Source organism: Dicentrarchus labrax, unplaced genomic scaffold, assembly GCF_905237075.1.
Source record: "Dicentrarchus labrax unplaced genomic scaffold, dlabrax2021, whole genome shotgun sequence".
NCBI classification, from domain to species: Eukaryota; Metazoa; Chordata; class Actinopteri; family Moronidae; genus Dicentrarchus; species Dicentrarchus labrax.
This window is the reverse complement of record NW_026136709.1, coordinates 14,707,009-14,851,187: the sequence shown is the minus strand read 5'-3', so window position 1 is coordinate 14,851,187 and position 144,179 is coordinate 14,707,009. Positions and strand designations below refer to the sequence as shown.

At 41.1% G+C, this 144,179-nt stretch overlaps 9 protein-coding genes across 15 annotated transcripts; 5 read left to right on the top strand and 4 right to left on the bottom strand.

Annotated features, from left to right (window-relative positions):
- Positions 1-24,001: 24,001 nt before the first annotated feature.
- Positions 24,002-30,647, top strand: agtr1b (angiotensin II receptor, type 1b). The gene is made up of 2 exons (XM_051410599.1): positions 24,002-24,296; positions 28,561-30,647. The coding sequence occupies exon 2, from the start codon at positions 28,667-28,669 to the stop codon at positions 29,756-29,758; it is 1,092 nt and encodes a 363-aa protein (XP_051266559.1). The 5' UTR covers positions 24,002-24,296; positions 28,561-28,666; the 3' UTR covers positions 29,759-30,647.
- Positions 30,648-30,905: 258 nt separating this feature from the next.
- On the top strand, positions 30,906-36,399 carry cpb1 (carboxypeptidase B1 (tissue)). The gene is made up of 11 exons (XM_051410593.1): positions 30,906-31,065; positions 31,746-31,821; positions 32,165-32,289; positions 32,442-32,541; positions 32,630-32,731; positions 32,842-32,946; positions 33,035-33,145; positions 33,267-33,357; positions 34,031-34,233; positions 35,627-35,711; positions 36,031-36,399. The coding sequence occupies exons 1-11, from the start codon at positions 31,001-31,003 to the stop codon at positions 36,216-36,218; spliced, it is 1,251 nt and encodes a 416-aa protein (XP_051266553.1). The 5' UTR covers positions 30,906-31,000; the 3' UTR covers positions 36,219-36,399.
- A 1,327-nt stretch (positions 36,400-37,726) lies between these two features.
- gyg1b (glycogenin 1b) lies at positions 37,727-49,925 on the top strand. Of its 6 annotated transcripts, none has more exons than XM_051410589.1 (8): positions 37,727-37,885; positions 40,121-40,256; positions 40,360-40,534; positions 40,630-40,792; positions 46,504-46,630; positions 47,860-48,076; positions 48,549-48,587; positions 48,940-49,925. In XM_051410589.1, exons 1-8 carry the CDS (start codon positions 37,879-37,881, stop codon positions 49,087-49,089), a joined length of 1,014 nt encoding a protein of 337 aa, XP_051266549.1. In that variant the 5' UTR covers positions 37,727-37,878; the 3' UTR covers positions 49,090-49,925. The 6 variants fall into 6 exon arrangements, with proteins under 6 accessions (XP_051266549.1, XP_051266547.1, XP_051266548.1 ...); XM_051410587.1 differs by having other exon boundaries at positions 48,510-48,587; XM_051410588.1 differs by having other exon boundaries at positions 46,477-46,630.
- Positions 49,926-50,327: 402 nt separating this feature from the next.
- bdh1 (3-hydroxybutyrate dehydrogenase, type 1) lies at positions 50,328-54,618 on the top strand. The gene is made up of 5 exons (XM_051410600.1): positions 50,328-51,000; positions 51,435-51,545; positions 51,722-51,863; positions 51,969-52,121; positions 53,341-54,618. Exons 1-5 carry the CDS (start codon positions 50,788-50,790, stop codon positions 53,805-53,807), a joined length of 1,086 nt encoding a protein of 361 aa, XP_051266560.1. The 5' UTR covers positions 50,328-50,787; the 3' UTR covers positions 53,808-54,618.
- Positions 54,619-55,004: 386 nt separating this feature from the next.
- On the bottom strand, positions 55,005-81,397 carry nck1b (NCK adaptor protein 1b). 2 transcript variants are annotated; one of them, XM_051410597.1, is made up of 5 exons: positions 81,144-81,397; positions 70,817-70,869; positions 70,094-70,334; positions 59,504-60,258; positions 55,005-59,241 (listed from the first exon to the last, which is right to left on the bottom strand). In XM_051410597.1, the coding sequence occupies exons 3-5, from the start codon at positions 70,317-70,319 to the stop codon at positions 59,041-59,043; spliced, it is 1,182 nt and encodes a 393-aa protein (XP_051266557.1). In that variant the 5' UTR covers positions 70,320-70,334; positions 70,817-70,869; positions 81,144-81,397; the 3' UTR covers positions 55,005-59,040. The 2 variants fall into 2 exon arrangements, with proteins under 2 accessions (XP_051266557.1, XP_051266558.1); XM_051410598.1 differs by lacking the exons at positions 70,094-70,334; positions 70,817-70,869; positions 81,144-81,397 and adding an exon at positions 67,708-67,859.
- Positions 81,398-83,502: 2,105 nt separating this feature from the next.
- Positions 83,503-86,914, bottom strand: slc35g2b (solute carrier family 35 member G2b). Its single transcript, XM_051410594.1, has 2 exons — positions 86,492-86,914; positions 83,503-85,255 (listed from the first exon to the last, which is right to left on the bottom strand). Exon 2 carries the CDS (start codon positions 85,226-85,228, stop codon positions 83,978-83,980), a length of 1,251 nt encoding a protein of 416 aa, XP_051266554.1. The 5' UTR covers positions 85,229-85,255; positions 86,492-86,914; the 3' UTR covers positions 83,503-83,977.
- Positions 86,915-110,727: 23,813 nt separating this feature from the next.
- LOC127369336 (Golgi reassembly-stacking protein 1) lies at positions 110,728-115,124 on the bottom strand. The gene is made up of 9 exons (XM_051410596.1): positions 114,899-115,124; positions 114,335-114,415; positions 113,424-113,627; positions 113,022-113,108; positions 112,790-112,920; positions 112,507-112,645; positions 112,305-112,422; positions 112,094-112,216; positions 110,728-111,763 (listed from the first exon to the last, which is right to left on the bottom strand). The coding sequence occupies exons 1-9, from the start codon at positions 114,962-114,964 to the stop codon at positions 111,495-111,497; spliced, it is 1,218 nt and encodes a 405-aa protein (XP_051266556.1). The 5' UTR covers positions 114,965-115,124; the 3' UTR covers positions 110,728-111,494.
- A 915-nt stretch (positions 115,125-116,039) lies between these two features.
- Positions 116,040-118,188, top strand: LOC127369341 (elastase-1-like). The gene is made up of 8 exons (XM_051410602.1): positions 116,040-116,182; positions 116,300-116,394; positions 116,620-116,726; positions 116,862-116,990; positions 117,088-117,224; positions 117,329-117,474; positions 117,868-118,017; positions 118,120-118,188. Exons 1-8 carry the CDS (start codon positions 116,149-116,151, stop codon positions 118,126-118,128), a joined length of 807 nt encoding a protein of 268 aa, XP_051266562.1. The 5' UTR covers positions 116,040-116,148; the 3' UTR covers positions 118,129-118,188.
- Positions 118,189-119,103: 915 nt separating this feature from the next.
- csrnp1b (cysteine-serine-rich nuclear protein 1b) lies at positions 119,104-132,150 on the bottom strand. Its single transcript, XM_051410575.1, has 5 exons — positions 131,927-132,150; positions 125,054-125,246; positions 122,877-123,136; positions 122,472-122,768; positions 119,104-122,363 (listed from the first exon to the last, which is right to left on the bottom strand). The coding sequence occupies exons 2-5, from the start codon at positions 125,226-125,228 to the stop codon at positions 121,380-121,382; spliced, it is 1,716 nt and encodes a 571-aa protein (XP_051266535.1). The 5' UTR covers positions 125,229-125,246; positions 131,927-132,150; the 3' UTR covers positions 119,104-121,379.
- Positions 132,151-144,179: the final 12,029 nt, after the last annotated feature.

Sequence of the window (144,179 nt, the reverse complement as noted above, 5' to 3'; positions counted from 1 at the left end):
GTTTGGGAATGCCTTGGGATCCCCCAGGAGGAGCTGGAAAACATTGCAGGGGAGTGGGACGGCTGAACTACCTTGCTTAGCCTTCAAATGGAATGATGAACGAATGTAGAGACTAACTGCATGCAAATTTAAAAGTAATTTGTTTCCATATCATTTTTTGACCAAGCCACAGGGAGTTACAACCTAGTCTGTGCAATATTTTAGACAGTATGTCAGGCGATGAAACCCATTAGGGCTGGATATTGTTAAGAACCTCACGATTCGATTAAATTTTGATTCTTTAGGTCACAATTGGATTCGATATCGATTCGATTCGATATCGATTCAGTAATAAGTAGAATTACACAAATAATTTATTAGAGTACGTTGTTGTTACGTGGTTCGAGTGAGTATACCATCTTCTTAAAACCCCAATTTTACACGAAACTGTACGGTTGTAGGTCCTTACATATGAAGACGGCCACACACTCTGTTATCTTCTGTGCGCGGGCAGAGTCTGGCGGCAGTTTGCAAAGGAAGGATCTATTGAGGTGCGTCTGTTTTGAATCCACAGGTTTAGCAGAGGGTTGCTGCAGAGCATCTGCATGGTGTCGGCTTAAGTGGTTGCGCAAATTTGTTGTGTTATTGCAGTATTTTAGTACTGCCTGGAACAGCTTACACACTACCTGACTTTTGTCTATTTCCTGTGTTCTGGGTTTACACTGGAATCCAAAATGACTCCAAACGTCTGCTTTTAAAGTTGAAGGCGCTGGTTTAACACTGCTGCTACCTGCTTCGGTTGCCATGTTGTTGTTGTGTGGTCGTGTGCGGCCTCTGTCCGTACAACGCTAATCACGTGTTGCTCACCACGCCCCCACTGGCCAGGGGCTTGAATCGATTCAGAGGATTTAATTAATCGATATTGAATTGGGAAAAATTATATTGCAATGCATTGATGAATCGATATTTTTACCCACCCCAAAACACATACATGCATAATCACACCTGGGTAGGCTGCTATTCAGAGTTTAAACACTGTGGACATGAAGGCAGAAGGGCCTGATTAAGATTAAGAATCATTAAAATGGGAAGCTACTAAGGGTTGACACCACTAAACCAACATCACTTGGACCAAAAAGGTCCGGAAGCAGTCTTCTTCAAGGGAGGTGCAATCTTGGATAGACTCTGCCTTTATTCCAGGAGGAAGAACCACTGAGGGTTTTCCAAGACTGGAAGAGTGGTGATTACTCAGCAGCCATATCCTTGCCCTTCCACAAGCTGTAGGTGACTAACCTTTCCAGATATTAATAAGAGGACTCCTTTAGGCTAAAGTGATGTCTGTCTGCTGTAGAGACAAAGTGTGGCTACACTGTCATCCAGTTGTGGGATACATGGATGCCAAAGGGCCAATTATCCCCACCACTGTGGTGAATTCCAAGAAGGCTAAAACTTTACAAGGACAGCTGCATGGTGCACAAATGACTGATTCCATACAACTCATCTGCTGTACGTGTAAATGCAAGTAACTTTATGCTTTCAAAATTAACTTGAAAAGAGAACTTGTGAGAAAAACAGTTTTTGTTAGCTTCATCCTTATGACACCTCCACCATTTCTTTGTGTGTTTCTGTGTGTACTGAGCTAGAAGGAGGAAAGCATTTAATTCTTTGTGCACTCCATGCAACCTTCTAAGAAGCATGAAGAATTAATTCATTGCTACTTTTATACGTTGCTAATAAATTTGCACTGCTATGTTTATTACATCTCACACTGAGGAGAGGGTATCACATTTCATTTGGCAGAACTGTTTGTTAAAATGTTTTATTTCACTACAAACTCTCTAATTCTCTGGCTTTAGTTTCCAAGCCACCCTGCCTGCTTTCGCTTCCCTCTCCCCCCTTTTTTTTTTTTTCTTCTCACTTCACTAAATGTATCCAGACTGGCTGTGATGGCGTGTGCTGGAAGTTTTCCATGCATCATAATTGTTTCGCTAATTTACTATGCTAATTGAGTAATTAATTCAGGAACAGGAGATTAGAAGGGGGCAAAAATACAGAAATAAATAAACAAGTAAAGCGTTGAGTGTTACCGCCGGGGCTACCGTTTTGTTCTGACATTAGGGATGCAAACTCACTCAAACACTCCAGCATGTTTGCTTCCTTTGCCCAAGGCTAGCTAGTTGATGTGCTTGGTGTGCAGGCACAGAGTTAGTATCCCTAAATTCTCACCACGGGACTTGCAAACATTCAGCCCGCTAACTGCATGTTACAACGCATCAATTGAACTCCAGTGGTGTGGTCAAACGTAATAGTTATCACCGAGTACACTTCCAGTGATTTAGCTGCTATTTTAAATCGCTGAGCACCTTAAATCTGAGCACATAAAGGAAGAGGTCATTTAAGTGTTACTGTAATTTCAAGAATCCAAGTTGCGGAGAAATTTCATGAAGCAGAAAAGTAGAAAAGGAGTTTAAACGTGAAGGGGAAAACTCTGCACGAACATGAGGGAGAGAAGAAAATACTCTTAGCCTGTGTTTCACTGCTGTCAAACTGTATGATAATTCTTATAAATAACAGGTAAAAGGCCATATATATTGATTATAACTTAAGGTCAGAGAGAGTCTGAACTACATATAACAATAACCTCAATATGACACAACATTCTGGGCAGTGTTAAGGGTGTCCTGGTGGTTCAGAGGCTATCCATACTTTCATCATTGGGTTTACCTCTGAGTGGGACATTGCATGTCTCCCAACTTTTTCTATACTCTTTCCAAATAAAAGCTACATACACCTAAACATTAAGAAACTTGGGAATAAAAAATTACAACTACATTTTTTGCTAAAAGGAAGTATATTCTGTGTCTTCCTGTCACTGAATTGACAGTCATCTTTTTTTGTGTAATTGAGACAAGAAACCACAAGATGGCAGCCATCCAATTCACATCTTAAATTCAATGTCTGCTTTGCTGCACACTGAATAACATCTGCTGTGATGTCTTCATTTCTGATAAAAGATATTGATCCCCTTGAGAGAACTTGTGTTTTTATTGATATTTTCAGACTTACTGTGGTTTACTTACACCAAATGTAATGTGTACCAGTCACTGCTGCTAACTCCTAATATGTTAAGTAGTAACCTGAAGTGATTACCATTCTGTATAAAGCTGCAACTATTAGTTGATTAATTGATTAGTTTTCAACTTTTAAATTAATTATCAACTGTTTTGATGATAATTTTTTAGAAATAAAAATGTCTTTAAAAAAGTTTCTTTACACATCTATGACAGTAAACTGAATATCTCTGGGTTGTGGATAAAATAAGACATTTGAGGACGTCACTTTGGGCTTTGGGAAAGTGATCAAAATTTTCACAATTGTCTGACATTTTATGGACCAAATTGCAAAAATGGACAAACAACCAAAGAGAGGTTCTCATTCAGCTGTTAATTTATGCGTCCACCATGGGGCAGAGTTGAGACATGGGAAAGTCTTCAGGAGTAGAACTTCTTCATTTTACTTCACCGTTAAATATCACCGTGCTGACAATCAAAAACTAATCCCTTAATACACCGCAAACATGTATAAACAAATAAAAATACATATTCTAAAAGATATACAAGGTGCATGTTTCAAATACTCCACACAGGAGGCAATGAGAAGATATAGACCATAAAAGTTTCTCACAGTAGAAAACACACAAGACATCCACACAGAACTGGGCACATTGCAGAGAGTGTATGGAAAATTACAAATCTAATCAGTGGAAACAGGTACAACTAAGTGCCAGCTGTGACTGGAAGAGATCTAGTGGCCTACTGCCCACCTATCAAACAGTACAGAACCTCCTTTGTCTAGGAACGGTGTTTTTGTGTCCATGAGCTGTAGTATACATCCTCTGCAGTGACATCAGCGCAGCCGGTTACGCACAGTTAACAACCTGTGTGGTGACACCTTTGTTTCTCTGTGCTCCAGCGGGCTCCAGATGAGTGCGTGTGTCCTTAATGGATGTAAAGCTGAAAAATGGTACAGCTAGGTCCTTTCATGTGCCTGACTTTGAAGGCCTTCAGATGACGTCAGCAGAGTCCTCTTTATTGTTGTGTGCATGGTCTGAGCAGATGGCCTCCCTGGTGCTATACTAATGCTATACATCATGGCTAAGGTATGGTAGTGTTTGACAGTTTTTGACGGCATCTTTTAAATATTTAGCCGAGCTGTGAAAAAGTAACTCCAAAATAGCACAAGAATAACCTAGACTAATTCAGTGCACTGAAACAGCCCTTTTAAAAAATATATATACTATCAGTGTATTGGGAAATGGCCTTTCAATAAATAAAAACAAGGTATAAAGACGGAAAGGAGGATAATGAAGGGAGACATGGTTGCACACTTTTTTTTAAATCCTTTAATTCCTCCCTAGTTCCTTCTTTCTCTAATTCCTCATTTTGTTAATTTATTGATTCTTTAAGTACTCCTTTACCTAATTCCCTAATTCTTTCAACCGTTCATTTGTTCCTTAATGCCCTCTTTCCTCAGTTGCTTTCTTACTTAATTAATTCCTTATTTAATTCGTAATTCCCTTCGTTTCTTCTTCCATAATTTCTTAATTCATGTCTTTTCCAGACATAATTCAAGACACAAGACACAAGTCTTCAATATATAAGAGGACTCAAATTCTGACCATCTCAAAAGCTTCAGATACATATCACATACATTTAAAGCAACTGACTTTTTCCAATGATGTTCATCTCTGCTATGATTATACTCTCAGATTGTCCTAAAATCCAACAGGTTTCCTTTTTATCTGACTGTCTAAGACACACTTCGGGATAATGTGTGCAACTGTGCATGGTGACCCTCCTCATTTTTTTACAGAACAGTACAGACTGGCCAGACTCTTGTTAATCAGTGACGATCATCAGCCTTTATATTGTGCAATGTGTTTTTGACTTTCGGCAGTAAGATGTGTGCCTAATAAGAGATACCTAAAACACAATATTTAAAAATCGCGTTTAATCTGTAAACTCGCATCTCATCTTGAAACATACAGTCTTGAATTTCTGACAAATTGCTGTTTGTCATGCAACCTGCTGGAAGCATGAGAAGTACATCTCCAGACCCCCCCACGTTTCCTCTGTACAAATTGTGTTGCACAACCTACATGGGAAACAGGCATGGGAAACTGCCTCTCTCAAAACAGGCAGAACCTTGCAAACCGATGGCCAGGGAGCCCAACTTTACTGCGTAGGGAAACCGTTTCTCCTGAATGTTTAACATATGTCCTTGACTAAACGCAGAGGTCATGATAAGAAAACCTAAAGGTCAGTTGCTGAGAGGAATATGGGAAGATGTCCCTCAAATGTCACTCGAACACAATTATTGAGGGTTCCCTCAAAGTAATTTCCCCTGGGGAGTGTAACTTATGCTATGCATAATATGGAACAGATGTACAGTAAAGGAAATGACCCATGAAAAGGAAGAATAACAGAGTTTGTTTTAAATTTGTTTGAATGTAAAGAATATATTGAGTTTTGCTGTTCTGGAAAATGTGAATGAGACATTAATGGAGTTTGATACATAGCCGACCATGGTTTACACTCATATTACATATACATACTTACATATTTATTGAACTGATTAACTCTTGTCTCGGTCCAACAGGTTGCCTCTGGACAAAGCAGATCATGTATAATGACAATGAGTGACTAGTCATCAATCAAAGAATTATATAACAGTGTAAAAAAAGGCTATGAAGCATCACTCTGTGAAACTCGTTGGATGAAGATGTTGTTATGAAACCAGCTCTTTGGGAAGTAAACGGGTTGACATGATGAAATGTGTAAATCCATGCCAAAGGAAAAAAAAGTGTTGGCTTTCTACCTGCCTAGAGCTGGAACTACAGAAAGTAATAACATTTCATGCAGGAAATCAGTAACTCCACGCTAGTTTCGTGGCCGCTGTAGTTTCTCCTACAGGCTTGGGTGAGGGAGGGTGAAGCAAGGGCATTGTAAACAGCAACTACACCACCAGATGCCATTGAATCCTACACACTGGTCCTTTAAAATCAACATGTAGGACGATCAACAATGCCGAGCCAAACTCCAGACAATACAATACAATTTATGCTGTTATCTGTGGCCTTACTTTCCATTGTCTGCCTTGTTATTGCTCTTAATGGGTCTGAGTCACTGTAAATGATCATGGTGTTAGCGCTATTGTCCTTTCTCTGATGTAATTAAGCAGGCGACAGAGACAGAAGGTTAATGAGCATCGTCTGTTGTGAGGAAGATCAGAGACAAACTAGACCCTGATATGAGGAAAAAGTGAGAAGGAGTGTGTGAAAGGCAAAGGTGTGTCTGTATATGTGTGTGTGTGTGTGTGTGTGTGTGTGTGTGTGTGTGTGTGTGAGACGATCTGAACAATAAGGCAGATGCACTTGGGGGACTGATGTACCACAGTGTCTCATGTCCAAATCTATATGGCCCTTTTAATCCAATGAAAAATGAGAAGTGTGCTGTAACTTTGTTAGAAGTGGATAATGCAGCCAGGGGAAATGGAACAGGGGCCAGGTTCCCAGGCCTCTTCCACATTCAGTGAAGGAGCTAACCTGATTTGCACTGCGCTAGCTCTGAGACCAATATCTGCCTGCATCACCCAAAGCCCATCAGGAGTGATTAAATAAACATGATGGACAGTTTTCTAAGAACGTATTAACTGTGACATCTGTTTAGCATGTGCTTGTATATACAAGTGTGGCCCATTACTACCAAATTTGGCGTTTCACACTCTGAAGGTGTGACCCTCGCTCGCACCTTTCCATGGGTTACTTACGTAGTCTTGAAATATGAACTACAGACACTAGTGTTGCACGGTGCACCGATACTTCAAAAGAATTGCGATTCTCGGAAATCAAAAATGTCACGATTCCTAAATTTATTAGTATCGATACTTTTAAGAATGACCGCGTTCCAGATTTGTAAGAGACGTATTTAATGTTGGTGTGTGCAACGCATGCTTCCAGTGCCTCCCTATGGACGTCTGTGTTCTTTCTTTCACGCACGCAGCAAAGAAGCTGCAGCTGTCATGTGACAAACACTGTAACGACATGGCTGCATGTGCGAGCACAAGTGATACTGTGGACGCTGGTCCACGACTGGTAGAAAAAGATGACGCGAGGAGTGAAATATGGAAGTACTTTGCCTACCTTGCTGACAGTGAGGCCAAAGCTACCAATAAGTCGAGACCTGTTTGTCGTCAGTGCTACAAACAAATGCAAACAAAGGCAGCCAACACCTCGAACCTGGAGAAACACTTGGCCGACAAGCACGCCGAGTAGTAGGAGGAGTTTAAAGACCGACAGGTTAGTATGTGAAAGATAACACGACCACGTTCATGCCCTTAAATAAGTCAAATGAGAAGGTTATGGTTTATTTTGTGAGAAGTCTCTATTTTGCACCACCGTAGTTTGACGAGGCTATCTAGAGAAATAGTAGGCTAACTATGGGCATTATCCTCATGGCTAACCAATAGCCTGCCTACGGCTAATTCAACATCTCTGAAAACGCAACTTTCACAGATAACGTTAATAATTTGCAAGCTGCTAAAATAAAGCATACAAACCATCAGCTAAAATAATCTGTAGGCTATATAATTATAATCAGAGTATGTGCATGTTTGTCAGTGATTTATTTATATTAGGTTATTATTATTATTATTATTACAGCATTTAAAGAGCACAGACCAACGCAAAGGAGGTGTATTTGTGAAACGCCTTGTAAGAAATGATGGACTCAAATATAAAGTTAATCATCAAAATCTATATTAATCCATATATCACAGCTTAAATAACATTAGGTTAACTCATTATTTCCTATTATTAATTATGGTAATGTTATGGTTAAGTAAATGTTAGCAGTTATCACTATAACCACTGCATATAGAGATGCTAAGTTAGTAACAAGTTATTGTTACTATCACACATAAACTATTTAGGTCCTCTGTTATGACAAATTTATTACCATCATATTTTAAATATTTCCATTTTCTTCTGCTACAGAAGTCTGGAGCCACGGGCTCAATGGCTGAGTTTTCTCCTCTGAAAGGAAAGGTTGCACAACTCACAGAATAAGTTACAATATCTGAGATATTGCTGCTAAATTTTATTTGCTTTTTTTCAAAGTTCAGAATCAAGATAAAGTTATGTTTTCTCTTATGTTTCTTATGATAACTGAGATAATGCTGCTAAATTTATTATTTTTTTACCTTGAATGTTGAATGTTCATTGCTCTTATTTATTTTTTATATTTTGATATTTCATATTTTGTTCAAATTTTTAATATATCTGCTGTTCATATGTTCATTCATTAGTGTGCTATATGATTAAAATCTTGTCCCGGTTTTAAAATAAAGCACAGCAATGATATTTGAGTGTTTCTCCCTTTTCAGGAAAAGTATCGAAAAAGTATCTAAATCGCAATTCTTGACTTGGTATCGGTATCGAAACAATAATTTTGGTATCGTGACAACACTAACAGACACTATTCATGAGCTAAATCATTTCAGATAAAGATAAAGAGAGATAGGCTACACATTTGATTCTATATAGAATATAGAAAAGGCTGGAAAATATTAAAATAAGATGAGCGGTTTCTGTCAGGTACGATGACAACACACATGGCATCCATCTGTGGTTTGGCTAACTCCGAGTAACCAACGAGAGGCTCGCGTGGAAACTCATCTTCATCAATCAGTATTACTGCCATCAGTAAGTAATGCTTTTCAAATTACCAGGATGACTGAAGAAGTGTATTCTCTGCAGAAGTTTGGAAGAAAGACAGATTCAACAGTTTCCTCAGCGTGACTGGTGCATCTCGCCTGTCAGGGATGGATTACGTGAGCGAGTGTGTGTATTTATACGATGTGCAGAGAGACGAGTGCAAGTATCCGTAACAAAGTCACTGTATCATTTCAATTAGGAGTGCAATGATTCATCCTCTGCAATAAAAAAAAAATCTGGAAATAGTTCAGTTTCAGTGTGTAGTTTTATAATATTTTTCTTAAGTCTGCCATATCCCCAACTGCAGATTAATCTTTATTAAAGAAAACAGCACCATCTTGTAAAAGAGAGTAGTATTTCCCCTATGTGAGGCTATCAGCAGCAATTACATTTTATAAATACCTGTTTGGGAAAGAAACTAAAACACGATTTCGAATCTCATAGCAGCATGTGCTTAATGAATAGTCACTGCAAGACATATAATAACCTGATTGGGTGTGAAAAAGACGAGGAGTGAGAGATATGAATATATATATTATGAGATGACAGAAATTTGGCAACCGTAAAGTGGTTGCTCTCTACAGTTTATACTGAAGCAGCTATATTGTTTTCACCTTGTGAGTCTGTGTGTGTCTGTGTGTTTTATCATGGCAAAATGTGGTCCGAGAGACAGCTACTGTAACTGCTTTAAGTACCTTGTGGCAGGGTCCAAAACTAACACCCGCCAAGTGCCAAACACAGGTAAATTTGGGGTTTGGCACAAAAATACATTGGGGTCACTGGCCAGGTGACCAGTATATAATGTGGAACCACAGAGCATGGCCAGGTTTACATCGCTGTGCATTTTATGCATACCGGCTGAGACTAACGTCACCCTCACTGCCCACCGTACCTATTGTGATGTCAGCAAATCAAGTCAAAGCAGCTTACTACCATTTGGCGCTTTCTACACAATGTCTGTCTGTTTTTGCTGTAAGAAACATCTGCGTTATTAGAGATGTGAAGAGACATATCCGGTGTAAGGCCACCAAAAAGAAAACACGAGTCACAGTGGTCTGTGTTTTTGCCAGAGGTGGCGTCTAAGTGATGCAGGAGCACCGAGATCCTGGCTAAAATATAAAGCACATTATTTTTATTCAAATAATGTATATATCACATGTTATACATCACAATCATTGCCAATTCATTTTCAGCTGATTTTCAGCACTATTTATAAAACTAGAAAATGAATTTCCTGCAGAAAGTGTGTGAGATTGATGAAATAAATTCCAAAGCACTACTGAAAAACCCTGGAAGATGAAATTTAACTTTCACCAGTAACGTCTGAATACATACGAAGGGCTATTTTTACCTGCCTGTGCACACGTGTTTACATGTGCATGTTATTCAAGGACAGGATGGGGTTGCATACTGGGTGTTGATACGGACAGTTTCCAACAACAGTCGTGTGACCACTTTTCAAGTTCCTCCCGTCTCAGTCTCTCCACTCCTCAGTGATTAATTAGGAAAGTGAGTGGAATTAGTCTATCAGCACGCTGAGGGAGAAGATGAAAATATTTACAGAGCTCCCAGGAAGGGATTTCATTAGGAGTTGACTTGTGGTGAGTCGCCTCCTCTCTCTTCATGCCGATACAGAGTGGGAGTACTCTAAAACTTGACCCTCGATGTCAAGTCATGTGGTAACCGAGTTAAATGCCATAATGACAGCAGCAATACAGACATCAGGCAGAAAATAAGGTGCTCATTTACTTATAGATTTAATCCTGACAAATACAAGACGAGTCAAGCGAAGCACATATAGTAATGGGACTTTAACTGCCTCGGAACATAAAAGGCTAAATTTATGGCATAAAATATCCGAGGAACCAAAGCATAATCCCACTGAGACATGATTCAAGCTATAGTACGGACATTAACCACGCTCTCCTCTCAAGGGTAAAAACATCAACCCACACAGTCTTGGGAAATCGGTAAGCATCAGCCTTTTGGCTAATGTTTCTTACTTTGCTGTATGTTGATTGGCATGAGATACCCCGCTGCTGTGTTATTTCCTCTAGCTGTACTCCTCCTCCCATCCACTCCAGCTCTCTCAGCAGGGGTTAACTGACCTCAGAAACACACAGTTCGAGCACCCATGGGGCAGCTGAATGCCTCTGTAATTATCGGGGGGGGGAAAGGGAAGTACATGCATGTTGTGACCAATTTAGGAGCCTTGGACTCCAATACTTTATAATAACGGTATAAAAAATATGAAAGGAAAATTTACCTTTTTGAACTCTTGTGCTAGCACCTACGGTTATTGGTTAGCTCTAAGTCAAACAGTTTACACAGATAATACCATAGTTTGATGAGCTGATGTTTAATAAACCAGTGAAACACTGAAATGCAAGGATGTACAAGGACACTTTTGTGTCCCCAATTTGCTAGTAAAATACTTTTAATGTCACATATTCAAAAAGTTTATATATTTTCCATGTTTTCCTGGGTTTATATTAGTTCTGTGAAGTCTGTCGCCATGATGTACAGTCATTAGTCAAAATGGTCGTTGCCACTGAAAACATGCTGGGCCATTTTGGCTCGAGTTGGGAAATTCCTTGGCTTAGCTTCCAAACCTTTGATAAAGTTGTTCATGGAAAGGAGGGGACACAATCCAATATGCTCAGCAACCGAGGGGCTTTACTGACTCTTAGCAAATAACTTGTGTGAAATGTGCCATTTGGAGTCCATTATTTTATTCTTTCGTGGCTGGATGTTTTGTGTGTGTGGATCTTTTTACAGACTGTTGAGTGTGCTATGGTCCATTATTACTGCTACACTGAAAGACAGTTGTTCATATCCTGCTAATATCACAGCTAACCAATTCCATTATATAGAAGGACACTTAAGTTAAGAATGGTGTATGCAAGAAACAAACTGGGTCAAAGTGTTGAAGTGTATCTCAAAGCACGTCTAAAGGCAAAAGTATTTATAGCTGCTTCAAACAGCCACACCAGGAGAAGGGGTGAAAAATAGTCAGAGAGGGTAAATTCATACACTGCTGACTTTCTCACCTCACACCTGGCGAACGGCTGACTGAAGTGGTCGTGATTGTCAGATTGTCAATTTAATTACAAATATTTTCTGAATCCCTGTGGTTCTCCAGAGACTCGTGTTCCCTGTGCCATGCCAAATTTCAAGCATCCAAATGAAATTCCTGAACGATATGGTTACATCCCTCCTAAAATGATCCCATGACCAAATATTCCACTTCATTTGGAACTAGAAGCTAAATAAAAAAAAGCTCCAACTGTCTTTATTTATGCGTCTTCGAGTATCCAAATACAAACAACAGGGCAGAACACAGTATGAGCTCCTCCTTCCCAGGGACTATGTGCTGATTATAAGACCTTAGTGCCATCCACTAACTGGCACTCCTCTAACAGGGCCAAGACCAACTCCCTAAGCAAGGCCACCTCAGCAGAAAATGTGGGAAATTGGCAAAAGTTTTCTATAATGTTCAAAACGTCTGGTCTTCAGTAGAATAAATAGACATGTCAGGGAATACTGCCGCCTGTCCATCAATAGAATTGAGATGAATTTACTAGTCACATGACGAAACATAAACACAAGTACTGGATTTTCTAACGTGCCTGTTCTCGTGTAGCCCTTCACAGGGCTACAGGGGATAGACAGAAGACTGCTCAAGTTGGCTGGAACAAAGTTCTTGACCTGTTGATTACTTTAGGTCAAGTGAACTCCGTGTCCCAGAGTACGCAGCAAATGCAGGAACCTGATGACGAAGAGAGAGATGACTAAAATATGCAAGTTAAGGCCATTTGGATTCTGGTTTCCAGATTATAAATTGTTGTTTGCACTTAATGTCACCAGTAGAGCTCGGCTAAGAATAATGTTACAGGAATACAGTATGTTCTTGTAAAAGGTTAATGCTTCCATTTACTGAGTCATGTCCCCTATAACACTCAGGGGATAAAGATCTAAAGAGGACTTATAGAAAAATATACCAGTAGCAGTTCTACAGAAGTCATTACAGTACAAAGAGAATTAAAGCAAAGAGTAAAGTGGAATCATAGGTTTCCTTTTAAGGCAATAATCATCGCTTCTCACTTGTGTATTTGGAATTTCTCATGGCTTCCCATCCTCTCTTCACCTCGGTTTCTCTAACACTGACAAAAACAAAGTCCATCACTGGATGGTAATAATAGACATTATGATATCGCTCATTGTCTCATGAGGCTGTTTCTTATCTCTTTTTGCCTCTAAAAGTTAACCATGATGGGTCATCAATAACCCAACTTTGCACAGTTACTACCATCTTGACCAGTAAGCTGACAGTAAGAGCTGTAAGAGCCGTAGCATAATGACAGAACATGCAGCATCAAAAATAATTGCCTGCTATGTGAGATAATTAAAACGTTTCAATAGGTCATTACAGCAATTTATTAAGTTTTTAAGTAGACTCTTTCAGATTTGTCTGTTTTGTGACATGATGTAAGAAGAGTCACATTATTCTAAATATGACACCTGAACACGGCGCCACAATTTAGGATTAAACATCAATAACTCATTATAAAATGACTGATGATAGGTTGCCATAATTACTGTGAACAAATTGTGTGCAAACCTTTCTCAAAATGAAGATTTCCCAAACCCACTACACATATTTTAAATTGTAAAAAAAAAAAAAAAAAAAAAAAGGAGGTTTTGTCAGCAGTCATACTGTGTAGGAATATCAACTGTTAACCATAAATCAGTTAACCACAGAGAATATTTTTAACCGGTCCATCTGGTTAATTTGCATACACACTCCGCTGACGGCCTTGCTAGCCAGCAGTCTGAAGTAAAAGATGAGGCGCACTAAATGAAACTCAGTGTGGAGCCATCTCCTCCAGAAATGGCAACACTCATTATGTGATGCTTCAGTTTAGTAGTGGTGCTAGCACTATGCGGTACAACATTAAGAACAAGCACTCACTGGCCTTGTCCGAGGATGGCTCACAGCCAAAGATCACATTGAGAGTGATGCATGCTGGTCTGCTGTGCTGCCAATCAGTGCGGTAGAGGGCGAGGGATTCAAAGAGCTAAGGTTAGTTCAATATCTCGACTATGTTATATCACTGAGAGCCACTGTGACTAACTTGGAGAAACATCTGAGGGGAACAAAGATGAGCTAACAGTCAAACTAGACAAAGCAGACAAGCTGGCCCTGACCTCCAACTGCTGGACAGCAACAGTGCTCACAAAAGAAAGCTACATCACAACTAACTTAACTTGTGTCTTTCACTCCAACAGTGCTGACTTGGACATACAGCCCTGCGTTCAAATCCTCTCTTCTCATGTAAATGTTACCTAACAGTCTCCTTCGGTAGTTAATCGTGGCTCCATCATGGATCTAGTGTGCTCCTCACCCCCTCACCTCTCCATCCATCCCGGCTAGAACACAACAGACAACCTCACAGAGAAGTTGACTAGTGCAGTGGAGACATGGAGACATTTTTTTTCAAATTAACCGGATAGTTACCATTTCACGAGCCAAAAAGTAAAATTTGGACCCTGGTCTGTGGAGACATTTTGTCATCACAATAGCGTCGCAAACATGCAAATGTGACAAAACTGTACAGGTGTGTAGTTGAAAGATTGGATTGGGCCTAATTTTCTAAAATTCAGACACACAAAAAAAAAACCCAAGAGCCAGAGCAGTTCTCCTGACCAATGGAAGAGCAGAAGACCTACTGACAGAAGCTATTTTGCAACATTTTGGAGAAAATTTAGCATATGGGTGGAGGACAAAGAAGCAGATTTTCCATATGTATTTATGCTTTCTTTTCTCCACACAGTCCTCTAAGAAAACTACAATCTTTGACCCACACGTGTGACATAAAAATTGTATTTTTTGGACCGGATCATCTTATGTTTTCATATATCAGCGCCATAATCTGCTCTATTCACAGTAAGTAATAAAGTTTACCATGATTTGTTTTAACTGCATTATATACTGCTCCAATTAAAAACCGCATTATAACAAATGAAAGCCTGTTTATTTGTGATGCGACAGAGCCTTCAAAGACTGAACCGTTTCCCTCCAAACACATCTGTCACAGAACTAATCTGTTTGTTACTACAGAGATGAGGACATGACAAAACATCGCCAGCGTGGCGCGAGTCACCCTCTTCCCGGAGGACGGGGATGTTTATGCGGTCTGGAGGGGCTCAGGGCTATTGACTCAGCTGAGCCTAAACTCTGCAGCAGCCCCGGATAGCATGGCCACAGGGGTTTTTTTAAAAAGGGAAGTAGGCACAAGCTGAGATACTGTACAAACCCTCTTGGATACAGTCACACAAAATGCATCTGAAAAGCGCAATTTATTATCCGGATGTGATTTAACAGATGTTTATTATTAATATTTGTTTGATTTCTTTAGCATTTAACTGGACTTTACTTCAAAACTCCCTTTCGTAATGTCTCCTTGCCTGGTTACAGCTCTTTTACAAGCAAGGGTCATGGGTGAGAAAGAAAACTCAATGCCGTTCACATGCTGTTTACTTAAGGAAAGCCTGGCTGGGGATAAGAACAGGTTCCAGACCATTAGTACGACAGTGTGTGTGTGTGCGTGAAACTTTTCTTACTCACACAAGTTCACATGCAGACAGGCAGACACTCGCTGAATTTTACCGCAGGAGCGAGTATACCACCGTATCCCCACATACACGCGCACAAACAGCCTATATTTACTTCCTCTTATTCAAAAAGGTGAGAGACAATGACGGTGTAAGAGCTCATACTGACTGCTCACTGCTACCACATAAAAAGATTAGAAAATATGAAACTATTGTGGAAGAACATGGAGGCAAACTTATTTGTTTACGCTCTTACAAGCTGTGCCTGAGATGTCTGAATGTAATGACAAATATCTTTAATAAACAGACCTAAACCTTCAGAGCAACATACTCACTTCCTTGCTTGAGGGCGACATTACCTCTTCCTCCATTATCTTAGTCTATAATGCTCCTTTGGCTGAGCCGATAGTACCTTAAGGAAGCAAAATACATCTGCATGACAGCTCACTGTTTTATCGAATTCAAATGTCATCCTATACAGATAAAGGTTACAAGACTGGAAAGAAGCAGTACAAATGTCTTTTTTTTTAATCCTCCATAGATCTAATAAAGAGCTTAAAATATTCATGGGAGAGGTTACACTAAAGGAGAAGTAGCAAGCCTCCCTCAGCATCCCCCCTCGGTATTTTCCCATCCCTCCCTGTGTGTAAATGTAAAAAGGCAACCTTGGGGAGCCCAGACCTAAACAATGTGACTCTAAGAGGCCCGCTACAGGCCTTCCCACCACTTTCCTCCCAATCTCTTGGATGCTTCCTGTTTGTGTAAAAGATTTGTTGTCTTTGACATATCTGTTCTTTCGCTCCGATCAAGAGGAGTGTGGCGGCCACATAATTTTACATCGCCAGGGTTAACTCCCTGGGTCAGCGATTTCCATGACATTAAGCAGGAATTGAAGCTCGGGTGCAAAGGTCAATCCAAAACCAGTGTGCGTACAGGTTGTTCTCCTGACTCCATAGTAACAACTAAAAGAACATATGTGACAAAACACACTTTCTGCTCCGTTACTCTTTGTCTGCATCCCTCTTGTCTTCCCACACAAACAGTTTTTTGAGTCAGGCTCATGTGGGTAACAGCGTTAACAAGGCAGGTCCATTCAGTGTGAGAAATGCAGTAAATATTTTCTGAGCCTTGACTGCCCCAGAGGGATGGTGCTAGAGCTGTCCTTGACACCTACGCAGCACACTGAGAAAATAAAAGCCTTGTTAAAGTCGCATTGGACGGGTCCCCTGTGGGCCATCCAAGGGTGATATATGTAGTCCTGGATGTTTAGGACTGTCAGGAGCAGCCCAGAAATTAGTTCTGTACAGATGAATGTTTGTTATGTCTATATAAAGCATGAGAGCATTGAGTGTCCATTAGATAAAAGACATCTTATCAGACTTTCTGGTGGCATACCGGAGTCCAGCCTTCCTTGTCACATCTTCTACACTGCAAGCGAAAACACCACAAAACATAATTGTAAGAGAATAAAATGTATAGCCTTTAACATCCCCGACCAGATGTAAATCAAAGTATTTGCCATTGAACCACTAGGCTCCCCTCGATGAACATCAGTCTTAAACACGAGGCTCATATATTCTATTTATTATAACACTATAATCACTGCAATATTTTAAACATAGCTCTTTATGTTAATTAGGTGGCTAATTAAGTAGATAAATGTCTGAATTAACATATATTTCCATGTCAGCATGTTTATCTACTATGCTTTTTAAAGTACAGTATTAGTTTAAAAAAAATTTTTTTCTAAATAACATCGATGTATAGGAAGTGTTTGTGTTTCAAATTGTAATCCTTTGTGTGCAAGAACCGACATCAGACAGACAGCACAACATAATGTCCTGCAAACTACAGTTTGCAGATATGGTTGGTTCAGTGAGCCAACTGACATGACAAGAATTTATGATGTGAATACAGAGTTGATATTTGGCTTTTAGACTCTGATGTCATCTCTCCCCGCGAGCATTAACCAAGTTCAGCACAGCAGGAATTGGGGAGCAAGGATAATAAACTTTTCTCCTTAAAGGAGAACTTATTCTCAACTTAGACTCATTCTGAGGTGGAGCCTCCTAAGATATACAGCTGCAACAGCTGCCACCTTTGTATTTTTGCAGTAGTTTGAAAGCAGAATTTGCAAATAAGCAGCACAAGCAGAGCAAAACAGTGGCTTGGAAACGGAACACACAAAAAACATTTTAAAAATTTTTATCAGGACATGTATAGTAGCAGCCGTGGAAACCACAAAACAGGACTTCAGCAGTACAAATTATGATAAGCAGGATATGAGAAGAAAAAAAAGATAGGAATAAAGCAAGCAGTCACATCATAGAGTTCAAATATTGCTCCAATTCTGAGATGAACTTGGAGTGCATGGGATAAAGGACAACATTACAAGACAATACCTATGTGCAAAGGCTTTCTGCGAGAACAGTTACATCCCAAGGATAATACACGTTTGCATCAGTAAGGTCCAAACATAGAGTGAGACATGCAGTAAGAAACCATCCCAAAACAACACCCAAGGAAGGATGATGCAATACTAATTCAGCTAATAACAACACACAAGTATTCATCAAAGCACCATAATTCACATGCAAAACTAAACGCTCACCAAAAATAACTAACTGAATCACAACTAGTATCTATGAAAACCCTGCGTGTGAGTGGACGTCAGCATGCAGCAGCAAACGCCGAGACACAGGTCACAAACAGATTCACAGGCGAGCACATAAAACGCCCAACAGAGCCAAGACATCTGCTCACAGTATGAGCACAAGCTGCAAGTTCTTACCTTAATGAAGCAAAGCGGTGTGTTTGATAAGAGTCGCATCAGAACCAAACAGCACCAAGAGGCAGAGTTAGCATTAGTGATGTGAGAATCATGAGTTATGAGAACATTTGAAACCCAAGACTTTTTTTTTTTTTTTTTTTTTAACTGATATAAGTCACAAGTCTTTATCTCGACTAACCCCATTTTATATTAACTGTATTTGTGGAACTGTATCAAGTCAGTTACTGTATAAGCGTAGCCCTGTGCCGCTTTTTTCAACTCAGTAGTCGGTCCGCCAGCCTGGAATTTGATCCATTAGGTCTGATTTGGCAAGTCTAGAAGATTAAAATATTTTATCCTATTCAAGTTAGCAGAGACAAAGGGAGTTAGTAGGAAATCTCTGGTGTGCATGCTCTATGGGGTGTACGGCTGCGCTAGTAGTCAAAGTAGTAGTAAAATGTGCCACTGTTCAAACCCGTAAATGTAGCAACTTTTATTAAAAAAAACTTCGGTGAATAGTTTTCTTACTCTTGTGATCAAAACATTGCTCTAAAGCTCACATTTGACGCTGTTCTGTAAATAGTTATATAACAAATAAATGCAAATTCTGATCAACCCATATCAATTTCAGGCTTAAATGAACAACTTCCTGTATTATGAGCACACCACATGTCATGTTTAAGCCCCACCCATTCCAAGTACGGATACGAATACTGATAATTTAGTTGGTTCAAGGGATACAGTTGCAGTTAATGGTGTACTGGCTCCAAGTGACTTGAAACTCCAGCTCTCTTTAAAAAGTCGAGTCAGAAGAAGAGAAGAGAAGAGTCGAACGTCCCGTCTCTAGTTAGCATCTTCACATTACTGCCACAGCAGTGGGAGTCTACGTCGCCTTCACCCTTTTATGCTTATTGGTCGCTACAGAGGGCAGCTATATTAATATAAAGCTGTCTTCTCATATATGTATAGGTTTTGATGGTATAGTTGCACATCAGCCACTAAAATGGATGCTGGTGCATCAACCCATGCCGTAAGTGCAACAAACATTTCTCAAAACCAAGATGCCTGACGGAAGGCCAGAAATGCTGAGCAGCTTAGGGAAGTCTTGTCAACCCTTCTATCACAGGAGACTCTTGCAGGTAAATAACATTTGGTAATATCAAGTAATAAAGGAGAAATAAGGAGCAATTGTTCTCTGTCCACTAAACTAGACATCATGCATTGCTGGCTATATTTCAACAGAACTGATATTATTACACACTTTTTTGGCTGTAAATCAATAGAAGGATTGCACACACAGTCCAGGGTTTAAGAAATGTTATGCAGCTCTGATAAGCAGCACAACACCATTAGGACACAGATGTGAGATTAAGGAAGTGATAAATGGAGCAGAGTATCAGCAGTGGCAACCACAAAACAGAAAAGAAATATATATGAGGAGAAAATAAGATAAGAATAAAGCAAGCTGTCACATTATAGAGATTAAATATTTATCTTGAATTCTGCATATGAAGTGAAGTGCATATGAGAAGGAACATTACAAGGGGATACCTAAAGCTTGCAAAGGCTGCTTGCAAAACAGTTACATCCCAAGCACAATACACATTAGCATCCCCTGGAAAACCAAGCTTGCAGGGAGATATGCAGGAAAAAACCATCCCAAAACAGCACCAAAGACTTGATGATAATGCGAAACCAATTCAGCTGTCACATGAGCCAACACAAGAGTATTCATTCATGTCTTACCATTATGCAAATCAATAATGAGTGCATCATAATTCACATACAAAAGCCAAGCATTGATAACTAATTAAATCACAATTAATATGTATGCAAACCCTGCCTATAGCTGGATGGCATCAGCAGCAGCAAAGGCCAAGACAAAGGCCACAAACACATCTGTCAGGGAGCAATCAAACAGCACAGAAACACCGACTAAACAGAGTTCCTACCTTTTATGTAGCGCAGCAGCAAGGTGGACCAGAGTCGCAGCAGAACCGGACATTGAGGTTCGAGGCCGACCCAGGATTAGATTGTCTTGGTGGGCCAGAAGCAGCAGGATGGAGCAGATCTCCTGAGGTAACGTTGATAGGATGCCGGTGAGTCAGCTCATGAAATGCTACATTAGCAAGAGTAACAGGTAGCTGGTAGTAATTGTTTGTGGCATTTTTTCCGGGGGCAGAATCGGTATGATCACGGTACTGCCACAGCAATAGGGGGCACAGTAGGCTGCTCATACACCGGGGTGCGTTCAAGGTGTTCTTTCATGCTACTATCTACTTCTACTCCGCGTTTCAGAGGGAAATATTGTACTTTTTACTCCACTCTAATTATTTGGAAGCTTAAGTTTACTTTACTTTACAAATTAAAATATACAGAAAATTATGAAGAGCCTATAACATCTGATGCTTTGCTATAAATTCAACTGCCTAAATGATTAACTGATTAGTCCACTGACAAAGAATTAAGTGGGAACTATTTTCATAAGCAGAAACATTTGATGGTTGATTTTTTTTAAATCTTTAATTCTTTAATTTATTTTTAATAACTTGGAATTTTGTGCTGTTGGTTGGATGGAACAAGCATTGCGAAGGTGTCACTTTAATGGCATTTTGCACTATTTTAATTATTTTTTACAAATCAATCAATCAATCAATCAATGGATTAATGGAGAATTTAAAAATGTGTTACAGTCCTATACAAAAGAGTAAAAACCTCAACCAACTAACAAGTATGAGTATGAGTAATGTAACAGTCACAGGGGACATTGAGTACTTTTAATTTTAATACTTTAAGTACATTTTCCTGATTATACATACTTTTACCTATCATTTTCAATACAGAACTTTTCATTGTGTATTTTCACAGTGTGGTATTAGCACTTAACTTAAGTAAAGGATCTGAATATTTCCTTCACCACTGGCAATACCTTAAAAGGTAAAGTTGAACCAATCCTTTTGCTGCATACATTTTGACCTGTCAAACACAGGTGTATCTAATAACATTACTGATTTCATTGCAGTGATTACTGGAACATAGACATCCGTAGTGTTATTAGTTCCACCTGTGCTGTTCCTGATACGACAAGTCAAAATATCCGCTGTTGTGAAACAGGTCTATGAATACTATTCATTTGGGAACAATGAGGTAAAGAGTTTCATAGCAAGATTTAAAACATAGGCCAGTACAAGACTGACAGTTTTTTGAAGATTTGTTGCTCATTAAGACAACATGTCAGTCAAATCCACAAAATAAGGTCTGTCTTGTTCTGAAAACTCTGGTTTGGCAAACTCTAACTTGCATTTTTCAGTAGAAATGGATTAGAAACGTGTGACGAAACATTCTTGTCACTTGTTAAAAATGCAAATTCACAGTTCACACATGGATTTTGATGGGAAACTATGTAGCACTCACATGTAAACATGTTAAAATATATTTATAGCGGTTTCAGATGACTCGGCTACTCAGTACTGGTCAGCTGTTTACAGTTCAGGCTCAGTCTTCAGACCTCACAGGGTATTGTCTTTCTTCAGCAGGTGGCTATGTGATGGTTTGGCATTTTAGTGCCTGTGTTGTTCTGGTGTAAAAGGTCCGTTGTTCCCCGCAGTGCTCTGGGCTACCAGTAATTACCCCAGTCATCAATTCATTCTACTACAGCTTAAGTGCTAACACAGCTAATCTTGTTAGAGTGATTTGATTAGCAGGAACATCGCCCACTATCACACCTCCAGGGTATGAGCACTTGAGATGAGGCCTTGTCCTGTTCTCTGGCCTTACTCACCCAGAAATGATGTATTACCCTGAAGAAGATAAATTACCATGTTCCTTGGATTTTACTGTAGTTACATCAGATTCCTAATTGTTGCACAACATAAATTTAGAAAGAATCTTGGAATGACCATTTATGTGTTGTTTTAGAGTGAATTATGGAGTTCATTTTCAGGACATGGAGTTTTACTTTGTAAATTCACCAACCACTAACTGAAATAAATACCACCCATCTATTCTAAAAAAGGTACAGTCCCACAGGAAATCTCATTTCCCACCTAATATATTCCCCACAGATCTCCATTTTTAAAAAAAACATCTGTTTCTACTTGTACTTGAGGAGTGTAAATCAATGCTGTAGTGCAGTGTCTTGCAACAACATCCTGTCCCTACTGGGAATTATTTGTTTTGAGGAAAATACAGTGCAGATTCAGAGCTTGATGCATAACTCTCTCTTCACTTCCTGAGGGTTCTTGTGGGTCAGATTCAGATTGCTGATAATTCTTGTGGCAGCAAGACCAAGACCACGCAGGCGATTTGATACCGTACGGGTGCTCATTGCTGTGACAGGATACGCAACAAGATAGCATTCGCCTAATGGATGATTCTTATCATTCACAGTAATTGAAGAGATAATGGAGCCTGATCATAATCCCCTGGAGGTGTAAATGGCTCTGTTGCTGTGTTTCAGACAAAGTGACATACTGTCATCCTCTCTGCAACCTAGCCCTGACTGAAGAGCACTCTGGTACATGTCATATATTTTCAAAAAGTTTTCTAGATCTTTGTACCTATTGCCTTTTGACCCTGTGTGACCTCTAAGAAGCAGCGAGCTATAGAAAGCTCGGTAAATGCGATCATTCTCAATTGACTGGGTCACACATGAGCGAGCAAAAGTCACCAAACAGGACCTCCACTTAGCCCAAAGTGTTTGTTTTTCCTTTCTTTCCTTGTTTGTCTTTAGCCCAGGTGATGGCTTTCTTTACCGTCAACACTGCAGACACTGAAACTGAGGGGATTTAGGGGATGACAGCCACGCCGCCTCATTCATCACTATCTATCTCCATAACTGTTGCAATAGCTGCTTTGGGCTGAGGCAGAGAGGTGAGGATGTGACCCACTTCTCAACACCTGTCAAGACCTTAAGAAAGAGAAGAATAGTGAGAGACAAATATCTTTGGTGGCAAGGTGTGTCTGATGGATGTTTGCTAAAAATAGAGTCCCTTCTTAATACAGCTGGATTACACAAGCGTAAAGTGTGCAGGCTTCAGATTCCAATCAAATTCCTTTAGCGCACATGAAATTATTCTTTGTAGTACAGTTTTAGTGGCTCAGTCATACTTAAATAGCATCAACAAAGCCAGCTTGACCACGGGGAGTTGTCAGCTCGGTCACCCTGACACACACGCACGTACGTTCACACACTCACAACAATACATCCACCGCTTTTCAAAAAAAAAAAAAAAGTTTGACAAATGAGTGACAGCTGAATGACACTGGAAAACGGGAAATGTTCTTAGGAAGCCCAGCAAGGAGTAAAAGAAAAGCAGTAACCCAACTCTCAAGCTACACCCTGCAAAGTTCCCCCTCTCTCCCAGCCCCTGATACACCCTGATCCAAGCCAAGGGCGAACTTGTGGCAGCTATTAATACAGTGTGTCGACAGGTCCAATCACAGTCAGAGCCTGGCCATTCCTTTCATGCTGAGTAGAGGGACAGGGGACTGTCATATGATAAAAGATGGTCGCTAGTGGAGGAAGAGAAGTGGTCGAGACATTAAAGTAAGATTAACCACAGTGCTGTCAATGCTTGTGTGTGTGTTTCTGGTTAATAAAACTGTGACGTCAAATTGAAACACCCTCAAAAGATTGTGCAACAGGCCCCAGATTTGGCGCTTTAATCGGCCACACCTGTCAAAATTAGCAGTAAATTTCACACGAAGGAGAAAATGAGTGATTAAAAGCAGACATTAAGAGAGAGGTAAGAGAGATGGTGGTTGGGATGTAGGGTGAAAAGAGGAGGAGGAGGAGAGAAGGGAGCAGGAGGCGGAGGAGAGGTGCTGTTGTGTAAGATCTTGTGTGTGTTTGTGTGTGCGCAGACTGTTGGCCACAGAAAGAGATGGGCTAGGACAATACGTAGCTGGCTGGCTCCAATATAATTCATTCATCATTGTAGTGTGTGTGTGTGTGTGTGTGTGTGTGTGTGTGTGTGGAGAGTAGTAGGGGTGGGGGGTGTGTGTTAGTGTGTTTGTGTGTCAGACGGTATTCCTGCTCGTCTCGCTCCACCAGTTAAGTTAAATCAGAGGCAGTCACTGGCACACTGCGGTGGTCTCTCTATGTCTCTGTCTGTCCTGCTCTGAAAGCATCAACAGCCTCCTGGTTCAGCACCACAGGTAAGGGCTCACGTTACCTCATTCTCAGGAAGATGTTTTTACCAACTTTAAAAATAAATACATTTGCCAGTCTTTGTAAGTCTTTAAACTCTTTAAATGTAACTTTCTGTAATAGCCTCTCTCATTGGATTAATACATTTTAACCTGTTGCTTTTAGTTGTTCCATCAGCAGCACCAAGAGGTTTCAGTTTATGTAAATATTTATCTCATAAGGCCTGTGTTGAAAATCAGTGATATAACCATGGGAACCCACACAATATAGCCAATGGAAAGATGTTAGAGGCATTCACAGATTTAATTGGCGCTACCTATTGTTGCTGTTTGTTCAAGTTGTTCAGGTGAAAGTCCTGTGTGTACAGAGCCTTTCAAACAACCTCTGTGGCTGTGCGGTAGGCATGGGAAGAATCCAGAACTGCATTATGCAAACTATACGAAGAGAAGGATGGAGTCTATAGTAAAGTTTACATAGTCTCATATTCCCATAGAGAATTAGATCCACTTCCTGATAAACAGTAGCTGTGCTCTCCCTAAAAATCCTCACTTATGAAGAATCTAATCCTCAAACAAGCTGGGGATATAGGGGATGGTGAATAGCAGGGAAATGTAATTGAATAAAAACAGGTGAAATTTAATTTGAGAGAGACTGGTATTAAACTGTTGAAGAAAAGAGAAATAGAGTGATGACACTTGAGAATGAACATGTCGAGGAAGAGAAGTAAAGAAGTCATGGCTTCCCTCCGAGGTTAATCAGAGTGAAGGCTGCTCAGCATCATGCTTTTAAACCAAGAGATTTGTAGGGGTTTCACTTTTGTAGGCGCTTACTTTCCCCCCTAAGGTTTGAATGTTTTGAGACAAAAGATATTCTGAGAGCCAGTAAAAGTGTGTTATTTAATATAATCTGAAAATATTATATATTTAGTTTTGTTACTGTACAAGATGCCGGTGGCATATTTAATAAAATACCGTACAGGAAATGAAGCAAAGCTTTACAGGCTGTAGTTTGTGCTGTTTAATTGTGTCACATAAAAGCACAGTTTTATAAACAGAAAAATGCAGACATGGTTTCTGAAGCCAATATTTCCATTAGCCCCTTTCCTGCAAGCAGAAGTCAAGTCCTCATTTAGTCCATGGACACTGTCACTCTGTGACACACACCCACACACGCTTAATCAAAACCTTCTGTTCTTTCTCTTTTTGAACATTTATGCATGAAATGCATGTATTTTAAATGATGACGTGTGTTGATTTGGTGCATCAAAAAAAATTGCACTTAACTTCATTGCATGGCACCACCATACTTCAATGAGTTCCTTTAGACATCAGTAAGTTTACTCTTGGTCAAGTTTCCTACTTCAAAAGCTCTTCAGCTGAAGTGACACCCATGTAAGTTGAGACAGAGACAAAGGAGGCTGCGGTTGAGGTGCGCTACTCTTTAAGACACCCATATTTTTACTCTACAAGGAGTAATGGTGAGAAATTAAGCTGTAATACTGTTTAAAGACTACCATTTGGTCATGGTGGGTAGCTGGGTATTACATTTGTATTCCTGTAACATGTTAGAAGATACAGGAAAAGGTGAGTGTACAACAACAGGAAGCACGCGTCGCAATGTTCTGTTCAAACAGGCCTGAAACGAGGCCTAAACGAGAGGATCATAATGAGGTGGTGTGCCGCTTGTAAGATTAACCTTACTTCATAATGGGCTGATATAAATCATTAACTCCATCAACCAGACATTTTAGTGGCTCTCTCTATGGGCAGCCAGATGGTGGTGCTCATGTCAGAGCAGCCGGGCGCTCAGGCCGGGGGCAGCCTCAGATAGCTCTGTTGATGGGAACCACGATTCGATCCAAGCCAAGTCTAACTCGGCTAGCCAGGACCGGGAACTTTTCTGGGTTTAACTTTTTAGGAAATTCCCATGATCCTAAGAAAGAGGCTGCATTTAAATACCCCAGAATAGGATTAGAAATGGAATGTTGCTACTGTGCACTGTGAGGCAAAAATGTCCCCAAACTTCCTCCTAATCATGATTTTATCATTCATTGTAAGCAGCTGTGTGTTTGCAAACAGTCCATTGTTGTGTCCGAGAGGATGCAGCTTGCTCTTGGACCCTGTGAAGTGGTTGTTTACCTTCCTGTCTGTGGTCACCCAGGGTTTATGGCTGTCATTCAGTAATGTGCCATCTCCCTCCGAGCTATAGCTCACTGGACACAGCTTCACTAAATCACCTGCTTCCGAGTCGCCTTCTGCCTCTGCCATCTCACCTTTATTATGGGGCTCACTTACATATATAGGCAGCAATAACTTTCAGCCTTGTTTATAGTTACTGCCCACAAATGTCCCCTCGCCTTGAGCATCTCCCTCATGGAAAAATACTGGTTGAAATGCCACTGGGACCAATAGTGGTAAAAGGCACGTATTGTCGGTTTTCTCCCATATTTCCATTTGCGGTCATCAGAAATCTTCTTCTCATCAAGAGATTGTCGTAAACGGTTTTAAATCCCTAAACTATGAAACCGATACTTGTTTTGTTGCTCTCTTCTGCGTAGTTTAAATTTACGGCCCCCCACTGTTATAATCATTAAAGAAAGACAACACATGTACAGTAAATCCAAGCAATGACATCTGTGTTGGTGCTTTACCCTACCTACTGCACCACGGCCTGTGCGGGAAACTCGCAGAGATATTTCATTATTCTGTTGCCCTTGGCACCCACACATCTTCCACACTCAATAATCCCCCCACATCTGCAACCGATACAGTTGTTGCTTTAGTGCACTGAGAGTCTTTCAAAGAATCCATCCACTGAAACCTGGTGGAAAATGAGGAGATCTTTGACTTGGAGATAAAATAGTTCTACTGGAAGGGCTCAGACTGTCTTAATGCCAACCAGAGGGCAGTAGGAATGCAGATAGGGAATGTTTTTTAAAGTGCATTCAATAAGTAGTCCACAGTAGCTGTAAGAGCAACAGCAGCTGGATTTCTGCAAAAGCAAAAGGCAGTTTTAAATATTTTTTGAACAGATATATATGTGGGCTAGCTGAGGTGAAACTATATTTATTAATATATTTTCTATCGTATATCATTGTACACTGTCAGTTGTGAGATGGAAAGAGAGTAAAATCTTGAAGCTAGAATGCCATCTTGTGGCAAGACACCTGCTTAGTCAAAATGCTAATCAGAGTATTTCCATTTCTATTATGGCAGCTTATACAGCAGACTACATTTTATACAAAATATTCAACCTTATATTCCAACACATAAATATTGTTGTTTCATTATCTGTATATGTTATTTGCCCACTTTTGAGCTCCAAATTCAGAGCATGTTTTTCCCCTGGCAACTGATTTTGATGTAGCCACAAACATGTTGTCATTTTCATGTAATTAGCAGCAGAAACTATCTTTGCAGCTATAGTAATAGCATACATCAGGCTTATGCTAATATTATTACATCAGCTCCACTAATGGTGCTCACTAAGCCTTTCTATTAAACATAAAGACTATCAACAAAGGGGAGAATTTGTTTTTTACTCCCATTTCACATTCTGCTTGTACAAATGAAGCAAAAACTAGCCCTGAGGCAAATTTTCCGCAGCACGCAGGTTTGATTTTCTCACAGAGCAAAGTTTCCACAGAGCCGAATCCCTGCTGTCCTGTTTGTTTAGGTGTGTGCTGATTAGAAGTTCTCATGCTGGGTACAATGTATCTCAGCACACCAAGGGTTTGAAACGTGACATGTCTTTTACAGTGACTGGAGCCTCAACCGTCTCTTTCTCCCCCCACCCCCTCTCCCTCAGTACCTCAGTGTTTAATGGTGTTGTTACCCAAGCTCGCACTTTGCCATGCAGTCTTCATTAACACAGGTCATAACACAAGGCATAAATGTTCTCCTTCCGGGTGCTGACAGTCCACCCAGATGGACGGACCATTTGATAAACACTGTACAGTTTTACTGTTGCCATTCATTAGCCGAGAGACGATTTAAATGAGAAGGGAGAATGCAGAATGTCTGAATAATGATGTTTCAAAGGGCATTTTTGGAATATTGAATAACATACAACATCTGTTTTTCATGGCTTCTTATTTTACAGAAATAACATAAAGCGTCAGGATGGCTTTAATGTGCAGGTCTTTAATGAGCTGGTGTAGGGTGAGCACTTTCATGGGTGCTCGTGTGGATTAGCGTTTATGGGCCATGCCAGCGGTAATGATGGCTCTTCCCCTAGACTGCCTGTGACATTTTTGTTGTGTTTCTTTTATAGGACTCGCTGAGGCCCTCGCCCAAGGCCTGTATCAGTCACCACAGACGCACCCCGCCGACAGGGCCCCCTGTTTAAAAGTCCCAGGAACTGGCACTAAAAAGGGAAAATGCAGAATATAACGGCAGGAGCGACAGAAGGGATAGCTCTGACATGCGGCATGTCTGGAAGCCATGAATTCATCTTCACCCTGGTACCCATCGTCTACGGCTGTATCTTTGTCATCGGCATTGTCGGAAACAGTATGGTAGTGGCTGTCATCTACTGCTACATGAAGCTCAAGACTGTGGCCAACATCTTTGTGCTCAATCTTGCTGTTTCTGACCTTACCTTTCTTATTACTCTACCCATGTGGGCCACCTTCACCGCCACAGGCTATCACTGGCCCTTTGGAGGATTCCTGTGCAAAGCCAGTGCAGGGCTGGTGATTTTTAACCTTTACACCAGCATCTTCTTCCTGACAGCACTCAGCATCGACCGTTACCTTGCCATCGTCCACCCAGTAAGATCGCGCAGGTTCCGCACTGTGGTGTACGCACGCATCACCTGTGTAGTGATCTGGCTCTTTGCCTTTGTGCTTAGTGTGCCCACAGCACTGACCAGGGATGTCCACAACATCACAAACTCTAACACTACAGTGTGTGGCATTCTGCACCCAAACATCGAAAATGCCATGAGATTGAAGGAGCTCCTGCTGGCCATCAGCTTCATGAAAAGCCTGCTGGGCTTCCTGGTGCCCTTCGTCATCATCATCACCTGTTACTGCCTCATTGGACAGGCACTGGTGGGGGCGAGACACATCCAGAAAAGCACCCGTTCCAGGGATGACGAAGTACTGCGCATGCTTGCAGCAGCTGTCCTTGCCTTCTTCTTGTGCTGGGTGCCCCATCAGGTGTTCCACTTAATGCAGTTGCACACCCAGCTGACAGTGGTGGAGGACTGTGCCATCCTGGAAATCATTGACACCGCCATGCCCTTCACCATCTGCATTGCCTACTTCAACAGCTGCGTTAACCCAATTGTATACGGCTTTGTGGGACGCAGCTTTCGCAAAAACTTACTGCGTCTCTTGCGTTGCTCACCAGGTGGAGCGACAGGGCCTCACCCGAGCATCAGCTCCAAGATGAGCGCCCTCTCTTTTCGTGCCTCTGAGGCCTTGAGCCTCACAGCCAAAAGTAAGGCCTCCACCGAAATTAAGTGAGGAAAGTAATAAAGAAAAAGGGTACAAGTTCACTCGCCCCGCTCTTTTGGTCTGCGGTTAAGGGGCCGGGGATGGCAGACATTCCATGCTTTTAAAACCCCCACTGTATTATCAAGCACTGAACCATGCAGAATGGTTGAAATGTTGTATTCATGTCTCTCTGTAAGTAAGTCCAAGAGAAATTTGCTACCTTTTGCAAGGCTTATCTGCAGAATTATTATTCATAATCCATCACATGTCACACAACAATTTAAAAAAAAATGCATCAGTGGTGAATTGCCCAGCTAAAAAAGACTATCGTATCCAGTTATTTATATAACATATGCATGTACTGCAGGATTTTGTTGCCATTGTGACTTCAGGATACAGTGCAGTAATATATTGTCCAGTGATAACCATTCTGTGTGCACAGCAGGTCTTTCACCAGTTGGAACAGTGATCAAGTGCTTATCAAAGATGCCATAGCTAAAAAAGGAAAAAAAGAAATATATATATATATATAAGCCACCCATGCATACTCTGCCAGCAGCTGTATATATGGCACAATTGATGTGATGAAAATGTAGATCATTTAATAACAATATTTGACTATGATAACTTGTACCTGTATGCTATATGTGATAATATCAAATGATGTGCTCTTTGTAATGTATAATAAGTGTTAGGATAATAAGGTTGAAATGCTGAAATGCCTATTCTGGGAGTAACATGTATGTATAAATAAGAGTGCTACACGAACACTCCAGGTAGAGTGATCATTGTCAGTATCTGTGGTGGTTGTCTTTGTGGTATTTAAACATGTTCATAGATTTGTTTTCCTACTCTGTAAGTGTACAGTTTGTGAATATATAAAAATGTGAATAAAATGGAAAAAATCCACAGTCCTAAATTGATTTTTTTCTTACCTCATATTAAAAAGAAAATCAAGTCATCCTGATTAGTCATAGAAAATGTGTCAGCAGTGACAAAACCACCCAGAAATAACAGCTGATCTGAAATTAAGCAACTATTAGGAGTCAAAATCAAGTGACCTTGGCTCAAAGCACCTCTAGCATCTATTAATCATTGACTATGCATCACGCAGGCCCTGTTCCTCCACGTAGCACCTAAAAATAACAGGTGCACTAGATCTTTTTGGGAGGATGTATGACATCTCGCTGCATCACAGATGGGGATTGGTGGATGGGCAGCAGGTCAGGGTTATAAGTGCTGTCGATCAGTGAGATCAGCCACACTTCCAACATGAGGGTCCTCCTGCTTTTCGGATTGGTGGCTATTGCCCTGGCTGACGTCACTCGCTTTGAGGGGTAAATCTCTAGTCTTTGTTAAAGCACATTATATTTGTGACACTATTGCTATAATAAATGTTTTTGGTGCTAATCATGACTTGGCATTAAGTTATGGATCCATGCACAATGACTCATGACCTGTTTACTATGTATTATAGGATGTTTTTTGCCAATACCTTGTGAACCAAATGTGTATTATATAGGTTAGCATTCTGGTTCAATGTAAACAGCCTCCCATTAATTGAAAGTATGTCAGTTTCTGTGGCCATTGGTAAACCATTTGTTAAAGAGATTGTCATGTTTATAAAACAGGTCTGTTTCATTGTAAATTGTTAGTAAGATGACTCAAACCACTTACTGTTACAAGTCCTCCCAAAAACCATTTGACCACTATAGCTATATGTAGCTGCAATTATGTATACAAACTGTTGTGTGAAGTGTGAATTTAACATGGATAAAACAGAAATAAAAAAGCGTTATTGGGTATGTCCTCTAAGAGATTTTGGGGGAAATTATGTTTTTTACATTTAAGGATGTTCTTTAAAGATACTGCCCATCTAATGCTACATGGCACCATGGCAGACATTGAACAATAAACTAAACAACCCCCCTCATTTCATTCGAAAAAGGCCAGCACTTGGGCACAAAACTGCAGCTGTTAGACTGCATCTTTTTATGATCTCTCTTTTTTTCACTAGAGAGAAAGTCTTCCGTCTGAAGCCTGTGCTTGATGAGCATGTAACCCTCATTAAGGAACTGGCTAAGAGCATCGAGGTACCTTGCTGCCTTCTTTTTCTTTTTCACACACCTTATAATGCTATCCTCACTCACTACAGGTGTTTAATGGGTTTGCTAGTGATGGAAAAGCATACACTGGACCTACTTATTTGGATCTTTCATTCACTTAATGTACATTCAGATACACAATCAATGTCTTCATGACTGCTTAGATCGCATACTATATATCTGCTGGCTCTTTGGCATCTCATATTTACTTCACAATAAGAATTTCTTTCAGCAAATCAGTTTTCCAAGTGAGAGGCTGAAAAGCTGTATTCAGATATCATATCAGAATATTTGAACATGCTCAAATGTTTGGCTTTGGCGCCATCTGCAGGTTGACTTCTGGAGCCCCGACAGTGCTGAGCTGGTGACTATTGACATTGATGTGGACATCCGTGTGCCTGCCATCTACCTCGATATTGTGTACACCATCCTGCAGCAGAATGACATCGAGCATGAGTAGGTCACAAGACAAAGATTCAAAATCATTTACAAAATGCATCGGATTTTCACTTAATCAGTACTCATGAAATTAAAAAACACCTTGAACACTAGCTCTTATTTTTCTTACATATATGTTTAAACACTTTTTTAAAATGTTCTCTCTTCAGGGTCCTTATTGAGGATCTGCAGGCTGCCGTTGATGGCCAGGCTGACAACAAGCCCACTCCCAGAACCCATAGCTACACCAAGTACAACAACTGGGACAAAGTAAGAGACAAAAAAGATCATCAGTCACAATCTCGACCCTGACTGGACTGTTATTTCCTGTTCTTATTTGTTCACCCTTTAATTTCAGGTCCAGTCCTGGATCGCCTCCATTTCCTCCTCCAATCCCAGTCTGATCAGCAAGCAGGTGATTGGAAACACCTACGAGGGACGCCCCATGACTGTTCTTAAGGTATTTCAAGACTTATCTGCCATATCAGTCCTTTGTGTTGAAGAATTTAGGATACATTGGGCAAAAATTAAATCAAGCAAATGTTTTGTGATTACTTTTAACAACCACAGCTCGGTAAGAAGTCTGGCTCCACTAAACCCGCTATCTTCATGGATTGTGGTATCCATGCTAGGGAGTGGATCTCTCCTGCTTTCTGCCAGTGGTTTGTCAAGGAGGTAAGGAAAACACCTGGATGGGCATGACAACATTTATACAGAGGTTTCTTAGGATTACAAGGAACAATTTTCTTCCAATCTTCCTCAGGCTCTGTCCACCTACGGCAGTGACTCTCAGATGACCAGCCTGCTCGACCAGATGGATGTCTTTGTTCTGCCCGTCTTCAACATTGATGGCTACGACTACACCCACAAGAGCGTATGTTACAACTGCTAGTCTAACGTAGCAGAGACTGTGCTGTCTTGTTTATATTGAAGAGTTCGTTGATTTGTTTAATTCATGTCTGACATGTTTATTTTGTCCACTTTGGGGACTTTAGAACAGGATGTGGAGGAAAACTCGCTCCAGGAGATCTGGATCCAGCTGCATTGGAGCCGATCCCAACAGAAACTTCAACGCTGGCTGGTGCAGTAAGTGCAACTTATACAAGATTAGATCTTAAAGGGGTACCCCAGTGACTTTATATTGGACTTCCGTAAAGATGGAGGGTTTATGTGATTAACAGATTAAAAAAAGAATAGCCAGATCTGTGCAGCAGAGGCCGAGATATCTTGACCTTTAGTGCGTAGTGTGATTCACACCCCAAAACCTACATTTCCCATAATGTAACTTGGTAGCATCTTTTATTTGACTAGAAAAAAGCCTTTCAAACTCCACACTTCCAGTCTGTAATGCAGTCTTGCTGTTATAAATTTGTTCTCCCACGCTTTTCTCCGACTTCTGAAAACTCCCTCCAGAGCCACATAATACATTTTATATATGTAACGGTATATATATGGTTGTATAGTACTTCTCAAGTAAATTGAACTTCATGTGTACAATCTGTGAAGTGTACCTTTAAAGGTGGGGTCAGTCATTCTAGAGAATTGTTAAGTCTCATTCCCAGGTCGTCAGATACGGTATTTGATGACCTGAGGAGCGCCCCCTGTTGTGTTGTGTGGCAGTTTGTTTCCCATTTACCAAAACCCAAAGTGTCTGTATTTGACAACCAGAATGACTGAGCCCACCTTTAAGTAAAGCCCCGGTGCAAGTAAAAAAAATCGTATGTATTAATTGTTTTCTATACTGAAATTCTCATTGCAGCCATTGGAGCCTCCAGCAACCCCTGCAGCGACACCTTCTGTGGGTACACTCCTGAGTCTGAGATCGAGGCCAAGAATGTTGCCGACTTCATCCGCCGGAACAAGTCCATCATCAAGTCCTACATCACCATCCACTCCTACTCCCAGCTGTTGCTCTTCCCCTACTCCTACACCTATGAGCTGGCTGCACACCACAGTGAGCTGGTAAGTCATCAGCTGTCATAAATGTTTATGTTGTCCATACAGCTGAGTTAGGACAGTGACTACATTAACGAAAATGCTTGGTAAATCACAATCACTATATAATTATTCATCATGGCAGTGTCACATACATCGCTATAGTGCAGTAGCCTTGTGTATACAGCCTTGCTGGAAACTATGCATTGGCAACGACACATTAGATTACCTGCATCAGACATTTTTGATTTTTTTTGGATCAATTATATCTTCATATAATGATCATCAGACAAATATCAAAGGTAAAAGTAGTGTCACTATATGGATTATATTTACAGCAGATTTTGAAATCACTCATTCACTCAAAAACATCTCTAATTGTTTTACACCTACAGGAATCATATTCACTAGAGGGTCTGATATAAATGAATATATGAATATAAATATAACAGACACAGATTATATTATCTTTGAAGGTGTTTCCAAAAGCTTAAGCAGGAATTCAACCCAGTCCCATTATGACTCTTATCTAAAGGCCACACTTAGCTGCTGCAAATCATTTACTCCCTCCTCATATGCCTCATTCTCATGGCTCTTTTACCTCTCACTGGGGTGTCCGAGGGCTGCACAGTTAACACTCACACCCTTGCTCCAGCTCTCACACTAACTGAGGCAGATCACATGTCTCTGCCTCTCTATTACTCACTTGTAATTTAAGCTCTCTTCTGACACTTTACAGAACAAAAGAACTCCGGGGATCTGTCATAACTCATCTGTCCTCCCAGAAATATCATTTCCTGCTTGTGCATTTCTCTGGGGGTTTCATTTCCTGTTGGAACTCACTGAAGCTTTTTACTGTGTTCTGTAATATCAGTAAAAATGTTTTGTTTGTACAGCAATGGATGGTGGATGCTGTATGACAACAATATATATATATATATATATATATATATATATATATATATATATATATATATATATATGTATACTGTATATATTTATTTTATATATATTGTTCTTACTACCCATTGTATTATTGTTCTGTATAGTATTGTTCCTTTATCAGCCTTTTCACTTAAAAAGCAAGACTATTTAACTTTTAAAAGAATTAATAACTCACTCTTAAACTTACAAATCTGAATTTAAAAGCTATAAAACACACAGTTGTTCAATTGATATTCTGCTGATAAAATCTTACTTGGTCTGGTATGACCAGTAGCTCATGGTGGCTGATATTAACGAACTTTACAGAGATTTTTCTGTGTAATTGACACATGTTCTCTTAACACTGAAGTTTCTAAATTCAGCGTATGAATATGAATGTGAATATTCATATGCTGTGAATATGTATGTACTATAAATAGTAAAAAATGTTTTGGTCCTTTGCACATCTGACTTGTGTTTCTTCTCTGTATTGTAGCTGAAGGTTGCTGAGGGGGCCTCTGCTGCTCTGCGTAGTCTGTATGGTACTCGCTACACCAGTGGACCCGGTGCTACAACCATCTGTAAGTACAGCGAATATTGCAGCTGCATTTTTCTCCGTAGGGAAATATTGTATTGAGAGGAACCTTGATGGTCTATTTCCACTCATAATAATATGCATTACAATGTGTTCACAATGCACAAACCTCTTTTGAGTGATGTGTCCTCTAGAGGCAACAAAAGGTAATGACTTACCATGAGAGAAAGCTATTTCTAGCAAACAAAGGATTCTTTTTTGTTTTGGCCCTCAAAAGCAGTATTTGTATGAAAACACACCCAGGCTGTCCCAGGTCATCAGCATATCCCACTCTGAATAATCCCCCTCTCCTTATCTGCCCTCAGACCCCGCTGCTGGAGGCTCTGATGACTGGGCCTACGACCTGGGAGTGAAGTATTCCTACACCTTCGAGTTGCGTGACACTGGTCGTTATGGCTTCCTGCTGCCCGAGTCTCAGATCAAGCCCACATGCGAGGAGACCATGCTGGCCGTCAAGTACATTGCCGCCTACGTGCAGAAGAACCTCTATTAAAGAGCGGAACTGCCAGGACCCCTGCCAACTCAGCTCCTCTGTACCAGCCCCCAGCCCCTCCAATCTCTCAGCCATCTCCAGCCTGTATCCATGGATACGGGCACCACCCGCCATGTTTCCTCGCTGTGCTTGACAGAATGTCAAGATGAGTGCAAACAATAAAATCAATGATCCATCCACACATGCTGAATCAATTTTTTATGTGTATATGATAATATAGTGTCTGATGGACTGAGTCTTTGTTATTTATATGAAAATATACAACAAAACAGTGATGTATGGTGAATAAAATAATGCTTACAGCCCATCACTAATAGGCCAGAAAACTTGTCTGCTACCTTCACTGTCCAAGAAAACACAATGAAACACTGAAATTGAACAATGCAAACCATCCAGTGTGTTGGCTTGAACAAGTCACTTAAACCAGGCAAATGCTTTTCAATCAAGAAAGCACACAAGCAACAAAAGCCTCCACTAATTTACTGTATCAGCCCCTTTGAACCCTGGTGATCCCTCTTGTTGAGCTGGCACTGTTCCAGCGGTGGAGGTTGGGCGGGTGGGGGTATCAGTCTTTTAAGGATTTTAGTCCAGCAGCACAGTACGTGACAACCGCAGAGTACTCCTTGGCAGCGTCTCCACTCGGCCAAGCATCTGCCTGAGTGGAGAAAATAAAGGAGCCAAAGACCAGCAGGGAATCTAACTGCACTGGCGCACATTTCTGAAGCGAAAGGTAGAAACTTAAATTAAGAAATGAAGGGTTTCATATTATTTGTAGGATTTGTTTTCTCTTAGCTACATTAGGCTTCCTAGTGTGTTTATAATTGTCTGAAAATCAGTTACGGGAATATTCCCTTATATGTATATTCAAACTGCACACACCTCTTGTGATTTATGTAAACATAACGAATAAATAGGTACTGTTGATCCCCCCTCCTTCTAGCATTACCCATCTCCAAAAGCACCAGTTGATCTGAGAAAATCTCTACTGAGACCACTTAAAATAATTCACTGTTGTGTAATACAGTACAAGAGGACCAGGGACCTCCCCAACTGCCTCTGTTTGTCTTGTCCCTCTCTTGATAATACTGTCTCTCTTCCACAAGATGGTGACAAAACACCAAATGTATATTACAGAACATCTTGTTCCTGATGCCAGCACCTCATTACAGCATCACCACCCTCTCCACATTGTCATCACGGGTAAAGATGACACCAGGCAGGGGTGCTCACAGCAGTTGTCTGAAAGGTCAAGGCTGCAGAATGATGTTTTGGGTATGTGAAAATATGCCTGACTCAAAATAAGTTTGGGGGCTCCCCCCCCCCCTCTTGAGACCGGTTGTAAACACAATTAAACTTAACAAAACAAGTCCAAAAATGATTTAAAGTCTAGTTTAAAGCTAAAGACATATCACACTTGCCCCTTCATCTACACTGAATGAACACTTGTAAATCTGGAATATTTGAACTCCCTGACCTGCTGGGGGGGTGTGGAGGCTCATGTTGGGAGCAGGTGGGTGTGTGGAGACCGTCACGTGACGCTGCGTCTGGCTGCTGGCACTGTGGTATAAATCCTCCTCTTATATTTAGTCAGTCCTTTCCTCCAAGCGAAGCCGCCGTGTCCTCAAGTCCAGGCTACAAAGTAGCTTCGACTTCTTTAGTCATGGCAGGTATGTAACATTTGAACATTTCTTCCTACCGCCATATTGCGCAGTCGCTTTCACCGAGGAGCAACATCCATGCTAAAAACGTGCTTTGTGTAAAGTTTTAAAAGTCTTAAGTTTCGCCGTTTTCGCGGGTCTTAATGTCAGAGTGTAATTGTTGTGAAGTTGTTGTGTTAAAGTTTTCTTCCCTGTTGTTTTGGTTGTAATGTTTGTTCAGTAGCAGCCTCCTGAAGTGAGCAGAGTAAAAGTACATTCTGTCTCCATCTGTGTTTTGCTGTCTATAATAGTGACCAGCTGACTGCATAGCATGAAGCTGTCAGCCATATCTGAAACATGATTACCATATATGACAGCCAAAAGACAGTGTAAGTTAGCCTCTAGAACTGTGTGGACCCCTTAATTTGTCATGTCTAGATCAGGTGGTCAGCAATCGGTGTGCCATATTAATATTAAGATTAACATTTAATTTAATTTATGACACCACAAATTCTAAATCTCCAGTTTATCTGTACAAATATATTCCATCAATTATAGGCAACAACAACATTTTAAAGAAAACATTTTCCCCCATAATCAGGACATTGTAAGTTTTAAACGAGAACTACAAGAAGGCTGTCGTCTTTTATAAAATGATCTAAATTTGACTTAAAATCATATATACAGTCATTAGTGCAACTGCCAATGGCTGAAAAAAAGGTTTGATTTGACATGCGGATGAGAGGACACCTCTCTTTTCCACTTATTGCTAGTGTGCCATTGGTTAAGCTACCGTGTGGCAATGGTGTGCATAAGGTTGTTGACCCCTGGTATAGAGACCCTTCTCATATGGATCATGTCTAAGAACATTTGTTAACCAAATATTCTGATTATGATAAGTTTATATTCTCCTAAGGAATGAAATGACACCTCAATTAAATACATTTAACAGCGGACCCCTTTTAGGTCCCTGGACACAACACTGTGCTACTGTATGCCGTGATTCTCTATCGCTCACTTCCCACTTGTGGTATAATCTTACTGGGGAAAATGGAAGGGAGTGTGTGCAGCCTGTGCTTCACATGCACTAAGGCTGAACTGTTTCATGTTAGGCTACATGCATAAATACTACAGCACTGGTTGTACCAATTGAAAAGGGGGTGTGAGAGAAAGGAGGTGTGGTGCTGTTAGACACAGCCAGTTAGACAGAACAACTTTTCCTGGCACCTCTGCTGGGCAGTACTACACTCTGACTGACTGGCTCCAAATGATAGAAAATGAAAGCCTAATAACCTTTTAAACATACTGTACCCACTGTCTTACTCTCCTTGCCCATTATTGGTAGTACAGCAAGAGGATAAATATACAATCCAAGTGGGATTCATGTTGGCCCACATGCTACAGTCACACAACCTTTCCAGCGGCCTTGCTGACTTCATCGTCTCAATTTATATGTCCTCTCACAGGCTAGTCATTGTTCTGAAACATGACTTGGCAGGTACTTGACAGATTTTCCTCCCTGCTGTTAGAGGTGGTATAGAGTGGGCACCGCACTGCAAATAAAATTCACCTTAATGAGACATTTAATCTGGTACCAGCTACTAAAGTCTTATTATTCTTGAAACAAGTAAGAAATCTTCCATTCAGACAAGACCATTAGTGCTGGTGGAGGGATGTTTTTTGAGTATTTGAAATGACCATTGTCTTCAACCTTCTGGATCGATGTACTTTTTACTTGTTTCAGACATCAAAGGATGAACCCAGAAATACTTCTACTGTTATGTAGAGGCGGAAAGCTATTACAGTTACACTTCTTAATGCGTTTTTAGGCTAATTTCCTTGTTTAGTGTATGTTTCATATTCCTGCAGATAACAGTCCAAAAAAACAAAGTGGTGACTTCATGTGAAGACATTTGCAGCGCAGTTACAGTATAGTTAAATCGCAGCTAATTAAAGCATCAGAGTCAAATAATAATGGCTCAACATTTATTTCCATTATGTGTTATCTCAACTGAAACTCAACTGCTCTGTGCTTCCTGTGCTACAGACACTGTCACTTTAATATTGTATTTTTACTCTGGTGGTACTAGCCAGAGAAAAAGACTCAGAAGATTGTGAGTAGACAAAGTTAGACAATCTTTAAACGGGAGGAAAGTCTACCATCAAATCTCTTGCATTGAATCATATAGCGTGCATAGCTCTGGTGTCGAGAGTGGAATCATTTTTGTTAAATCTGAACCCTTAAGTTGTCTCTTTCCTCTATAGACCAGGCTTTTGTGACGTTGGCTACCAATGACAACTATGCTCGGGGAGCCATGGTGTTGGGCAAGTGCCTTCGCAACCACAATACATCCAAGAAGCTGGTGGCACTCATTGGCCCACAAGTGTCCGAGCCTTGCAAGTAAGAAACCTTGCCTTGAACCAGTGATACAACATTCAAACCTGTTAGCATTCTTGTCAAGTCTTGTTTTCCACCTGGATTGTTGAGCATTGTGAATCATTAGGTCCGTGCTAAAGAGAATCTTCGACGAGGTGAGGGTGGTGGACGTGCTGGACAGCGGCGACACGGCACACCTGGTCATGATGAAGAGGCCTGACTTGGGCGTCACCTTCACCAAACTCCACTGCTGGACTCTCACACATTACTCCAAATGTGTTTTCATGGATGCGGACACACTGGTGAGACCAACTGAGATTTTTTTTCATCAGCCAGAAAGATTTAAGATGTTGTACGTGTGGAAACATGTTTGTCTATGTTTGTTCTTGCATCCTAGGTGCTTTCAAATATAGATGAGCTGTTTGACAGAGAAGAGTTGTCAGCTGCTCCCGACCCTGGCTGGCCCGACTGCTTCAACTCTGGTGTGTTTGTTTTTCGTCCTTCTATGGAGACTTATGGCAAACTGCTTCAGTATTGTACAGAACACGGCAGCTTTGATGGTAAGTCAAGATCACATTTTGATTCTTACGTTCTGTGATGAAATTAGAAGTTTTCTTATAATGTAAACTAGAGAATATATTATGACCCCCAATAAATACACACTGATTTTTGTATGAATTAAGCAAAGACATAATAAAATGTTACTTGGTGAGCTTTAGGGCTGCTGATTTTTTTATTTTTACCTAAGAATGAGCTACGCTAGCTGTTTTCGCCCAGTCTGTATTTCCAGTGCTAAGCTAACCATCTACTCGCTGCAGCCTCATATTTACATATACTAAATAAGAGTCTTAAAAATATTCTCATCTAACTCTCGACAAGAAAGTGAATACATATATTTTCTAAAATAAAACTTCAACTCAATAAACCCATTATCAGTTATCCTTTGAACTTATTTCTACATGTTGATATTAGATAAAATGTATTTGTGTTATAAAGTCACCTCAAAATAGACATTCCACATTTCGTTGCCAAATACATTACAAGAAAGGATTTGATATGTCTGCCAAACCAAAAATGGTTTACCACCACTGAGTTTTCTTGTCGGCAATCTTTTTTCAGTCATGCTCAAACATTTAGGCTTTGACCATCTCTGAGTAACATTGAGTTCTTGGTAATATGATGTTAAACGGAGCTTGTTTATCTTTTGCTCTAAGTAAGGGCTCTATCGAGCCTGGTGCCCGGACATAAGGCCCTCCTGTCACAGACCGTCTAGCTCTGCTGAGTTATTCTCAGGGGCTCGCTTGGGGTGGGGTGGAGGTTAAATATGAGAGGCCCTGTTTTGCACAGGGCACCGGTTGACATTCAGCAACTCTTCTCCGTGAGGCATACTATAACCGAATTGTCGTTTTGGCTTCATATCAGGTTTACTGAACAGCTCAAATCAGCGACTGAAAAGATCAGTGGTCTGTACTTGTAGGAACGCTGTTGTTCTAATATACTGCAAGTTAAGGAAAAGTTAGAATATTACATGAAACTGCTGAAATCCCAACGCTTCAGCCATTGCCATTTTTATTTTATTTTTTGAACCTTTTTAAAGGGTATCCAGTAAACATTTTACTATGACAGAACATTCATTCATGGTGAGCCAACTTAATATCCTTTTAAACACTTGGACCTGCTAAAGTATACAATTACGTCACCTCAGTCGATCCTCGCATACCTTTCTTCAATACGCTAGCTAAAAGCTTTTGTACAGTGCTGTGTTGTACAGCTTTCACCAATTAACACACATAAAACCAGAACCTGGGACTCGATAACTCACACATAATTACTTCATATTTTTGATATATTGTACATATGTTAATAAGTTACTGCTTTGTCTCATCTCTGATAGTGTCCTGCTTCTGTCAAACTTTATTTTAACTGCGTTTTTTAAATTTTTTTTATTTATCGTTTAATGTAAGAATCTTTTTTTCTATCTTGAGACGATAAACTTTTCATGACGGACGCACATAAAATATAGAAACATTTTCCCAAAAATAACCTAAATATGTATATTAAATATATAAATTGTGACCAAAATAGGTAATGAAAGACACATTCTACAATTGACAAATGAACATGTCAGTGCTCCCTGGTGGACAAACTGCAACGCATCAAAATATCTTTGCCATTTCTTCGCTATAATTTCTTATAAGACAATACAATATATTATAACTGTATTCTAATTTTTTATTTTTTTAAATCTTTACTGACTAGCTTTTTTTCAGAGCTTTCAACCACATATCACAGTCTTAATCCCAAGACCAGTGTTTCAAACTTAGTTTCAGTGATGATAACACCATGAAAACCAAGATCCCTCCATTGTTGAAGACCATGCGATGTGGCCACAGACAAAGCTTTACGATTATTTTGTCAAAGTAGTATTTCCAAGGTCTAGAATGAACTTACCCACTCATAATATATCTGATATATCTGATAGGCTAAACTCTCACCTGCCTATATTCCATTCGGGCTCTAATCAAACTCATTGTGTCCTTGGGGTGCTGTGACCTCAAAAATGCTACTAAACAAAGGAAACCGTTGTGGATTAAACAAAACCAAATGCAACTGATAGTAGGGCACGGACAGGCCGTAGCTTGTCCTTGTTAGTAGCAGTGAACCTTTTTTAACATTAAATGACAAGCTGTTTTCCCTTGTGATACTGTGAAAGAGTCCATCAATGAGAGTTCATTGGAAAAACCAATTAGTTTGCTTAATAGTGGCCAATTCTTTCAAGTGCCGACTCATTCTGGCTGTGTTTGCTGGCAAGAATGTTTCCGTCACAATCACAACCACGGACAAAAGACATAATTGTCTTATTTTTTTTTTCCAGGAAATACTCCTCTTTGTTAATTAAAATTCATGCAATTTTCAGTGTCTCATTTATTTTCATATCCAATACTTCAGTGTGATGCCAGCATCTGTATGGCTGATGGCATGCTAATGAATAAAGCTGTCTTATTTATAGCCACGGATGGTCTTTTCATGTGCACTGGCGCATGGGTTGAAGTTGCTTCGACCTTTAGCATTTCAGTTCCACTCTACTGTAAGGAATACATGATGTACACGTGCAGCTCTCTGCCAGTGATGGATGATATTGAAAAATAGCTGAGGGGAGACGGCAAGAAAATAATTTCTGTGGTTGAACCCAGAGGCTCTATCTCTTCATCTGTGGCTCCAGTGTTGTCTGCTGCCAAGACAAACTGGCAGGGTTAGATGCACATTCTTGCTGAGCTCTGCTCATCCCCTCAAAATGAAGATCCTCTGCCCCATATTAAGTTTTGAAATCCCCAGTGGAGGTTGTGGGTTCGGACAAACAGCAGCTATGTGTGTTATTTTAAACTGCACCAGTCTGTGGTTTCACAGACTGTATGGTCTTGTGCTTTTTAGGAGCTATATGTGAAAGTTCTACTAAAGGCCAACATGTCACCTTGTTCCAGTGTCAGTCCAGTGACATACTATATGACTTCTAGGTGGCGCAATTAAGCATGAACAGTCAATGAGATTGTGTCATGGTTTTGCTTGCCTTCAAAATTCTGTTATCCTGGCTGGTCAGTTGCAGATTTGATGATGTAACAGAGGAGATGTTCACATTTAAAAAGGTTTTTAATAAAGGCTCAATTCAGATCTGGTTGTATACTTGAAGCTCAACTGACCCACTTAACATCAAATGCATCCCTGTGCCCCAAACTGTCCTGAGTTTTATGTTTACGTAAGCCACCGCCATGACAATGCCCCAGTTCTAAATTAGCCAAATTGAGCGAGGGCGAGTGGCTGTCCAGCCCTCCAGTTGGGCCCCTAGGACCTGAGGCAGCTCAAGTCCAAACTTTTTAAAACGGGCTAACCCAGAGGGCAATGTCAATTCAATTCACCAGCACCGAGAGACAAAACATTTTAAATACTTGTGTCTACGTGTATTATTTCAAGTTGAGTAGTCATGAACAGGGCTGGGATCTTTGAAAATGTTAAATTCAATTACAGCTACAATACCTGTATCCCCCCCCCCCATTTTCATGTAATACAATAGATTTTAGAAAGAAAGAATTTATAGAACCTGCAAACACAGGATTCTAAAATTGGTCAAATAATGATTCACATCAGAAACTGTCTATCAAAGTAACAACATCAAATCTGTCCAGACATTCGATCCTAGCTCTGGGTACTTTACAGTTTTTAGTACTTTGTGTTTTTGGCACATTTTGGATGGTACGATAAAAGTATTCAATTATTTTTAGCCCATTATGTTTCTTTTTCTAAAACTGGTTGCAAGGTGCTTCAAATTGCTCATAAGACAATATAATTATAAAGTAGACCAAATATGCAGTAAAACTAAGGATCTTCTTACATGTCCAGGGTGCACACACAGTTGTTCTTACTTTAGGCTGGTATGTGCTGTGTGGGTGTGTACAGGCTGTGCTTGATTGAATTCACCCTGATTTAATTGCGTTGCACCTCAGGGCAAAATCATATCCGTTAATTTAAAAAAATACATGATTCATAATGAGAAAACATTCCACTGGAATTGATGATGGGTAATCAAATTAATATATCGGTTTCAACAGTAGGTCAAATTACTTTGTGACTCGTCCTGACAAACCCAGAGAATTATCATCCGACTCAATGGTTTTATTCAGGTCTGCAGCATATTTTAGCGTCTTTCAGTTTGTGGTACAGCACAGCAAGCTGATGATCTCAGCAAGAGAATACTGATAAACCTGTGTGCTACCTGCTCAAGACCACATGACAAAGTTGGTGACTGGCAGATGAACATATTGATGAATTTAGCTGTTACAGAGCGAACAAAACTAAAGAGTGAATTGGAGTTGGCTTGAAACACAGCTCCAGATGAATGTTACTCCATTCTACCAGATCCAGTCCTGGCAGGTGACACCACCACACCCACATTTTGAATGCCTGTCTGGCAATGTCTGGGCAGGGAATGAGTATAGTATTGTTCTCAAAAGTTATTTCATAATTTAAATCCTTATGGAATACAAATATGTTTGCTCACTTTCCCACACTTCTTCTACACCTGTCTACATTTAAATCAATAGGCGGTCCAAGTTTTGCAACAGTATCTCTTTTAGAGGTTTTAATACTGCATTGGTGCAGAAGATGCAACACAACGTGGTGCACTGTTTGTTGTGCAGTCTGATGTGCAAGTCCACTGTCTTTCAACACCCAGACCTTGACTGTGGTTCAAGTGAGGCTACTCATTTAGCTCTATTGATTGACCACAATATGAAGGATGTAAGTGCACAATAGAGCAATCAAACTAGCATTGCCATCTTTTAACAGGCTACAATACTGCAGCCTATTGTAAGGCTTCTGGTGTTGCCGAGCAGATTTTGACTTTGTACTGAGCTGCCTATCGGAGGTCAGTGAGCAAACAGCCGGCAATCAATCTTTGTCAAATATGAGTTGAATAAATCCATACTGCTGTGGTGGATTAGCCAAAAGACCCCAGCCATTATATACTGGGCCTTTCTACAACATACTGAACTTTGATATTTTGCATCAGTGGAGAGTAGAGTGTCAACAGCATTGTACACATTCTGTACATCATGTCTCAGCTCTATCTACCTTGTGCACACGCATGGCTTCATAACATATGATAAAACCCAGATACATTTACTCAGATCTCCCCATGAATTCTAGCAAGTTGGATTTAAAATAACCATAGCAATTTGTAAAGGACGGAAATCTAGCTCTGTGCTCAGAATGTGTGGGAACATTACTCTTACGGCTCGTCTGTACTGATCAGCAGATTGCTGACTAATGTAGACCAAGCGGAAAGACTAACTAATCTGGCTGTCACAGGTGGGCAGATCATTTGACTGCACTCTTACTCAGCTTTTCCTCTTTCAAAAAAGCTATCCCGTCATATGCTGAACCTGCCAAGGATGTTGTAAGCTGTGTTCCGTAAGCTAAGCTGGCTGTTGTGCCACCATAACAGTGTCTCACCGCATGTCCACACGACTAATCCCTTAAAAACACATTTTTTCTAAATGTTTAAAAATGCCCATCAGAGTGAATTTTAAAACAGATTTAGCAGAAGCACAAGCTAGAACTGTAAAACCTTTGTGAAACCACTTAGAGTGGATCATGTCTAAACCTCTACAGTTCAGCCATATCTAAAACTGTAGATATGTACAGATACTTTCTGACAAGTATAATATGTTGTTAATACACCGGTATGTAGATTTTTGTCCCCCGCTATCTGTTGCAGGTGGAGACCAAGGTGTCTTGAATGGCTTCTTCAGCACTTGGGCAACAGCTGACATATCAAAACACCTCCCCTTCATCTACAACCTCAGCAGCATAGCCATCTACACTTACCTTCCAGCATTCAAGCAGTAAGTGTCTGTCTACTAAGTATTTTTTCTGAAAAACATTCACACAGTAGTTGGAGGAGTGATTTTGAACATCTCATTTTGGCGCGTTTCTACTGATGAACTACTACCGTATAAACTTCCACAAGACAGTTGTATATACTCCAGCAGAGAGACTGTCAATGTGACTCAAATCTTGCGTATCAGATGCAGAGCCAAGGAGTAAGCAGATACTGAATCACATGAACGTGTAGTCACATCGTGACATGACCTCAGGTTACGAGTGAGATGAGAATATTCCAGGGGCTCTGCTGGAGCATCCCCCAGCAGGCCTCAGTGCTGGGTTGGATATCTACCGCTGAGCTCCCAACAGCTGAAACCAAATCCTAAAATAGAGCGGTTTATTTAAAGACCTTTTTATGTTCGTCTCTAGGACTGGTCATTGTGCACTCGGTCTTAAGCCCCCTCCCATCCTCACTGCCTCTCCGTGCGTAAACCTCTTGCCTCATAGAAACAAACCTCATCAAGTTCTTAAGTTTGGTATTTCCTGGCATCCAAATCAGGATGACGGGATAAACATGTATTTACTTGATGGTAGATATCAGCAATAGTAGTGCTTAAGAGGTCTGGCAAACGCAACAAAACAACCCCCCTCCCCCAGGGCCAGATATTTATTTGTGTACAAATGCAGTTTTAGCAAGGTTCGCAATGCTTACTATTTAATATAATGTAGTCTAATACAAGCAGGCTAACGCCATAGCATTTTTTAACCTTGATTATATTTTCCGATATTTCTATGTAAAAACGGAAAGGAAGGAACTGTAATACTTGAATACGGCCTTTGAGGCAATAACATATAGTTATATAGCATGGTTGAAACAGTAAATAAAATCTGACAGTATAACAAGATCTATCCAGCTGTATTGTAAAGATTTCCATGGACAAACGATATGCCACGTACTTAATTTACAACAGTTGGTTTTACTGGAACTACTTAGTAGGTATCCTTTACCAGGAATGAATGGACACCCAGCAGTTACCATAGCTTAGCACTTTAGCTAGATACTAAAAAAATAGCTAAACAGTAGTTTAACATCTAGCATTAGCTCATAGTTGTTTTCTGAACAAAAGTCACGCATCATCATAATAATAATAATAATAATAATAATTCATAAGAACTTGACTTACTAAATCTAACCATAATAAATCTACAATTAAAAGTGTTTTAATTCTCATTTACTTATGCATTTCAGATACGGTGGCAATGCTAAGGTGGTCCATTTCCTTGGGAAGACCAAGCCATGGAGTTACACATTCGACCCCATTGCTAAACAGATCGTTGGGAGTGTGCAGGAGGCCACCACACACCCCACCTTCCTCCTGGACTGGTGGATCCTGTACTCCAGCGCTGTGGTGCCCATGCTGCAGGAGCAATATGGAGACCAGCCTTTCCACTCTGGATGTGTGGAGGTGAATGTTTTGCTTTATTGGACAACCAGTCCTGCATTTACACTGCAAGTAATTTGGCATAGCAGTCTATTCTAACAGATAATAGACAATTACGTCAGTGCCTTGATATGTTGTCAAATTCATGGTCAAGTATCCGAGTCAGCGGAAACTCTGGGTTTCCAAAGTGTAAAGACATAACCAACATTATACATACTGACCAAGGTTTCTTGGTTGTACAGCTCTATTAGAAATAAAGGCATTTGTCGATTGCCGTACTTGCATTGTTAATGCATATATATATATATATATATATATATATATATCTATATATATCTATATATATCTATGTTAGCACATGTATTTTGCTGCCACAAACAAGTTGCTTTTTTTCCACCTTTTCTAATTTATTTTATTCTTACCTTTCTGCTTTTTATTTTATTTTGCTCTGAGTCAGGATAATATACCTCTTTCTGTCTTCCTATTCAACTCAAAGTCCCAGTACAGTGACACGGTCACTTTTGAAAGTGAACAGGTATGGTGTTGAATTGGTATTGTGTTTTTCAATAACAGAGTGTTGGCATCTAGTTTTAATGCTATTACTGCTATTCCTCTAAAATCAGAGCTGGTTTAATGCTATTACTGCTCTTCCTCTAAAATCAGAGCTGGTTTAATGCTATTACTACTCTTCCTCTAAAATCTGAGCTTTCGCCTTGTTTGCCTGTGGCCATTAATTTTGAAAGGCCACATGTAGCGTGTTCACTGCTTCTTAAAAGAGCAATGAGCGTTAAGGGTGTTGTCTGTGTCTCATCATTGATTTCGTTTTGCGTTTTCCTGCTTTTTGTTTCATTATTATGTCTCTTTTTTTATTTTATATTTTTGCTCAGGGTGCGATCCTCTCTTCACACGCACAAGCACTTGAACCCGAGATGTCCTCAGAAGAACGGAAGCAGAAATGGGAGCAAGGTCAGGCGGACTACATGGGAATGGACTCATTTGACAATATCAAGAGAAAGCTTGATAGTTTTCTCAAATAAAGAAGTAATGAAGCAGGATATCAAAAGAGCACTTGCAGTTTATCAAATATCACCATGTCTCTCGAGAAAATACTGTAAAACAGGTTGCATTTTTCCTTCCTACCTGTTACTCAACTAGAGTTGAGTCCCTCCCTCCTCCAGCACTACCCCATCAGTACTCCAAAGACAACGCCGTTTAAATGGGAAATAAAAAGTAAAATACTATGAACGGCTTTGACTGTCTATGCAAGACTGTCATTTGGCATTCAGTTTACTCTGCCACAGGTATCTGTTCTGCTACACTGAAGAAAATCAGGAAATATTGTATAACATTAGTTCCCTTTTTTTTTTTTTTGGAAGTGCATTAAAACTTTTTGCAATATGATTTTATTTTATTTTTTTCATGTCTGTGCTCTTTTTGTAAAAAAAAAAAAAAAAAGGATGGCAAGCCTCTTGTACCGGAGTGTCTAAAATTGGCAGTCACTTACGCAAACATTCTTCATTTTTCCTTTCCTTACTTATTTTTCTACTGTGCATCTAGCAGTCTAAGCATTAATATTTTATTTTCTCAGGTTGTTCTCTCTTGCTTTTGAATTGAAACAGCCTCTGTTTAACATTGGTATACAACATGTTTACAGCACTTCTAAAGGCCATAGTGTGGCCGTTTAGCCATACATATACACTAGACTCTTAGTGCCTTAATGTCTTGCTCCCTCTATTGCAATAATCCCATCTGTTCTTGACTATCAGCTCTGTAGGTGATTAGGTTTTTAACTTTCTTGTGTTTTACTTGACCAGGATGTTGGCTGTACCACAAAATCTGGAACTATTAAAAACATTAAAAGTTTTGGATTTGCCCAGGTGTTTTTGCTTCAACATCTGTGAGCTACTGCTGGAGTATGATCACTTATATGTGTGTAAGATTCAGATCAATAATACAAAATATAATCAAATTATGATTTATAGGATAAGGGTATTGAAACTCACAAGTTACCCAGCACTACAATAACATTATCACACAATTATTACATGGGTTACTACTTTACCAGCACATTAATATATCAATAACTGTAATCCAATAATATAATGCCACGCATTATTTGGAAAAACCTAAAGTACCGAGTTCACTACCTTATTTTAGTTAATTTTCCCATTGGACCATGCCTCACACAGCTGACGGAGGTTGCGAAACGTCTTCAAACCCAAGAAGAAGAACGCAACAAGTTTCACTGCTGGCTGCGTCCGGTTTCGCTTCAACCCCGTTGACACAGAGTCCGCACTTTAATGAAGTCTCTCCAAATTCTGGGAACTCAGTATTTCTTAAGCACACTTATATTGCAGTTCTTGTGGAACGTTAGAATAGAACGTTACAATGGAACGTTAGAATAGAACGTTACAATGGAACGTTATAAGTTCGGATAACCGTTAAGAGCTCGTTAGCTAGTTAGCTTAACGTTAACGGTTCCAAGCTCTAGTTCATGAAGGACCAAAAAATGAATAACGGAGTGATTTAGCGGACATAAAGTTACACAAACACCAACCGAACCCGTACAAGCTTTCTAACGCTTATTTCTCAAAAACGAACATGCCATTCTTTCGTTATCTTGAGGACAGCCGGGTAATTTCTTTTTTTCTGGTTATCGGATCCCGGGGGCGTGTCGTGACCCCGCGGTGGGTGATGCAGATCGCCGAGGAAAGTAAACACACCATTCCGCCAAGATGGCTCCGCTCTCCCTGTTCCGAGTGGCACTCCTGGTGTCATTTTCAGTGTTTCTGACGGTTGTGTTGGGTTTGGGGCTGCCTGCCCTGCTGAACGCAGCGATGAGGATGGTGGGACTACCGGAGACCAGTGTCACCGAGTGTATAGTTGTGCTGTATTTACTTTTTGTGCTGTATATTGCGACACCTCGAATTCCTAGAGGACTGGTGGAGGTAATGTTACAGTATGGGCTTAATTTTCCAACACGAAAATGAAGTTATGTACTAAATACAGGTTACGGTTTATTATGCTGTAACGCTGTTTAGGAGGGTGCAAATATCAAAGCATTATCCCTACAGTAAGAGCATAGGAGTTAACGCCACTACAGGACATTACGCGTATTAGTTAGAGGTATTGTTTTGTACATTAATGACTTAACTGATAACGTTTATACCATTGGTTATACAAGTGTTGCAATATGTAGACATGCTATATTTGCACTTTTCATTTTTTAAAATACTTTCTGGTGCAATACTTTAATATTATATTAATGCAAACTATAGATATTAGTGCATGTAAGCTTTTTCTATCTTTAAATATAAATGTGTAGCTTTATATATGCCTTGGGGGGGAGAAAGCTTTTACTATATTCTGCCCCTCTCTGCAGGTGAAGGGGAAAGCTGTGTTTGTTACAGGTTGTGACACAGGATTTGGTCATGCACTTGCCAAGCATCTGCACAAGCTTGGATTCACTGTGTTTGCTGGATGTCTTCTGAAGGTGCGGATAAAATATATAGAGACCACTCGTGCAACACAACAAACACACAAAAGTCAGACTATTCAGCTCCTACTGAAACTGTTCTAAAGACAAACAGGTGCTGACTCAACTCCACGTCCTGTAGTTGCTAGATATATAGATTAAATTGGGTGCATTTCATTTTAATGTCCTTGCAGGATAAAGGTGGAGAGGGTGCAAAGGAACTGGAGGAATTTCATTCAGATCGCATGAAGGTAGTCCAGCTGGATGTGTGCTGTGAACAGCAGGTGAACCAGGCTGTGGAGTATATCAAAGACAACCTAGCTGACTCAGAGAGAGGTAAAGAACCCTGCACCTGCATCCACTAACCTACATATTAGTAAAGAAGGTGTTCATTCCCTTTTTTCCCCCCCTCTCTGACAATCTGTCACTGGTCATGATCAGGTCTGTGGGCTGTTGTGAACAACGCTGGTTTGTCAACGTTTGGAGAAGTAGAGTTTACTACCATGGACACCTACAAGCAGGTGTCAGAGGTCAACCTGTGGGGCACTATCAGGGTCACCAAAGCTGTTCTGCCATTGATCCGCAGGGCCAAAGGTCAGCATCTGGAAAATAACACTGTATACTATATGTTAATACTCTGTGACATATAAACTTGAAAAAGTTAAATATTGTCCAAAATGGCACTGCCAAACTGCAAAACACTTAAAGGGACAAGCTTGGAATTTACTTTTTCCCCCCAGTTTCTTTAAGATTATAAGCATTCTTTGAATTCCTATTTGAAAGGAAACGGCCAGCGAGGTGTATCCCATGATTTTATGAGGAATGCTCACAATGAAAAGAAGCCTGAAATTGAAAGACACATTTATTCTCCATAATGTGAAGTAAAAACCTTTAATACTGCACTTTTTCCGAACAAGTGCTTAAACAAGAAATACAAGAGATAATAATGAAATACCATGAAAAGTAAAACACTTAAAAATGGTAAATAAAAAGAGTTATGAAGTCATGCTGGTCACCTTAAAGCCTGTTTAAACAGGTGTGTTTTTAGCTGACATTTAAAAGAAAATACAAAAGTAGTGGTGTGCTTAGGTGAAATAACAGCTTGATAGATAATGTTTTAAAGTGGAGCAAAAAGCAAATATAAAACTAGACTAGCAGCCAACAGAGCAGCAGTTTGGTGCACTGCTTTTAAAACGCTGTAAATGAGCGACTTATTAAAAATGTAGCTAAATTACTCGCTTACGTAACAGCTCCCTGGCCACGTTCTTGTTTTCTCTAAAGGTCCAGTGTGTAACATTTAGGAGGATCTATTGGCAGAAATGGGATATAATATTCATAGGTATGTTTTCATTACTGTATAATCCCCTGTAAATAGGAATCGTTGCACTTTTGTTACCTTAGAATGAGCTGTTTCTATCTTTAGAGCTGCCATGTTTCTACAGTAGCCCAGAGCGGACAAACCAAACACTGGCAGTACATAGGGCCTTTAGTGTTGTTTTTCTCAAGTTTCGTGGCCACTGCAGTTCCTCACACACACTTTACAGGATGATGTCATTCTCAGGTTGTCAAATACAGACAGCAGTGGTGTTCAGTTAGTTGCCAGATGCCACTAAATCCTACACACTGGTCCTTTTAAGACAGTCAAACTTTGTAACTGGAGGCTTAACAGGCTTTGAGTCTGAGTCTTGCATTGTTTTAGTACTGGTGGTGCTGCATTAAATTGTCATTGGTTTTCAAGAGAAATATCCTGAGATTTCTTTTCGCAGGAGAGTATAAAAGCCTGACTACGTTTCTGTTGCCTATATCTCTGTAGGCCGCGTTGTGAACCTGGCCAGCATGTACGGGAGGATGGGAAATATGTTGCGGTCGCCTTACTGTGTATCAAAATACGGCGTGGAAGCTTTTTCTGATTGCCTTCGCTATGAGATGAAGGCCTGGGGAGTAAAAGTGTCCATAATTGAACCGGGGAACTTCATCGTGGCCACCGGCATTCTGACCCGTGACATTGTGGCCAGCACGGCCAATAAGCTGTGGAACGAGGCCCCCTCGCATGTGAAGGAGGATTACGGGAAGGCCCACTTTGAGCAACAAATGGCTCTGATGCGCTCTTATTGCAACAGCGGGCAGAAGGAGGTGGCCCCTGTTCTGGATGACATCACTGACGCCATCATGTCCAAGCGTCCTTACACGCGATACAACCCCATGGAGCCGCACTGGTGGATCAGAGTGCAGCTGATGACCCATCTGCCCGGCGTCATATCCGACTTCCTCTATTTCTAGAAGAGAAGGTGTTCCTGTTTTAGCTCCCTTCGTTTCGACCCCCCCTCCCTTAGATCACAGATAGCAGCATATTCTTCAACTATGTAGCACTACGCAGATCTACAAACTTACCCTGAGGAGGGGTCTCTGCTATGTATTCCTCAGCACTTGCAATCATTCACTGATCAAGCCTTAAAATGTAACGTTTTTGTTTTTTTAAACTGTGAGTACTTTGCTTTTTGTATGTCTGACAAAAAAACCTTCCGTGATAAGTAGTAACTACTTTGTGTTGGATATCAGCAGAGCTATGACATACTCGTAGCTATAAATACTGCATCGATATATCTCTTTAAAAAAAACAACAACAAAAAAAGATTGTTTGTCCTCTTATATCTTTTTTTTTTGCTGGTACTTGTAATGTTTTGCCTTATGAGAATCTTCTGGAGCCCCCACTGGTATGAGGACCAAAGTTGGTACAGCTCAAGAGAAGGCTCCTGCTGTTCTGCTGTGGCTGATGCCGGAACAAACCAAGGTCAGCTACTGTAAGACCGTGGTGAGATTTGGCTCGACTCGTCCCGGAGTTACGTAACGACTAACACAAGCCCACTTTGTCTCACTTGCGCCATGAGATCCTGCATGCTACTTCGACAGTGAGGTTGATTGATGTGATTAATGGGTATGCTTGAACAAACCCCCCCCCCCATCCTCTCTTTGGTGGAAAAGTATTTTGTATATAGAATCATGTCAATGAATAGAGCATTTATTTTGAAAATATTACAATCACAGTATCATTTTTCAAAGAACGATTTCAAATAAAGTGACCAAAATGTGATCGTGTTTTGTTGGTCTCATTTGAGATAGGCCTGAGTGGTGCCAGTCAATGTAATGGTACAAATGGCCACCAGGTGGCACAAGTGCATCATACAAAACTCCCATTGTGGTCATGAATCATCATCTTCCTATCAGATAATGTTAATATTTAAGTTAAAGCTGCATTGTAATCACATTATAGCAAAGTTAAAGCACAGGGAAGAAAAAAGAAGAGCGTTTTATAAAGTTAGGACTTCAAATTGTAGGCCTAGTCTATAAAAATCAATTGGTGTATTTCATAATTCAGTAAAATACAGCTTCAGGAAAGAGTGAAAGTGAAACTAGTAACATTTAACAACTTATTGACTGACAGTACTCCAATTATATGGCAGATGAATACAACAGACATTACTTTTTGTATCGTTTATTACGTCTTTTGAACACTCTAATAAACTCTTCTAAATTATTACACCTGAAGACGATCTCCCCTCCATAAAAACAGTATTAAGAGCATGACAATAAATTTCACAGCACTGCCTTTTCATCATTCCACAGCATGTATCTGTTTTCTTCACTCTCTCTCTCTCTCTCTCTCTCTCTCATACAGAAAAAAAGCTTTGTGAGACAAGGAACACCATAGAAATGTAAGCAGCACAAAAGCACCAAAGTTTAACACGGGGGTCATTTGCTTGCAATATTATCAAGAAATCAATCTTAAAAATTCAAGATTATCTCAGGCTTGTTGAGCAGTCAAGAAGCGAAGAGTTCCAGCTGCATTGTAGTTTTCGATCAGGAAAAAAAATAGTTTGATGAACAATCTCTTGATAATATCTGTCACAACTGACTTCAATGTCTTTTTAAGCAGGTTTAAAATCATTTCTGTACAGCTACAAGGCTCTGCTCATGCGGCCTCTGTTGGTGTCAAATGAAAAAAAAGATCCCAGTTCATAACAATATCTATGTAGGGAGATACTGTAGTTCTGTATTTGAATATCAAGTAAAACATTTAAGTATTGAGGATTTTTTTTTTTTTACATATTTAAGTGGCTAAACTGCAAAAGTGAATGTCTTTACACTAGTCTTATATGAAATGCATACAGACATAAAAAACTATTTCCTTGGAAACCATGACAGTTTCTTCACAACCAACAATATGTGATACCGTTACTTGAGGTGCTCATACATGAGATTCAGGTCATGATTACATCACACCTGGGGTTATGTTTCTGAATGAACATCAGCACATATCTTATACTGTACATGTAGGCATTCACTGTTCAATAAAGAAGTTATACTTGATGAAATCAGCAAAGGTAAGGTCACTTGAAACTACACACAAGATCACCTAACGGGCATTTTATGCATGACGAAAAAAAAAAAAAAAAAAAGTTAGACACTTTCAACCAACAAAGTCACCCCACAATGAGGAAATACCCTTTCTATGCAAGGGTGTTTTCAGACTTTGCTTACTGACCAGACTGACGCACATGCAAAGCTTTAACCACATATTACACAGCAGTGACAAGAGAAGTGGGAAGAACAAGATAAAGACCTAAAAATAAACAAAAAAAAGGGACACTAAACCTTTGGTTGACAGAAAGCTGTGAAGGCACATTAAAATCTCCTCCTAAATCCTTCAAACTGGGGCACGTTACGTTGGCGTTTGTCACTTTAACGCTGCGCAATATCGCAGATGCTGTAGAACTGGAAGCCGGGGAGGAAATTTCACAAAAAAAAAAAACAAAAAAAAAACTAAGTGGGTTGCTGATAGCAGTTGATTACTACTGTAGGCAAACACTATCTCACATAAAGTGTCAGACAAAAATGGCACGGATACAACAGCCAGGGATCGGGTGCAATAAATGACAGGATTCCTGTAAGCCAAATACTTATCCGGGGACTGATAACACAGAAACCAAAAAGGGGGGATAACTGAAAATGAAGGGAATACAGGCACAAATGTCCTACATGACTTGAAATAATGGATACAGGTTACTTTAACATAAAGCTTGGGACCAAAAATTTTTTTTTTTTTTTAAATCACTCAAGCCATGCTGATAAACATTCCTGTGATTTACATTTTGAACCATGTAGTCATTAAATCTGTAGGTATCCAACAACTGACTGGAGCTTTTTAATCTTGGAATGTTTTTGTACTGTTTAATAAAATTTAATCCCGCTTAAATTAAGATCTCAAATGCCGCTGTAGGTGTATAATTAAGAACGTGCCATTTTGAATGGAAAGCTAATCTTTTCACTGTTTATAATTAATCGTTTACAGCTCCAAACCAGAGAGAAAACACACTCAAGTTGCCACACGGCTCTTGTATGAATAGCTCTGTCAATCACCTGGGGAATGGAGAGGAAAAGTTCACACCCATGTCTTATGCTCTTTGTGGCATAACTGACTTTTTCATGCTTGGATTGACTCGACCCGAAAAGCCCTCCCAAAATACTGCCATCCAAAAATTCTTTTATTCTCTGCTATGATACATCAGCGTTGGCCACCGTTCATTTCCCCACCCGTGTATGGCTGGGAGCGGTAATCCAGATACTCTTATTCAGTGGAACAGATTCTCAAATCTCCTCCCTGGATCCTTACTTTTTTGTTTTTTAGGGTCCATTTTTCCATTCCTCCTCTATGAAATCCCTCTCCCTCCCTCTCTCTCCCTCTCTCTCTCTGCGCTCGGGTCCAACTGGCCACAGCTGGAGAACTCATCATCGCAAGCATCGTGATCATCATCATCTCCCTGAGCCCACTGCTGGAGCGGCCCCGTGCCAGCGCTGCTGCAGCTTTGATTGCAGGCGCTGGCGCTAGCTGCCCTTTAAACATTCAAACTACTTGGTCCATTTTCACTCAACAAATACCCATTCACTAGAGAGGCCTGTACTGTAAATATAAACCATGTGCTAGGTGCACTGTATTCTAACTTGACACTGACCATACATTTGGAAACAACAAGCTGGATTCCCCAAACATTGGCCTAGGAAATGTCACCATTCCTTTACCAGAACTTAGCTGTAAGGAACCGTTTTCTTGAAAATCCTTGATGTATATGCGCTGCAGCCTCACAAACATGACCCCTGGTTGACCCTTGAATCCGCCATTCCCTCCAGTGATCACTAATTCAGGAGCAGTGACATCATCCTCTGGACTGTTCCTCCGTTTTCCCCTCCCAGCTCCACAGAACTAAGCCGCACTGCTGTCAGCGTACAACCCCCCCCCCCGGACCCCATCCCTAACCCCACCGCCCTCCTTCCTCATCATCCCCAGAGAAACGTCCCCTTTGGCAAAACTGGGAGGACACATCAGCTGTCAGTCACACTCCAGCAGGGGAGGGGAGGGGAGGGGTTCCGCTCTGCACTGGGGATGTCTCCAGACTAGGAGGCGAAAATACTTTTTGACTCTTCACATGAACTCTAGACACATGGATGAAACTCCCGCCCCCCGCCCCAATCACTCATGCAGACTGTCAACCTCGCTTTTGGGGAGATACAGTGAAAAGGTGTGAGGACGCTATTCTGTTTGCGTGCATGCATGCAAAGTCAAGGGATCTCGGCCCCCCAGTCTGCGATGCCTCGGCTTTGTAACATTCACATGATATGGATACAGCAATATGTGAGACAAGCAGTTCCGTTGTACAAAACAAAAAGTTGAACAACTAGTTTGACCTTGCACAAGAAGAAGAGGAAAGACAAATGCGTGTGTGATATTCCGATCTCTACAACCATGATCCTAACAGAATTGTATCAATAAATATATTTTGGTCACTTAATTTTTATTCTTGATTAGCAGTTAGCAGAAGTTGTGGATTAGTGAGTCCACAACCTTAAAGAACGAATTAAGACAGACAACACAAATATGAGTTGCAATGTAGACCTATAGGCAAGACTCTGAATTTGCTAATATCTGAAAAATGCCTCATACGGGTGGTTGTTGTGTATTGGACACAGTTAAAAATCATCACATTTTAAAAAGAAACTGTTAAAAGGATTATATATTATCGACAAAAAAAAAAAAAAAAAAAAAAAAAAAGAAACTAAATGCAACTCTAATAGATATCAAGGTGGAAATACATGGCATTGCCTATGACCTAACACATCTGGATAATTTAAAATAGGCGACCAAGAGGTCTGTAGTCAACTCTCAGGAGTCCATAGTCTTTTTGTCTCCCACTTTCCATTCCTCCGTGTCTCTCCCATGCTTTTTCCATACCTCCTCTTGGAATGCTCACAAATCGGGCATTTAAGTCCTGATGATGTGTTAAGTCCTCAGGCTGGGAGTTTAAATGTTAGTGTGTGTTCTGGCATTAAGTATCTGTATGTATACTTATATATATGGATGCAGTTAACGATGTACAGGTGCGTGTGTGTGTTTGTGTGGAGGTGTGTGTGTGTGTGTGTGTGTGTGTGTGTGTGTGTGTGTGTGTGTGACAGAGAGGGATCAGGAGGCGGCCAGGGCCTTGATCAGGTACAGTTTGTCTCCCTGCTCACTGGTGAAGATGGGGGCCTTTTTGTAGTGTTCAACAAGCTCTTCCATAGAGTTGAACTTGCGCTGTCCAATGCAGTAAAGGTTTTCCTTCAGCTGCACTTTGAAATGCTTGTTCTTGCTCTGCGCCTTCAGGGAGATGGAGAAGTCGTTTGGCTGTAGAAAGAAAAAGGGAAATGCATCATTTTACTATCGGTGTTCCACTTATCTTTTAAATGCAAAAAAATGAAGCTTCGGCTATAGCGCTGACACTTCATGCCTGCTCACAAAATTACATCTCATGTAGTATTCTGATTGGCTCGTAGCAGCAAATCTTTTAATAACATAATCTTTAACTCTCGTCTTAAAAACAGCCCACGCAGTGTGACCATGTACAACTAATCAAAGACAGTCTGGCAAGCAGGTGTAGGCTACTGACCGATGACTCGCTGTCTCGGATGAGGAAGTCTCCCTCTATGCCTCTCTGGTTGAGGGCCACCTCCGCCTGGTGGCGTGTCACCTTGCCGTAGTACCACTCCTTCCCCGCGAACCGCCCGCTGCCTGAGGGTGAGATGTAGTCACAGTCAGGCGTGGGTGGCCCAGCAGGCCCTGCTGTGGGTTTATGGGAGGTGGAGTCCAGCACAGTGACGTAGTTTTTAGGCACCAAGCCCAGCTGTCCGTCCGCTTTGCGACACTTCCACCACTCCGGGTCGTTCTCGGGCTTCTCCACGACCTCCATCACCTCGCCTTTCTCAAAGTTTAGCTCCTCGTCGTTGCCCGAGCCGAAAGGGTACAGCGCCTGAACCGTGTGCAGCACTCGGTTCCCGTTCGTGGTGCTGTTCATCACGGCCGCCAGCTTCTCCGTTAGCGATCCGGGTGGGTCTCCGAGCCCGCCCATACCAACTCCCCCCGCCGTCCCATCCATGTCCTCCGTCACGTAGTTGGACGGAAACCAGCCAGAGCGTCCGTTGTAGCTGCCACGCCACCAGCCGTCGCTGCACTTTTCCATCACCACCACCCGCGTGCCTTTCACCAGAGACAGCTCGTCCTCACGCTCTGCTGAATAGCTGAACTTGACCAGGGCAGGCAGGTTGAGGTCATACAGCCGCTCGCCGTTATCTGTACACATGTCTGTGTCTGCGTTGGAGGCTGTGTCTCTCACTCCCCCCTTCCTGCTCTTCACCTTCCCAATTCCTAGAGAAAATAATCAGGCAAAGGTGTAAGAGTTTACAGAGAAAAAATAATCATGTACACTAAAATTAAGTCCAGTGGGTTCAGGTCAGAAACTTAATTAGAAGGCAACTGACATCCTGAATTAGCGGACACACACAGGCCTTTAGGTCTTTTTCTGTGAACTAACTTAAGCCACCTTTTTACTATAACATGTGCCTGGAATTCAAATTTTCACATCCTTCCACTCATGTGGAACAAGTCTCAACAGAAAAACAAAAACCACACACGCACGCATGTGCACACACACTCGCACACGCCACTAAAAAACCCCTCTGAAAATTTGAGGGAGGACAAAAAAACCCAGACAAATACCAGGCAGCGATAATAAGCATTAGGTTTTGTGCTGAAATAAAGGGAGGGTGGGTAAGCAGGGCTAAAAATCATTCCTTTACCACATTACAGTGCCCTAACCCCCCACACTCCAAATCCAAATACATTCTTTGGGATTAGGTGCTGACGAAAAAAAAAGCAATGCTGATGTGGTTGAAAAAGAAAAAAAAACAAAAAATCAGAGTGGGATGAAAACGTGTTTTGGCATGGGCCGATAAATCCTACGGAAACTAAAACATGTACAGTAGTCTATCGAAGTACTGCCACCTAACACTGAAATAAACTGCAGACTACACTGAACTCTGGGCAAAAGGGCTCAGTCACATTTCATTGTTGCTAATCACATTGCGCTAATCACCTCGGCTGACCCGACACCTGCGGCCTTGCTAGCACAGCAGCTGGATACCAAACTCCACTCCACTTCTGCCAACACTCCTTCCAGCTCTCCTTCCTCCCCTCTGCCACCCCAACTCTTCACTCCCCCACTCCCTCCCAACCCCATTACGCTCCAAGCACCCCACTGAGCTGACCATTTGTCTTCACTATACAGCAGGGATGATTAAAAGGGGCATATTTATGAAGACTTTATCAACTGTGGTCTAGCACAGTACTATTCTTCCCTTTCTGTTTGCAGGCTAAATGTCAAACAGGGTGAATTTTATCATGAATGCAGTCAACCTCTTGGCATAGTGCAAGCCCTGCACTCAGTTGCGCCATCTCTAAAACAGCCCAGAGGCTGACAGAAGGGGGATTACCAGGCCCTTTAGCCCTTTCCTGGGTTATGGAGCCCGGAGGCCGAGCTTTGGCAGGCCTGTGGTCATCGACTTACTGGACAAGAATTTCCACTTGGCAGCCTGGCATGCTAACAGTTGTACGAAGCACATGTGTAACTAGCAGTGGACGCCGTGGTGAGATCACACCTTCTTCCAACTTTCCGAGAAACTAGAAAGCAGCTCTAACAGGCAAAGCTTGATCTCTCTCCATACATTACTTTCAAAAACAAGGACAGTAACAGCCTACCATTTTGCTAGTTCTTGCAGAGCTAACACTACATTACTGTTATTATCACAGATCTATGGCCTACCTGATGATGTAGGCAAGCCAGACTAAAGCTGAGACAGACCACTGATACCAGACACTGTGAGCAGACCAAAGTAGAGACTATTTCTGATTACGTTTGCAAAGCTACTGCTTGCATAATCCAAAATCAGCTAGGTGAAATTATACAGGAAAGCAGGGTGTAGTCTCTAGAACTGTGCTGGGATGATCGTGTGTGTGTGTGTGTGTGTGTGTGTTTGTTTATTGAGCGAGGAACGTGACTAATGTCACAACACCGTACTGAATATGCTTTACCGCGGATAAATTGTTACTGAAAAGTGTCCGTGACTCAAGGAGTGCAGACAAATTTCGTGGTAGTGCTGAGAGTCCAACGTCAAATTGCTTCCAGGTAGACCCTGTTATTAGTCACACAACTACACGTAACTACAGACTCCAGACAGGGTGTTAAGAGCTGATGTCGGAACGTGGAGGTTAGGTCTAGTAATGTCTCAGTGAAGTGCAACTCAAAGGGAGGACTGCAAAAAGACAAAACATCTATAAATCTATAAGACAAAGCCACAAAACCTGGGTCTCTTTGGCGCTCATAAAAAACACACACACACACACACACACACACACACACACACACACACACACACACACACACACACACACACACACCAAATGGCTCTCTCCTCTTCAATTTTTTAAAAAATGATCCAAAAAAAATGACACAGACAGAATCTACAGCTAAAATATCACATGTTGAGGAAGAGAACATGTTCGTGCAGGTGCAAGCCCCAGGATGTATTCTGCGCACGGTTGGAAATGACCTAGTTAGCTCCAAACAAAGGTTAGGGGTCAAACCCTGCATAAATAAAGTATCTTTCAGCTCCAGCCGAGAACAGAGACAACTGAGAGCTTAATGTTTTATCTCTGTGGCCAGGTAACACAGCCCTTATCAGTGTCCCTTGTCCGGGATTTCATTTGCTGCTTCCTGCTACACTCACACGAACACTTTGCATTAAAAAAGCAGAGCCCAAGAACACTGCATTTGACTAGATGCTCAATCTAAGCCTTTGCTAATAAAGGGAAGTTGGGATTTGCCTACACAGCAATAGGTGAATGATACTGGGAGAAGATAAGGGGTTATTGAGGGCATCTGCTTCTCTAAAGGGGCCCGTCTGTCGTGCTGTTCTAGGTTCATTGCTGAGAATGACTTGTGTGGCAGGAAAGAACAACAGTGAGTTTGTGCTTCCTTTTACAATTGAACAGAGGCTCTTACATTTACCAGGCTTTCACACCAACACACATCTTCAATGGTGGACACTACCAGGTTTGTGAGTTCAATTAAGCCAAACTAGGGGGACAATCTTTGGTGATTTAAATATGCAGACTTCTACAAGGCATGTCCAGTGGCATTCTGGTATTGACAAGAGGTTTAATGTTTGTAGGAAACACAGAAGAAGGGGACTTTTTTGTGTATGAGATGCAATATACACGAGTAATGACAAGCCATATATCTAAAAAAGTATGTACCCGATATGTTCTTATCTAAAAAACACAGCATATGGAATGAAAGTTACACAGTTACAGTGACTTTGCAGTCTGAGGTCAAGCATTCAGACAAGACTCATAGTTGTTGGAAGAGACACGTCACTGGTTGTTATTAGGTCAGAAGCTGGAAATCTTCAATTGTGGCACAGTCCATCTTACCAGCAGTCCACAGTACTGTCCAGACCCGCAACCTTTACCACAACACAACCACATGAGTACAGGTAGTACTGAATCCAACGGTAAACAGGTAGTTTGCCAATTTGCTGCCAAAAATACGAAAAGAATCCTGCACACAAACAAATAACTAACCCCACAATGATAAACATATGCAGTAATAGTAGACAGTAGAAGGGGAAAAACTACACAAAAGACTCCTCCCAAGCTAAAAGAGAAGCACAGTCCACATGTCAGTATCTATACTTGATCTTTCCACCTGAAATTAACCCTAAACACTCCAAACCGCATGAATTTTGCATGTGTGGTTGCAGATGTGGTAGCTGAGCATTTCCTGTGAAACCAACAAACCATGTCACTACTGCTACCTGGGGCAGGGGTCTTCAAGACAGGAGAGAATTAAATAGCACAGTGTGCTGGAAACTTTTTGTTTCAGCGTCAGATGCTTTTTCCTGTGAATTTCCTGAGAGAAGGATGCAGAGGAAGGAAATCACGTTGCGTCAGATGGCCGTTAATCACCGCAAACAATGACAAAAAGGCATTAACACGAATATGTTAAGCCCCTCCGAAAACTTCACTTTTTGTTTACAGATGAGGCGCACCAGTAGGAGGAGAAGAAAGTGTCGGCGGAGTTCGTTTGGCTGCCAGTGACAGACAGGAACTAGTTTTGTTTTTTAACTCTGGCCTCCCTATGCTGGCTGGCTGTCCATTGTCTGCCAGGGCCCTTTCGACCCCTCGGCTTCCCTCCATTCCAGGGCTCTTCCTCTGTGGACGACAACACCCCGCGTCAGGCTGTCTGACAGTGTCTGTACATCCCCGATGCTATGGGACAAGTTCAGCGACAGTGAAATGGCTCAAAAAAATTTATTTTTAATTTTTACAGCGAGTCCCTATTGTACCGTAAATTGCAATTATAGCAAGGTAGCCTAATTACTATTTAGCAACAGCCATGCCTTCATTAGTGAGTAGACTCTCAGAGAGCACTCTGTGGCAGTAACACAACAATGTGTCGCATTCACCAGACATGTGATGCAACACATGCAAGCCGTATGGCCTAGTTTGAGGCATTGACATTAAATGTAATGACACCACGTGCAGTCAGAAAGAGTGAGTCAAACAAACTACAGGGAACGCGAGAGTGAGTTGGCGTATTCTTCAGCGGGGCTGTCTTTTAAGACGACAGGCTTCAATCAAGCTGCTAACATGGCTGACTGATGGCTGCACAGGAAACGTGCAAAGCTCTTTCAACTTCAGCCGCCGGAGACATCAAACGCAGGCAGCCATCAGTCTCTGTGAAGGAGGCCCGGTGCTCCGTTTGGTTTTTACAGCATTACTGTCAGGGGCTTCGCCAAGTAGAATTCGGATAGTAAAACAAACTGGTGGCTGTATTAATTCCAGCAATTATTTACTTTATTCTGAGCTCCTACTGGATGTGAATCAAGCTCGGCCTATTGATATTTGTGTACCTATTAATCACTACAGCAATATTGGAATGATTATCTCACTCTCAAATTCCTGTTGCAGCATTTTTATCTGTAAAAATATCTTTACGGACAGCAAAGTTTTTTCACTTAACCTCATTTTCTTAACCTCTACTCTGGTTCTCCCTTCAGTAGTAATATCTCAATATTCAATATGGAAAAACTAGGATTTAAAATAAGTAACCAAACAAAAAATAAGTAAACATGCTTATGAAACTGACCAGACCTATAATGTCACCTTTCAGCATCTCATCATTTAGCATCACTCAGTGCTACATTTCATTCAGTGACAAAGCAATGAGCAATGACCACCTCTACTCATTACAAGCACTAAAATAGTGGATGTAGGATACATATTCCTAAAGCCAACACAAACTAATTCAGTTCTTAATAGAGGGATATTACTTTCAGACAACAACCCAAACCATTCAAATCAGGAAATGAGACCATAAGTGACATGGTTGGTTGAAAGTGAATCTGCAACAGTTTGATAACAGATTTTTTCCTTCAGTATTTTTTAAGCAAACATTGCAAAGAAAAATAAATACTGGTTTCGGCTTTTCTTGTTAATTTATGCTAGTAGACTTTATTAACCAGATTTTTTGCTATTTGTTGAAATTGAACAGAGCAGGGCTGCAAACATTTTCATTATCAGTTAATCTACCAATTATTTTCTTATGTCATAATAATTATGTCTTTAAAATGTCATAGAATTGTGAGAAATGCCTGTTACAATTTCCAACAGCCCAAGGTGACATCTTTAAATGTCTTCTGTCCATCCAACGGTCAAAAACAAAAAGACTGAGTTTACTATAAAGTACGACAGAGAAATGCATTATCCTCACATCTGAAAAGCTGTAACCAGCAAATGTTTGGGATTATTGCTTTAAACAAAACAACAAATTTATATTCAATTGACAAAATAGTTGCAGATTCATTTTCTGTCAATTGACTAATCGTTGCAGCTCTACTATAGACCAAACAATTCAATTAATTAAGAAAATAATGTGGACATCAATCGATAATTAAAGTAATAATAAGTTGGAGCCCTACAGCACATTAGGTTCAATTGAGAAGGGTGTGCTGTAAACGCTTCTACTTTCACTCTGCTAACATGTTTACAGCGCTGGCTAGTCTTGATCAAGCCCAGACCAATGCTCACATCCTCCTTAGCAATCCTCCATGGCAGAAGACACAGGAAAACAAAGAGGAGTGGACAGCCTTACAAGGAATAAGTGACGTTGACAACTCTCTCGCCAGTGTCCAAATTATGATCGTGTCTTTTATTTTTCTGGTCGGGGGGGCAGTAAACGGTGGTTTGGAGAAAAGAAGCGGGTGTTGGAAAGAGGGCGCAAGGGACGAAGACTGCCAGAAAGTCCAACTGACAGACCCCCGCACAATGATTCAACTTCCTTCTAACTTCTCACTTCCTCTCTGGCCTGTGCTCCTCTCCAAAGCTCAGAGAGAAAATGTGGCTCAAATTAGAGTTTCCGCTCGCTGGGGAGGCTGAGAAACAGGAAAACAGAGGGAGGGGAAAGAGAGAGAAGAGACTAACAGCTCTCAGTTTACACAAGCAAAAGGTTTGTTAGCTCATCTCTGTGTTCCTCTCACTGCATTCTTTAGACTACAAGCCAGGCCAGACAGCGGACACACACACACAGACAAACTTAGGGGAGATAGGCAGAGGCAGGAGATACCACTCAACAGTTACAAGGTGAGATTACAACATGGGTGTGCGCCAGCGCCTTTTGAAGAAGTGTGTTGGTGTGGCTGTAAAGCATCCACAGCCCACGGAGCTGCCGAGGTAATGACATTCCTCTGATAACCGAGCGAGGTGCAGGAGATGGGAGCCCGGGTCCCATCAATCAGCAGAGACCCCTTCCTCCTCTCTGCACAATGACTACAGTGTTCTACATGAGCACCCCGCGTCCCTTCAACTGTAGCTCATGACTGGTGGTGGGTTAGAGGTGGAAGGGGGGCGGGAGACCCTCCCAGAATGAGCTCGCCCTGAGGGTAGCATAAAAGAAAACAGACTTTGGCTATGTCTTGAAGATATTCCTAAACAGGGTGGGGGGGGGGTTCTCCAAGCATGATAATGTAATCCACTGAGTTGCAGCCCACTCACTAGGACAAATGCTAGGAAAAAAGTGTGTGTGTGTGTGTGTGTGTGTGTGTGTGTGTGTGTGTGTGTGTGTGTGTGTGTGTGTGTGTGTGTGTGTGTGTGGTGTGTGTGTATATATATATATATATACATATATATATATATATATACATATATATATATATATATATAACACACACACACACACATATGTGTGTGTGTGTGTGTGTGTGTGTGTGTGTGTGTGTGTGTGTGTGTTTAAAAGAAAGAGACAGAGAAGGATTGCTCAGGCAATTACAGGCTTCAGCTCAGCAGAAGGCTTTTCAAAAGCATATCCACCCAGTCTTTGCAGCCGCTCACACAGGCGCAGCCTCAAAAAGCTGTTAAGACACCCTCTCTCCCTCGCCCTGCCAGCGCAACATGTTAGCACAGAAATCAGTTTCCTGCCTGCTCTAATTATGACACATTCGTTTGGCTGTGATGAAGCTGAAACCGACTCACAAAACCAAAGTGAAAAATCACAAAGTGAAGACAAACAAAAAAAAAAAGCCCTGACAGCCGCTCCTGCTAAGTGAGAGAGAGAGAGAGAGAGAGAGAGAAGAGAAAGAAAAAAAAGAACCACTCAAACTTCAGACAAAAGCCCTCTACACCACTTGTAATACAGCAAACAAGTCAGAACAAGTTTTAAAAAAGAGCAGCTACGGAAGACGATGAAAGTTAAAAACTCACGAAAGAAATGTTTGAATAGGTTAGCCATGTCCATTTTAGGGCTCGCTGTCTCTCCCTCTCTCTGTCTCTTTCCCGGCCCCTGCTCTCTTCCCACTGCAGCTGTAGAGTTATTCCATGTGAACACCCAGAGAGCTGGGCGGATAGCGGAGCAGGGCGGCCCACTCCGTGAAACATGTGGTCAAGCTCAGCCAATGAGAGCGCGGGACCGAGAGGCCTCCGGTTCAGCTCTGGAAGGCAGAGCACAGAGGCCTCATGGAAAGGGGAAGAAGGAGGGAGGAGGAAGGAGGGAGGAGGGAGGAGGGGAGGGAAGGGGGTCTCCGAGACAGAGAAAGAAAAAGAGATGAAAGAAGATTGATATAGGGAAAGTGGAGGAGCTATTCCATCAACGTGTGGCAGCAGAGTGGTATTTGTAAGGAAGCAATCTTTAAAATAAAATAAAAACACTGAGCCGGGATCTGTGGGGACGCTGTAACGGCTGAGTGAGTCAGTGAGTGCTCAGTGTCACATGACTACAGCTGTTTGTAGAGACACTCATAACTTTACAACAAACTCAGGAAACATGAGTCCTCAAACATAGGAACAAACGCACACCAAAACACAGCCATCTGCAGACGGATCATACCCTCACACATTCTTTCAAACGATGACACCACTCCACACCCAGCAACAGGCCTGTTTCAAAAAAGAAAGAAAGAGGAAACCAGGATAGATTTTTTTCCTCCCACATAACATATTGAGCGTGTGGTCATCAGGCTGCTTTTCTTATTCTTCTTTCACACATGCAAACGAGAACACCTCCGCCCACAATCTGCTAATTAAAACATCTAGAATCTACTAATAGATCATAAAAAAAAGGGACAAATGAAGGTGAAGTGTTTACAAGTTTTCTGGGATTGTATTTCGTTAGTCCGTGTTTTTATTGGGTTTATGTGTGAGACCTGAGTGTGTGTGTGTCATTGGTGCAGCTGTTCACCTGAGGGTATTTGATCAATGGATGTAGTGACAGATGGGAAGTTGTTGGGAGGCTTATGGTTATTTCACTCACACACACACACACACACACACACACACTTAAAAAAACAAAACAAAAACAAAAAAACACTGCGCAGCTAACAGGAAGACAGAGTCAACAGATAAGTGTTTTGCAAACACTGCACTGTGCGATACACTTCTGATGACACACTTCTGGTTGCCAGAACCCCCCCCCACATTCTAAGGAAAAGCCACTTTTGGGCCCAGGGCTTCCTTGCACAGGTCACCCTACGCAGCAGTACGTCATCACCACATCAAAGTTTAGATAAGGCTGTTTTGTCAGTCTCACAAGTGTGGTTTGATGTTATGCTTTTTGTTAAATGGGCCCATAAACAGCAGGTGCTGGCTTTGGCTTTGTACATTTGCATTTCCTGCACACTTAAACAGACCTGCATGTCAATATCATGCAGGTCTGTTTTAGTGTACAGGAAATGCTGGCGTACAACCTCTAGCCAAATCTAATGAGTTCTGGGCCAAACAAACACAGCCAAAGTATACCAACAAACACGGTTATCCCATCATGCTCTTAAGAGAAATTATAAAATCATAGGCAAAACCAATACCAGGCTATCTGGCTGTGTTCCAGACTGGATGCCAGTGCTCAGAGTGTATATCCCAAATGATCATGAACGTCTGTCATCAAGTAGAATTACACTAAGACAAATGCTAACCTTGGCTTACATACACAGTTACATTTGGCTTGCTTACTGTTGTGTTGACAGAGCAGACAACGCCTGTGCCGTATCAATTCTGGTCGCGATACCCTCTGTAGCGATTGCTCTCACACAATCAGAAAGTGGAAATAATTCGATTTGTTAACCCAAAACAGACTACCTGGATTTCTTTCTGTGTCCAAAGCTATGAAAACTAAAATCCTAACTTTGTTTGCATCTGTACCTAACCTGCATTCAACCTAAAATAAATATAGAAATGTGCCTTACCTTTGCAAATGCTTCAAGGTAAAATGGAAATACGGCACCGTACATTAGACACTCCTATCAGATACTAAAGCTTCAGTCTAAGTGCACTGTAAGAAGAAAGTAGCTCTCAGCATTTCAACCAATCAGACATCAGTCTGAGACTATCTTCCTGTGTTGTACAGTACATTAGACACCACAACAATGTGGTCAAAAACAAGGGCTGGCCTACATAAAAGATGTTGTCTGATGCTACTTCATTTAGGTTGAAGAACAAGAACCAATTGTGTGTGAAACACAAAGGAAGTCTCAGCCAGAAAGACGTTATGAGTGACTGAAGATATATACATGTTTAGAGTGCAAATACTTATTCATTTACTAAATTACTTATCAAATTAACACATGTAAACTGAAGAGACGGTAACAGAATGTTTTACCAAGTGTGTCTTTGAGATTCTTGACAATAGAAGCTTTCCTGGCACTGTTTTTCCTCTCCACATAGTTGGACGGCACAAAGCCTGTTTTGTTGGTGGCATTTCGAACCCTCCACCAGGACTTGGAGTCGTCTAGGAGCCAGAGGCGCTCGTTTTTCTTGATGTCCAGCTCCTGGTCCTGCTGGGCCATGTAGTCGAACTTGGCGATGACAATCACCTCTTCCGTCATCTTGCACTAGGTGCACTGGTGGAGTGAGAGGAGGAGAATAGGCGTCAGAATGGCTAGAGTTAATATTGTACAATACAGAAAACTTTAATTGATCAGTAAAAAGTCTACTACACAGTGTGGGCCAGTGTGTACTTATGTGCAGCAAGTTAAGCCTCAATTTCTACTACATACACTGACGTGGACAGGGTGATGTCACAGTTCCTGAGCTAATAAAACATAAGATTCCTTCCAGGAAATTGATAAGCGGAAGTGGTTGGTTGGTTCTTTTGAAATAATGACAAGTGAGTAAGCATTTAGTTATACAATCATAGCTACCAAAGAACCCAGATTTCACAGACCTTTTTCTTTGAACTGACGTATCTTCCACATCTACCCAGCCTTCATACACATTTTATTCTCCAACTGTGCAGTTTTCTCCAGACACATTTATAGGGTATTGTATGAGTCACACCAAAAGTAAATTTAGTGAAACTGTGTTTGGAAATAGAAAGCTGTACCTGTACTGCATCAAAGCTGAGAACTTCAAGGGCTCTGATACGTCTCTGTTGACCTGGGGAGGGACCAGAGAAAATGCAAAAGAATTACAAATCGATCGAATAATACTCAAAAACTGTCCGTGTGATACTTTACTAATGGTATATTCATGCGAAGACATGGGCAGTGTTATTCAATTATACCGTCCTGAAGAACTGCCAGCTACCGTTTCCACAGTTTAGTCTCTTCAGACATAATTTCCCCCCACCAATTGTACTCTTGAAATAACAGATATAAATGACTATTCTTTTCAGTCTTCAACACCGAGCGCTGCCAGAGTATAGAGCCAATCTCTCAGTATCCACATTCTTCATAAATTTACAGAGGGGATGATTTCCTCTCGCTGAAGCAGTCCAACGATTGTCTATTGTGTCAGGCATCAAACATGAACCTGGGAGGCAGGACGATGGCAAAGATAACTGTAATAGGGAAGTAGAGAAGAGGGGCACTGTGCATCAGCAGTAGGGCTACAACGGGGAGCGAAGCCCTCACTGACCACTAATGATGTCGGCTATTGCTTTAAATTTAGCACAGGCTTACAAATACTCCTAAGTGTGCAGTCTATGCAAATGCAGTGATTATGTGACCCGCATTACAAGCATGGCTCCATTGTTTGCCATGTTGCTTATCACAAGAACTTTCAAGTTCCCCGGCCATTTTAAAATTATCATTTGAGAGTACTGTGATCCACAATCAAAACTTGTTTGTGTTCAACAATGAGCACATTCACAACCAGCTGGTCTTATGACCCACGTAGCCATCGGCGCAGCTAGGCTACGCTTAGCTTAATACTGCAGAACTGAAGGAGTGAGACACGACTGGAGCGGCTGTTTAGCTGCTCTGATGTCACGGGAGTGGATGGAGTTTCACCTTTCCCCCCCTGACTGACTTCAGGGACCAGACGCTGACCTCATTGATCGAGAGATCTTGTTTTTTTTATTTGAAGCAGTGGTGTCTAGGTTTCAGCTGCAGCTGGCGTTCAGATAGGCCCCGAACCTGATCTTAGGCAAACATAAGGAGCCGAGCTTACTTTCAGCATGATTAGCCAAGAGGAGTCAAATAAACAGTAAATAAGCAGAGGCTAAGAGCTGAGAAGAACTTCAAGTCAAGATGTTGATGAGGTGGTTCCACATCTCATATTTTACTGTTCATTAGATGAAGGGTGGATAAGACCATGACAAGAGCATAAAGCTAAAATGTGTAACATAAAAAGATCCCAAACTGGCTTTCAGGGGACACCTGTGGTCTGGTTTCCCCACTGTGGGGTGTTGATGACTTTGTTTACCAAAACACATTAGGGTGTATACAGTGGTTTTATCTCGTCGCATGTTATTGCCTGCTCCTTTTCCATCTCTAATTAAATTAATGAACACTGGGAGACATGTTAGGGAGCGGCACACAAAAACAAAGAGCTGATTTACTCTCCTCGAGTGCTGCCTCTTTCACAAAGACAAAGGCAACAATCTCTCCACTCCCTGCGCTGGGTTGGATATCTGTCTGCCAGAGAGGCTGACAAGTGTGTATATGTGCTCCTTCTCCATTTACAACATCCCTTACTATCTTTTTTTATTTTTTTCCCCACTTTATACTCTCTGTACCGGTGCATGAGAGAATCGTCAACGTAGGGCTATCCCTCTTCCCAGCTATCTCCCATTTTCAGAAAGCATGCTGAACCCCCAGTCTCACTTCTTTTAATTGCCATCACCCCCCACGTCTAAAGTGGCTGAGCACTAAGTGACTTACGATAGTGCAGATGTGAGGGAGGATCAAAAAGTTGGGCGACAGATGCTCTGAGCTAATCGCGCGGCTCCAGACCGAGGCGAGGCCACACGCCTCTCCAACAGCACTAAACACAAGGTCAGACAGGTCAAACTGCTCAAATGGTGTCATATCCACAGTGGATCTCCGCTTACCCCACTGCCTGGCAGAATTAACAGGTCGGCCCACCAACTCCACGGTGCTCATTAAATTAGAGCTTGGTTAAGCAATGTCTGATTTTTGTGCTTCCATTATTTTTTCTGTCTCATATCAAATCAATAATAAGTTACTGAAAAACTGCACCAGAATTTCACATCTTTACCGTTTAAGCAAACACACTAAACTAAGTTTTTTTTTTGTCAAAAAGGCCTCTCATCCAAAGATGCAACAATCAAATGTCAGTTTGATTTGTGACAGCATCTGCAATGTTGTCTTGTATTTGACATTTTTAACATTTAAAAAATGTAAAAAACAAAGCTGTTCGCTGATTATTACGATTGTACGTGAAGGGAAATTATCCAGGACGTTAAAAAAAAAAAAAAAAAAAAAAAGGTACAAAGGACACAGATTTGGAAATTAGGAAAAGATTGTCACAGATGCAATGATGTAATGAATCACTGCTCCCCGTCAAATAGCACATGACCTTTGTAATGAGTAACTAGTCGCATACATGTTTTGAAGAAGCGTGTCCAGCTCTGAAAATAACTTGGGTACCAGGCATAAAGCAAAAACAGAATGTGTATGCACGAGCTTTGTGGTTGTCAACAAGGGCGACCAGGCCACAGGGGATGGTAGACAGGTGGTCAAATCTGGTGGCTAGTGGTGACTGCAGGGTTTTCCCAGCTAACTGTGGATTCTTCTTTGTGGCTACTGTTCCTCCCTTGCAATACTCAAAAGTGATGTGCTAACAGCAAAGCACCAAAAGAACGTCCCTATCTTGATCATTTGTTTGTAAATTAACAAAACATTACAGCAATTTAAGGAAGCACTTTCTGTAAGTGCGTCACAAAAAGAGATTTCAAGTGGTTCACCAGCATACAAATACTATTTTAACAGCAGCTGACTTCATTACAGCTCCCATAATAATGCAATTCAGTAGCCCCCCTAGTTATTACTATGGTAGGGGAACAATTAATTGCGCAGCTTAATAGCTGTATATCTGATTAGGGCTGCAACTAATTATCATATTCATTAGCAATGAAACTATGGATTATTGTTTAGTCGACAATTTGTCAGAAAATTGTGAAAAACAGCCATCTCTTCAGCTTTTTGTTCTGATCAACAGTACAGAACCAAACAATAGTTCTTTTGCAATGAAATACTGCAAATTATATATGAAAATCCTCACATTTGGGGAGCTGGAACCAAAATGTGTTTTTAAAAAAAAAAAAAAAAATTAACAAACAATTGATTGGTGATCATCATTTTTCTGTGAATCAAATAATCATCATTTAGGTCCTATTTGGGGTTTTATCTGCAGAACAGAAACAAAAACCCTTAAATTCACAGGTAACAAAACTCTGTGTGCGGTCACAGTGACAATACCACTGCATGACAGAACAGTTTCACACATTTAGAGGTAAGCCTATTTGTGTCATGCAAATATACAGCACAGTTAACTGCTACATACCGAGCTGATAGAGTAGGCCCATCTTATCTACTCCCATAGCCGCAGCTGTGGGCCAGTGACAGGTCAACCAGTGTTACTATCAGTGATACACTCATGTTCTCAAGAGTGCTAACACTGGTCAGAAGTGTTTAACCATCAGCGACAGACCACCAACCCAAATTTGGTTTATCTTTAATATTTAAAACCATAGTGTATTTCTGTATTATTTATACAATTTAAAAAAGGCGTAATAGAACTGTAAACCACTAAACCACAACAACTGCAGTGGCGTAATAGAGATGCAGTATGCAACTTTGCAAGCTACTATGAAACAACAGTGACAGGAGATCACCACATCCTGCAGTCTACAGCTGCTGCCACAACCCCTTGTATCTCAGTAAGAAAAAAAACCACAAGTGGAGATCTAGTCAAAGAGCACACCCAGTGGCTTATCTGATAATGCACGATACAAGTATACAACACTAGAAATATGCATAAGAAGCAAGGGACTTGGATATTATTAGTGTGGATTCCAGTGAACCCCTCTGACTTACAGACTGACATCAGATGTTCTTTGTAAAAACGAAGTCAAAACAACTGAATACTGTATAATCTAAACAAGCCAATCGGAACAATTATGGATCCTTGTTTCTCCGCGCAGTGGGAGCAAATAGTGTAGTGCCACTGCTCAACAGGATTGCTGAGGCACTGAGACAGCAACAGCATGAGCTCACAGAGGCAGACAGAGTAACCTAATCCCTGTGACAGCCTGCTAAAATCACAGCCTCTGCTGCCTTCTGGAATGTGCTCTGTATGCTCACTGCTCACTCAGCCCCTCTGGCATTGCTGCGCTTCCTCCGACTTGCACCAAAACTCACATTTTGGTCACGGGGGCCGGTTGGCTTCACAAACGGACAGTGCGGGAGCGACGGTGGAACAGATGAATGCGCGCTTGTGCCCCTTTTTAAACACTGAACCACGGCTACTAAAACCCATGAGACTGCATCTCATCCCAGCTGTCCTAGATTCTCTCAAAACAAAACAGCAGCATAGCAGCAAAGGGTCATGGGAGACTTGGCAGGCCAGCTGTGAGACAGGAAGTGTGGACACAAGGGTGACCGGATGATGGGAAAGTGATGCAATCTGACAGAGCGCAGGCTTGACCTCTGAGTCCAGATGAGTTCAGATAACTTCTTTGCTTTGCATTGATGCATGTAATGTGCTTCTATTAAGAGATGAGAGATGAGTCAAGTTCTGTTACTGGGAGAAACTATGATGCTTCCCCATTAGACAACTGTTTTTGTTCCAGTACCATGTTAAAACTTAACATCAGGGCAGAGGGGCCTTTAGTGTTTTGGGTTAAGCATATAGGCTCCTGACTGTGTGAAAGCAGTTGGTTATCCACCCCTCGGGATCACCCTCAGCAGTTGAGAACGGCCTAAAATAGATCGGGGCTCAGGTCCTTTGAGAATTGCCAGAGATTTACTCTCATAGCAACAACTAACACCAAAAGTTTCGAGCTTTCTTTTAGGCCAACTTCACATGAAAAGGGCTCACCCCGTGCTCAAAACAAATCTGTGAGAAGCGTACACAAACGCCACTGTTTGAAATATGTTGCATAGCAATTTAGCCACAAAATCTCATGCAAAATCTAACCCGGCCACTGAGCTAGGGCAATCTTTCATTACTCTAGAGCTACGTGTAATGTGTTTGATTGCACAGAATTTCTTATTCAAATGTATTGTATGTGTAATTATAGGTATTCTGATAGGTTACATAAGAGAGTATAAACATAAAAGAGGATATTCATTACTAAATCTGGCCCTCATTAAAAACTGATATAGACTACATAAATAAACAAGCGTAGCTGAAATGTGTTTTCACTTCCCCATTCTCACTTCCCATTTCATTGTGGCTTCATATTCTCCATTTCACAAATGTGAGGCTGAATGTTACTGTCTAAAAGGCATGGCAGGGGATGGCATTGGTGAGCTTGGTTGTCTGTTTTTCTGGCTGGAAAACAGGATGAGATGCCACACAGTGTGAAGCAACTGATAAAAATCCAGTTTCAGCTAAATGCCTTTGTCTACGATGACTAATGCAGTCATCCAGAAGTCCTTTTACGTTCCTTTATTTTGGAATGGTGAGACCAGCTCAAGATATAAAAAGGGATGACGCAGACATGAGACAAAAGTGGTGGCTTTATAGAGTCTCTTACATAGGGGAAAAAAAAAAAAACAATACTGTCAGAATAAAGTAAATCACTGATCTGTATCAGCGTAGAAAAGCCTGATCAAAGCATCCCTATCACACACCACAACAAACAGATAACCAAAGTGCTTGTAAGAAAACGTACAGGCTAAATTTAGAAAGACCACCGCTTTGGTATTCGAAGAAACACACTGACTGACACGTTATCTAATTATTCCCTTCCAGTATTTACACTAACTGAATGTAACGTATTTAACAACTGGCCTCGGCAGCAACCTACCAGGATGAATGGACGTTTACATCCTCTCTGTTAGCAAATACCTACCAGAACATAATACTTCTCTGTAAGAAAGGATCTATTTCCTCAGACCCCACCTACATCAGCAGAGCCTACACATCCGCATCCACACCCTGCTGGTTGGCTCTAGTTGCCAGTTGTTGTTCTGGGTGGCCTATTTGCTTACGGCTACCAGGTCCAATGATGGCCACATCCAAGCAATCTGGGATCAAGGCGACAGCAGAATAAACCTCCAGGTTACCTCACCAACCCTGAGAGCTCCGGGGGATTTCCCAATGACTAATCCAAGTTTACAAAGCAAAAGGATTCCTATCATCAAGTACTACAGTACAATAAAGCTGTTTGTGGTTTGGTTTTGTGTGTTGTCAGGCTACTTAAGACTAGTAGTACCATTAAGGAGTCAGTAAAAGAGATGATCCACATAAAATCTAAATTGGGCCAGGCCGTGTTCTGTAGCTGTATACCTCATTGCAACTGCAGCCTTCTGGAAAAAGCTATTGTTGCAGTCAAAATAGCAGATCATTTGTAAACCACAAGATAATAATCCCAGACAGCCTGTGTCAGAGGGATGAAATGGATACACTGGCTTCCTCTTCGTTTTCGTACATCCTGGCAAATATGAGCCCTAGGGTGCTGTCACAATAGGACTAAACAAGCCACTTGGGACACAAGTCTGGGAGGGCCACGTGTTGGAACTTGCGTATGAGCATCTTGAGAGGAGAGGAGGCATTCCAGATTTGCATGGTGATGCCACAAAAATCTGGGGTCTGCGGAAATCAACACGATCAGCAAGAGATGTTTGATAGGAGCGGGACAAGAAAGAAAACCCTTTTCCACAGAAACCCTCACCTCCGTGATGCCTGAATGAGAAACAGCATACACACACTGTAAACACTGGGAGGCTGTGCTTGATGAAACTGGGAGTTCTTTGGGAATATTATTGTGTCATTTTTACTTAAAGCCACCATTCACAGTCAGAACATTTTGTCAGCGACAAAGAAGACACTTGCAGGCGACAATGCATGTTATTTAGGGTCGAACCAAGAGGTTGAAAGATGGGTTGAAAGTTACACAATGACTAAACCCAAGTTTTACTGTGATTGTTACATTTTCCTACAAGCAAAACTTACCCACAATCTGTACTATTTTACACGCTGTGGCTAAAACCATAGTCTTGACTGAGACTGCTGTCATACAAAACTGAACTTTGCTGCATAACAGACATATTTTCTGCATCTTCCAGCTACATAGTTATGTTTTTTCCTTCTTGCTTTCTGTACAAAGTAGAATTGCACAAGGTAAAGCTGCCTTTCTCTCTCTTTGTAAACACAGTTGTATTGTTTAAATAAATAATAATAAATAAAATAAAATAAATTTTATTGAAAAGGTCACTGGACACAACATGCAAAACATTGTGGCTGGTCAATTGATCTGTACAGTCGGCACATGAAAGTCTGTGGCAATGCAGAGACTTTAGTTCTTAAGATGTTTTAAACCAAATATTTCCTAGAGCTATATGAAAAACTATTATAGGCTACACCTACTGTCGATTCAACAAATTCACACGAAATATCTAGGAGGTGGGCAGAAAACATAGTTTCAGTGTGTCAAAGTGAAACTGTAGCTGTCCCTAAAAAGTCAACTTAAATCGAGATTTACACCGAAATGCGTTTTTCTTTCATGGATTTTCAACTTCTGTCATCACAATAACAGCCGCAGTTGCAAGTACACACATCCTCATTTTCACACTGCTAAACCCACTGAGAGAAAACCCCGAACCATAATGAACTAATACAGAAAAACACAGCTGAAACTGCACACATCTTTTCTCCTATATGAGGAAGTCAAATCACTTACTCCGAATGAGAAAAGATAGCAAATATGACCACACACAGTCTACAGTGTAGGATTTGCAGAAGTGGGGAGACTTAAACACCATCAACTGTGTTTAATTACTTTGCTTCTGCACACACTAACAGCTTAACAGAGATTTCAAATTCTGATAATGGTAAAAAAATAAAAATAAATAAAAAAAGTGCACTTGTCATTCTTCTCCTCCTGCTGTTTGTGTCATGACAAAGGGCTGAATGAACTCCCGTTTTCAGCAGGTGACTGTGGTAAACATATAGAAAGTACCTTTGCAAGCATGCATGGGCAGTCAAAGGAAAACATGTCAGACAGAAAGAGACAAAAATCATAAAAGAAAATGAGGAACTGGAAGAGACTGTATGTAATAAGGGAGATAACAAGAGAGAAGAGACAATTGCAGAATCTAAAAATCCCCTGTTTCAATAGAACCCTGAAGGCACTTAATAGACTAGATTCCTGGGCTTGTCATTTGACCAGGGAAATTTTCAGCCACATTAATTTGTTGGCTATCGTGAAAATGCACAGTTGGTATTTTCCCCTAGGCTGTGGAGACAGATTTTGGCTGCTTGAGGGCCATTGAGAAGGAGACAGGGGCAGGGATCTTATACGAAGAAGAGCTCATCGCTGCATATCCATAAGTTTACACCGTCGTAACATTGGAATGATGGTGCAGTTACGAGGGTATAATGAGTGAACAAGAACTATAAATAGGACACAGATGGAGTAGACAGAGCCAAATCACTGCAATATCAACATGCATAGCTGCATAGTGAAAGTTTTAGTTCAGGGGTTTGGCCATGAGCTCATGACCTGGCAGCTGATAGGTGCAAAAGGTTCTCCATAGGTCTCCTAATAGCCATTTTCACATGTCTTACAAATTGGCCCCCCAACGCCCAAGAGAAATATAATATCAGGCTTCAAGCAAACCATGATGGTAAGCAGGTCTCCACCATCTCTCTCCCTGCGAACTGTGGCGATCCTCCCTCAGACTCCCACTGAGAACAGAGCTTCAGCAGACCAAATGTCTCCCCCCCCCCCCCCGTCCTCTCACCTCCCTGAAACCTTAATGAGAGACTGTGAAGAGGTCTGTCAGTGTGACAATAATTACAGAAACTATACTATTCAGCAGCTGCAAAAAGACCCCCACCCTCCTCCTTTGGCGTTTGGAAAGACACACACATGCTACCCTCTTAGATCATTCAGCTCTAACCAACCACATATCTGTGAGATAAAATACTCAAGCAATATTAATCCGCTGATTGTTTTTACAGTATTGTTGAACACGTTTTGTAAGAGGCCACACAAACACGAGCCACGAGAGCTTGCCAACAATTATACAGCCTTATCGCCCATTGTGCTACCGAAGCATGACATTTAGTCTGGCTTTGGTTGTGTAAGGTAGAAACAATGTTAGGAGATAAACAGAGGGAGCAATTATCTCAAATCTTACACCAAAACAAAAAAAATGGCTTCACTTACACAGTACATTTGCCTATCTATTACCGGTCTTCCTGGGTAGATGAAAGTATTGCTAAGTTTCGCTCTTTCAGATCAGAGAGGAAATGATTAGTCCATTGACAGAAAATTACTCTGCAACAATTTTGAGAATTGATTTAAGTCATTTATCAAGTAACAACACTGTCGCCAGCTGTTGTCCTTGTGTGGCTGTAACATCTGGATCAAGATATCTAAAGCCTGGACTCCTTTTACACAAGTAAATAATGAAAACTGTAATTGCAATGCATTAACAAAACTAGTAGGCAAACAAGAGGTGGCATAATGACTACAATAACCTATTTGTGTGTATGTGTGTGTGTGTGTGTGTGTGTACAATCACAGTTAACTGGCTGTTTAACACAACTAAAGGGAATCATAAGTTAACGTCAGGGAATGAATCCATCGCGACCCTGAGCAAGATGGGTCCAATCAGCACCCAACAACTTAGACAGGGGCATTAGTTAACGTCACATATTAAAAACTAATAAATAAATGCACAAGAGAACACAAGAAGACATTGTGAACGCAGTAAATGAGAGGATGCAATAGGCACTGTAAAGCGTTCAACAGCGGCTGCGGTTAACACGTCCTCTCCATTTTCAGTCTCAACAAATAAAAGCGTTAAACGTGGTGGACTGAAGTGCAGCAGTTTTATCGGAGCTTTTTTTTTTTTTTTTGAGGAGGGGGTTTATCTTATAACTTGCGTGTCATGCTACCTTAACTTGGCTAACGTTAACCCGGCTGAGAGAGAAGAAGAAAAAATAAAACACGGAGGGAGGAAAGGTAAATGGTTACAGCCAAACTAGCCGATAGCCAGCTGGGTTAACAGTATGTTGGCCATGTTGGCAAGGCGACTGACTGGGTTTTTTTTTTTTTTTTCCTCCTCTCTCTCTAGTCTGGGTTAACGGTTAGCCGTTAGCCGAGGTAGGTGAGTTGTAACGTTACTCGGTGAATTCAACGGTAGCAGAAGCTAGCCCGGATTCAGATAGCTTTCACACCGCCAGTGCCAGATCGGATTCATACTCTCCTCAGTCATATCACGTCTTACCCCGATTGCCGATGGCCACCTCTTCTTCTCTCCTTCGGGGGGGGGGGGGATATTAAACGTGTAGAAACCTCAGGCAAGACAGTGGAAGTGGATGTAACGCAAATGATATCCAGAGTCGTAGCAAGCAGCCAGTTAATTTTCCACCTCCAGCGAGCTAGCCTAGCCGATGAGACGCTGTGCCCCGTTGGAATAGCATTTCTATATCAAAGCATGTCATTGCTCAGCAGCGCGGCTAGGCTAGCTAGCAGCAGCTTCACAAGCTGTTCGGACGCCAGGCCCCGCCCACTCGCGTCCAATTGGCTGCGGAGGAAATCGACTCTCTGTTGATTGGACGACGCCGCTGTCAGTCAATCACACTGCAGCTGCTGATGTTTTGCGTTCCCATAAGCATCCATCATGTTTTTTCGCTTTGTGAGGGCAACGACTCTGCCTAATTGCTGTAAAAGAAACATGTGTATGGACAGAGTCATAGACAGGCGTATCATATTCTTGTGTACTTATGTTTTACTTATTAATTTATGTGGCTTAGAATCAGCTGTGCAAAAGAAAAGTTGCACTCCAGGCGTTTAAAGCACTGAGTGGGGATTGCATGTCATCCTGTAGGCCTATAATTTAGTGAAAGTTATAATTAGCACTTTTTGCAACTTCATTTTGAATCCATAACTAGATAAAGAAAAACGAAAAGTATAAAGGTGTGGACAATCAGCTCACATAAAAAAGGAATTGCACCTTCTTTTCCTAATTTATTTAGTCTAAATGTTGGCTGCAGATAGCAATATGCAGCCTTATATGATGAATAGGATATATTTAGTAGCTGGAAAGTAGGGTGTTTTTGAGCCTTTCATAAAAATGCTCAGTCATCTGTACTTTGCAGCATACATACAATAACTCATCATCAAATTCCATTCAGGCCCCTCCTGGGAAATGATGGTACTTCTAATAAACATGTCTGTGGTGAAGAGAGTTGCAGAGTAATTTGGAAGGTTCTGCAGCTCGCTGCAGGATGCAATCTGTTTCCTGCTCAAACAGATGGGCCTCCTCTACATGTATTCTGCTTTCTGCACCCAAAACCCATCTCAAAACAAGACTATAATATAAATATAAAGGGAGACTAAACACACTTTATCTCAGTTTATTCACCTTTTTTCGTTTGAAAATAAACTTTAGCCACCGGCCGTGGTGTTTTAAAAGATAACTTTACATGACAGACAGAATGTGTTTTCAAAGTAAAAGACAATTTCACATTGTGATGTGTTTATGATGGCGGTTGTTTGACTTTGGGTTGTAAATGAATTGAGCTGTAGTTTACTCACAATTTTATCTCCTGATAGTAAATAAAAAAGCACTGATAGTAGATTGTCCTCACACAGAATGATTTGATTTCAGCAACATCTCTGCTATGAGTGTGGTCATAAACACGCGACTGATTATTTCCAGCTTCAATAAAAATATGTTAAACAGTGTCATAAATTTATAAACCTTTATTAGGTGATATTGTGCATACAATCAGCCATAAACGTGTCCAATAACTCTTCTTCTGCTCCTGGCCACTAAATAAGAAGGGATTGGATTAAGTATTTTAAATTGTTTTGATGCAATAACCGCCTGTAGCTGAATATTGTTTGGATATACCACTAATTACCTTCATAATGTACTGTAATACAGTATTACTTCAATAAACTCTGAGTAATAAGGTGGATAGTTAATGCCACCTGCTGGGCTGTTAGTGAAACATCCATGTTGTGTCAGTTTTGACCCGCAACATGCAACATGTCGTCTTTCATCCACTCTGCATCGTCATTATGTCTTTATTTCATTCCATCACTGTTGCTTTTGCCTCGGGGGAATCAGAGAGCGACTGCCTCGGCTTGGTTTTCAACACAGAGAAAGGACACATCCCTGTGCGATTGTCCACTACAGAAAAAGCAGATGTTCTCATGTTAAGGGGGACTTTAATTCAATACAGTGCACCTGCCTCTGGGCATTAGTCTGATATGTGTCTGAAAGTAAACAGAAGCAGCATCCAAGGATGTAATCACTAGCCTTAAATATCAAGCAGCTGCCGGGGCCAGAACATATATGAGAGGCAGTAAGAAAGCACTGAAAAGTGCAGTTTTTACACATAATATGGGAGGAAACTGTATATAGAATAATACAGATTGCCAGTTTTCCTGTGCGCAAGATAATGTTTGATCTTCCATCTGTCTCTTTGTAAATCTAATTTTTAATAAGAAAAATTCCAGTTATAGTTATATTGTATATGACGCCTCCTCTATATTCACGTTTTATTTTGAAATTACACCGTCTTGGCAAGCAACCGATTAAGGCTAAGAAAAGCAATACCAGTTATTTTATGAAATGTGGGTGGTATTTATTTTTATTCTTTCATTCCTTGTATGTAGTACGAATGATTTCTGGGCTGACATTTACACAGTGTGACAAGTGTGGCAGTGTGACAACAGAGGGATACATCACGCCTTGTTGATTCATTGAAATGTTCATCTTACACTGCCACTCACAAGACCAGATTCAATATGGTTTCAAATGTTTGAGCAAAGTAAATAACAAAAATTAAACTGATTCATGTTTTTTGTTTTTTTTTTGCTGACATCTTGGTCTTTGACACAATTTGACATTAAAGCAGTACTATCAGGGGGACATGGTCACCATATTACATTTGTCTTTTATTTCACACACAAATATTAAGACATTACTTACACAACTGGCACCCTTTCAACAACACAACAATACAAAATCATCAGATGAAGATCCAGACATTCTTTAAATTGCACAACCAAGCAACATTGTAAACAAATAGACTGACATATCAAAACTCATTTGATGGGCGAGTCTAGGATCTCTTGATAATCCTGCCGAATGGCCCTGCTCACCCTGTACAGCTTGACTCCTGTCAGGGTGAACACACTGATCATGATGACCAGGCCTCCTATGACGTCGTAGACAGATGGGATCATCCTCAGAACAATGAGTTGAAGGAACATGGCAACCACGATCTCTAGGTGCTGCACGGTGCTAACTAAGGCTGGATGAAACTTGTTTAGAGCATAGTAGACTCCGAGGAACGCCACGGTGGAGCAGATACAGATCCCAATTAAATAGCCCCAGGTCTCCCCATCCAGAGGAATGATGGGCTCCTGCATGATAAACATGGTGGAGGCTCCCCACACTGTGCCCGTCCAGCCGAAGGTAAAGAGTGCCGTCCACATGCTGACGCGCTCCTTAATGGCTCTGTAGACGATCATGGAGAGGGCAGCAGTCAAGCCGGCCATCACTGTCATTGTGTAGCCAAAAGCCTCCTTCCAAAACCCCAGCCTGGACTTCTCCTCATCTGCTACGTTTGGTACCATCACCAGACACAGACCGAACACGCTTCCCACCACTGTGACCACGTCTGTGTATCCCAGCCTCTCATCCAGCAACAGGAAGGCCAGTACTGCACTGAAGACTGTGGTAGAGGCACGCCACATAATGGTGCCATTACTGGGAGGTACTATGGCAAAAGAGGTGTAGGCGCAGGTGATTGAGATTACGTTGCACACGCCGTAGAAGAAGAGACGCAGTCGGTAGCCCTTAGGGCCAAAGGGGGCCTCGTGGTAGTAGAAGACCACCAGGATGGAGAGCACTTGGATCACGGAGCGGATGAAGAGCAGCTCGAGGGAGGGCACTTTAGAGCGGTCGGCTGCTAGACGAGTTATCAGTGCCACGCAACCATGAGCCACCGCTGCTCCAAACAAGGCCATCCAGGTCACCCTGGAGGCCAACACATTCGCCTCGCCGAAGCTGGCCAGCTGGCCCCCGACCCCCTTGTCTTTTTGCACACTTGGCGGCTTAGGCTGGGTCTCCATGGTTCCAAAGAAAGTCCTGCCACCTTTGCTGTCTGACACCAGTCTCTTTTCCACATTAGCCTCCGCGAAGGCGCCAAAGTCCTCAAAAGAGGGTGCGTCATCGTACCCTTCATCCCCAGGCTGGGGGAAGTGAGTGGCATATTTCACTGTAACCGTGTCTGGGTGAATCTTAACCCGCTTTTTTGATCCGTACTGCAGTGAGGATGAAGATACATCCATGTTTCTTTATACGTCAGAAGGGGTAATCTGAAAAATTAAATAAAAATCATTGCGTCATAGTTTCTCAGTGCGAAAATAACATTGAAATTCTGTTACCCTAATTAGTCAAAACAGAGCTTTTCTGAAACAATGAGAAACGTTTGCATAATTCATCACATGCTTTATCAGTATCCACTCCTCACACCCACACACACACATACAAAATACACACATGTGCTGACACGCTCACACATATACATACACACAGATAAAGCCCACACTTATCACCCCCTATCTCTTTTACCTTTGTACTCTGCCTAGTCTTACACTTGTGTTGGGTTACTTCTATATATATCCCATGTGAGCTCATATAAGCCGAGCAGGAAACATTCTGAGGCTGATGCAGTCTGATGGGGATGAAATTACATAACAGGAAACCACAGAGGGGACGATACATGAATGTGGGCCACTTATGAGATGAATGGAGTTACACACCGTAAATTTAACAAACCCTGGAAAAAAGGACTGTGTGAAAGGGTTAAATAGTGCTGTATAGTTTGAATGGAGATTTGTGATGCTTTGAGCAGCAAGATTTGGTTTAAGGGTGAAATTACCAAAGGTTATTATAAAATTAACAAAACTGTATTTTAAAAAAGAAGCCTTTAAATATCAGAATAAAATATCAGTATTATTACTAAATCTTGTAGCATTATTATCACTACTACATTTATTTTGTCAATTCCTTGAGACAGCATGAAACAAAACCACAAGGGGGCAGATAGATGTTCTTATTTGCCTCCTCATATATACGGTTGCTCCTCCTTTTTGAAATCGACATTATTATAACTTGATCCTTAATAATAAACGACGGTAATGTGATGTTAGACGGTAGGATGATAATATAAAAGGAAAAATGTGTTCTTTTTTAAGTCTGACAACACAACTCAAAGAAAGCAATGCCGCGAGCCAATTAAAATATGACTTAAATATCTTGACAAAATCAGTCAAAATTATTATTTTCAGTAATTCAAGACATTAAAAAACGGACAAAAAGCACACTTTCTCCTTTGGATGAGCAGTTAGGTTGATACATGCAAGATCTTGTCACGTGAATTACTAAATTTTAGTTTAATGCATGTTAAATTGGCACACAGAGCGTGCATTTGCAGCTGTTTTTCCGTCCTGCAAATCATTATGAATTGACAGGATATACATATATATTTTTTTGCACTGTAGTATCAACTGAGTGCAGCAAGAAAAACACAGTATCGCCAAATATCTTACCTTTTGTTCTTAGAATAGTTCCTATTGATGCATGAACCCGGGTTTGTATCATAAATGAAGATCTCGTTTGATTTCTTGATCCTTACAGTCGGTCAACTGCCATTTCCCCATCTCTCCCCTTTCGAGTGGAGCGCCTCTTGAAGATGCGTGCTGCTTATTTGTTCTTCCACTCTGTCGATGGACGCTGCTTCTGCCTCTGCCTCTGCTTCTGCTGCTGATGAAGCTGAAGCTGCTGTTGCTGAGGGTGACGATGATGATGGTGGTGGTGATGATGATGATGATGAAGCGGGGAGAAAGAGCCAGGGGAGAGAAGCAACTGCCACTGTCACAGCCAGTGGTTTTTCTTCCTCCTCCTCTTCCTCCTTCTTCTCCCCAAGACGCTCCCCACCTAGACCCGCTCGTATTCGTCATCTCTCAGAAGGGAAAGAGGGATGTGCGTCGGTCAGTCATCATCATCATCATCATCATCATGTTCATAAGATTAAAACTCAACCATTTTAGGAGGAAGAGTTGATTTTTCCTATCTGAATGAATTATGCTGTGATGAAGGAAACAGAAAGCTGCAATCATTCTGCTTTCACATGCATGCAGTTTAATTTATAGGACACACACTGTGTCATTATGGTGTAGGTCATGTTTAAAATGTGGGGTTCACCCTCTGCTCTATTTTTATTGGCATATTTGTTTGGCTACCTTCTGCAAATAGATTCTGGATGATTTCTTCTATTTGGTGTCAAGCTTGGAGTGGGATTCCCATAATCTTCTCAAGAAGCCTCAAGAACACTCTCATGAGACCCATAGTTTTCACATGTGTGCAGCATTCATTTCACAGCACAAGAGTACTAAATGTTTGTCTGTCTCCACTTTAATACTAAATACAATGATCCATTTTACAAAAACAAAGCCAAATGTATGAATACGGATTTAAAAAAACTACAATGACATTTATTTGTCATTGACAACTAAAATGAAAGTAAAGTAGGGTGGCATATGTTGATTAAAGGCAGGCGCACATTACTAGTCACTTCAAGATGGGGGGAGTTGAAAGTACTTCAATTAGATTGTTGAGTTTAACCCCCAGGCAATGCAACAGGAACCTCAGCTGCTAATATAGATCATTCTGCCACTAGCTGCCCACTGTATGACTGTGACTGTAAGCCACACAGAACACCATGGAGGTGATTTGTAATGCTGTGCTAATTAACTCTGTGTCAACATTTACATTAAGCCATTCACAGTCATTATAAATCAAACAGCAGGGAATATCAACTTTAAGGGATATGATTGAGCTTCTATAGGTGCCATGCTTGGGGTAGTATATGAATATTTCATTAATTTATGAGGAAATTAAGAAGGAGTGTCATAGTTAAAGTGAATGCTTATTTTACTATGGTGGAAATTCGAATTATTGACATGTAAGTACCAAATAATCAATCTTTAATTTTCTTAATTAAAAGCAAGACATACCGAATATCCATGTGACCTCACAAAGCATGTTGCTGTGACTGAGATTGTTATTATTAAAGGAATAATTCCATATTTTTGCAAATACTATTTCATGCTGATGGGAAGGTGGATGCCACTCTTATGTCTGTCCGTTAAATATGACTCTATGCAGCCAAGAGACAGTTGGCTTAGCTTAGCATGAACACTGGAGGCTTCATAAAACGGCATGCTTGCCTCTGTCATCACCAGCGCCTCCCAAAGCTCATTTAACATGTTATATCTCATTAATGTAGGCGGATGTTTCCCTGAGCTTCCAGTCTTCATGCTAAGCTAAGCTAACCTTTAGAATGCACAAACATGAGAGGTATTAATTTTCACAGCTATCTCTTGGCAAGAAAGCTACTAAACATATTTCCTAAAATGCTATACTACTCCTTTAAAATCTTTTCATTAGTTGATTGGCTGTAAGTTTCGTAGTCCCCTCTGTCATCTTTGCTGGTTATGGGGTTGTTGTTTTTTTCTCCCAAGACTAATAGGAGAAAACCTCAATTTCCCACAAACGTGTGACCATGACCACCGGGGTGTGTATGAAGCTGTAACTGCTTAAGTATCCAGTGTCTGTGTCGCAGGGATAAATGGATGAAAAAAAACACCATGAACTCTAAACTGCCTCACAGCTCATTGAACCACAATGAAACCGGGAAGCAATAGTGCCGTGTCTCTTCATTTTACCATCCTGGGTGCATAATCTCACCATAAGAAATTCATGGAGGGTTTACTTGAAGAAACATTGGGACTGCTGTTCAAGAAAGTGAAATGCTGGAGATTTTTTTATTATCGCACTTCACAGGAGAATTAATTTGCTCTATTAAATATCTCTAGGGAGATAGCAACATGTTAAGCTTCCCTAATCCTGACTACACTAATATGCCCGGCAGCTTCAGCAGAGGCTCCACTGGCAGATACTCTCCTTAAAATAAACATATATGTATTATATATCATCTAATATGGAAATCACTAGTTTCTTTTTTGCAATATTTTACATATAAGAAGCTTGTATACCTCACATTTCCTGGGCTCATCAGCTTGATTTGTGGAGGACAATTTAAAACAGATGTGAGCACATAATGAAGACTAATTACTGGCGATAGTAGGTCAAGTCAATTAGTATGCCCTGTAGTGCAGCAAGTTTCAAGCATCACAACAACTGATCATTTGAAAATTTGTGACAAGTATGCACAGGAACAACACTCCACTTGCACTACGTGTTTAATCAGTAGGAAAATCTCAAGTCATGTGCGAAACCTTGTACTTTCTCTGTGAGGAATCACACTCATGAGGTTGTGCACTGATTAATATACAAAGCAACAAGATGAACTGTTTTCTGTTTGGGAATGAAAAGGCAGAAACCAGAAATTACCGGAGCTAATTAACTCTGTTTTCAGAGCCTGTGATGTTTGAAAATAGAAATTAGAAAGGGCATCCGACTGATTTCATGATCTCAGGGATTTAACACAGTAACCCATACTGTGAACTTTTGTTAGGCTGACATTTTCATGTCTTCAAGGTGTTTTCTCGCTTTCACATATTTCAGTTTGCAGCCTAGTTACTCAAGGCTATAATTCCATACCCGAATCTGCAACCATCATCTTGTATTTCTGTTACTCTTTTAATTTTTTCAACCAGCAGTTTTCTACTGAAAATAGAATTTTGTATTACCCCTACTGGCTTTTTTGGTGAGCATATTGGAGAAAATATGAGAGCCTTGAGGTGTGTTTTGTATTGATCACCTGTGTGGTTTTTTTCCTCTAAAATGTGGCTGATTTATCTTCTGTCTGGGGCCTAGGCCATCTGTCATTGATTAAGCAGTTATATCTCCGTTTTATTGGCTGGGGAGCAGAAAACGACAAAGTAGAAAAAAGTAGTAGTGCTCCCTACTGGTAGACTGACTGACGGGCTTATGCAGCAATTTAAGGATTTGGAGATAGAGGAGGTGAGAGCAGGGCTGTCACTGACATGGAGCAAATAAAGTGGAATAAATGGAAGATGGTGACTTAAATAGGCTATTTGTGTGTGGGTGGTGAAAGACTAGACGTACTTCTTGTTTTGTTCACCTTCAGGGAGGAGGAAACCAAGTACGAAAGAGAAAATGATCAAGCATGCCTGACAATTTTCTTATTACCCAACAAGACCAGCGCTAAATATCTACATGCATATTTTAACACGCAATATTTACCAGTTTCTAAACACATTTACAGTAATTTAAGCTGGTGCATCTGTTGTTGAAAGGTTCCTTCAGGGTAGCTGAAAGAGCACGGTGTCCATGTTCGCCTAGCTAACAGAGACCAAGCCAAACTTTTGTTTTTCTGTCTATCTCATTTGCCCCAGACCAAATAGGGCTTCATACTTCTATGAATCATAAATGGGCCAACTCAGCAGTTTGCTCTAAATCATGCCTTTTTAATTATGTATGTGCAGAGGAGGGTTCCTACTTTCGTAAAAGAGGAGCTTCTTCTCTTGTTTTTATCTCTTCCACCTTAACCAAAAAAGAAAACAAGAAAAAGGTAAATAATTGTTTCCCTGTATCAATTCAAGATATAAAGAAATATCTGGTCACATACAATCATTATGAACACATATAGATCATACAATATGATATATACCTATCATAATTTTGTTTTCCTTTTAGCTTTAAAACAGACATAGATTTAAACAAAAGTACAGCCATGCGAATGCTGCTATGAAGCCATATAGGCTATCTAGGCAGCTTAGAGTGGTGCTTTGAGCTACATGCTAACGTCAGCGTCCAATCGGCCTAGTGGTTGAGATATTTCAATCTCTCTGTGTGTGATGGTCTGACTGACTGTGAAGACGACAAACATGTATTATTTCATAACTCTAATTATAACTAATTATTAGTGAGCCATTCATTTCAAAAGCAAGCCCACCACACTGTTCAAAAAGCCTCTATCAAATGCAGTATACAAGAAACCAAAGATTTAAACTTAATCCAAATAACACTAAGTTGAAAACTGTGAGGAATATTGAAGTAAATTATCTGTCATTAGTTATCAAAACTAGATAGTTATCAAATCACAAAGTATCGTAAATAAGTAAGACACACAATAAACTCTTATCTCACATATGTAGGCTTTCACCTCAATTACAACCCCAATATACACCAGAGGAAGACAGCGTGGAGAAGTTAATTGACCATATGGCGCATCCGTGTGAATCTGACAAGACAATGAGGGAGCACATTCTGGTACTGCACGTCTATTCAGAGAATATTTCTCTTAATACTGCCAATTTTATAAGCCTTGTGTCAATTCAAAAGATCAAAAGATGTAAATAAAACAAAGTAATCACACTCAAATATCAGCAAATATTCATCCTACACGTACCCAAAAATAGCAGTCCAATTAGATTGTGGCAAGCTAATTATTAGGGGGAAAGCAGCTCAGACTTTTTCACCGTTCTCTTCACACTTGTACTCACTGAGTTTTAACACATTGGGTTTTTTTTTTTACTTACTGTGATATTATCAGCTCCTCAGAGCAGCAGAGACTGTGCATAATTAGATCTCGAAACTCCAGCAGCTGTCAATTTTCTTCCTCTCCTTTTTTTTAAGCTGGGAGACTTCACTGTGCTGAATAGTCAGTAAAGCTTATCATTTCTTTCTGAGGGAATTTTGAATCAGAGACCCATTTGGGAGACATGTGCTGTGGTCTGTCATTAGTTTCAGATGTCTCACAGCTTGCTTGTGGCTGTACCTTGAGACTTTGATTAGCATGATTGAGTGTGAGCAGCAGATGGGTCACTTTAATATTTGCCTCATTTATTTTCTGTGGGTAACTGGCCTGAGGAAGGTTAATGTGTATGTTTGTTCATACAAGTGTGCAGGTTTTATGTTTGACTGCATACACACAGAAACATCTGATGTTTTCGCCAGCATTAATATGATGCTGACCCTGTCCTTGGCCATCTTTCACCATACTGGCACCAACGTCTGCAGACAAAAGTGCTTTTATCTATAATCTTTAATCAGTCCAATTGTTGAGGAACCAGTAAACAACAAATGGCTTGTATGTCCAAATGTTACATGGTGGTATGGTCCTTTTAGATCTGTGTCAGCTTTACATTAAAGGAATTGTTTGACATTTTGGGAAATAGCCTTCCTTGTTTTTCGAGAATTAGACGAGAAGATTGATACCACTCTGAAAGGGGTATGTCATCTAACTCAGGAAGAAAGGAAAAGCAGTATTTCCCATGAACTATTCCTTTCAATATAACATGCTTGTTGTAGATTTGGTTAGTTTAATTTGTAACAGTGGATGTTAATCCAAGTAAATTAAGGATTGGTCAGTCACTGTTAGCCTTGTTGTTGTCTAAGTTGGATTGTATGGGATAATGTCCTTGAATGGTACTGAAATATCCACATATTCTGGCTGACAAAGGAGTTTATCAGTTAAGAGGTAAGACTGGAAATATATGACCCACTTGCACTGAAAAAGCAGATCAGAGGGCGCTGCAATACTTTGACATGTGAACATGAGATAAGATGAAGAGGTATATTACTTTCGAACACTATGTGAAAAATGAATCCGACAAATGACACACTGCCTTCAACACATTTTTGGGATCTGAGGTCTATTGAAATGTCTGTCATATTTTGAGGAGAGGTAGAGAGTCCTGGGCAGCAGGTGTGTGTTGTTTGCTGTTGTGAGTGGGCTTGAAAAACCAACTCTACAGCTTACAAAGCATCATATGAGAGTACACAAGTGGAGATGGTGGGTACTGTATCTCTGTGCCTGTTCAAGAGTGAATGGTTCTGCTTTGTTATACTGGAGACCCTTATTCAAGCTTTACAAAACTACCACATCTGTAAAAAAGAAAAAGTTCTATCTATCTGAAAGACCATCTGGAAAAGAAACATCCAGTTTTGCCCCAGGTGGTTTACCCTTACGTCAGAGTCTGTGATTAAGACATGGCCATTTCTGGTTTTGATTAGCCTATGCCTCAACCCCTTTAGACTTCTGCCACAGACCAGCCCGCGAGGACTGATACAGCAGCCCTTGTGTGTGCCTATCCATAATGCATGGGACACTTTTGACTAGACTCTCTAGTGAGAATGCCCTTTTCTTTGCATCGGTCCTCCCATTAAAACATTACAACTCCTCTGATCCCAAATGTTATGCTGAACTTATTAGATTTACAATTAGACATATGTTGTAATGGATCATTATGCTATACAGCTGGATGCTGTTTTAATGAAAGTCCTCTCTGCTCGCCGGGATAGTTTAAAGCTAGACAGAGAGATATAAAGACTGTCGACAGTATTGGAGCACAAGAGGTAGCTGTGTTTTGTTTATTGTCACTACAGTGCAGCAGCTATAAAAGCATGTTTTAAAGTCAGGATACATCTATCATGCTGTTTCAGAGAGCAGGAAGGATGCATCAGTCAAATTATGAGGTGCAAAATGAACCAAACTGTGACTGCACGAATCACACATTCACTGTGTCAGAGAGCACTGCGGGCTGTAGTCGCTGTAGAAACACAGAACAATGATAACAACACTGATCAAAGTGCTTTATGTCTGTAGGTGCTGCAAAGGCTGTAGTGTGATGTTGTAAGTCAGCAACTCACACTCGCGGTTCAAACTCGATGCATCTACATCAATAGTAGTATTGATTATGAGGCCAGCAGTTGGCTCAAGAAAGTTGGTCTCTATCCAATACACAAATCTGATGCCAGAGGAAACATGTGACCTTTCTAAAATAAAATAAAAATATAAACTTTGAGATCTAATCTTGATATTCTCTATGTTAAAATCAATGCGTAGCTAAAACTCAATTCAGAGTTAATTTATAAATTAGCTGAAGAGTAGAAAATTGATGAATTGTTGAAGTAAAAACAGCAAAATCCAAATTCTTTGGGTTTTGGACAGATTTCAAGACTGTCAAGCAAAAAGTGAACACATATATTTCACTATTTTCTGTCATTTCATAGCCCAGGCAATTATTCAATTAGTTGAGAAATTAATTGGCAGATTAATCAATAATGGAAAGTGTTAGCATCCACAAGCATATTTTTGCAATACAAATTAACTCTCAGTTCTTTTTGCTGTTGCTCCTTCAAAGTTACACTCACAATAAAAACTGTGAAATCTATGTTAATGATATGCATTTGACGAGAACACTTCACACACTAGACAGCAGGCTGTTCTTTAGTCACAGACATTATGATAAGTAGCTTTAACTGAAATATTTCTGCCTGACTGCTTTATCTAAGGTCCGGGATGATGACATAATACTGACATCCTTTAACATTATATTTTTTTCAATCTCATGATTGTGTTACACCATTTTGACTTGGGCCTGACATTTAATACATCATTAAAGGATGTAGCTGTTATACATTTTTTGTTCCGATATCATGAGTCGGTTACAAAGGTCACAGACACCTGAGGGATATTATTCCGGCTATATCTGCATAGAAAATACAGGAGAATGATAGACTGATACTGGAAGCTGATCATGTTTCATTTTTCTGGGTGAAGAGGTGAATTTCCCATTGTAAAAAATCCTCTATTTGTGCTTCCAAGCATGAAATCTGCCATTTATCACTGACTTTGCATGTATTGCATGTATTCATACGGCGTTTTGTATTGTCTGAATTCATTTCACTTCAGGGCAAACTCAGATCAGCATTGCGAATCCTTTAACCTACTTGCTTTATTTGGTATCAGAAGTGAAACAGTAGTATCACTATACTATAGTCCTTGTACAAAGCCACAAAAGAGGAAAATGGATCAATAAGATATTCTGCTCTACGCCTCAGCTTGCTCACAAAAAGTCCACTGAGGCGTATAGCACCACCGCCATCGAGGGCCTGAATAAAATCTATCTCAAACAACAGCAAATGGGAATCACATTGACTGCTGCACCTGCAAATAAATGTGTCCTTCAAAGCCCTTTATGGAATCACCAGTCTGCTACAAAACAAGCTGTCCAGAATCAAATGCATTTATCATATTCAATACCTTACGTAGTTTCTAATTGGACAGCAGAGTGAAGGAATACAGGATGTTATGACATGTGGTGACTCCTTTCACACACTGACCTATCACTGCTGTGACAGCACTGTGATACACACCAGTAATTACAGTGAAATCTGGGGCCAAATAATCAAAGGAGCATAACCTATTATTTGATAGAGGATTTATCATCCTCTGCATCATAGCAGCGCTGTCTAAAGATGGAGTAGTGGGAGCGAGGAAGGTCAGAGAGAAAGGTGATTTATTGGGGGGATTATGGATTCACATATGAAAATAAATCTAAATCCCCCTATTCATCATTGTGTGTACTCTCACTTATATTACCACTCCATGAAATGAGAATATATGTTGATGTAGCTCAGGCTTCAAAGACAAGTTGTTTTATGGCGAGGTGAACACCAGGATTGGACTGCCGGTGAAGCGTGTCGTCAGTACGTCATTTTGATTCCTCGCAATTGCTTGATCTTAAAGATATGTCTTGGGATATTCAATATTTTTCATATTGTCAACAAATCCCGTGGAAAATCAACAATGAGTTGGTGCTATGAAGTAAGTACTGCCTCTGGAGCGATAGCTTGAATTGCTCATTACTCTCTGTCATAGAGCTCCATTGTGGTGTAAACAATTAACAGAGTAAAATTCTGCATGTTTGTACTGAGGCGGTGATCAGCATGCTAACATGACAACACAACACAATAACAATGCTATCATGCTGTTCACCATCCTAATTTAGCATGTTAGCATGTTAACATCTGACAATTAGCTCTAAACATGAAGCTCCTTGGAATGTCATTATTTATTCATTAGGTTTTCAGCCTGATTTTTGATCTGAAGATGGCAACAGATGAAAAGCTAGAGGTCACCAAAGTTATTACTATTCATCCTGAGGGGGTACGTAACGTTCTGTGCAACATTTCATGGCAATCTATCCAAGGGTTCTTGACACATTTCTCTTAAAACCATCAATGTGAAACTTATAGTACAAGAAAGTCAGTAGGAGCAGACACAGTGCCATCCCTAGAGCCTGTAGCATGGCTCTAAATACATAACTGAGCCACAAATTTTCAAAGAGTGACTTGTTCCTTCATTATCAGGAAAATGGGCACTGTAGTTTTCCCATACACCATCCTGGTGCTGTACACAATCTCTACTATACAAAATTTGTGTTAATCCACATCCTGAAAATGGTCCCCAATGAACGCACTGAACAAAACAATATATTTGTGACATGTTTTTAAAGATGTCATAGTAAAGAATGGGCTCTGGTTTGAGTGCTGTGGACGGGGACAATTCTGAGAAACCAACTATATAATTGTTGCTTTTGGTCTTTTTCATATGATTTGCTGACAATAAGAAAAACACAGAATAGTGCCAGACGTATCCATTAAAAGTGACACTCAGAACAACTCTACCTCTTTCTCTATTAGCTCCCATTTCCGAAGCTATTTGTCTTTCAGAAAAAATACAAAGGGCTGTAGTATGCCATTTCTTTACTACCCCTGACTACACGTATTTTTCGATTCAGCTTTTAAATCCGGCCAGACTGCCTGCTTTTTCCATTATGCCCTAAGAGTGCCTTCTTGAAATACCCATCAACATGTTCGCTCAGTGTATTAGACGGTGAGGCGAGGCAGTTTGTTTTGATTTTGCTTGAAGGGAACATTTCCTTCAAACACTCCTTGTCGCCAGATACCACAGAATATTGATTTGAGCAGTCAGGTCACCACATTACATTTATCTCTGCAAACACAGTTGCCATGACAGGAAACCCGTTGCTAAGCTAATTTTGCATTTGCGGTGAAAAGGTTGACAAGAGTCAGGTAATAAGAATGGGTAGAGTAGGTAAAGGAGATAACAGAGCCAGTGTAAACAGCAGCGTTTCAATGAGGCGGCATGGCAAGAACGTGTTACAACGTGGCAAAACATAATAAAATACAACCACAAATGTCATCACTATATCAAGCCGAAACAGATTACAATAGACCCGTGCACTGATGAATTTTAATCAGTGAGTTATGTCATGAGATGAAGGACATAAAACATTCTGAGTAAATGTTACTGGGCTAATAAAGAACAAGATAATACAGGGTTTCATGCACATTATATAGAAAACTCTTGAATTTCAAGATGCAGTTAAAAATAAAGGTGTCACAGGAAATACAGTATCAATATCTGTACATTATACAAGTCTGAAAAAATTGACCTTAAAGACTTCAAGTGATGTATTTTTTCTCTGTAGGCTGAACTGAAGGGCCACCACAGCACACTGTAGTTTATCATTGTTCCCACGCCTCTGCCTCAAAGCCAGCACAAAACCTCATCGACCGGCAGAGCAAGCTATCGCCCTTATTGACTGGCTACCTCTCCCGGTGGCCATTATCTTTACTGCCTTGTTACCAGATGGAGCGGGTCAGCATTGGCACACAAAACAACCTCATGCACCTCCTTTGTGTGAACAGATGGACCATGAGGACATGGGTGATATCACATGGAGTGAGGATGCACAAATTACAGAGGGAGGCTTGCTGACCGTGTTCAAGTAGGCAGTACAATGAGAAAAGCACAGAATAGACATTGGACAATTATGTGTTGAAAAGAGTGATAGGATTTGGTCACATCCTGAAGAGGTGCACGCTGCACAGCACAACTAAAATAACAGGAAACGCTGGCCCTGTGGGCTGAACCTGAATCTAGTGGTGAAAGGAGACAATTAGCTACACCTTTGTCTCTGTTTTATGCTTTTTAAAGAATTCATAAAACAGAAACATTTAACTTCTATAAACTATAAATAGGAATACCTCTGTTAATTGACTAAGAGACACCTTTAATATTCAAGTAGCTTTGTATAGCAATAGCCAGAGGCTTGAGGGCAACCACAAAAATTAGGGAGGAAAGTAGGCACTCTGTTTTTTGCCTGAATATTATCTGAGAAGATATGATACCATTAACCATTACTGGAGACATGTGGTCAGTATATAATAACTTAAGCTAAGAACAATAGACAATAAAAGAGCTACTAAACCTCTTCCACATATAGAATATGAAGCCAGGGGTCCATGATATTCTTATTTCTTCAGATTATATGTAGAAGCCTGTCAAATGATCTGCACATGATCGGCTCTTAACAAAGCCTACCTGGTCTAGGTGTATAATAGTGGGTGAGTATGTTGTCCAGCCTATTTGACAAGCCAGTATTTTACCACCTAAGTAGCCTTCGTCATTTCCTCTTTTCTATGAATTAAAGGGAACACACTTTTTTTCAAACATTCGAGGAGTAAATCCCCTTTCTAATGCATTATGAAATACAACCAATATCCAGGGCAATATATCACAGAACTTGGTATCCAGAGGATTACTCCTCATGATGTTGGGGCCCACCACCCTTTTCCTTTTCACCATCAGAGGGTCGTTTTCACTCATCCAGTGAAATATCACAGAATTTGGTACAGGTCCTTCTGCTCTCGACAACTAATGGATGGATTGCCATGAAATTTGGTACAGACATTTATATTCTCCACAGAATAAACTGTAATTACTTTCATGGCAATCCATTATCAGGCCAATATTTTCATGTATCCAATACCTTGTTGTATGCCTCAGTTGCACTTTGTGTTTAGTGCTAATTAGCACACGTTAGCATACATTAGCACTTAGCTAAAAGCATCACTCTGCTTAAGTACTGCCTTACACAGCACAGCTGTAGACTCTCAGTCTTCTTTAAAGAAATCTGATTGATAGTCATCATTTCCTGGATACCCGATCCAACCGAAGGACGTCTATTGCATCTTTGACCACCTGTAATGAAATATCAGATTAAAATAAATCCTTATTAGTTGCTCATTTCTATTAGTAGTTTTCTGCTTCTTCAAGCTTTTTTTTTTGTAACACTTGCTCACAGGCTTCAGCCAGCTCGCCAGAGGGTAGTTTGTGGTTCTAAAGTGTAGATTAGTTCCCTCCCACTCACTCATAAAATCTGCCATTGATGGGGAACGCCACTCATAGGAGAGACGGCTGGATTACTATCTATCTGACTGCTATCGCTGGGAAAGTGATCTTTAAACATGCATAGAAAGAAGAAGGTATTTCGCACGGATAGAGAGAGATCCTACTGTAGGAAAGACACTGTTACTGAAGTTATTGTTCAAGCCAGCGTATACTAGTGTCTGCTGTGTGTGAGAGGATTTGTTGATTTATTCGCTACTTTTTCCCAAAATGGCCTCATTAGAGAGGATTCTTCCCTGGCAGAGAGATTCCTCCTCATACTGACTCACAGCACAAAGAAGTGTTGGGCTCTACCAAAGAGGTTTTTGAAGTACTGCCTGCCCTCATTTCTAGCACACCTCCTCTTGGCATCATGAAGCGACCTGAACACATGTAAAATTGAGACAGATCTACGCCTTACCAACTGTTATCATCCCGTTTCTGTCTCTTATTCTCTAGCTCTTTTTTGGGTCTGGCCTGGGGGATCTTATTTATGTGACCAGGCAGCTGTCAACAGGGCAGCCTGGCAAACTGCAGAGGAGCCTGAAATGTGAAAATCTATTTCTAGGACTCCACAGAATACAAAAATGAAGCTCAGGAGAGAATAAGTCATGCCACATACTGAACAGCGTAGACATGCCATGCATGTGTAATCAGGTCATGCTGCTTTATTTTGCTTTCCCCAACAATCCCTTTGAAAATATCAGTTGCCACGTCCTCGCCACACTTTGTATTTGGCCCTAGTTTTCTGTTTAGCTTATATCAAAACTATATCATGAACAAGCAATGGGAGGAAAAAGAGTGCATACGTGGGTGTCGATGTGCGCAGTAATGTGTTTACAAAAGTGTTCGTGAGAGAGGCGGACACAGTGAAGAGAGAAAGGGAGGGAGAGACCGAGAAAGGGAGCAAAAAGGGGAGCATGCGGGAGGGAGAAGTGATAGATAGTCACGACAAAATGAGGCATGAGTCATGTTGAGTGGTGACGTAGATGAATGGGTCAGGTAAGCAGCAACCATGTCATGTAATGACTGACCCAGGGACTGCAGGCAGGCAGAGAATGTGCAACATTAGCCGGGCAATAAAAAGAGGCAAGAATCTTAAATCGATAGCTGCTGTAACTCTCAGTGTTATGTCATTTTTATGGTAGATTTTACTGGGTGTTTGATGTGGCATTATCTCCCCTAAGCAGAATTTATGTGTCGATGGGTCTCTATTTAGTTGAAGACTTACTTTCTGCTAGAGAAAAGCTCAGTGCATTTTTGTTGTGACTCTATGTTTAATAAAAACTATTTATGAGGAAGGAAAGAATTACAGTAAAAGATCTAAGTTCATAACCTTGTTTCCAACAGCAGTAAGGACCTGTTTTCAGCATAAACCCACTGTCCAGCACCACGCAGCAGACAGACAAAGTTAGCAACATGCTAAAAAACACAGTGGAGAATGTATCAGCTGAAGAGCCAGATATTTTCCTCAGGACTTGGTGAAGACCAAAAACAAAACTAAAAGCCTGATCGCTCAGCCTCAGTGTTGGAGTCACTCGAGTGGCTTAAAAGGAGCAAATCTTTGCAGCCAGGTTCTGAAAGCTTGTGAAAAGCTTTCTTCCCAGAATAGTTACAATGGCATATTAAACACTGTGGCTTTGATAAAATAATAAGAAAATAAATAGTTTGATGGGTTGTCCACATAGTTTTGCCCACATAGTCTATAACATCTGACCGTCTCTTTAGGAAAATACCTCCTGTAACTCAGCTGTGATCACTTTTTAAATGTCAATACATTTCCATTAATACTTGCCTCAGATCTTCAGGGATTAAGGAGAAAAATGAGTGGAATAAATGGAAAAAGAAATGAGATTTTTAAATGCAGCTGACTCATACGCTGAGTCTAATGTACTGAATCACAGGCTAAGAACTAAGCAGCTTATAACTGCATGTTCTTCTGCGGCATAATTATTGTTGTGCCACTGAAGTTCTCAGCAGGATCCTTTCCAATAGATCAAACAGTAATGGATCAGAGTTTTTAAATCCACATATTCTTGCATTAATACTTTTGTTTGAATGGTGGTCTTGGCAGTGACCCAGGTATGACTATCTCACTGTAAAGAGACAAAGCATGACCAATTTCTTATCCTCCAACAGTATTCACATTAGTCCAAATAGGAGCAATATGTTGGAGATGATGAATAGAGAAACTGAAAACTGGGCCTGGAGAGCATGGATTGATGGATATTCTTGCACCTGTGCACAGTGATGGTAAAAAACATGATTGAAAATGCCAGATTTTGTGGAAAAAGTGTGACCTTTCATGACAACATGAGCGTGTTCATATTGTTTGTCTCTTGATGCATCAGATAGAAAAAGCTGGTCCTGTCTAAGAGGCTGAGGGGCGGGGAATGAAATGTCATTAAATGAGAATAAATGATAAAAAAATGTCAATAAAATATCAGACTTTTATCTCTTCGATTTGATTTAGCTATCATACCACATTTTTAACTTTTGTGTCTCGTACATTTCTTCATTGTTTGGGCCACAGATATGAATTATTTACTATGTCCATGTCTGTGTTTGCATGTGTGTGTGGTGGTGAGCAGATATTATTGTCGTTTTATTATTAAATCAACAGCAAGCAAGATAAAAGGCTCCTTTGCCCACATTGAATAGCAGATGGAGATAAAAGCCCCTGACAGCAATCTGAGAGCAAAATTATCAGAGAAGACAAATCCAATCACAGGGCCAATTAACATGAGAGACATATTTTATAACCTCTAGACATTGGAATGTAATATCTCTATTTGGTTACTGTGTGTAAAGATGAAACATCAAAAGCAGACTAAATAGTTCAGTTGTATTAGAAATGCCTTTATCACATCCAGTACCTCAAATTACTTGTAAGCACATTATATTATATTTGTATATTATACTTTTTACTTAACTCTTTAAATGCTAGTTTAAAAGAAAGGAATAGTTCAACACAAGAGTTAGACTCAGTTCGCTTATAGCTCAGCTCAACATAAAGACTGGATAGAAGCAGGGCGACTGTGAATCTATACAGGCATTCAGCCATCATACATGGAGAGTTTCTAGCACAACATTTTAGAGGCTTTTGATCCCTCTGAGTCTACATCCAGCTGCTCGAACTCCATTTTTAACCACACACGGTTTGATGCCTCCTCAAGCATCCCACCACTGAGGAACGTGTACAAGTAAGTCCACTGCAATCTGCCAGAAGCCATTAGTTGGATGCAAATGGATCCTACTTAGCCTTTTCGATCAATTGATTGTTTCTGACTAGAGCACAGGCAGTTCTTAGAGGTTATCAAGGGTTCAGACAGGGGAGGGAGAAGTAATGTCAGTGCAATGGCAAATGTGGCCACGGATGGAATTAGGATTTGTATTTGTATGTATTTTTAATAAAGCTGCACACTGAGTTTGGTATGTCAATGAAAGGTCATAGACTACACTTATTCATTATTCCCTGCTTTTAAAGGGGTCAAGTGTGAAAACATTTAGAAGATTTGTTGTCTTAAAGGTCCAGTGTGTAAGATTTAGTGGCATCTAGCGGTGTGGTTACAGATCACACAACTCTATTGCTTTGTCCTCCAATTTCAAGTGCAAAGGAGAAACGTCAATGGCCACAAGATGTGCGAAAGTGTTTGGTTTGGCCCTTCTGGCCTACTGTAGAAAACATGTTGCTTCAACATGGCGGACTCCATGAAAGGCAACCCTCGGCGTCTGTAGATAAACAGCTCATTCTAAGGTAACAAAAACACAACATTTCCTATTTTCAGGTGATTAGACACTAATAAAAACATACCTAAGAATATCATATTCAATTTCTGCCAATATATCCTTCTAAATGTTATGAACCTTTAAGTTTGATGTCTGTATATTTTTCATGGGGATAATGGTACAGAGGCATTATTTAGTGAAGAGGAAATGGATCACCTGTTATTCTGCCAGCTCCCAGATGGAAGGAAAGCTCATTTTTTGTTAATCCACTCTTTTGTTAGTGAAATTTGTTCCACAGCATTGTGTGAATATACAGCACTGTCTGAATGTGTTCTTGCTACATCAACTTGAACAGATGGTGTCTGACAGAGGTATGAACATATCATAGCACTGTAACTGCTCCAGAAAATTACATATTAAAAGCTGCAAAGATGAGGGCAGACTTTTCTGTTGACATCTCTTACTGGAATTGCATGCTGCCTGAAATGTCATGATGGAAATATAGGGCGGGGAAATAGCAACTCAAAGGAAGAGAAGAATCAGCAACTGCCAGCTGGTTAACTTCAGGGCACACTGCTGAAATCACGCCTACATGATGGGCCACATTATGGTGTTACTGGGGGGGGGAAAGCCTTTGATCGTAGCTCCCTGCACACCAGGAACACCTATAGGTTCATCCCTGCCCCTCTCACAGTGTTGGCATTTAAGAACACTCTGCACTTTGCAGCTATAGCTTAGTATAGCTGGTCCCTCAAAAATCAATCGCTAAATCAATCTGAACATTAAACATGAACAGGAAATAAGTGGAAGTGGTGCATAAAAATGGGGACTTAAAAAAACAAGACAATTTCATGAATTTTCAGACATCTTGCAACACCCTATAATTATGTCCTTCATGATAATTTCCAGTTGCCATGGGTACAGAGACAATGCAATCAATTAAACCACACGTGTTAGTCTGCTGGAGACAAAAATGTTCAAATAATTATTCAACAGATTAAAAGCAGAACACATTGTTTCTATGACAAAAGATTATTACAGTGTTTTTGCACTGAAAAGCTGCACTTAATTTAAAATACTCTGATCAAACACACATAATACATTATTGTTTCCTTTTTAAAGTTTTATATAATCAACATGCACTTAACTTCTCTGCCTGAAAGTTTGACAGACAGAGACACTAATTTAGATGACAGAGAGTAATTTTATTAATGCAAAGACATTAATTAACCTCTTCACCATTATTACTGTAGCTCCTTCCATATGATGAAGGCTTGTCCACAGAGGTGAAGTGCATGCAGAGAACACAATGTACTGAGCGGAGATGACCATCTAAATCAGTGAAGCGCTTCTTCCCTTGCCTTGTGTCTTCATCTACATGTTTGTGTGACACATGTGTCTGCAGGCAGAGCAGGAAAACTGAAGAGACCTCAGTCACATTGTCAGAGGACACTGGCTGACCACAGTGGAAACTTGCCATCAGCGCTTTGAGAGCCTCCCACACACGCAGATGCAGACACACAAATACAGACCACACACACACACACACACACACACACACATATCCAGATGCATGCATATACGCAATTCTCCCTCCGACTCTTGCGTCTGATGGGCCGGTGTTGACAGTATGAGCCACTGATGACTCACCGCTTGATAAGGGATCAGCAGACACCCTCTCTGAGTCACCTGAGTGTTCTGATCTCCATTTATCACAGTAACGGCAGTCACAGGTGGAGGCAGCGGCCTGGGCCCACCTGCCATCCTCTGTTTGCCTCTGACTAAGGTAAATAAAGTCTTCATTTCACGTGTTGGCTTTGAACAGAGATCTCCACCTCCTCTTGTCCCCACAGACTCAGAAAGCTGAATAACACTATCTGCCAATGCAAAGTCTGTCCATTCATACAGTCATTGTAATTATGATAGATTGTTAATGCCATCAACTGATAACCGTTCACGTATACTCTAATAGCTATTTAATGACTTGCATAACAAATGGCCCCTGATTTGATGCAGCATTTAAGGGTGCATTAGTAGTGTGGATGCAGGCTGAATTAAAGAGCTCTTGACAGGAGCCACACCATTTAAAAGCAGGAAGAGGAACATAAAGCTTTCACGCAGCAGGAGAAAAGCACAGCGACCATTTTCTCCCAGCACCCCCTGCACTGCAAAGTAATTATAAAAAAAAGAAGTGACTCTCAAGGGGAGGCTGGGTGTGTGTGTAGCTCAGCTGTTGTTGGAGAATGTGACTCTGGCCCAACCTGATAACAGCACATTTTCACTTTAGTACACATGCACTATATTCCACCCACCCACCCACACACAGAAAATTTTCCACTGGGTTATTCTCATTTTGGCTATTGTTTTCATTGGGTCTCTTGTCTGTCCCCCTTCAATTTTCACCCCCTCCAAACTCCGTTTGAATATTATTACACTCTCCATGTCTGGAGGCTCAGGTTTTGTCAAAATAGTGTGTACACAGAGGCACAGTGCTGAAGCTCAGCAGCAAAAGCCTTTAGATGTTTACGTAAGTATCGCTTGCCTACAGACACTCCAATATTAGTAATGTAGCACTGCAAAATTAGGTTTTTGATATATTCTGCTTTTTGTCTTAAGAAAAGGCAGTTTTGAGGTTATTATCAATCAAAATGAATCTATTTACAATCATGGTGCCTCTGGTTAGATTCAACATATTCAACATTAGGAGTATTATCCATCTGTAATACAATAAATACCCAGACATATTATACATATATACATATATTGAATTTGAGTGTGAAATTCATTAATTGAATGTGTTAGTTTCAGATCTTCAAACTGTTTAGATTCACACAAGAAGAGGCAGAAAAACACATTTTCACATCTCCTCTCCTCCACACCTCTACTCGACAGCTCTACTGGATAATTTTTCTACTTTTTATCTGTCTGCACCACTGTTCCCTCTAATCCCTCTCTGCTTGGCTCCATGAGATGGTGCCTCCATTTTGCTTTGAAAAGCTGACACAGTTCATTCCCCTCCACCCGTACCGGCAGTGCCACCCCGCACAAACACACCTCTTCGGGCTATCAGGTAAATCTGTGTTCTTTTTCTGGCTTGACACACAGACACAAGCTGAGTGACGCACATGCTGTGTTGTCAAATTCGGGCTGTCATCTGTTTATGAACACACACAAACAGACACACATGCAGAACAGAGCCAAAGCTGATTGAAGGAGCCACAATTGGAAATAAGTGGAGCTGTTAGCTGTTTGTCTAAGTGGATGATAAATCATGTGTCTGAGGATTTTATTCATTGACAGGCTCATATTCAGTCTTTTCTCTGGGCCAGAAGGCATTGTGAACATGATGTGGCAAATATCTTGTGGTTGGTCATGCTGTGGAACACTGACATCAAAACTAGGATTAATGAAAATAAGAGAGCTTAATAATATGTCTGTGGAACTGCAGCTGCAATGTTTGGAAACTGCAGCCTCCACCTACATGAACGCTGTGCTACAGTTTCACAGCCTTATAACAAGGACATTTTCTAGATGACAAAAACATTACGACAGTATTTCCGACATTCAGCCTAATCCAGCAAAATTCAGTTTCTCATGCTTTATGGGTCCTTTAGAGGATAGCATGCTATATCGTGTGCATGTTTATATATGTTGACTGAGGAGAGCCAAAGCCAGGCATGCATTGCCCTGTGGGGGTGATGGTTAGCTGGTAAATGAGGTTAACACTATGAGACAGCTCCCTATCGGGTCACAACCAAGCCTGGGTAGTGGTGGGCATGTCACAGCAAATATGTCAGAGACACAGAAACAGCAGGGAACATGCTGAGTTGTGTTTCTCCATCCACTCATATTCATTGTGAGAGGCTGAGCCAAACCTTTATCCTTCTGTCTTATCTGCTGCTTCTCACCAGAACAAAAGGGGCTTCCTGATCAGTCAGACAAAAAAGTGAGAACACTGGGAGTAAAAAAAAAACACTGTTGAGTCTATTAAATTGCAGGAGCATGACATTTTTTGAACAATCTGTACACGATACACAGACAGCACTGCCAGAAGAAATCAGTTTTTCTTGGTTTTGTTCTGCCACGATGAAAGCAGCACCTTTGCAACAGTGATGCAATATTTATTTTTAACATGGCAATATAATTTCAAAGAGATGCCCCCAGGTACACAATGGACATAAAATGTGCTTCCAAACTATTTGGAAAAGAAATGTAATGAGAATCTGCCAAACAGCTCATGGCTTAATATAAAGTTTATTGGCAAATGTTATGAAAGAAATAACGATAATGAAGTTACAAAATAATAAAAGCACTTGAGGGACTGGAAAATATTGGATGATAATTAAAGAAGCTATCCGAATTTGACGAATTGCACTCCCAGGATGTTTATAAAGCAGTGACAAAAAGATGGCATTCATTAAAAAGTCATGTGTCTCAGGTTAAAAGATTGGGAGCCACAGTAGCAGATGGGTACAGACTTGACATCAGCAGGGTCATCCTGACAGCAGAACAATGTGTGCTTTCTTGTGTGGCCAGCTCCTCACCCCTGCTGAATGGCAATTAGGATTGGAAATAAAGCAGGGCAGCCTCTTTTAACCTCCTTATTGTCTGCTTCATCCTATTTGCCTTATCTCTGGCTCTGTTGTCACCAGGAAGCCAGCACAAATTGTACTAGATTAAAGATTCACTTTTAGCAATTTTGCGGCCTTTCTTAGCAGGAAGGGAAACGGAGTTAGAGAGAGAGGTGGCAAAGATCACTGACTGAGGAACTGGCTTTTTAGAGAAAATAATCATACTGCATGTTATAACAAATTCCCCCCTCCCCGGGGATCAATAAAGTATTTCTGATTCTGATTCTATTTTGTTGCTGCCAAAGATCTTTGTACAGACATTCATGGCTCTCAGAAAATGAATGCAACTGACTTTCATCTAGCAACAGGTCAAAAGTTTCACTTACCCAGTGAAATATCTACTGAATGGATTGGCAGAAAGGTTTTTACAGACATTAAGGGTTCCCAGATAATGTTTACTCTTAACTTCGGTGATCCCTTGACTTGATTTTTCCAGTGACGCCACCCTGAGGTTGACATAATGTGGTTTTGAGCGAAATAAACTCAAGAACGATTGCTATGAAATTTGGTACAGACATTCATGCCTCTCTTGACTCTTCATCTATCTATCAATCTAGTGCCATTGTCTGGTCAAAACTGTACTTTGTTTTATGGCCTAATACCTGCAAAAATACCTGCTAGATATTAGCATGCTGAATTCGCAATGTTTGTATGTTAACATGTAGACATTAGCGTGTAGCTCAAAGTACTACTGTGCCTGTAAGTACAGTCTGACGGAGCTCCTAGCATGGCTGTAAACTCTTAGTCTTATTCAACTCCCCTAGGAGTGTTTTTTGTGGGAGCCTATGCTCGCCAGAAAAACTGCAAAATTGGCAAATTCTTTAAAAATACACATATTTTAAGCAACCTCTTGTGTTATTGCAAATCACTTTCTCTCAAGGTGGAAATAGCTTGATGGTGTTGTATCACCACAAAACCACCTAACCTAACTTTAACCCCACCAAGCAGAGAGGTCTGGGTCAACTGTAACAGTCAACATTGGTTTCCTTCTTCCTCTAACCTTAACTAAGTAGTTTTGGTTGCGTTAACTTAACAAACCTTAACCACAGATCAGATGATCTGATGGGAGCCCATTACCTTCGCTATGAGCATCAACCCCATTTCCCAGTTTGTGTCCAGCCAGGGACCTTTGAAGCATATCATTCCCCCTCTCTTTTCCCACCTCTTTCCCGTCAGCTCTCTACTGTCGGCTATCCAATAAAGACATAAAATTCCCCAAAAGTCAATAATAAAAAAAATGCTCATATGAGTTGTTTTATAAGACATTTAGGTACAAGGACTTTATTTTTCAGCACCAACAACGCTGTCGCTCAGTTGATATTCCAACATTTATGTCGGCTAAATGTGGCAGCAGCAGAATATTGTAGACTGCGTATTCCTATGGGCTACACTGTGTGTTTAACAATAATTTCAGAGCAAATCGATACAAAATGAAAGCAAACATAAAGCCCGCTGATAATGACTGCAGGAGATGAAAACAACTTCCTAATGAATTCAGGGCCCTAAGAGTGATAGCCCTCTTGCATGAATGAATGTAATTATGGCTGGTACATTGGTGGTCTAACACAGACAGGCACTTATTGAGATTATTCCCAGGCTCTGGTGTGCACACTGTGAAGAACACTGCATGACACCTGTATGAAAATACAGCTCCCAGCTACCATCACTTCCAAATATAGGCTACATCACGCCAAGATATCTGCAATAAGGGTGGGAAGGTGACAAAAACAGAAGACAGAAGTCTACGAGAGTGCTGGGGATTCTTGCTCACGCATGAACCAAAAAATGGCTGTTCATAGCGTTTCATTCCACTCATACATGCCACAAACATGCCAATTTATTTCACTTACATGCCAATCAAACTGCTCTCTGGTGACATAGAGTCAACTCTGCACATTCACATCAGCCAGAGGATAAAAAGCAAGATGCAGTTTCATGTGGTGATGTGTGACCACTGTGGTTGAAAGCAATTACTCGCTCATTTGTCAAAGCTCTCGTCAGCCTTATCTCTGCACCTTTTTCATCCTTTCCCACCATCCACGCTCCCCCTCCACCCCTCTCTCTTTCTCCGTAGTTATTCTATTTCACAATTTGTCATGCTGCAACGACAGGCTGAGGCAACGGGCACTATGCTGGTGCCTGTGAGCCGAGCCTCTCCGGGGTTGAGATAAAGCTAAGCTGACAAGTGGGTTCAGCTGCGTCACAGTGTCCTTTGAAACTGTCTCAGAAAAGAAGAGAAAATGAAGACGAGGCATGTTCCTCCAGAGGTGGACCCCGTTACACTTCACCTCTTGGCTCCTCCTGCCACACAGCTGCTGGCTTTTGCCTCAGGCGTCTTCTTCAAATAATGCTATCTTCACGGTGCAAACCTAACATAAAGCTCTGTGCTGGGTTGATCTGAAGCTTTAGGTTTTAATTTTTTATTTTTATTTCACTCTGTGTAGGCAAATGAGCCAAAGCTACAGAGCTGCTACATATTCATCTGAGAAATGTAATCCTTGATTTACACACACACACACACACACACACACACACACACACACACACACACACACAGGTGAGCCAGAGGAAGGTTTCCTAAAGAGCACCGCTCACTCTCTGCTGGATAAAGACAAATCCATCTCCCTCTCTCTCCTTTTTCTTCCCCCACACAGTCTTTTCTCTCCCTGAATGCCCATCCCCCCCATCAACTGAGGAGAGCCCTGGTAAATAATTGAGGCATATTCCCATCCTGATACTGTAGCTTCATTCTTGGTTTTTTGCCTTTTCTGGGTCTCACCAAAATTAGGTTATTCTGATCTAAAAACAGAGTGTTACAAATAGAGCTTATTGTGATGTACAAAATGATGAATGGCAGATGCTTTCCATGTAACCCATGTGTCCGAAAATAAGGATCCTTGAGTATAAATAGCAAAAAGAAACACTAACATAAGTCTCTACACCATCAGCTTTATAGAATCACCATTTCGCCAATATTTCACGTCCCCTACTTGCTTCATCTTGATGAGGGCTTTTCCAGCCAAGTGGTCTAGCCAATCCAGCTGCTACCATATATATGGCCAAAGCTGAATATATGCAACACTGGACAACATGAATGGTCCAAATGATGCATCACGTCACTGGGTCTGAGAGGCATCTGTGCTGTTAAGTTTCCCTCACTAATGCACTGAAGCTCTTGTGGTTCTGTAATGAGGTGTTTGCTGACACCTGCTGTTTCAAAGCATGTAGTTACGTATTCACACACATACATACAAATACATTATACACATATATATTCATATGTGTATATATAGATATATGTATGTAAAGACATAAATATACACACACGTCAACACTCAAGATACTTTCTAATTATACACACAGTGACAATAAAAAAAGAGACTGCTGCAGGTTTATCTTGAGCATCTTCTTTTTATAAATATTTGAATATTTTTGTCCATCCATAAAAATGTGAAACATAATTGAATTATAGTCTATATAAAGAGAGGAAACAGAAAACAAACAGTGAGCTGTATCAAACATGGCTTGATCATATACACCAATCAAAAGTCAAACCAACACGTAAGACAGGAGGGCATTTAAAATGAGACATAAGGCAAAGAGGCTTAACTGGTAAATGCCTGAGATTAAAAATCTTTTCAACACATGTACTAAAACCACAGGAAAATAAAACCCAAATTCCAAAATATAAAACATAAAACCACATGATGGATCTGTGTAACTCCAGCTCAAACGTTCTTTTTCTAACAGTGTTTCGTACTATTCAGCAGGTGATATAATGTTAAGAGCAACAAGAAGAAAATATTATTCACCTTTGGCTTTTTTAGTGCAAACTAGGATGACTTTAACAGCAACTAAGACTCAACCAAGGCTTCATCCTGCTTGATGTTGAGACATACAGTATGCCTAAATTATAGAGTACATTCAGATTGTATTAACCATCCGATCGACTTACAAGTCACAATCTTTCTCAAATGTGCAATTCAGCATGCAGCAATGGCACCTGTATATAAATAAAACTCTTAGAAATTAAAAAATAGTTCCAGTGGGGCAACTTACAATCATTAGGGAAGCTTTCTGTATCATAGTGTGCTCTAAATATCCTCTAATGCAACTCAGTTATGAGTGAAACAGGTTACTTATACTCTGGTGTAGCAGTTAACTGTCTGGAGCAACAGTCTCCGACTTCTCTTCCACCATAATACTGGCGGAGCTTGAGGGCTCGTAACTAGTATCTTGCACCTCTGGGATACTCAGGCCGCTCAGGTTCTCTGTGGTGACTTCAAGCCCAATGAGGTCATCCGCAATCTCTTTGCTTGGAGAAGCGGCAGTGATCATGTCAATAACAGGCTCCTGCTCGGTCTCCTGAGTGTCTGATTCATCTTCCCTCTCTGGAGATGAAGGTCTTTGGTCAACAGATGAGGTATCTGTCAAAATAAATAAACAAGTGTAGTTAAAAACTTAAACTCAGATTGTTGCACTTCTGGGCACAGCAATGATGATTTAAAAAAATGCTCTGCTATTGCTATTTAAGCTGTGTTACACATATATTCATATATCTATCATTTTGGAAAACTATTCTTGTGCGGCAAGCATGAAAACTAATTTACCAACAAAGCCATTAAATGAGCCCAGACATGTGAGGTAGCTGGTTTTAACTGCTTTTTTTCTTTTCAAGCAGGATGGCATTAAAAACATGTAATTGTCCTATTCAGCTGCACAATTAAATCACTTGCAGAGGGTGTGTAAGCACTTACCCAAGCTACACTGATCACCAGAGTCATCTCCATAATTAGCGAACATGGAGCTCTGGCCCATGTCACTTGTGGAAACCATGTCTGACAAATCCGGCGTCATCGCTTCGGGTATGTTGGAAATATCTGCAATTCACAAAGGACAAATGTCCATTTCACTCCGAGTACATCAACTAAATTAGAAAAAAACAAAATTAAAATTAGATTGGGTTACCTAAGTCTACAGCTGGCTGCGTGGGTGAGATTACACACAAGTCTTGCGCAGCTCCTTTGATTTGATTCAAATCTATTTCACTGACACTAGAAGGGCTACATGCAGCCACTGAAGGCACCTGAGAACAGAGAGAGTTTCAGACAAAGACAAAAAACTCTCCACCAAGGAACATTTAATAAAAGAGAGATGTGATAAGCTGTACCTCAGTGTGGTCACTCGCAACCAGCTCTTCACTGCTGCCAATCACTGTGGATTGTAGAACATTTTTGTTCAGGGTGTTAGGCTGAGCTGGACGAGTCGGGATTCTGTGCAAGTAGCCATAGCCGATGCCACAGCCTAAGCTAGGATATCAGGCAAGCAGGAGAAGGGCATTAGTATAAATGTTTATTGTGCTTGCACATATTAAAGGTGAAATGATAAAAAAAAAAAGGTTGCTGCTATTTTAAAAAAAATCACCTACTTCAATTTGAAGATATAATACCTACCTTCCCTCTCCTCCCCATGCTCCATTTGGAGTCACCACTACCTCTCTGCACTGGTCAGTCTGTGTGTTGTACACCAGCAGCTTCAGAGGTTTCCCCTCATTGGCTTCAATCAAAGAAAAGAAATCCTCTGACTGCAAGGGTTTCACAAAAAGAGAGGAATATAAAATTTGGTGCAAAATTGTGTCCATATTTTTATATACATTAATAAAAACCAAAAAACAGGAAAGCTTACATCCTGTAACACCTGGTCAGCTCCCACAATGAAGTCATCGTGAGCAATGAGGCCAGCTATAGCTGCGGGAGAACTGGCTTCCACATCCTAGAAAGGCAAAGATGGTTATGAAGACATTTTTTATTTAAAACCACTATCTGAATTAAATTAAGACTAACAATGTACTGTTATATGGGAATTTATGTATGAGAATAACACACTACCATTTGTCCATTTGGTGGTACCAACCCAGAAATAAGACTTTTATGGTTAGGACCTCTTAGCAAATTTGGCACAACAATGGTAGATTGAGAAAAGTAGATTTGGATTTTCTGCTCCTTTGTCTTCTTAAATTGCTCACACAAAAATACTAAAAGAAAATGTGTTAAAGAATAGCCCCTATTAAGGCTAAACTTGACTTACCAAGACATGCCAAACATTCTCATTGGCTCCTTCAAAGCTGCAGAAGCGGACACTAGCGCCCAGCAGACCCTGACCACCCCACATGTTACTGGGTATCACTTCCAGTTCCCTCACCCGCTGGGTTTTCGAGTTGTACACTTCAAGTTTGACCGCTTTCTCCACATTGGCTTTCAGAAGGTCTTTCAGCAAGTCGCTTTCTTTATTCTGGAGAAACAGAGAAATATATATCGACCGTTCCAGCTGTGACACAGCAGAGATGATGAACCAGTTTTCATGTAAAAGAAGATGAAATGATAAAAATAGCCGACGGCATGGCTACTTTTTGTCCTGAGGCTATAATTCAGGCCTGATGTTTCAGTTTTATTGTGGGGAAAGAGAAACTGGCTATCAAACAGTGTTTGCAGTAAAAACAGGCACAGACATACACATCCTAACAAACCTGTACATGGCATCAAACAAAAGCCTTAGCAAATCACAACAATATATACATGAACAGTCTAGAATAAGTTAATAGGAGGCCAAAACAGAGGAGTTTATATTTGTTGTCCCATAAAATATTATGTAAAAGTGCAACTTCATAGAAAAATTCACACCAACAGTTGACAAGCAAAGCAAATTTTGAAATTGTGATTCATAACTACATGGTAGCATGTTTCAAACGGATCCTTCTGCAGATGAATTTCATAAAACTGATCCCAGAAAAATGCAGAAATAGTTGACAATATTCATCAATGCAGCCATTTAAAATGAGCTTTAATATCACAATTCTGTTCATAAGACAGCAAAGAAAAGATTTCTTAATCAAATATGCCCATCTATTCGATGCTAGTACCCATTCAATACAACCCAATGTTTGTCATTTGGTAACAGACATGCCAAACCACCAAAATGCATCCAGGGAGTTCACTCACAAGTCTGGTATTTCCTATAGAGAGAATGAAGTCAAAGAAGGGCTCCAGACCGGCCCTGAGAGCAGGTGAGTCCTCCTGAACCTGAAATGTGGAGAAAAAAATAAAACACATTTGAGATTTCTTTGATTTGACATAAACAGGATGTAACAGTCGCCCCCTTGTGTCAACTACACAAACTGCATTGACCAGACTTTGGGGATCCTCATTTCCAGATAGCGCACAGCTTGTATTCCTCCCAGGCTCAATAACAGGTTGATATGTATGGCACCATATTTATCCCTAATAACATTAGTTTGTACAGTTTCAGTCTCTAGCAAAAGCCAAACAGCTTGGATGTTTGCCAAATGCCACCTCATCATGGGCGGACACCATAAAAGCTGACCACGAGTTCCTCCACACACAATAACCTGACAATTACAAACCTCTCCATAAACACATGCAGCATTAACATCTGCTCAGGGCATAGTTAACAACACAGTGACCTTAAAATGGATAGCGTCAACCCAGAGTAACAGAGACGGACCGAGGGGTTTGTCTGTAACCTTGCACTGCGCTACAACGTACCCCGTGGACATGATATCCACTGTTAGCTCCCCCGTCCGACAAGAACGAGCTCTGCGGTAGCCCCATTGTCTTCACCGGCTCCGTGATACGAACACTGACTAAATGTCACTGAGGTAGAGAGGCGTTAGGACTCATTACTGAGAGGTATACGTCCGAGTCCAGCTAGCTAGCGCCGACAGCAGGCAGGTTGACAGCGGGCGCCCCAGGGGCCAGGCAAAGCTAATAAATAAAGATGCCAGAAAAGTCGAGCACGGTATCTGCGATGATCTCCAGCGAGCTGCGCTCGATTAGCCGTCCTTTGGTGGTGTGTGCTACGCGGTTGCCTGGCAACGCGAGTGTAAAAGCTTTAATCTCATTCATGAAAATTTGAACATTGGCGGATTATGCGTGATAAATTTAGACATTTAACACAAAATGTTACCTAATTTTACGTTAGATTGTATTAAGAAACAGTTTAACATGATGAACATTTATTATTAATTTGGTTAGAAGATCTGTAAAGAGCTGTTATACATACTGACTGCCCCCCCCATCTGTACAGATATCAAACACCAGGATCAGGTTTTAGTCATTCACCAAACTTTTTTGTTTGGTTTGTAGATATGCAGCCAAATTGTCTCTTAAAAAGAAGAACAATGTTTACATTTTATTATTATTATTTTTATTATTATGCATATGTTTCTCCTACATAATTACACATCTTTATCTTCCACTGAAATAAGAATCTGTCTGTTTTTTACAATATGGAGTTGGATAAAATCCTAATCGGTGAGCGAGCAGTGGAACATTTCTTTCCTTTTCACAGGTTGTTGATCAGTTACCAGAGTTATCTGTAGGAAAATGGAGGTCATGCTCTTTGCAGATGGTCTAGTTGAATTTGCCTGCCTGTGAGTGCACCTGCTCTTTTCCCACCATGATAAGAAATATACACTCTTATTTTTAAGTTTACTAAATCAATTAAATAATGTATAATTAGGCTACTCCATAACTACGACTATATAACCACATATATGGATTTTGAGGGCTGCATTATGATTGCTGACTATACCTGTGAAGAAATCTAATATTTCTCCAAAGTGTTTTTCCATTCCTCAGCACAACATGTTGTACATTCAATCTGGCATTATCAACATGGATTGCTGATATTGGCAGGTAACTTAATGGTTGCCTCCTACTTTCTGAAGGTCTCCCAGTCTCAAAATGATATAAATAGTTAAACTGCCTCTGTGACTATTCTTTAGTGCGCCAACATGATTGGGTTTGTGGTTCTTCTGTCCTTCATCGGTGAGTTTTCAAAGAAATAAACCAACACAATTTATTATTATTAGACTTTTTAAGTGCTGTTTTACGAACATGAACGTCACCATTGTTATTCTGTTCATGTTTATGTGTGCACCAAAGGGCTGATCTGTGCTGAAGCACCTTTCAACCATAATGTGCACAATCAGAGGGTCATAGGAGGCCATGATGCTCCTCGCAACGCCTGGAAATGGCAGGTAAAACCTCTAAGCACTATTTAAATTAAGCTAAAATACTATATGCAGTGCTTTCATTTAAATGTTCACTTCAGGTTTTTATGTGCTTTGGAATTTTCTTATTTCTCTTATTGAGCAAATGAGTTTAAAAATTGACCCACTTCTCCTCATATTACTGAATGACTTCTGAAATAACATTAAATCCTGAACCTTATCAGTGTGTGTTTGGTCTCTGTATTCCCTCAGGTTTCTCTCCAGCAGGACGGATACAATGATGGTTCATACTACCACCTCTGTGGAGGCACTCTCATTGATCCTTTCAACGTTATGACGGCAGCTCACTGTATCCTCAGGTTGGGTCTCTCTCTGGTCGTTATCTTATGCCATCAATACACACCTACATATATTTGTACTTATACATGTAACATGGGGTAACATTATCCAGATGTTTAAGCATAATGTGGTTTTGTTTCTTATGCTCCTGTCAGCATGGATGCTAGTACGTACCGTGTGGTGCTTGGTGAGTATAACCTGTATGAGTACGACGGCAGTGAGCAGTTCCACCGTGTGACAAGGATTACTGTCCATCCTGGGTGGACTGGAGAACTTGGCAACGGGTAAAATGACAGCAAGTCTTAATCTAACCACAATTTAAAAAGGCAGCCTATTCATTGTTGAATGACATTTTATTAACCATGTTTTGTTGTCTATTAGAAATGATATTGCTATCTTGAGACTGGCTGATTTTGCGTATGACAACGGCTATGTGGCTGTTGCCAACCTGCCCGGCCCCGGTCAGACCCTGCCTCATGACTTCACCTGTTACATCACCGGCTGGGGACTTATGGACTGTGAGAAGACGCCCATGCACACGTATAATATATGTCCATGCACACCATTTATGTATGTCTCATATAAAAATCCTGCACTCCCTCTTCACTCACTCTTTTCACAGACATGGGGAGCGTCCCTGCCATCCTGCAGCAAGCTGCTATCCCGGTGGTGGCGCATTCAGTTTGCTCCCAGCCTAACTGGTGGGGCAGCATTGCTCTGGAAACCATGGTGTGTGCTGGAGGGGATGGAGTCATATCCGGCTGCCAGGTACAGCAATCATATGTGTGCATCCGCCTAATGCAAGAATGTTCTGTCCTGAAACCAGTTTGCCTGACTAGCATTTATATATATTTTTAGAATATTCTGGGTCTCATTTCTGTTTATTATTATGTATAATAATTATTTATTATACATAATAATTGATCTTTATGTGACTCAACAGTCAACATTAGCTACATTGTCAGTAACCATGTAGCTAGTAGCTTCTTTACATATCAAATATTATAAAAACAATGCCAGCTATTGCCACACAGCAGATCTCTGCCTAAATGAAAACTGTATAAAATAGGCTGAGTAAGAGGTAATGTCCTACTTGTCAATGCACGTGTCTTCAAACTGGACTCCTCTTTTTGTGTCTGTTCTTATTGCTACCTGTCCCAGGGCGACTCTGGAGGTCCCCTGAACTGTTTCACCAATGGAGCCTGGAGAGTCTACGGTGTTGTCAGTTACGGTCCATCTGGCATGTGCAACCAAGTGACTAAGCCCACCGTCTTCACCAGAGTCTCTTCCTTCCAGGACTGGATCTTTTCGGTAGGCCTCCTGTTACCTCCATGATTTGCTTCTCAAAATATCACCATATTTGTCTGCATATTTCAGTTGCTTGACTTTTATTTTGTCTGTTTTTTCCCCCAGGTTTTGTAAAATCTACACATCGATCAACTGTCACATGGAACCAGTGAAATAAAATGAATATGCATCTTAGTTATGTGTGTCTTATATACTTATTTACTTGTAGTTCTCAATTTAGCCAAAGGAGGGCGATAGTGGTTCACATTTAGACCCAAAAACCCCTCTGACTCCTCTCAGGTGTTTCTTGGCACTCTTGTACTTTCTCACAGTCTCAGAATTGTTTTGCTTATTGGATTAATTTTTGTGTTGATGCTTTTAACCAGTCTACAAATGTGGCCACAGTTAAAGGGTCATTGGGGTGAATACCAGCAAAAGTAGGAGTGGTTACAATGCGGATCCCTTTGACCTGTATGGAAAATTCCTCAGGAAGCTTTAAAGCAAAGACCAAAGGGACTGGACTTCTTTCAGCCTAAAAAGGCTTAAATGACAGTGTGGCGTGGAGGTAAACCCTTTTAATGTCAGAATCAAAGAAAACCAAAAAAAGAACAAGAACTCGCAACATCTACCTAAAGACTTAACAAGAACCAAATTTTCTTAATGGTGGCCAAATGTGAGCTATAAGCAGTCACTGCCTGTCTGGGAATTCTGGCCATATGTTTGTGGTGGTAGTCAGGAGACTATGACATGACATCACAAGTGTTTTTCCCTTAACCATGGCGACCAAAAGCCACAGATGAATTCCAGTGGTCCACACACACACACACACACACACACACACACACACACACACACACACACACACACACACACACACACACACCAAACTAAAACTAAAAGAATTTCAATGGATTTAATGTGACCAGGAACTGACTACTGCCTTAAATACTATAGAAAATATGATTTTAGTAGATTAAAACATGAAACAATTGAAAATATTTTAAGTTAGGAAGCCAAGACTACATAGAATATTTCAATGTTTATATCACTGAGGTTTATGATGTAGCTCCCTTTAACAAATCAGCATATGAGAAACAACAGAGTCAAGCATTTAGAAAATGTTTTTTTTATTATTATTTGGAGGGACAGGCTGTCAAAATGGCTTAGATGAAAGAAACTGTTTTTTGAACAGCAGGTTAAAGTGTGAATATGTAAAAAATAAAGCAGCTTTGTTTGCTCTGCAGGACCATTCAAGCAGAAATATGTACAACACAAAAGGCAAAAAGTAAGACACGTTCTTTGAAAATAAAATTAAAAAAGCTGTACTGTAATACATTACATTGATAAACACTCACTGTTGCCATTTCTTCATGAGAATTGATGTTTTATACAAGAGAAACAAATGCTTGCTTGCAAAAATCAGTGCCCTCTTCATGGCATAAGAACATATATCGGATGGATTTCAAAGTAATCAAAAAGGCAAAAAGCGAATAATACATTTCCAATGTGCACTCAGCACTTTTCAAAGTATACAATTAATCAGAACAAGTTTTAACAAACAGGACCTGCATGCATAATTTCTAAAGGGTCCAGAAAGGCTGTTGAAACAGCTGTAGAAAGGGTGAGATATGTACATCAACTCTCTAGTGTCCTCAACTGTTCACACAGGTGACAGCAGAATCACCATTGGAAGGTCTTGTTCTATAATTGATGAGGCAACTCTTCAATTTTCAGGTTTATGTGTGTGATAAAAATTGTATAATATATGCAGTTTTTATCCACAAAAAACACTTTACATGTGTATTTTATAACGTAATGCAACCCAAGTCACAGACTTCCAAACAATTCAGAATACAATCAAATTGATCTTTGCAATTTACTTAGTTTTAGTGGCATTTCGCTAAGATATCAAACCATAAGACTGCCTATGAAAAATACTTCAGAATGCTAGAGAGCGATAACCTTCATAAGTATACATTTCTCTATAATTCATATATTACAAAGGTTGTCCCAGATTGAAAATTACTCATTTTGCTTTCTTAATAAAATATTCAATTTGTCAGTGATTAGAATTCTTTTGTCAACCTACATAAATTAGTTACAAAATATTAGTGTAATTTTCTATGGTTACATTATAGGCAGCGATACAATAGACCCATAATTTAGTTTCAGTGATTAGGGAGATTCCACAGTTTTCAGTCCCAAAGCTTAAATGGAAGCACTGTGCACACACCATCGGCAGGCATGGCTCCCCTGATAAGCAGGCACATCCAGTAAACTTCACAACACCCCATTTTATTGCCAAAATGTCTTAAATTAAATAACTAATGAAATGATGACATAATAAGTTACCAAAGAAATGTTTAAATGTAAAAGAGAATAGATATTAAATACTTTCTGATGGACTTGTGGTCCCATTTCCCATAACAACGCCTAAATGTGATATGGAAAAAAGGAAGGAAGATTGCACTTTCAGGTGAAAATATCAAACCACAGTGCTTCTCGAGTGAAAGTAGGCTTTATCTGAAATAAATAAAATAAAATCATAAAAGGAAATAATTTAAAACAAAAGTAATAAAGACAATACAGCTACAGCTTTTAAATGGTATGAGCATTATTTCTAGTTACCCGGCTCATAAATAAGAAACTCCATAATTTAGCGTTGAACTGTTGAATCGACCCCATACAACCAAAACAATGCCTATTCATACGTAACTATTTTCACAGATAAAGTGCTGATCGAGGAGCTTTTAGGGGGATTTTTTTTATTTTTTATTATTGTACCATATAAGACCCTTGGGAGAGATCTTGAGGAGAAAGAGTCCACTAGCTTCAGGATTCAGCACATGGACCCTACCTACTCAAGTCATCTGGGTGTAAGCCCAAAGGGAGCACATGAACAGGACTATGTTGTGATTTGACTCGGGTTTCATATGAAGGCCATCACAGCAATGGTCACCATACATTGCCTCCAAAAGCTAGAAAGCTAGAAAAAATCCCTGAGGTGCACATTCAGCTGTGTTGAGATTCCTTACCTGGCCCCGGTTAAGGTTGATTCCTGTTTAGCATATGGTTGGTGATCTTGGTTTGGTTAAAAGAGCTTTCTTAGGAATTGAGAGCCATCATTGGTTTTTATGGGCCTGGTCAAATTGATCTCTGTTTTGTGTCTTTTCACTTTTAAAAATTAGCTGCCATCTCACACAGCAATACTCCCAAACTGCTTTGCTAACGTTTTGAAGGCAAGTCTGGAATTTGAACATTTATTAGGCAAGAGGGGAATCACAGCTTCCTCCCAAATCACACTGACATTGACTTCTTATGTGCATGTTCAGTCCCCTCCCAAATCCCTCTTTTTTCTTGCACAGTCCACAAATTTTCACGTTTTGTCAAACTTTCACAGACTCCATCACAGACAATTTCATGGCTTCCTCCAACAGCTGATTGTCTGTAAATGTGGCAGGGGGTTCTGGGACGGATTCTGAAAGGCCAATCAGTGACTCCAGGAGGCAGGTCCCTGGGTCACTTGCCGGAGGGAGGCTGGGGTAACTAGGCAACTGAAACTGAAAAAAGTTGTCCATGTGTTCATACTCCTTGAGGGAGTTGTAGAGCGAGCTGGGCCCCAAGCAGGGGAAACCGTCAAAGAACTCCAGGTCTGACTCCGAGGAGAGGCTCAGGTCCATGTTATAGCTTGCAGAGTGATCGACGGTGGGGGAGGGTGTGCGTGGCACACTACTGCTATGGAATAGGGCGTTTCCCTGGTTGGCGTTCTCATCCAAAAGTTCTGAGATGGCTGTTACTCGATTGTCTGTATGATCGTCCAACAGTGCAGCGTCTATATTGTCATTCTCGTCAGCAAAGTCTACCATGCTAAAGTTACCAAAAGCCTCCGTAGATGGCTGCTGTTGTTCTTGTCGTTGACCTTGGCAGCACATGTCTTTGCGGTCCCCACCGTCCCTGCTACTTCTTGAGCAGTTCTCTGTGTCGCTGAAACTGAGAATGCGGCTCAGGCCTTTCTCATCAACATCAAGCTGGGTGTGATGCTCACAGGGGCTCCCGCCTGTCTCGGAGTCCTCACTCTGACCTGAAGAGTCTGAGTCCGTCATATCGCTGCTGCAACTGTTCTCTCCGGTTGCCGTCTGTTCTGAGCTAAAGGGGAAGGAGGGCACTGCTGGTAAGGAGGTGGCCCCTGTTGTGTTGTCCTCTTCCTCCTCCTCTGTGCTAGACTGCTCCTCCAGTCTCTTTTCCAGCTCCAGCTTCATGATAGTGTGGATGTAATGTGTCTGTACCCTGGTGGAGTTGAACTCAATGCGACCCTCTGTGTTTCCACAGCCATCCTTGGTGCAACCACATGGGAAAGAGGAATGATCCATCTGTGAGAAGAAGGAAATAGTTAAGTTACTGTGAAATACTGATAAGAAGAAGTCCCACTTGCTTTGTCATGTGGAGCCCTTATTGTTAAACCTGTTTTCAGCTCTTACCTGACATTTGATGCCGGCCAGGCTGCAGCTACACGTCTCGGGCTCGCAGAAGCCCTGGCAGTCGCAACCGCAGTTCTCCCTGGAGATTCTCAGCTCATGCAGCTGCCTCTTCTCCTCCTTGTCGATCTTCTTCACACCGGCTGCTTTGAGCAGTGAGTAGCGACGTTTAGGCGCGTAAGGCTGGAGGAAAGAGCCCTCCTCCAAGTTGGTTCCACTGATGTCGATGTCCTGCTCGGGGATGTCGTCCACTGTTAGCTGCTCTGCCTCCTCGCTCTCTTGTGTTCCGTTCTTAGTCAGCTGGAGTGAACAAAAGGCAAAAAAAATTTAATTGTTGCATTGATTTTGTGTATCCAAATTGTTGGATTTTTACAAATTATCCAAAACACATTGGGTAAAGTGGCTCACCTTCAGTTTGAGAGCTTCTAACTTCTCCTCCCTGAGTCTGTTGAGGAGTTTTTCCCGGCGTAAGAGCCGCTGCTCCACAGCAAACTCAGCAAGCGTATATGTTCGGAGCACGCTGTGGCGCTGCATCATGCCCAGAGTGCATCCTCCTCGACTGGGAACACTGGTGAAGCCCTGGCACCGAGGGAAGAAGAACACTGTCACCTGGTCAAACGTCACATTGCCTCGCCGTGCTCTCTTGGATTTCTTTAGGATGGATGTTGCTGTGGATGAAGAAAGGGTAGATTTAGAATACATCTTATCCAAGAAAGAGAGTGTGTTTTAAACAGGAGGGTATTAGAGCTTTCTTATGAACTGCCTCAGTTCCTTTTATGAGCCACTAGATGGCATAATGCCCCACCACTTGAAGTCTTGAGCCGTGTGCAAACCCTGCTGAACACACTGTAAAAAGACACCCCTCTGATTCATTGCCCTTGTCCTCAACCAAGCCTTATCATGTACTCAATTAAAAGACACTGCTCACAGGAGTCCAACACACTTACATCCTGTAAAATGAAACCTAAACTACCAAGAATCCATTCAGTCTCGTTTCTTGCCCTAGTATGAGACAAAGAACACCCAGCCCAGGAATTTCCCCTTGGTGGCCGACACAGCGTAGGAAGCAGAACTGCCAGGATCGCAAACTAGTGAGTAAATGCTTGGGGCTTCCGGAAGAGGTGGAGGGTAACTCTCAGGATAGAAATAAAAACTGCCCACCCTGGTTTTCCTGCTAGCTGACAATCCCCCCCAAAATGGACCAGTAACTGACAGGATTCAAAAGGTCCTTTCTCTGATAAAAACATTCAGAACCCACAGCGACCAGCCATCTTTCTATAACCAGACAAATACAATAAAACCATATGGGAATCAAAGTGGAACCACATGTGGGAATAAGTCCAACAATTATTCAAGCTTTATTATAAATTCCACTTCCTCTGCCCAGGAATATTCAACACGACTTTTGAGCCTTGCTTCCAGACAAGCAACATTTTCCTCTGCTTAAGCCGCCAAAGCCAATGTTTTTTTTGCACGTGTGAACAGAAAAGGATGCTAAAACTCCACATGTGTTGAGCATTACCTTTATTGTGTGGTGGGGAATTCCACGTAGATTCCCATTTTGGAGCTTTCTCGGGTCACACCCTGAACAACTGCCCGTGAAAAGTCACAGAAGTCAAACGGGAAAATCTGTGCGCTTGGTGTGATAATTGAAGCTCAGAGAAAGAGAAGCAACCCTTTACCCCAATGCAGGTACAGACAATAGCCTTACTATGCTGTCTAATCTGCTGCTGGGGGTAATACAGATGCAACAAACTGCCAGTTTCAGCTTCACATCCATCAAGTCCAGTCAGGCTTATGACACCCACAGGAGACAAATGACACCTTCACTGCTGCCTCTAAATGGGATAGCTTTGCTTGCTGTTTTTCCCCCCTTCACTTCACAATGGCAGGCAACTTTCTGTCCAACACAAACACCAGATTTATAATGGCCTGTACAATCTGCTCTTCTAGATGTGTCTGCATGCCTTCTTTTCTTGATTGGCCAACCCCCCTTTTTTGTATCCCTTCACCAAGCCTCTTTCAGCACCTGTGCTGGGTGCATGCCCGGGCTTCAAACAAGGCTCTGTGTGTTCCCAGCTTTGGCAACCTGCCACGCTTCCCTTCCTGGCTCCTTGCCCCACCATCCTGGAAACCTCACAACTGTTTGCCCTTCTCCCCTACAATCCCTCTCCAACCCGACCGGTCCCCTAAAGGCCAGCAAACGCACCCAGGTCCAGACAGAAACACCCTGAAGCCGCTCGACCCACATCTCTCAAGGAAAGATGAGGCTCTGTCTGTCTGCGAGGCTCTGGGAAGAAGGTGGAGACTGCGCCAAGGTGAGCAGCCACTGCATAATGCGATTAGCCATTTTGCAGCTTCAGGGCATGAAATCAAAAGGAGGTATTCATTGCAGAAGTCTGAAATCATTTCTGTGAAGTGTTTCATGGGCTGCCAGCTGCCTAAATTCCTTAACTCTCCCCCATTTTTATGGGTTTGTTATCAGAGCCTCCACGGAGCAGTAAAGTCAAGGCGAGAGAACGCATTAAAAAGCATGTACCATCAGCTCTTTCTATGATTTATTGTTGCTGGAAGAGGACACTCACTGTTGTAATTTGTTGCTGGGGAGCTGGGGTTGCTGGGAGTGGAATCCAGGGTGTCCGAGTAGCAGCTCTCCCCCTCCGAGTCCCAGCCCGAGCAGGCAGAGGAGAGGGAGGAGGGTGAGGAGTAGCATGGGTCCTCATCCACCTCCTCAAACTTCCTCTTGAGAAGCCCACTCATGGCGTTAGTGCGAACAATCTGCAGGAAAGAGCAGAGGGAGGAGTTATTGGTAAATTATTCATACTTATTGTAACAGCTTTGATCACCAATGATTCAACTTTTGTCTTACGAAGATTCTGGTAATGTAATGTAATGAACCAATGTTGCAATGTTGCACCGAAGCTATTGTACACACACAGGCTTTTCACAGTGCGTTTGGAACAAGCGAGTCCTGTGCTCAGCCATGTGAGACAGTGTGCATCCCAATCTCGTGCTGCACTCAGCTGAAAGTAGAAAGTAGCCATGGCAGAGGAAGCAATCAATCAGGCCTATTCGCATAAGTCAACAATTACTGGACCCTTCACCCTCTTCCAAAGCCCATCAGCTCAGCAAATGCATTGATTAGAGAGAAGGACCAAGCACAGAGGTGACCAAATCATCGAGCCATAGACATTTAATTTCAATAATTTCCTTTAGGCAGCCTTCACTATGAAATGTGCAAGCCGAAGCCAGGGCAATACGCCCCTTGTCCTGTTTAATGTGCTCACATGGCTCTCACAGTAGATATCTACAGCTATCCATAGTCAAGATGTTTTGTTATGCAACTCCTGCACATATTCTTCCAGAGCTCCCATGAGAGGGTCTGCTGGTCCAGCGATAAAAACAATCAATCCTTTGAGAGAGACAGACAGGCAGGCAGACAGACAGACACAGAGAGGAGAAAAAGACGATCACCAGTTCATGAGAAGAGAGAATGCCATTTACCCTCTTACAAAAAACATTGCCTGATACATGTGAAAACTCTTCCATGTTCGAGCTTCGTTGATACCTTTATATCTTATTTTAGTCAATGAACAATACTCTCATAGCTCAACTGAATCAACCTCCTGTCTCCTCATTTTGTTCCAGGAAAAAAAGAAAAAAAGAACAGAAACCACTGACATGAACAATGAACACGTTGGATGAGAAGGAAGGTTTACTGCTGGCATATTTTATGGTTATGGGACGTAAACGCGTCACGTAGCTCTGACAAACAACAGACAAGATTCTTCACAACTTCTGGGAAGTGCGAGGCGACTGCGACTGCTAGACAAGACAGGTCATCATCACAGTCCGGGGGCCGAGCTCCTGCTAACTTAAACAAGGAGGGATGGAGGGGTTGGAGGGAGGAAGGAAGTGAGGGGAGAGAGGAGACATGACTGGGCTCAACTCCAGGGCAGACACTCCCTTCGATGATGTGGAATGGGAAAGGAGGCTTTTACTTTACGCATAAAGAGATCATTTCACCATCAAAACTGTTTACTGTTTTTAGAATTGCAGCCAAATCACTTACAGCTGCTGCAGCTTGAGCATGTTATGGATGCACTTCAATCTTTGGTTATTTTTAGCGGTGTTTTTTCAAATATTTGCTTGGCAATACCTATAATTTTGTGAAAATGTTTAGAAGGAACTGTCAGGGGTCATTCGTGTACTTTTTCATGTTTAAGTTATTTTTGGATAATTGCAGAGTAGAGACCTTTAAATTAGTTAAATTTATCTCCCAAACATGTCAATTATTAGACTGTACATGGCTCAGACACAGAGACACCAAGCTGTCCTGCCAACAGGCTAATTTGTCTCCACTTCTCCTTAGAGGACAGCTAAATGTGTCAAAGGCATCAGGATACGTCATGCCCAGAGATCATCCTATGGCTTTAAAAGAACTTTAACTCCATGTGTGACATGCTGCATGGCTGGTTTGTCTTATCTGGATGTTATGCAAGTGTCAGCACTCGAAGAACAGGAAAAAAAAAAAGCTTACGCAGGTATGCAAGGAGGTCATTTTCAGCATGCAACAGGGAGCAATTATGCAAAACCAGTCCTCCCTTTTGACAAGGATAAAAGAGGAGGCAGAGTCAAGGGCAAGAGGCTGACACCTTTGTATAGGATGTGGGGGCAGCTTTGCAGCTGTATACAGGGTTATTGTTATTGCTGCAGTCAGATATTGTTGTCCCCAGTGCACATATGATGAATGAATCACCTTGCAATAGGTCAAGCTGGCTCATACCATCCCTGCAAACAAACAAAAAGGCCTTCCTTCACACTGCGACCACCTCTGTGCTTAAGCGGGTTTTTACATTACCGAACCGATGAGAAAGGCAGCCGCTTAGTTCCCATCCATCAACTTACTCGAGCAGGAAGTAATCTCCAAATGCCTTTCACAGCAAATAATATTATCACATCATGGGATTTGCCTTGAGACAATTTAGAGACACCTGGGTGCAGCATCTGTTGCTCATGTGTTCACTGATCAGACAACAAGTGTGCTCTAAACGCCACACCGCAGCATACATATCTCTGTGCAGAAAAAGCGGCGCACACATGGGTTCACCTTACATTTTTGCCATCACCCCCCCGTAAAAAAAAAAAAAATGAAAACAAAGCTGTGAGGCATCCTCAAGGGAGTGCATAGCGCCAGCTAAGCAAAGTCTTTTTAATTAAAAGCTGCAGTGAGGCAGAAGGGGGGGGGGCAGTGGTGTCAGAACTGGGTCATTGTCTCTTGACTGCAGTCTACCTGACACATTGATTTGTTAATCCTGTTCAACGGGCAGAAACAATGGCGAGAGGTTAATCCTGGCAAGGGGACGGCTTGTAGTCAATCTGGAGCTTCTCAGCCTGCTCAGCCGCTGCACCCACAGAACAAGGCCAAGAGAGCAGGGAGAGCGGATGGAAGGGACTGGGGGTAAAAAGACAACAATCGTGCAGTGACTCATTTGCAAAAGGGTGGAGGGAGGAAAAAAAAAAAAAAGAACAAAGATAAAAGAGGAGAATTCAGAGCCGGCTCCTCAAGAAAGCAGTGCCTGTGAATGTCTGCTCTAAATGGAGAATGGATGTGATCGGACAGCCGAACCAGAGAGGGAGCACAGCATGTTTTCACCGTGCACTAAATTATGCATCACTGTCATTCCATCAACCGCACACAGGCAGACAGATAAAGGACGCATCCGCCGAGGTGCTCCCCAGCCAGTTGTCACACAGTTGGGAAGATAAATCTCAGGCGAGGAGATTTGTCACCAGAAGCACTACACAACTCAAGTCAGATGCATAACTATGTCAGTCGAATAAGATTATCTTGATACATGCAGCTACAGGCTGTTAATATGAATTCAGAATCCCAATTCATTTCATTTTTATCTGCAGACAGCTACTCAAGTTCTTATTAAGGAATCTTAAATTATTCCCACAGGGGGAGGGTGTTAAAATGTTGAAAAGTTTAGGTTTAATCAATCACTTATTAGGATTATCCAATAGCAAATAAGCCAATAATATTTCTTAACTTAGATTGAAGAGGTAGATTTAGTTTTTAAAAAAGGTTGGAACAATCCCTACCGTCATGTCTAGTGTTTCCAGAGTTGACAAAAGGAATTTATTTTAAAGGAGAAGCCCAAAAAACAGGAAAACCGTAAAGACAGTATGTCCAGGACGGTCTTAAAAGCCTAAAAAAATGTCTATGCATCCCTGCGTATGTAGAGACATCACCCAGCAGCCTGCTTAAACTGCCCCTGTCTGCCCTGAAGCCCAACAGGACAACTCACAGTTGACTTTGCCCCCTTGCACAGCCTGTCCAGCCCCTTTGCAGCTGATAACAGTGTGGGTGGGAGCGACAACTCGCACCAAACTTAGCCAGCATTTACATGGCATGCTGACAACCGTGTGCAGTGTCTGAATGACTGACTGACTGAGTTGAGTGCTCATAAAATGTGATAATGATGAGCCCGGGAGTCTTCCTGCATGTGTGGAAGCGTGTCTGGGCAGGCCCTCCCCCCCAGGCTTCAAGGTATTGCACCTCTCACTTCCAGCTCTGTCACTGAGAAGACGGGGGTAATTGATCAGAGCCATCAAGGTGACAGCAGGGCTGGATTCCAGCTCCTGCACAGCTGGGGGAAACACTGGCTCATTTCTTCGACTCAGCTGTTACTCAGAAGCGCTCCACCTGCTGGAACAATGCAGGGAGAGCTCCTGTTTTCTCCTCTATGATCCTGTTGTTCTCACTGAAGCCCAAAGCCCGCTGTGTGACTGTGCCACAGAAACATTCTGTTCCTCTGCCTCGACCCGTGCACACACTGATTCCAAAAAGGAGAGGTAGTGGGAAGAAGGAGGGAGGATTGTACAAAACAAATAAATAATGTCATGTCTCGAAGCCACAGGAATTCCATTCTGGCAGCAGCACTCTTGCTGTAATAGTGGGAGAAGAACACAAACTCTATCTAACCCAGATGTGTTTTCTACTGCTAACCACTGGAAAGTCCTACTCCCATAAGGCAGCTGAGCGAGCTACCTTTCCTGGCCACACCTGACAGGGTATTAGCTTGCACGTGGACCTCACATGCCCTCAGCTGTCATTAATCTGTTATGCAGGCCAAACTTGAATGGCCAGGTGATGCCTGCAGGAGCCTGACTGTATACTCTTACTGATTTGGATTAGTTTGCCCACATTTTAAACCAAAACAAAAAGGGTTTAAAAACTGATTTTAAGTACACTACCTCCTAGGGAAAGTCTCACTACGGAGAGAGAAAGATAATAGTGTTAAAAATATGTAGCTGTGATTTTTTTTTTTCCACAGACAGATTTGCATGTATCAGAAATTGTGCAGTGTGTAAAAAAAAAAAGCAGAGTTGAGAAACTCTCAAGTAAAGAATTCCTTTGCATAACAGTCTACTAGCAGCAAACATGCAGCTTTGGGCGTGTGTCTATGTGTGTATGTGTGGAGGAAGGGAGGAGGTGGTTGTGGGTTCAGGGGTCGTGCTCCAGTCTGGGACACTTGCAGTATGGAATGCTGGGAGAGGACAAAGCAGATGGGAGCTCTCTACTGCTGTGTGGGAGACTGTCAGCAGACTCTCTGCACATACACACACCCTCCCTTCACCTCTCTCTCTCTCTCTCTCTCGTCTCCAGGCACAAAAGCGTGGGGGCCATCCTGCATGACCAAAATGAAGCAGGCACAGACAACCTTGTCTGAACCCAGCACTGCTGCCGCCGTCTCTGCCAGCTGGGGAGACAGATACTAAAAAGTGTGTGTGAGCTTCCTGAGGTTGTGAAACATACACTGCAGTGTACAGGAAGTGGCCATCCAGTTTATCTATGCTGTGTCTGACAGCTGCAGGCACCACAAGGTTAGCTGAGTACAGGATCATGTGATGGAGATGAAGGACTCAGGAGGTAGGGATGGTATCTATGGTTTGTGAAATTCTTCCAAATGATGCACAGAGCTTCTGCATCCTTTTGTGTCATTTAAGAAAAAGGCAGCAGACTGGTTTGTTGTTATTTACAGAAGCATCAGGGTGTAAAATGTGAGCTAAAATGGAAAATGATATTATATAAGTGCAGATAAAGAGTTATCCAACATCACTGCAGATTCCCGGGAAATGAATACCACATGAAATGCACTGCATCAACTGCTATATTCCCTCTCTGTAAACAAAGGATCATTCAGCTCTCTGTAGCCTAATTCCAGAAAACATGATTCCAAAAATGATCCGGGTGAGGTCGCGCTAGAGACGATTAAATTCATTCAGCCGCTTTTTTTTTTTTTTTTTTTTTTTTTTATCAAAAACAGTCTGGCTCTATAAAATAAAGAGCCTCAGACTATGGTGTCATTTCTGAAAAATGCATTAATAAACAGCTTCTGGTGAGAATAAACACCATGTTGTAAATAAACACCAAAAAAACCCCCCAAAAAAACAGCAAGTGCGCGCACACACACGCTTCTAGAAATTAAATTAACATTAATGCGCCACAATGACTTGGTTATGACAAGGAAATATCAATATGCTGTTGTGGCACAATTGCTCAAACAATGAAGGCGCTCAGTATTCCGTATCCACACCTGGCTCATAGATATCCGCACGAGGTGGGTGAAGAAGAAAAAAAATCAATCATCAATTTAAAAAATTCTAAATCTGTCCGAAATATTCACATAGGGAGTGCTGTCTCCCCGTTGACCTGATCATTCCTCATGATTAATGCTAATTCTAATGACAGCAGCCCTGTCAGCTGTGTGTGTGTGTGTGTGTGTGTGTGTGTGTGTGTGTTCACATGTAGTGCCTTCAGGAGTCGCTCGAGTTACAAGAGGCGCACCAGCACCGCTGAGGTGAACAAGAACAACTCCGCACGGGCTGGATACACAAAGCCCGACCTCATCAACAGTTCACATAAATGAATCCACAGCCAAATAAAAACACACTCCGGTGTTAAAGCTCAACACTCCCGGTGCGAGCTGGGAAGTTTTCGAAACAATCAAAATGAGAAAACTTTAATAGAACAGGGATCGATAAGTGAATGGAGAGGGTTGTTGGAATGTCGCCTGAATCAACAAATTATTTCACCTCTTTTGCAAATGATCAGATTGTGATCACCTGTGTACAAAGCAGCCATCGGTTTAAACTCACTCCGGCAGAGCAGCCAACCGGGTCAACATTCACAATCGTCAAGTTTACCCTACTGGCCGTAAAGTGTTGTTTTTAAAAAGAAAAACCACCCACCACAAAAGATTCACCTGTAACAGCAACCGAGACATTTAAATGACCCCCCCGACCCCGAAGAGAAATCCAAACTACTTGGCTTTCCCCTCCTCGGCTGAGGTTGAACACACATTAAAAAAAAATATATAGCCTATAAATATATACGGTGTTCAATAAACCCCCAAACAGCGAACTCTCTGCATTATGTGTCTACTCACCACCAATTCGGGTATCCGATCACCATTAGTGACAAAATAGCGTCCGGTAAACAGCCGATGGGATGGTAACAGTGTAAGTAATCCAAATGGCACGAATAAATACAGCGCTTATCCCCGCGTACAGACAGCTGAGGACCCTCGGTGCTATTGTCTGCGTCTCTGCGCCGTACGGGGCTCCGCACCAGCTGAAGCGCTTCCCTTGTCTGTAGCAGACTGCCGAGAAGCGCAGCCTTTTTCGTCAGTGGAAAACTCCCTCCTGGCGTCTGGTCTGACGCAGGCGGTGACACAGGGAGGCTGCCCACGCCGCTTCCTGCCTGTCCTCCTCCTGTGTACCCGACTGTACCCGATAGCCTATAGCTACTACCTGAGAAAAAACACATATGGTCATCTATTGTATTTATATTTTATGATTAGTGATATTGATAGTAATAGGGCATTTAGCTAATAAAAAGGCACCGCTGAGCCCCCTTAAAGAGCATCTGGTGGTGAGTTTGTGAACATGTTTTTGAGATTAAAGATAGATTTACATAGATATCAAGTCAAAATCAAAATGTATTATTTATTTAATTTATTAGATGGGCAACTGGCTCTTGATAGCTGCACTGGATCTCTGAATGAGTGGAAATGATATACAGTATAACACTAAAATACTAATTAAACCATATACTGTATACTTAACATTATAGGCTATGCAGCATATGGTGGCACCAGTATGACAGTGAGTTATGTAGGCAATATAAGTCATACTGGAATTACTAAACAAACATTAGGGCTCTCAAAGCAACCCTGTAGATAAGATAATACAATTATAAATACACAAATACTGAATAAATAACTGACTTAAAGACTGAACTAGAATTGAAGTGGAAGTAGGATTAAGTGTTTGTTCTAGGCTGAGAAAAGTCTCATTCTCATGTAATAAACCTATTGTCTTATCCTAAAATTCACTGTAACAAAGCTGGAAACAGGGCTGACGATCACTCTGATCGGTATCATCCGCAAAACATCTTCACATAAACTCTCTATAAAAGCTAACTGTGTGCAGTGAGAAGTAGTATCATCACTCTGCAGATAACATCTCTAATAGTGACGTGGGAGGTGCTGTAAGGCTGTGTGGTGTGGCTTATTTCCAGTCAAAGGAAAACACTGACTAAGCTCTATGAAATTATGAGTCAGTTTCTTTTTCAGGGAACACAAAGTATGAATTTCAAAGGAAACAACTGCTTTTACTATAACAAACGATCCAAACTGCAGGAACTCAGGGTCAGCTGAATCTATCAGTCTTTCATAGTTATCCATCATAATGACAGTTTATTAGTCGGTTGAATATTAATCCATTCACAGCTTGGAAACTCCAACAACTCAGGAAGACCATGAAATATAGCTGAAAGCTCTAGAGTTAAAATTGTACACGTGGTCGGTATTTTTAAGGCTCATTCTCGTATTTTTAGACTCCTTATAGGAAAAGTTTGTCCTTTTTATTGCTGTTACTACACTACATATTACTTACACTCTCATATCTGTCTACTGCTAGCAGCCAGTTGGCTTAGTGTAGCCCAAAGACTGGAAACAGGGGGAAACAGCTAGCCTGGCTCCAGTTATGAAATCCACGTAGCACCTCTAGAGCTCACTAATTAATACGTAATATTTAATTTGCTTAATCCACACAAAAACAAAGGCAAAAGACAATTTGCTGCTGTACGCGAGATTGTGTTCAGACTATTTCTTGGTGGGAGCAGTTGCCAGGCAACAGGTAGAGAGACTCCATAGAAGCTACTGCTCCAAAATGTCAAACTAAATTTGATTACTTTGAGGCCACCAAAAACAGATAAATAAATCATTCCTGACAGCACGGAGAGACCTTAAAACAGCATGTAGACCTTTATTTTGAAAATAAAACTCTTTATCTTGCAGTTACATGATTTCCTTATAATTTCCTCAGAAGTTCCCTGGAAAGAACTACATCATTTTGAACTCATTTTAAGGGTAATTATAAAATGTTCTGTAACGGTTGTTTTAACTAAAGAGAAGAACTGCTCATTTAAATAAAGCTTGCAAAAAATGGAATTGAACATTAACTCAATATAAACAAGATGGAAAAATCCAAACAATTGAAGAAAAAGAAGACAGAATTAAGGATTTCACATCAGCTTGACACTTGAAATTGCACAGTGTCACAATTACTGATTGAATCAATCTTCTTTTCTCTAGAAGCAGCAGTGTCACACACCCTTTCCCTCTTCCTCTAAACTGCTCGCAGGTATTTACGCGTCTCGCTGCCCACGCCGAGTGCACTGACATGCTCTGCTTTCATTCTCAGCTGGACCTGAACACTGAGGCAAAGTGTTCTGCCAATGTAAATACAGGTGCGTGACTCAGATATTTGGGGAGAGGTGTCCTAAAGCTGTGTACACAGAGCTATGCTAATTGTCTCCTGCTAATAGAGGGTCCTTTTCTCACTACACTGCCTGAGGGCTCATTTAGGCCATCGCCCTCAGACTGAAAACAAGCACATCAAGCTGAATGACAGCAGAAATAGTCCCATTACTGCTCCTATTGGGCCCAGGGAGTTTCTGTTTTCAAATGAAGTCCTGTTTTCCAAGTTATACAAAACGAAAATAACACAACGTGTGAGTGTGTGGATTTACTCGATTTGTTTTGGAGCTAGTCGTTACTGGAGCCATAAATTAAACAAGAGTGAATGGCTTTGTGATAATGAACATGTTAGATAACAGGGATTATGGCTGGCCACGCAACTTATTTGTGAACCCAGAGGAGCCACTTGAAGTTCTCGTGAAACAAACAAAAGCTGCTGATTAACAAAATTAAGAGAATGCATTATATACTGCTGTGTCCAGGGCTATAAGTCTTATTAAAATAATAAATCTTAGAGGTTTAGACATTAACAATTTAGTGTACGATTCTGGCTGATAACTGAGAAACTCTGGTGAGTAAATTTAGTAAAATAAGTACGTAATAATGTAATGTAAGTAATGTTTTTCTTTAGTTTTTCTATGGTTCAAAACACACAATATTTCCTCAATAAATAGTCAAGATCAGGATATCCATTTCATCACATACTGTTAATAGCCTAATTACACTGTCATTAAGGTGAGGAGCAAAGGGGCCATTTAAAGTGTTATTGCAGCGTTTGCATTGTTGTTATTGCAGCTAGAAGAAATGGAAAGAAGGTGTAGAGAGTGAGTCCCAACCTGGGGATTGATCTAAGGGGTCACAGGATGATTAAAGGGGAAAAGGGGAAGGAATAAAAACACATTTTCAATGTTATTTTTTTCAAATTTTCTCTAGTGTCTGCCTGTTAATTGTGAAATACTGGACACTACTTTCAGTATCTAAAATTCTTCAGAATAAAGCAATCTGCAATCTGCAATCAAGGAAACATCCCTCTGGATAAACTGTTCACATAACTTATCACTTTTCCTTTAACCCAGGGCGATAAAATAAAGTAAGTAAATAAGTAATGAAGTAAATAAACATTAAACAGCGCTATCTGCACAGGGAATCTTTGTTGTTATCTGTGTTGTAATGATAATATCATCTAGGGTTTTGTTTGTGTTTGCATCCAAGGTGTGTAATACCGTAGGTGAGGGTGTGTGTGACGTGGTAAAGCTCCAGTGCGAGCCTGGGAGTCTGTGTGTCCAGACAGACTCCACCCAATTAGCTTCCCTGTCGCCCTGCAACTTTTAAAGACACAACAATGAAGCATCCACGGCCCTGAGGAAGAGCCCGACAGTCACATGAGCGGCAGCAGCAGTCACAGCCATTACTGAGGAATTCTGCTCTCTTCACAAAAAAAAAAAAAAACCTAATAATCACCAACATTAACAATTAGCCCTCTGTCTGATAAGTTCTCGAGAGCCTGGAGACATTCTTGCTCACTCTGACACTTCTGTGGTTTGGTTCAGCGTAAAGCCTAATTATAGCTGCAGCCTTAGCAAACATCAGATCACTGACACGGCTTCAACAATACTGTTTTGACTGACAAACATTATGTAAGAGGCCAATCTGGGTAGCACATAAAGACTTGTTGTGAGTTCCTGAGTTTAGTTTTTGGTCTTTGATGAAGTGTCCTTCATGAAGTTCTCTTGAGATAAACAGGAAATGTCTCGGCGGTGGAACTCATGCTTTTTATGTTGCCCTTTGAAGTCCCCTGTCAGGCCCATCAATTCCCCTTTTTTGATAAACAAGGAAAAGTTCCAGGGAACAGTGCAACTCACACATGTTTACCCTCTCTTCTCAGAAAAAAGAGCTGCATGTGTGTGTGCGTGTGTGTGTGTGTGTGTCGGATGGGGGGATGGTAGTCCTAGTGCCAAAGCCACTGAATCAGGCCTGAATACATTAAGGCCACTCTCTTTAAAAGTGTGCCAGAGAGTTCATGGTGGAAGACGCCCCTCCATGAGCACAATAATGGGCTTCAATGCTTTCCATCTGCGGAGGGAGAAAGGCTGTGACTGCACGTGCTGCGTGGAGTGGGCTCAACAATGTATCAATTTATGGCCATCAGAGAGATCATAAAACTGCTCCCAAGGTGAAGACTGGGGCCATGGAGTGAAATGCCAAAGCCATCAATAAATAGGCATGATTAAAAAAAAAAAATAGAAAGCATTCGCAGCATGAGAATGTCAGCTGATATTTAGACAGCTTGTCCAGAAAGCCTGGAAATAAGCAAAGAATAAATTCACAACAACAACGGTTGTGTTAATAGAAGTCGAGAATTGTCCCCTGGAGGAGCGACAGACCAAATGAGACAGTCTGATGTTGTTGTTGCTGTGGTGGTGGCGGTGGTGGTCAGACCGGGGCAGACGGACACAACGGGGCTCAGAGGGAGCTGATTGATGGCTCCAGCTGTCCCAGAGGAGAGGAACACAGGCAGACAGCTGGTCACCTGTAGCCCCAGACATGACTGTGATAGAGGCGCATGGCATTGTGTTTCACTGCAGAGGGCAACCAGTGCAATGCAGAGTTCAGGACACTGTTCATCACAGCCACAAAAACAAGCGACAGAGCTGCAGGGGATGAGGACTAGAGGAGTAAAAGAGCACTTGAAGAAATAGTTTTAGCCAAGGAAAGCATGCATAAGGCTAATTTATAGGATTTCTAGACGTAATTCAACACTTAAGTGTTTTGTTAATGAGATTACTTAAAACCTGAGCAGAAAACAGACACACCTGATCATCTTCTAATGAGAACACAGCCCCTTTTAACACCATGTCGTTTTGTGTGTGATGCTGGGACATTGAGTATAACTGTTGTTTTGACACAAGTTACATGAGAGAGAGAGAGAGAGAGAGAAAAAAAAGAAGAAGAGATGAGCTCACTCAGGCAAAGGGATTAATCCAGAAGCAAGAGAGAGAGAAAAAAAGAAACACCCTCCCCCTCTTGCAGCCAGCCAGCCAATCAGCACGCAGAGGAGCTGGTTTACTTGGAGACCAAAGAATCTGTGTGTAGTGATATGACATCATCAGCTGCCCATTAAAGGAGAGGTCACTTTTTCTTTTCTTCCCTGTTTTCCTCCCACCTTTGAGGATGAGTGAGGAAATGTTATGCAGGTTTCCAAGAGGAACAAAGAGCTTCACAAGAACCTACCTTTCCTGTGTTTTTTCCTAATATAGATTGTTTGCGTAAAAGGGGTTATTGTACTAGTCCATTCTGAATTTCAACCCTCCAGGAGCGTCCAAACTGGATACTTGTGAAATATTTATGAGTTTCAGTTGTTCAGCTCTGAGACAGGCACGATTCATAAAAACTTGCCTCTGCTGTTTTCCTTTGTCGCCACTATGCTGAGACAAGAAATGTTCACTTTTCAATGCTTCCATTCATTCACTAACAAACAAGCACTATGTTTGGGTTGCCCTCACTGCATACAGTACGCGTGTTTGCTCTTACTGGTCCTCTGTATGTGTCTTTAGCTTTAGGGGAAGAAAAGCTGCCAGTTTGTGTTTTGTTTACTTGGCAACGTCACAGAGTTGTCTGACTAATGCATTCTGGATTGTCTCTCCCAGGACGTTTGTTCTATGTTTTATTCATCGGTGTGATGTGCTATAGACTTCCACCTGACATAATATTATTGATTGCCTAATAGACTATCAAAAGAATGGCCTCACTCAAGGCATCAAGATTTTAGAGTACCTTTATTTGTGTTATTGATAATTAGATTTTAAACAAGTACTGTTGCAAGTAACAACACGTTTCCCTATTGATTAATACGCAGATTACTCCCAATTAACTAATAAACGGTTTTATCTATTAAATATTGGGAAATAGTGAAGCCTCTAAAATCTAACAAGCAGTCCACTAATTGATAAGTCTATTGACAGAAATTTCATCTACAACTACTTTCATCAACAAAAATTCCCCCAAATTCTCTGGTTCCAGCTCCTCAAATGCAAGTATTTGCACCTTTTCTTTATCTTCTATGACATTAAACTTAGCATTTTAGAGTTTTGGACTGTTGGTTCACAAAACAAGATATCTGAATATATCAACATGAAATTGAATATGTCAATTTTCTGATATTTTATGGATCAAATGATTAATCGATTGATCAAGGGAGTTGCAACTCAAATAAAGTGAGAAGCTGAAACTAGCTAGTGTATTGGCTGTTTTGCTTGAAAAATGACTTTAACAATTAATGATGAACACATTTGCGATTAATTTTCTCTTGACTGACTAATTGATTAATCAGTTGTTTCAACTCCATTAACACTGACTTACAAAATGTATTCTTGGATATGAGGTTATATTTTGTGAATCCAGGTAATCCTCCAGTTTCCTCCAGACACAGATGGTACTGGCACCCAGAATATTAATAGGCTGAATATATTAGCGCCGTGTTTTTTGCACCGTGAAGTGAACAGGTAGGAGATCACCGAACGGCATTGCTCAGTGCGAAGAAATGCTGTTCCCAAGATGCCGTTATACAAAACGGAAAAGCGAAGAAGGTGTTTCAAATCTGGCACTGAAGGGGTTAATGACGAGTGGTATTAGTGATGGGGGTTCCCCTGCTTGGATCACATACCTCACCAATACTCAGGCCTGTTATTCACATGACTGAGCTAAACCCCACTTCCACGCCGGACCCTGCAATTGGCCTTTATCTCTGCGACTTCATCACAAAGACGCTGCGATCATTGTGCACTCCTAAGCTGCCATCACACTCTCCTCAATTGCTGTGAAACTACTGTCAGTGCTCAGACAGCAGTGTTGTTGGGACACATGTCTTCCAGAATTTACAGCTCTTGATGGCTCTCTGCATTGCCCAGAAATCAATAGGTGGCAACCTGTGCTTTATGGCTACATAACAGTTCTAAAAGATGTAGTGTAGGAGTGCATACAGAGATATTAGCTCACTTGAATGCCAGACAACAAAAGCAAAATCCCTCATCTGCTTATTTTCCTTTTACTGCAGCACTTCCTCATTGATATGTTTACATGCAGCACACGTGCTTTCAAAGAAAAGACAGAGGCTTCTGAAGCAGAGGAAGCACTCTGCTGCAAGTGAGTCCTCTGATACTGATACAGAGCTGATAACAGTGAACACACACGCACTATGATTTAACACGTGCACACCAAGCATCCAAGACCATATAAAATTGTAAAAGTCTAACCCCTGACCAAAGTTTCTGCAAGACTCATAGCCACCACATTGTTGAACAAACAAGTTATTAGCATATCTGACCAGTAATAACTTCCCTCTGCTCACTCTTAAGCCCTCACTATGTTACACTGTTGTTAATCAGAGTTATTTGAGACTCGATTTACAGAAAGAGATTGGCTTTCACCAAAAATTGTAAAACTGTTTCTCTTCAACAGAGGGTGAGAATTCGGCTGAATGTGATGGAAGTCCCTCGTCACGTCACACTCTCACTGACACAAGGAGAAGGAAACCACACACTGCCGTGTTTCCCGTCACAAACTGAGCACTTCCTCCTTTTTTTTGTTCGCATTGTCTGTGTGATCATTTCAAAGCGTACAGTACATCGCAACGACAAAATAGGCGCTGCTGGGAAAAAAGTACGGCGGCCAGCTTTAATTTCCAGCAATAGCAGAAAACTGATCACGTCGTCTTGAGGATTCAGAACAAATATTTGCAAGTCAAGTGTCAACAGCTCAAATGTTATTCACTAAAATGAATAACCATGTAATAATCATGGCTCCACAAACAGAGCCTATCAGTTTTTCAATTACATATTGAAAAATGTATCATATTCGTTCTGTTTGTGGTTTTCTTTCTGTATTTTTGGTTTTGTGCACATATATATCACTGAGGTTGTAAACAAATTGAATGCAAAGTAGCTGAGTTGAGAGGGAACATAAGTTTAGACTTACATTGGGGAGCAAATACACTTTCACAGTGCTTGTTGATCTCAAATGAAACTGCTCTGAAAATGTATGCACAAACAAACAGCAGCGACAAAATATCCTAACTTTTATTAGGCTGTAAGCTAACACACCCTTACACACTTTTAGGAACAGTTTGACTTTTCTGCTTTCTTGACGAGTTTAGAGGAAAAAATGTATACCACTCTCATATCTGTACAATAAATATGAAGCTACAGCTAGCTTAGCTTAGCTTAGCTTAGCATAGCATAAAGGCCGGGACATGCAATATCTTGTTTGTTTAATCCGTACACAGACCAAACAGTAGACTGACGTGAGCCAAAAAGTAGTCCTACACATTGCTATAAAATGTCCCTATAAAATATACAAATTGTTTGTTTTTGTAAAAACTAAAAAATGGTTAAATAGGGAGTTTTAGAAGTTTTGGTAGACAGATTTATTACCTTTAGAAAGGTTTCCCCCTGTGTCCAGTTTTAATGCTAAGCTAAGCTAACAGACTGCAACAAAGTCTTCCCACTTTCCTTACACATAAACACCTATTGAACAACTTTATAAAACTAGACATACAGAGGAAGACAGGTGCCTGAGAGCCGTGTAACAGTACTAGCTGAACTTATCTGGTTATGTAATCCACTTACTTGTGTTTATGTAAACATATGGTGCACCCACTCTGTTAAAACGATCCTGTAGCGTAGTTAGTCAACTAAATCTCGGCTTTCGGCTCTGCGGTAGTTGGCTGTCGTCAAACAAAATCACCCCGTTACGTCTAATGAGTGGCATTTTTTCACTTGGGGGGGGATGGAGGACAATACGACGCTGGTAATGGGGGAGCGGCAGGGGAGGAACGGGGGGGGGACTGGGGGGGCGCTGAGGCTCGGAGAATCAGCATCACAGCATGCTGCTGTTACCACGGCTACAGTGACATGCGGGCCAACTGCAGGTGCCAGGCCGACAACAGTGAGGCCCAATTAGAGACCCTGGGAGAGGAAAGATAATGAAATCCAGCCCCGGACTGACGTGGGTTAACTAAATAAGTCCACAGTCGTTTAGCGTTAACAAAAAAAGACGACTGGGAGGATGTCAGGGCAGGAAAAGTGGTCACAGACAGACCCCTGGACAGTCGTTCAGATTTATTGACTCTATCTAGTCTATTGAACTTGGTACAGTGTAAGAATTTAAGATCAAATGTCCTTAATTAGCTCGTGTTACCACAGTTTCCCCTCCTCTAACAAACTCTATCTTTCTCTATCAGTCCCTTGCAGCTTTTCTCTGTGTGCACCTCACTTACTCTGATACACACACTTCCCCCAATACACACACACACACACACACACATACTACAGCGTCAACCTCCGGGCTAGCCGGTGCAGAATGGCCTCAGAATGTGAGAAAGGAACAAGTAGCAGTGTTTACCGAGCACTACTGTCCACACATCCGTTCCCACAATGGCCCCATTGAGGGTGGGCCCAGGTTAAAGCCTATTTAAAAGGCTTGTTTAACACTGAGAAGAGGGGCCGCATACCCGAACCGCAGGGAAGGGGAGATGGGGGAGGGAGAGGGATTCACAGCAGGCACCTCACCCTCAACTACAGCTTCTTCTTCAAAGCCGAGCTTGTGTTGTGCTGACAATTCACTTTATCTTTTTTTTAAACTGCACTTCTGCTTTTTTTTGTTTTTCCTGTGTGTTTTTTAAAAAGAAAATGTGTTTTGCACATCCTGTCTGTGTGCACGTGTGAGGGTACATGTGGACATGCCACAGTTTGAGTTGAATAGAGGACAGGGGCCAACGGAAAGGGTGAGGAGGGAGAAATGGGTGGAAGTAGTTGTAAAAGTATATAGTTTTAGGAGGGAAAAGCAGGATGGATGGGCAGAGGGGAGGAAAGAGAGAGTAAAGGACAGCGAGGGAATATTTTCCCCTCCACACTCCCTCCTTCCCGCCTTTCTCTTCTCCTCATGTGAAGGACAAGCCTGGCGGGGCTGCGGACTGGCCCAGTGATTGTGCACGGCGCCTTGCGGTGCCTCACACAGGAACCCCATTAATCACTGGAGCAGGTCTCTCACTCCTGGACACAAAGACCCCACACACCGACTCCACTGCATACACTTGAAAACACACAAACATAATGAATACTTGCATATCTGCTTGTGCATGTGAGGGGACAAGAAGAAAAAGAGCAGTAGAGAGGGGATGGAGATTCCTAAGCGTTTTCACAGAAGTACACGTAATTATTTCTAAAATGTTTTGGCAGCGCTCAGCAGAGAGAACTGAGAAAGGAATGCCAAATAGTTTGGAGTCACACCAAGAGAGCAGTCTTGAATTGGTTTAGCATTTAGTCATGGAGTGAATTTGTTCCTACAACACAGCACAGTCCTGATATTTAAAACAATAAAGTGCCTTGATCTAGTGATGTCAAGAAAGCTTATTTCATATTCCTCCTTACGGTGCATAAAAAACAGTATCTGATTTATTTAAGCAAGCGAGCAAATAGCTAAAGATGACTCTGGTGTCTTGAGAAATTAGATATCAGTGCAAAGACGTGCAGGAGATACACACATTATCCCACAAGTCAAGCAGGCAATGTTTTCCAGGTCATTTGGTGGAGAAATCCCTGCAGCAATTCTATTTCCATCGGCTGCCTTGAGCGCGAGTCCATGTGTGCACAGTCCGTCTATAGTAGGAGCCGAGGAAAGGACACTGCTGAGGTCATCCCCTATATTAAGACTACAGGCTCCTCTTACCCCCAACATGCACTGCAAAAAAATAATATCAACCTTAACAAGTCATTTACTTGCACATGTAGTTTACAAATGAGAAATTGTGTAATTATGTGAGGTGATTGGAGAAAGTATCATATTTTTTCTAAAGTTTGAGTAAACGGAAAAAAAAAAAAACTTGTTCTTGCTTTTTTGATAAAACAATTCAAACTCATCAAGTCTGCACATTCATTTCTTAATCCATTTCTTAATTAGCCAGCTTGTTGTTTGTTGTCTGAACAGCTGCAGAAAGCCTTAAAATGTTTGTATGCTGCATGTGTATTCAAACCTGTGCATCTGCAAACATAAAAAGTGAAAAAGCAAACGGGAAATTGGATTGATTGATAGCACAATCTGCAGGTGGAGAAGGGAGAGGAACAGTAAAATGTGGACTTGTCTGGCATACGAAGAGACAATCATCTGTGTGGGTATGTGTGTATTTTGTGTGTGTGTGTGTGTGTGTGTGTGTGTGTGTCCTGCTCCACTCTGCCTCTCAGACATCCCCCTCTCATACCTAATCCCAGCCCAGGAACTATAATTTACTGCTCCATTGGTAACTAGCCATCGACAGGGAGGAGATGAGGAGTAGAGAGGGAAAGGCAGGAGCCAGAGGCAGGCTGAGGGTCAATGGCTATATCCAGCACATAAACCCCCATGTAATGAGCAATATTTGTGTACCAGGAGGAAGGTCGTCGGGGTGAAATGGAGAGGGAGTTGCACGTCACACGCAGACACAGGACTCCATTAGTCAAGAGCTATAGAGCACATGTATAATGCGCTTTTGTATATGTATGTGTGAGCATTAAAACTGAAACTGAAGAGATGTGAATACATTTTTTTCCCTTTTTTATGATGTATCATTTATTGTTTTTATTGTTTTCTGTCTGACACCAAATGTGATGCTGCAGTGTTGCTTGTAAAAGAGATTTCTGATCATAATGAGACTAATCTAGATAAGCAAAGATGAAACCGAAAACAAAAGCCATACGCTAAAGGGGCCATTTGTTTCCTTTTGAACGCAGGCGTTAACTGTCATGTGCAGCAGAGTGAATCACTATCCTAATTATGTGTTATTGCATAATCAATGTGTTTATCGTGATGAAACAGATTCGTTTTTGTCTAAAATCTTGAGTGTGGT

Excerpts from the sequence above, each read along its gene's own strand:
- LOC127369336 (XM_051410596.1), bottom strand. The coding sequence starts at position 114,964 with ATGGGGCTACCGCAGAGCTCGTTCTTGTCGGACGGGGGAGCTAACAGT. Across the intron at positions 114,416-114,898 it reads GTGGATATCATGTCCACGGG|GTTCAGGAGGACTCACCTGC; the intron begins GTACGTTGTAGC and ends TCCACATTTCAG. Across the intron at positions 112,423-112,506 it reads TTGCGAGTGACCACACTGAG|GTGCCTTCAGTGGCTGCATG; the intron begins GTACAGCTTATC and ends CTCTGTTCTCAG.
- cpb1 (XM_051410593.1), top strand. The coding sequence starts at position 31,001 with ATGAGGGTCCTCCTGCTTTTCGGATTGGTGGCTATTGCCCTGGCTGAC. Across the intron at positions 31,066-31,745 it reads GACGTCACTCGCTTTGAGGG|AGAGAAAGTCTTCCGTCTGA; the intron begins GTAAATCTCTAG and ends TTTTTTCACTAG. Across the intron at positions 33,146-33,266 it reads ACGACTACACCCACAAGAGC|AACAGGATGTGGAGGAAAAC; the intron begins GTATGTTACAAC and ends TGGGGACTTTAG.
- nck1b (XM_051410597.1), bottom strand. The coding sequence starts at position 70,319 with ATGACGGAAGAGGTGATTGTCATCGCCAAGTTCGACTACATGGCCCAG. Across the intron at positions 60,259-70,093 it reads GAATCTCAAAGACACACTTG|GAATTGGGAAGGTGAAGAGC; the intron begins GTAAAACATTCT and ends TATTTTCTCTAG. Across the intron at positions 59,242-59,503 it reads TCCGAGACAGCGAGTCATCG|CCAAACGACTTCTCCATCTC; the intron begins GTCAGTAGCCTA and ends TTCTTTCTACAG.
- slc35g2b (XM_051410594.1), bottom strand. The coding sequence starts at position 85,228 with ATGGATGTATCTTCATCCTCACTGCAGTACGGATCAAAAAAGCGGGTT.
- bdh1 (XM_051410600.1), top strand. The coding sequence starts at position 50,788 with ATGGCTCCGCTCTCCCTGTTCCGAGTGGCACTCCTGGTGTCATTTTCA. Across the intron at positions 51,001-51,434 it reads TTCCTAGAGGACTGGTGGAG|GTGAAGGGGAAAGCTGTGTT; the intron begins GTAATGTTACAG and ends CCCTCTCTGCAG. Across the intron at positions 52,122-53,340 it reads ATTGATCCGCAGGGCCAAAG|GCCGCGTTGTGAACCTGGCC; the intron begins GTCAGCATCTGG and ends ATATCTCTGTAG.
- agtr1b (XM_051410599.1), top strand. The coding sequence starts at position 28,667 with ATGCAGAATATAACGGCAGGAGCGACAGAAGGGATAGCTCTGACATGC.
- csrnp1b (XM_051410575.1), bottom strand. The coding sequence starts at position 125,228 with ATGAGTGGGCTTCTCAAGAGGAAGTTTGAGGAGGTGGATGAGGACCCA. Across the intron at positions 123,137-125,053 it reads CCCAGCAACAAATTACAACA|CAACATCCATCCTAAAGAAA; the intron begins GTGAGTGTCCTC and ends CTTCATCCACAG. Across the intron at positions 122,364-122,471 it reads TGGCCGGCATCAAATGTCAG|ATGGATCATTCCTCTTTCCC; the intron begins GTAAGAGCTGAA and ends TTCTTCTCACAG.
- gyg1b (XM_051410585.1), top strand. Across the intron at positions 40,535-40,629 it reads TCATGGATGCGGACACACTG|GTGCTTTCAAATATAGATGA; the intron begins GTGAGACCAACT and ends CTTGCATCCTAG. Across the intron at positions 48,588-48,939 it reads TCACTTTTGAAAGTGAACAG|GGTGCGATCCTCTCTTCACA; the intron begins GTATGGTGTTGA and ends ATTTTTGCTCAG.
- LOC127369341 (XM_051410602.1), top strand. The coding sequence starts at position 116,149 with ATGATTGGGTTTGTGGTTCTTCTGTCCTTCATCG. Across the intron at positions 116,183-116,299 it reads GGTTCTTCTGTCCTTCATCG|GGCTGATCTGTGCTGAAGCA; the intron begins GTGAGTTTTCAA and ends TGTGCACCAAAG. Across the intron at positions 117,225-117,328 it reads CGGCTGGGGACTTATGGACT|ACATGGGGAGCGTCCCTGCC; the intron begins GTGAGAAGACGC and ends CTCTTTTCACAG.